Below are 121,413 nucleotides of genomic sequence, written 5' to 3'. Positions count from 1 at the left end.
GAAAAGCGTATGAAGCAGCTTCATGATGTGAATGATTGTGCTTGATGTGCACTGGTCACATCATTTCATTGTCATCACCTTCTCTCTCTCACTCACTGTGAAATTTCCTGACTTCTTTTACACCTTGGTTCACAGTGACTTTGCAGAAATGTTGCATGCAAGTAGGAACAAGTCTGGGTAAAGCAAGGGGAAAAAATGTCTTTCACACATGCTCCCAAAATACAATTTTAGGACACATTCAGGACTTTAATGCATGTGTGAATGAATCATCATTTATAAACACCCAATCTCGGTGCTACAGCGCTTTGTGATGAAGAGCGTCTGGCCAAGGCTTCTTCTAAGTCCTTTGCTATTGTTCATTGACTGATGAGCAACTTGAGAGGCAAGAATGGAGCTGGTGTTGAGGACCATTATCTAATGGGATTAATGAAGTGATTGAAAAGTGGACAAAGTGGCTGCGCCATATGCCAGCAGTTCTGTGGCATGTGGCGTGGCAACAGTTTCCCAATAGGGGATCACTGGGCATGTGGCGGTCGCTAGACCATTGTGCGGTCCCCTCAGTGTTTCACCACCGGCATGTTACTGTGCATGTTTGTCTTTTTTGACAAGTGCAGCATACGGATGTAAACAAAGGAATGTACACATTTCTCTTGTCAGTCTTTCATGTGTATTGAAAGTAAGGTTGTTTGTCTGTGATGACATGACAGGAATTAAGCCTCATCTGGTGGCTAGCAGGTTTGACAAACCATCGTGGCAAGTCAGAGTAATCAATAGCAGATACATCGCAATCCCATATTACGTCATTACATGCAGCTCAACGTTCATGCCAGAAATATGCTGGCTAACTTAAATTTTATAACAAGAGGTTAGCCAATTAAAGTATTTCCTGAAAGTAAAGGTTTCTGCACTTCTGTTGACAATAAAGACAAAATATACACAGTTGTATTCCATTGAAGGGGGTCAACAGTCTACTGCTTCCCACATGTCGCTCGAGGTATACCGCTGGCCATGGCGATCCTTCCACACCTGCAAACAAATATCTGACTATAGACACTAACTGAAGCTACATTGTCCTTGCGGTGTATGCTTTCCTCTCCTCTCCATTGGTTGTACAACCAATGCCAACGGAAATACTCTGACTTCAAATGGAAACCATGACAATTTCGCTGCTCAAAATCCGGTCCAGTGTCCACAGATTCTGTATTTTTAAGTAGAGTCTGCAGGAGAGATCCAGAGAGGCCCAACATTTAATCCAACATGGGCAAGAAATCAGCAGCAGTGGCAAGAAACCCCTATTTTTGACTGCCAGAAACCACTCATTGAACAGCCATCCACCAGTACCTGGGATAAAGGGATAGAGGGAACGGCAGAAAGAGAGAGATGGATAGAGATGAACATACAGAAAGACAAGCAGATTGGTAAGGGTAGGGATGAGGACAAAAAAGGAAAGGATAATAGAAAGTCATGGAAACAAAGCCAATAATAATAAGATAATCATTACTATTAGCATAATGACAATATGATTAGGAGTCATTATCATAATTCTAGAAGGAGTTCATTTAAACCCGCTCTACACCTCTGTTCATCTTTGGATTGCTGGAAAAAAGAGTAAAACATCATAAGCCATTGCCACATAATTCTGAGTGACTTTCCCTGCAGTATTTGGCTCTGGAAACTACAAATCTGTAAGTTTCTTAAGTGTAACCGACAAGCAGCAGCAGTTAATCTCATTGTCACTACACTTACTGTATAATCTAATGAGGGTGTAAGTCATGAAATTGAATAATAAAATAGCATTTATCCGTGAGACTTTCTGCACTGAACACTTCGTTCTGACAAATAATGTGCTTCTTAATTCTCTAATTGTCATTTTGAGTATCACACTGTGGAGCTTTAGGTGGGCAGCACTATTAGTTTTATTAAGACAAAAACACACACAGCGAGATACACACTTATATACACACACACACTCAGCGCTCTGTATTCGCAACTCAATTCACCATTTGCAGGCTTAATTACCTCCCCAGCAGTTATAATCTTTTCCTAAACATCCAGAGATGGGAAGGATGAAATTTTAATAGGTAATTGCTTCGAAGATTGCACAGGCACGAGAAAAGACCCTGTCTGCAAAACACTGCTGCTCCGCCTCGTGTGCGTGTGTCAAGACGTGCGTGTGTGCGCGCAGGCCTGTCAAAAGGAGCTGCGCATATCCTTCGTTAGAAGTAGGTGACTGTGTGACCTTGTCTTCCCAGCTGTCATCTGAGCCTTCAGTGTGTCACATATGATTGCAGAGTGTCAGAGCGGAAAGTGGAGCTCCAGCGAGTGAACCTACACACCGCCGCACAGGCCATAGAAACAAGCAAAAAGACGCTGTGAAAGAGAAAATGACAGAGCTGGAGGTAGTTATCTGTGAGGCGTCACTCCAGCTCCAGCTCCGTTTGAAGCTCAGCTTCTGTCCTCGTGTTCAAACAGGCAGGAAAGCAGGTGAAGTTGTGGTGTCATCCCTGAGTTTGTCTTTCAGGCTCTCACTTCCAATGTGTCATAGTCATGTTTCTGCTATATATATTTATTTATATACATATAGGCAGAGAAAAATGTTGATTTTGCTTCTTTTTCTTTCAACATATATTTTTTCATCCTACATACTTAAAGGAGCAACTGTTCACAGTCACACAGGCACCCAAGTTGAAAGTGTGCTATTATATGCACACTCAAAAGGGACATTTGACATTCAGAGAAATATTTGCAGTGTTTTGGATGAGAGGGTTTATATTTGTAGGTTTATATAGTTAGTAGAAGTCCATTAGCTAGAGAGAACAGCCAGCCTGGATCTGCCTGATGAAAAAAAATGTTAGGCATATCAAAAGCTCACTACATAACTCAACAGTCTCATTGGCTTAATCCTCTAATCTCTTAATTGTGTTTCATCTCAGACACCTGAAAATCAGGACAAATATGCCCCAAGGGAGGCTTTGCTTTAAAAGTCCTGTATTGTGAAAAACACTTTTTCCTTGTCTATGCTTTAGTTGTCTTCCAGCCAAGCAATTCTATGAATGTGGAAGTGAAAAAAGCCTCTACAATGTTTCTGTAGTTGACCCACTGGAAAAAGAGCTTCTAGAAGATGATTTGCATTGGTTTTGATGTGGTGTAATGGCAGGAGTGGTATAAGCATGTATTCAAAACCACTACAACTTCTTGAGGTGATTCTGCCTTCTTCCATGCTATTGTGGTTTTGCTTCAGTGTTGCGGAGCAAAGAAGTGAAAGGCTAGGGCAAGACATGCCAACTGCTGTGTTGTTTGTTACAAAAACGAATAAAAATGTCTATATTCTGTCCTAGCACCTAAGGACCAAAGAGAACAGTGTGTCATAAAGCTTCATCAACGAGGGCCGACACCAAAATGTTACGCATGAAAGGTGTCATGACTGTAAGAATAACACTCAAATTTTAGTGTACCACTCAGGGACATCCTTATGTAACTACAACACTTTAACAGTTGCCCTCCTCTCCTATTCAAGGTCAGATTCTGTATCATCTGTGTAGTGTATTGGGTTCTTCTGGAGCGCTCACCATGTCTGTTTTGGTGTTTTTCCACCTCTGCATCTGTCTACACTGGTCTACACCCACTCCCTTCAGACAATATTCAGGCAGACAATCAGCGCAGTGCCTCATTATCATAACATTAGAGGTTAGAAACTGAGAGGCTGCAGATCCTCCACACAGGATGAGTGAGTGATGTTCTTTTGAAATGACAATTCAAAACCTTGTTTGAAAGAAAACTATGATGTGCTGTTAACAACTAAAAATATCATTATATGGGACCATGGTATGTTCTTAATGACCTTAAACTATCAACATTGGTAAACAAATTGGGGCGGATAAAAGTTAGGTTGAATCCTAAAGGATATCATTCAAATATATGCTGTATAAGTCTTAACTAATTAGACTTTAGTCCAAATCTGAGAAATTTTGCCAAAATAACAGACTTCACCAATATTCATTTTCTGCTGGCTGCTAGACATCAACATAACACCTTCCATTAACTCTTACCTTTACTGTTTGACTACCCCATCAATCCAAATAATAATATTGGTGCAGTAATTTGGTACTCCTTTGGTAAGCCCATACAATGTTCTTACTGAAGGAAAAAAACTAAAGGCATAAATCTGGCCCAAGTAAGTCACACTCAGATCCTCAGAAAGTGCAAAAGTGTCTCCTCCTCTTCCTCTCAAGGGCCCCATTCCTGCACCCTCTCTTCGCCTAATTATCTTAATGTAAGGCCCCTTAGCAGCCCAGGGACACCATTAGACTCCTGTTTATTAGAGCTCTGGGGCTGAACAGCCTGCAAGCATCGACCAACGGCAGACATCCACTCAGTTTAGGCACAGAGGGAGGCCGACCAGGGACGCGACACACAAAACCTGGGAGAAATAAAGCCTGAAAGAGAGGGAAGTGTTGAAAACAAGAGAAACTTGAAAATAAAGTGTGGTTTTCTTCTTAAGAAGCAGGTGACCCCTAGTTGCGTCACGCTCCTGTAACTAAGCATTAGCTTTTTAATTAGAGCTAAAATAAACTGGAACAAGCACACACTTTCACTGGTTATTTTAAGAAATCAAACAGTATTCTGACAGTCAGAGTGAGCGGTAATCCATGCTGCCTGTCCTATGCTGCCCTTAATACTTGCATCACCTGGTGTGTAATTTACCCCTTCTTGTCATTGTGGTGGTGTAATAAAAGAAGCAAAAGGGACCGTGAATATCTTAACTTCTAATCAGCCGACTCCCCCAGCCCTCCTGACGAATATTAATCAGTTCATTTACTCCCAGGAAGTCACACCTTACATTTGACAGGTAATTACGTCTGTGACTGTGTGTGTATGCGGTTGTGCATGTGTATCATAGTACATGTCCACTTGCGTGCACATTATATATGCCTTTGTGTGTGTGTCAGGCATATAATATATACTATGCTTCAGTCGAACCATTCATCTTTATCCGTTTCATTCTTGTTTCACTATCTGCAGTGATACAGATCTTGCAGCCAGTCTTGGGATACGCAGACAGACAACCCATCTGTATGTTTGAACAGGTGGTTATCACCACTGGTTTCTAATTAACTGCTACACTAGCGCTCCTTAATCGACTACTGAAATTAATGAGTCAAGCCTTCTACAAATATTGGGATTATTTTCTGTCACATTAATTCATTAAAAAATGTAATTATTAAAGGAGATAAATGTTAACACAGTTCTGATGTCAGGGGTTTTGTTTGCAATTTGGGCTGTTTGTTTAGGAGCACTTGGCTCTATGCATGAATTCTCATACTTGTCTCAACAGAGAAGCTTTTGAGAAAGCAGGCGTGTTCCTTTTACCAATGATATTCTCTTTGTCTGTTAGACATACAGGGAAGCTGATTCCCATAGTGGACTTTTAAATCTGTTTAGGCACCCCACCATAGCTGTGTTACGCTGTGTGAAATCCTCTGTAATCTGCAGCTGTTCACTCGGTTTTCCTTTCACACTGTCTCTAATAAGAAAATAAAGCTCTAATCCTCTGTATAACTGACAATAATAGTACCCACACTCCTGCAACTTCCCAACAGTGTTCAAGCATTGTACTATTAAAAGAGTGTTCATGTGGAAGATCCACAGCCAGGGAGTATGTCAGGGATATCCAACCAAGGGTGCCAAAACCTCAGGGGGTTTAAATGTGGGTACACAGAAAGATTGTGGACGAGCTCAACAAGTTTGCCAAACACAGTGTTAAGAAAAGGAGCCAAATAGATAGTGATTTGGTTAGAAAAAAATCTTGATCAACTTAAATATCTACATGAAATAAGCACGCAAGCAAGTAGAAACATTTAATAGGTTAAAAACCCCTCAAATACTAAACTATAATTCAAAAGAAGTGAAACACTTGATCAATGTAACTAGGAATGGAAGGTAAAGAAGGTAGCTGAAAGAAACTTTTAACTGTTAAAAGTGATGGTTAAACACTTAGCTTAAATTAGCTGAAATGGTTAGCTAAATGTGATCGGTACATAATATGCTAAAAGCAACAGCTGAACTAGCCAGCTGAAAGTGATGGACAGTTAATAGGAGTATTCAGTGACATCATTATCTGTATCTGTTCAACCAAGAAATACATCGATCCGTATAGTTTTTTTTTTCTATTTTCTTTTTCCTTCTTGCGAAAATTATCAAAGAAGATGAGAGCAGACAAAATCAAATTAGAAATGAACATTAGATTAAAGAAAGTCATGTTAATTCTTCAATGCAGTTGTTTCACTGTAGACAGTTTCGCTGAATGATAGTCAAAAATTTGACTTGGTTTTCTAAATGGAGGACATTAATGCATACAGATAAAAACTATAGGTTCTAAGCTTGATTGTAATGTTCAGTTTTCAGGGTTTTTAAATTAAAGCCTTCCATACATTTAACATTTACTGCCAAACAAAGAATGCCCCATCCCCCAATGCAAGACAGAGATAGATGACTCCACCAACGACGTGCAGTCTCCTGCCTGTGAGTAGAGACGAGGTCCACAATATCTAGGTAATTACTTCAATAATGTGGACTAAATAAGACAACTTTTGACTGGTGCTTTTTTAAATGGAGGAAATTAACACATTCCACTAAAAGGACTGTTTTTTTAGCTTTATTTTAATGTATGTTGCAGAGGTTTGACTGAAATTAAGCCACAGCCTCAGTGTATGAATCCAGCAGGGAAGAGCAGAGGTGAGAGGAGCTGCAGGGCCTCAGGTAGCACATGCTGCGTCAATGAAGAGCATGACATAAAAATGTACATTCTTTTTAAAATATTCAGATAAAACAAGCATACTCAAGTATAAAACATATCTGTGTCTATGTTATTGTCTTTGCCTTTCCGAATTCATGTACAAATTTGGGCTCATCCCTACTAGTTATCAAAAACAACAAGTGAGTCAACTGTAAGTTTTAAATAGCCTGGAAAATTCAGCATTAAGTACAAAATAAACAATTGAAAAGCTAGCTAAAAGCGATGGGTACAGAGCCAGCTAATTAATTATTAAAGCTGGGGTTGGTAATCAGATTTAGATACACTTTTTGTCATACTGGTTAAAATGATCTTTATGTCCTGATGGTAATCAATACATGATGTGTTCCTAAAAAAGAGTGAAAAAAATCTGCTATCTACAGCCAGAGTAAACCTGGGAAAACACTAACCAATCACCGTGTTTTGGCTCCCCAAATTTTAAACCAATCAAATCCCGTCCAGCCGTTCTGCCCTCCTCCTGCGCGTACATTTCCCCGGCGTGCACTCCTCCGAGTCCCTGTCTCCTGCCTCTACTTCCCCTGACTCTATTTACTGCCCCTCTCGCTCGTCCTCGGCCTGTCCCCTCTGACCTGATGAGGTGCTTTGCTCAGGACTGTAGTCCGGATCAGAGTCTAAAAAGCTCTCACCAACAAGCAGAATAATTAATGACGTTCAGTAAGTCCTACAGAAAATATATATTTATTGTAGCGTCCGTCCGGACGCTGTAGGGATGACGAGCCGATTCTTGAACACGTTGAGTTTTAATAACCGGTCACTGTCGGCCATGATCACGGCAACCAACAAAGCAACAATCAATGTTTGAATGAATGAAAAACATTGAGGGGGCGTCATTTTGGAGGAGCTCCGAGGGAGGAGGGGAGGGGTTAGACGGAGTCCTGAGGAAAAGCTACATTCAAATTCATGCTGGTTTTCCGAGACTACCAACCCTAGCTTTAAGTTGGAAAGATGGATACATAGTAGGCCAAAGAAAATTTACATTTTGTTAAATTGAAGCTTAAAGTGATTTCATAGTCAGCCAAAGTAACAGTTAGACAGCTAGTTAGCTAAAAGTGAAGAAATTGGCTGAAGTTAACAATAACCAGTTTAAATAGTAAGCTAAAAGTTATGGATATAGTTATCTAAAATAATGAAAACATAGTAATCTAAAAGTAATAGTTCAATTAGCTAGCTAAAACAGATGGATACATTTAGCTAAATAAACAATTAGCTGTTGAAATAGTCAACCAAAGGTAATAACTAGCAAAAAGTAACTGTTAAACAGCTAGCTTAAAGTGATGGATAGGATAAACTTACCTTAAAAAAAGGATAGGCTAAGTTTAAATATTCAGCTACAGAAGGCTAAATGTTTTAGTTCAAACACAAACCTGAAGTCAGAGGCAGTGTGAATTCAACTTTGACCAAACCAACCTTTAGCCAGTTCAATTTTAGGATAAAAATATTGCAATATCGTTTTGTTGGTTTAAACCATTTCACACGCAGACTGTTGAAACATTGAAGACAGGGTATCTCTTTAAATCTGACAGGGAAGAAAAGCACTTCAGTACACTTCAAGTATTATAGAGGCTAAAATGTGTGTTGGCCAGTCACTCTGTGTATATTTTGAAAGTCTTGGCTTTGAAAGAGAACAGTCTGTTTTGGGTGAACCAGCCAAGGAAACAGACCACTTCCAATGTCCCTTAGGTGCTAAAGGCTCTTTTTTTCTTTCACTTCCGTTTGCACACACATACATATGGACACCAAAAGACACCCACACATGCACTACCCTACAGATACACACATATTCTGTCCTGGGCCTGTTTTTACTCGGCCTGGGGGCAGGCAGCAGAGTTACTTGGCTCACTGGTGGATGCCACCAGCGATGTTAAGTCACAGGCAGCTTATGCTGGTTGCACAGTTATGAAACCTATCCATCCCCATGTGCCATCCATGAGACCCCTCATCATTCATGCACCCATCCCAAAACTTTGGGTGGTGCTCTGGGAAAACGAGCTCCCCCTCATGCTCTCTCTTTTGCCTGCGGGCGTCAGTATGGCCTGGCTCGCTCCCCACTCAGCCCCGAGGAGAGAGGGATACATTGGCAGGCTTCCCGTCGTTCACCCTGCCATCTTCATACTTACATATGGGCACACACAAACACTGAAACACACACAAGCTCATAGAAAGGCTCACAGCCCCCGCCCCCACCACCCCCCATCCTGCTGGGTGCTGGCCCATGGATAGGGGACATGTGGCAGGGAGAAATGCGTCACGAAGCTGGGCTTTCGCTCCGACAGATCTTGTGCCTGACTGCCTGCCTGCAAAATTACCAGCCTGGAACGACTCACAAAAATAGAGAAGGAGTTTTGTTTTCTGCCCTTCTGATTGCAGCAATCGCCCTGCTCTCAGCTCCTCTCAGCTTCTGGCAACTGTTGCCTTTTCTCGTGGCATTTTGCATTTTTTGTCTCTTATGGCTGTAGCTGGATACAGAATGGGTTTTCTTTCAACCTCTGGTGATGCTCCTATTGTTTTTTCTTGATGACATCTTACCACTTTGCCTCTGTCTTTAGCAATTTACAGTATGTGCAACAGGCAGAGTGTGCTCTGAGAAACATGCTCGGAGGGTTGAATTGTACATTTTTCTAGTGGTTGCATTGGGAAATTGCCTCTGCAATCAACAACAAGTGTCCTTTCTTGGAGGATTCAAACAGGAGATCCAACGGTTTCATTTTCCTGTGTTTGTTGGATTTCCTTCAGGAAAGGTCAAATGTTGTCTTTAATTCTTTTGCCCACATATTACCTGACTCAGGTAGACAAAGCTACTCTCAGGCAGAGACAGCCAAGGAGTGCATACTGATGGAAAACATGAAAAATAACCAGTTAGACCTTCAACTCCTTTGCTCTGAAATCTTTTAAAGGTCTGATTCAACAAAGCCCTTTTCTTACACACAGTCCCCTCAGTCATTTTTGCCTTTAAGCAATAGAGGAACAGAAATACACAGAACAAAAAGGGGATGGCATAGAGGGGTGATTTAAAGCCAAACAAAGGTGGTGGCCATATTAATTAATTAATTTATTGTATTGCATATTTATAAAAAACAAAGAAACAAAAAAAAAGATTGCTGCTCAATCACAAGAGCTGGATACAACTAAAGACAAAAATTAACGGACAATAAGAAGGATTAATATTAAAAGCAACGGTAAAAAAAATGAGTATATGTATCATAACATGGATCAGGATCAGAATCATTCTCATGTTGCATTGCTTAAAGGACTTAATAGAAATGGTGGTGTATGGTTTGTTTCTTGAATGAGTTCAAGTTTGTGCAACTTGTAATATGACTGGGTAAACTGTTCCAACCCTGAGGTCCTCTGTATCTGAAGGAAAAACTGAGAAAAAGACTGGATGAGGTTTGTTTGCTGATCCTGTTTGATAAAGATTGATCTGAGCGTTAAACTGGATTATGTTTTGAAAGCATGCTTTCGATTTAATTCTCAGATTCATACTCCAAATGCTGACTTACCTATCTTTTTACCACGGCTCCAATTAAGCAAATCTCAATACGACTTCTAGCCTTTATTGATATTATGTGCTTGGATTACATTTTTTACTGGATTTGGATCATGAGTACCCTTTCAGTTGCAGCAGGAGGGGTGGCCAGACCGTTGGACTTTCTACGGGTTTTAACACAAAGTTAACTTCCATTCATTTTAAGCAGATGAACAGATTCACTGTTATCTAAGTTAACACCTTATTAGCATTACATTTTGATTAACTGCCAATCTCTGATAATCTGGCTTGATTATCGTTACAAAAATCACCTCAGTGTGTAATTGAAATAAAAGAGCTACATAGAGGAAAACCATTTTTTGACCCAGGCTGTTACCATGTTGGACTTTATGTCTTTATTGAGAGGATAGGACAGTGGGTAGAGTAGGAAACTGGGAAGAGAGAGTGGTGAATTACATGCGACAAAGGGTTGCAAGTTGGGGGACTATGGCCTATGCATAGGGGGGTGTATATGGGTCTGTATGAAACATGATTCTGAGTAACATTAGGCAAACATTAGACAGATGGGAAATAAAGTTTGGGGGCTATTATATTTATACTCTGTGGGGAACAGACAAAGGTGCTGTCGCTAGCTAACGTGTGTTAATTCTGAATCCCAAAAAGATGATGTAATTACCAGTTGGTGATATTATTGGCTTAAATTGATGGTTTCAAGGTTACTTAAGAACATGTCACATTTTGTTTTGAAAGGAGACAGCATGATTGGATTTTGATAAAGGGTTAAACTAAATACCAGTGGCATTATTGTTAAATGTTACAATGTTACAATGTAATTTAGCGGATGCTTTTATCCAAAGCGACGTACATACAAGAAAAGGAACAACACAAGCAAAGATCTAGACAAGAGGAAACAAAATCAGTAAAATTGTACAGATGGTGGCTAGAAATGTGATCTGAAATGGAATAAAAAGATACTCTGATATCAAATTTTGAAATCAAAATGTGCAAAAAGAAGTCTGAGTGGGATGTGAATGTGAAAAACTCTAACCTTATCAATATTTCCCATTGAGGTGATCTGAAGCATGGTGATAAATATATAACACACTCAGCAGGTCCAGGTTTGCGCAGAGGCTCAAATTATGAGTCACTGTAAAAATTCAGGCACAGGGTTGTTTGCAGATGCTGAGCATACCATCATCCTTCCTCATTAGAGATTTATGAGCATTTGTGATTTGCAAGCAAACTCAAAGTTAGATATTTTCTACCAAATGCTCCCTCTCTCTGGTTTGGTGAACCTGTTGGCTCAGTATGTAAATTCATTTGTTTCTTAGCTCTTTCACTGGCCACCATGCTTTGTCTGATGCTTGTATGCAAATGCACCATTTCAGTATCTTCTCATCAGATCACAGGCAGCCGCATGGCACTGTGTGCGCGCACAAAGGAAACTAATGAGCTTCATAATCCAGACAGGCCTTACCTTATTGGAAAATCAAAGAACGCATCAATTTAAGTGGCTGTCCAGCAATATGTAATACATATTGCTGCGCCTTTGATGACACATTCAACTTTTATTTCACTCAATTATTATGTATAGAGCTCCTGCATTCAGACTGAATACTTTGAGTGTCTACACAGTCTGTAATCATAGGACTCTACAGTATATGTCAGTGCATATATGATAACAATCTCCAATCACACAAGAAAGGCACTTTTCACTACAGAGAGAGGGAAATTGCACCCAATCCTGCAGTGAGTAAAGGAGTAGGAATCCTAGAGAATTATATGAGACAGACATCCAGAGGGAGCAGTACCTTCAGATGTCACTGTCAACCTCAACCAGCAGGCAGCGATTGAATCAGTCCCTCTCAGGAATCTGGGGAAATAGAAGCAGAGGGGTTCTGAAAGCGCCATTTTTTTTCTCGCTACTATTCTGATATACAGAGCCTGACGGAGGGTAGTGGTACACGCCAAGTCTGAAAGATGGGGACAGCGGGAGAAATAAAGTGAGGGAACAGAAATGAGATGAGTGCAAGTGAAGGACGAGAGAGATGAGAAAAGAAAGGATGAAGCCCACAGAGGGGAGGCCGGGAGTGTTTGCAAAAAGATGGAGTGAGGAAATCTATACCGAAACCATCGATCTTGCAGGCCTCTCCTGATATGAAAGTGGGAAACCGAGCAGATAGGATTCACAGAAAGCTCCCAGTTGGGTTTCGCCTTCAAGCACACAATGGCAGAATTCCAGTGTTGCAACAATGTGGCCTCTGAGCTTTGACATTCATTTAGTGCTGAATTGGTCTTAAGCTCCTCTGTGTACAGAGTCCCCATTTGTTGAAGTATCGGCGAGTCTGTTACACGTCAAGCGTGAACAAACAGTATTGATGTGAATGTGGCAGGTGCATCAGTCTTGCATAGTTCAGGTGGAAGATGAGAGGCATTGATTTCTGGTTTTTGCTGGTAGACAATTAGAAGAGAGTGGACTGCAGGAGACAGAGGGAAAGAGGTTTGGAGTGTGTCTATTTTATGTTTTTGGGTTGCGGATGTACAAATTAAACTTTGCACTGACATTTGATAAACATGTATGTATACCTGCATGTTTTTATGGAACTTGTGGGTTATTTGGACTGGGCCATTTGCAGAACTTTGGCCTTTCTTTCTTATGTAACAAAATAGTGATTTTTTGTATTCTGTGGTCTAGCCCACACTGCAATGAACAAAGGAACACAAGTCTAGCTGGTTAGCAGTGTTGATTTCTTGTATAGTTATTACAAAAACTGTGTACTATAAAGTTGACTATACTGTACACTATACTTTGAAACACTACACTATACACTTTGTTCCAAAGCGACTAATTTCCTTGTTGTTTAAACAGAATTTCTAACCTCATGTCGTAACTGGTGAACACTTCCAAATTGTTGGCCAAGTGTGGCTATAGTTAGCAGAGCTAGCACAACCCAGCCTTTGGGTTGTCTTACACATTAACATCCACATGCCTGTGCTGGCATTACTACATATAAATGTTCTTCCTTTTTCTAGATCAAAATACCACCAATCTGTGTTACCCTACAAGATACCATCTGTCATCTGTGCTTGTTTAAATCCCGGAAGTAGAGCATTACAGTATTTCTGGCCTACACTAACAAACATATTAATAATTAATTTAACTAAAATTTAACTAACTTATATATATATATATATATATATATATATATATATATACATATATATATATATATATATATATATATATATATATATATATATATATATATATATATATATGTGCAATGAGAGTGAGAAGCTTGTCAAGCTATGCAGGGGATGTTAACTAACAAAAATAATGGATATATCCTAAATAAACTGAGACTGACAAAAGGAAACCAACTTCTAGATTTGTGTGTTATAGGTAAGTGGATAGAAGAAGTCAGCAAGTGGCCAGATATAAATGTACTTGCTTAAGGAACCCAGCTTGTACACTGGAGAGAAGTTAAGAGCAAACAGGTCACTCAATGATGTGACTTCATTGTCTGTGGTCATGTACAAAACGTCAAATATCAAGACATTGACTCTCAGCTGGTGTCTTGTAATCAGAAATCCTTTTTAGCCAAGACAAGCCTATAACACCACTATGTATGAGGCATGGATCATTGTTAATAAGCTAGAAAAATATGTCCTAACAGTGAATACACCTGCATGGTAGGTCAGGTATCATCTTGAATTAATTATTATTAAACATTTTCATAAACTACACACAGTGGCAATGCAGACATCTTAATGTGTTAATAGGTGTGCAGCCACTGCTGGTTGCTCTGAAACTGTTGTGAAACAGTCAGAATTCAGTAGAACTTTACTTTATCATTAGAATATCAATCCTGAAACCAAACAATGCAATTTTGTGTGGAAAGCTTGCTAACTTATCTGTAATGAAGGCAGTGCACAAAGTTTTCTATTTCACCGGGCTGAATAGCTCCGTGTCAGGCAACCTAACTTTTTGTTTTACCTTTACAAAGGTTCTTCAGATAAAACAAGTAACTGGTCTGCAGTCTGTTGCCCTGCAGACTTTTAAGTGGTACTGTGATGTACTCTGATCACAGTTTCTGCTTTAGTGAGTTCAGTTTTATGGCAAGTATGTTGCATGTCTTGTCGAATTAAAAGTCAAGATGCAAGCATTTAGATTTCTAAATGCTGATCTTTAAATTTCTACTTGACCTGAGCAGTTCACTTTTAAAGCTGTAATGGTGTTTTAAACTTGCACCAAGTCCTTTTAATGCACAGGCCCAATAATTAAATATTTAAAGTTGACAGCTGTGTGAAGACTGCCTGATTCAGTTTGTTAATTTTTATTGCTCTGGGATTTTGAAAGGTCATTGATTCAAGTGAAGTTTGAAGTAAGCAGTTCTGCCCATCAGATCCTGCGCACACTAGTATGAGAGGGTGTGTTTTTACTTTAAATTTAATCAGACCTTCTGCATGCATGGCCTTAAGTTCAAACATGTCACTTAACTGCCTGTCTATTCCCCACATTATTGCAGCGCTGTATTGAATTTCATCTGGCTGCACCTCACTCATTTCATCCAGCTGCATGTTTGTATTGATTTTAATCTGCACCCTCAATACATCCCAGCCGCCGGCCACTTCCTTTACACCCATCTCGCACCGTTTCCCGTCTTTCTCATCATCCCCTCCTCCTCTCTGATTGTGTACATTATTCCGCCAGGCTCTGTGTCACACTAAGATCAACAGTTAAAAGCCATAAATGATGTATAAGTCATTCCACGCAGCACTGCCTGCACAACAGATTAGATTTATGCATGACTGCCTGCCCTTCACCCACAATATCCATTTCCAGGAACCTTTTTAAATCATAGCGCATCCCACATCTGTCTGGATTATTTTGTAATTGTGAAAACAAACTGCTTCTTTTCAATTGTTTGCGCAAACACATGGGATACATATAGCATTCAGTATTTTAAGAAATTCATATATCTTTGTTGTATCTAACTCTGATCCCCCAAAACAGCAATATGCCAATCCCATCGTAACATCCATAAGAAAAAACTAACACCTGTGCTGCTTCAGATACCTCATGTTGAAGATGTTTGCAGAGGCTAGAGGGCTAGAGTGAGAGACACTGTTCATTATACAATGTTGTTGGATGAGGTCATCTTTGAGGCTTTTCTAAACCAGAACACATCAGAAAAAATGTATGAGAGGTTAATATGTGTGCAGACTTCTTCTTACATGCATGGTTTGCAAAACTAATGATATCATCAGTAGGGCATCAATAATTTTAATGACTTAAGTGGAGTTTTGAGTTCCGACCCTTGGGACCTGCTAGCATTAGCTTCAGGCTTCAGCATGAAAATTTGATAAATTAACATATTCATGATCCTTTCACAGGACTCTTGTATTAACTCAGCTTGAAACATTAAAATCAGCACCAAACAGTCTTTAATGCAACAAGCTAACATAAGCTTCATTACCTTGCTGGCAACAGTTGATAAAACAAGCCTTGAATAGGGTGCGAGGGCGCTGCTCCACCACTCTCCTCAAGGAGAATGACAGAGCGTTATTGAAAAAGTGAAAAAAAAACCAACAATATTTTGAAATATAAAATACAAAAAAAAATCAAGGTAAATATTTTAAATCAAGGGAGGGAAATAAGCTGTGATAAAAATGTGGATTAAATATTCAGTGTCTAAAGTTTCAGATTGTTGTCGTATTTAAAGTCTATCATTTGTTTCTTTGTGTCTCCAATGACTCCATAACTTGTATGATATTCAGTACAAGAGAAAGGAGCTAGTAATTGCGATCAAAATGCATTACACACCACCAACCAGCAGGTAGAAGCAACAGGACTACATACCTTTAAATGAAGAAACAAGAGAGATGAAGAGCGAAGCATGTGGTGTCGTGATAAATCCTGTTCCATTGCACAGCAGTGAGTTGTTGAACCTGAGGACAAAAGTTTGAGGCTGGAGTCACGGAAAAAGCTATTAAAAAATGCAGAAATAAAACTCAGATGAGTGTCTAAAAATAATACCGCTTGAGACGAAATGTTTGCAGGAGAAGCAGAGAGTTAAAGTTCATTGGCTTTTTGCCTTTTCAGAGGCAGGACCTGAAAACTATTGGGACCTTGTTGCAACGGACTGATATTTGCGTTATAATGTAACAAATTTTGTTTTGATGGGACTTCACAAATAGTAAAGAAAATACTTTGCACATCTACAGATGTCAAATAAGAGGTGAGATGTTTAAGTGCTCAAACGTTACCAATAGATGTTTCTCCGGTGGTTGGACAGAGTGTGGGAGTTTTCTTACAATTATTTTAGTACTTCCTTTAATGATAAGGACATTTATACATTACCACTCTGTTGTTTACCTTTAGAAGTTAGAAAGTTCTATGCAGAAATATATATCACTATATGATTCTGTAATGGAAGTGGTAAATGTAAGTAGTTAAATTAGATATTTGGTGGAGACAGAAATGGAAAATAAATTATATTAATTTGTGTGTTTTTAGTGTGTGTGTAATTGGGCCACCACAGTAGAAAAAGTCTGGACATGTCCCTTCTGCTTTGCTGGAATAGAAAGCTCAGCATTGTGACTTGACTGTTGGAGGCCTAAATGTTAAAGCTGTCCTGTCATGTTATGTTACTGTTAGTGCTTTACAAGGTTGGTATCATGTTTCAGATCAGCTCTGCTGCTGGTTTAAAAAGTCAAAACTTTTGTATTTAAAGAACAAATTTATTTTCCTTCTAAATTTCAACATAAGCAATCAAAAAAGTGAATTGCAGAATCATAAGCATCCAATCTACAGTGATGAGCTTTGTTTGTCTTGTTTGGGATATTGGTTTATTGATTTCAAGATGCCACACTTTTATCTGTGTATCCATTCGCAAGAAATTGCTCATCTTTTAATTTTAGCATAAGCCAGTGGAGAGAAAAGAATCCTCAACATCATCTCTAGAAGCACACATGTTCATTGTGTACACATAAGCCTGCCAGACATGTCAGTTTAAAATCTGACAATGGAAATCCAACAGATGCTGAAAAATCCTTCTTTGGCTCAAACCCTGGTCCGATGAGTCCCGGAGTGAAGGTTTGATACCCTCTGGTGAATTCTAATTAAATTTGCAGAACAAGTCTTAAACTTTTATAGAACACTATTAGTTTGAATATCATAATATGGCCATAAAACCACAGCATAAGCTCACCACGTCTGCTCTGGCCAGAAGCACCTCTACCATCCCAGCATTGGCTCGCTCCTAAATTATTTATTGTTTTCTGATGGCTAACTGACATCTCAGGTTTCTTCATCGCAGTGTGTAAACTCCCACACTGTCTGCCCATCTGTGGTAGACAGAATTCCAAGTCTGCTGTAATGATAAGTACAGCCATGCCTGCAACATTTGTTTATTTACCGGGATGATTTGCTGACAGCAGGCACAGGGCACACAGGTTGATATGCAGGGGAGAGAGAAAGGAAGGTGGAAACAAGAGAGGAGAGGGGGGAGATGGAGAGGAAGCTAGCTAAACCGTGTTTTTATGGAGGATAATTTTCCTCCCCAGAAGGCAGTGATTGGCATTAATTACCTAACAGGTGCTAACAGCGATGAATCTCATAATTAACCAGTTTGATGTGGTTCATTTGGGGAAGTATGAGTATGAGGCAAGTGTGTGCAGAAAAGTGTGTGTAAGCATGTGTTTAGTGTGTGTGCAAGCATGCCAAAGGAGAGATGTAAGCGAAATACATCATTCCTTCATTTGCGGTGTGTAGTTGCATCCTTGTGTAACCACTTTCAGATACAGATTTCCTGACTGAGTTCTTTTATCATCACAATAAGCCACCATTTGGTCTCTATCTCACAGTTTGGAGGAAGTTTTCAGCTGTTAGTGCTGAAGCTCTGATAGTTTGTTCTTGGCTTAATGTGTGTCAAGGAGGGTTCGACCAGTGAAATCACTTTGCTGTTAAGATCATGTTTATTCAGTCCTTTTAAACACACTTTCTCCTGATGCTTAACAGGGAAAGTGGATCTTCTATCTATCTTTGAAGAGCTTCGATAGTCTGGACTTCGAGGGACTTCGACTCTTATCAAAATACTCCGCCGGTTTAATGTTCCTTGCAGACAGTTCAGATTTCAAGTTGTCAACTACTGACACTTTGTCACAGCCTTTTGTACCTCATTCAAATGCTTCTTCTAAGGCTTTAGACAGACACAATGTGTTTGAGATGAAGACAATGTAAGTATTTATGAATAACTCAATAGAGCTGCCCTGTGCATCTGAATAAGTAACCAAAGTTGTGTCACAAAGTGTCAGTATTTAATGACAAAGACTGGGAATGCAATGGATGTCACTAGAACTTTGCAGGTGCATGCAAGTAAAGACAAATTCCTGCTTTGTGGAGCTGCGTGGTCACAGTCTTAATCCAGGTAGAGTAGGGCTCTGTACGATACTATGTGATGTAATATGAAACAATGCAATGCTACAGAATAAAATAGAACAGAACAGAATTGAATAGAAAAGGATAGGATAGAGTAGAATATGATAAAATACTATACTATAAGAAATGGTAAATTGATTGTGTTTATGTTGCCCTGTCTTTAGTATTCTTATCACACAAAGAGCTTTTACTTTACACTATGATATGTAAGATATTAAGATAAGATGCGATGCTATGCTATATGACACAATACAATGAAATTCCATACCAACTATACAATTTGATATAAGATATGTAAGAAATGATTTGATAAGATAAAATATGTGATGAGACATGAAACATTATGACATGACAATATATATGATATGATACAATACCATATGATTAGATAATTAAAAAACATCCAATAGGATACTGTACGCAAGATATGCTAATATGTTATGCTGTGTTGAAGCATGATACAAGACGATGCCCTACAATACCATTCAATATAATACTTAAATTAAATACAGTGTGATACATTATGATATAATATGATACAATACAATATAGTATGTTACAACACAATACTACAGAGTAAGATGCGATAGGATAGGATACCACATGATACCTTGACATACAATACAAACAATGTAATTTGACAGGATAAACAAGACATAATGCAATATGATAAAATATGAAATGGCAATAATTACATACTAATACAATACCATGTATCATTATACCATACAATATGATACTTTGAACAAATTCAATGTGATACAAGTTATGATATGACGTGATGATATGATACAATAGGAGGCAATTCAATACGAAGGCAATTGGTAGGATGTGTTACAATAAGATACTATAAGATATGGCATATGTGATGGGAATTGATGTGATACAATACACTTTATTTGTCCATAGTGAAATTTTTGTTGGACCTTAGTGCTACACACGCTGAGCTACCTCTCACAGTCTTATCAGTGCTTTGCTGAAGGGGTCCATCCAACTGAGAGGAGAGTTTGGTAGTTTGGTGGCAACAATAATAAGACATGTCATCATCATTCCCTCACATTCAACACCTGCAGAGGCCTGTACTTTCAACACCATTATACAATGCTGCATGCAAGAACTATGCTGGGGTCATGTTCTGAACCAACATCCAGATTCAATGAGGGTTCCCTTGTCTTGTTACATGAGAAAAGACTGATTCTAAGTCTTGGATTCTGTAAGACCAAAGTACTTATCTTGGCACTTTTTTTGCTCTTTGCAGAAAATATTAGCACAAGCATTATCTTTATTGAGCCAAACAGCCAAAATGCATTAACGGGCTCACCTTAAGATGATCTATTTCACACCTTAGACTGTTTAAACATCATATAAGGGTCTCTAAAGAGGGGTTCCCAAGGAAGTGCTGACTCCAAGCAATTTTAGGCCAAGCTCAAATTGGACAGGAGGTTGATACTTTATTTTTACTGGTCTTCAGTATGGATGTGATTGCACAGTTTGCAGGACTCAAAACATTTTGCCTTTTTATGTTGATTCTTTTTCACTGACATACACAGAATGATGCATGAATTCGACATTCAGTCTCGTGACACATCATGTGTTTGACAGTAAATAAGTAAGTCAAGGCAGAAACTGTTACTTATAAACTGGCAGCTCCCTGTACATGTAGTCAAGAAAAAGTCCCCTTGGTGCTTTCGCCTTTGGGCTCTGGGTTAGTTTTGGAGGACTTTTGGCTGTGCAAAATTGTCCAGCAGGAGTAGGGCATTGGGTTGGGGGGGGGGGGTCATCCATATGGGGATTTCCTTATGACCCACTTTTTACCCCCATGCTGGTGCACAGAAGCCATCTCTCGCCTGCCTGCCTCCTCGCTCAGGCTCAGCCACATTCGTCAAGCAGAAGGAGGTGTCTTTGTCTGCTCGCACTGGTTCCCTCACACTCCCTGTTGCCAAGACACGGAGCTGTGCAGAAGAGCAGACAGTTACACTGGCATTATGCAGGACCAAAGCCTTGCAAGGACTCTCACATGAATGCTATCACATAACATCCATTTGGTCTTGCATGTGGATATGAGCATGAAACAAAAGCACACGGAGGAACAAAAGCGTTCACACCTAAAGCAGCTCTAAGCTGCTCAAACGTCCAGTCTGTGCAAACATCCATGTGGGAAATGTGCATGCATTCATTAGAGCAAAACGAATCTGCAACAGCATGTGCACTCGTACGGTACACCTACTCTTATGCATCAATATTTGCTACCATTTCTGTTCTTTGGCCAGTGTTTTCAGCCAGCTTCGTGTTTTTCTAAACAAGGCACGACGACACACTGGCACATTCACCCGCTCTAAACACAATGACACACTCACACTGTACACTTACACCCTGCCTGTGCTTGTGTTCCCATGCTTACAAATGAAGCGAGGCAGCCGGTCCTTCTTCGGTAACCTACTTTTTCTCCCTTCTCTCCTTTATCCATCTGCATCCTTAACTCTCTGAGGGAGTATGGATGTCTTACTCAATATCAATACACCATTTTTAGTTCATATTGCGCCAAGAATAGCAAGTCACCAGGATATTTTTGTGCATTGATAGACATGTCCTGCAGTGTGTGTGGGGTTTAGTAAGGCTACGTCCTCTTGTGTGTCAGTCCCTTGTGTTTCTGGAGGAATACCCCTTTCCCCTAAAATTTGACATCTGTGTGAGCTCTGCAGAGAGAGAGATATCAGGTGCCCTTCTCGGTTTGTGTTACACAGTGCAATAGAACCCTTTCAGCTGCGTCTGTAAAGAAGGCAGAGAGACGGGTGGATAAATACTCAGGATGCTTTTGACAACAGATGGACTGAAGGAGCAGGAGATTTAGAGAGAGGAAAGAGCGCAGGGAGAAAGAGAAGTGAGATAAACAGGTACACAAATAAACAGGCACATGGATAAGAGTGTGTTGCTTACCATGTGCTGATATCAAGACTGGCATATGGCAGTGATACTGAGGCAGAGATTGAGGGAGTGGAGATCACTCCAATCACCAAGCTTCTCAAGCTGGCCCTACCTCCCTATTTGTAAACCCATGCCACATCTTCAATAAAGCACCTAATCACATCTAAGTGAAAGAAATTACAGTCAGGAACATGACCACACATTTATTCAAGAACAAAGCAACGAGACACAGGCAGATACTCATGGGAGAACCATAAAAGGCTACCCTAAATGAGCAAGCGGAATAAAAAATCTGTGTGTTTTAGTAAGAAGAAGAAGAGAGGAGCAGATTATCTTCTTCACAGATGGAGCAATGTGCAGGACGAAGGGCTATTGTTCTGCATCACTTTGACTCACTTTATCAATGGAGTATTGTCTTGTGGCTTTTGGAAAGGAGAGATAAACAAAAGTGGAATGGATCACAGTAAGAACATTATTGAGGAAAATTCTAAATGTCAAGAAATTATGAGTCTGCGAGCAAAACAAATTACGTCTGTAGATGATGATAAAGCATCATGTTATCAAGCTGCTGTGCTTCCAGCCATTTCCAGAAAGTGTGTAACAAGAGGGTTATTTGTACTGCAGCTCTCTAGACATACACCTAGAAGCTTTTTCTTTGTTCCCTGCACAAAGAAAACCTTGTAATTGCAGTCTGGGATTGATTAGATTGTTCTGATGCCATGTGAACTGCATGCAGCTTAAGCCCCCACATTAAATTCCCAGGGTTGCCTGAATTCAGCAATTATTGTCATGTATTTCTCATCCTGCCACTGCCGCTGCTCGCTGACTGGCTCGCTGTCTGGCTGGGTGCTTGGGCATGAGCGAGGGGATATCTGCCTATTGCCCTGTCTTGTTGGAAGGCCAAGAAAAGCCCCTCACAGCTGTGCTCCAACACTTAAACCTGCCAGGGATTCAGCCCAAGGGCCAGGTGCAGCAGACTAAAGCTTTTAAACATAAAGCCTCTCTTTAGCGAGCCAGAGGAGCAGACTGTGGGTGAAAGGCTGCAAGGGGAATACTTTCTGAGGTAACACCTCATTAAACTCTATCAGCTATGAGAATCCTGCCTTCAGCATGCGTGCTTTGTTATAATACAAGCTGCTGGATTAAGGTGAAACTCATACAGGAGTTCAACCCTTAATTAGAAAGCTGGTATAAAAAAAGTCAGCCTGTCCTTTAGTGGTGTATCAAAGTTTATCGCATTACATTTTGATTAGTTTTGTTAATACATTTATTCATTATTTAACAGATCAAGAGTGCATTTTTGTGCACAGTCCTGGCTTTACTTGTTTGTGACTAGTACCTTTTATACTTCTGCATCATTTCATTGCATAGTATGATTCAGTTCAATTGGACTCACTTAGACAGTCCTTTTTTGAATTTTCCATTGGGAAACACACTGATCAGCCTCTGCATTATGATCACTGATAGAGGAAGTGGATAACATTGATAATCTCTTTACAATGATTGGTATAAGTCAGTGAGTCAACATTTTTCCCTCAAAGTAGTAGTTGTGTTGGAAGAAGAAAAATGAGCAAGCATAAGTTTGTGTGCAACTTTATCAAGGTCCAAACTGTGATGGCTATACAGTTTGGTCAGTGCAACTCCAAAACTGCAGCTTTTGTGAGGTGTTCCTGGTATGCAGTGGTCAGTACCTTATAAAAGTAGTCCAAGGAAGGAAAACTGGTCAACCAGCAGGAAGTTCAGTTTTAATGATGCATGTGGAGCAAGAGCTAGCCTGTGTGGTCCGATTCAACAGATGAGCTACTGTGGCTCAAATTGCTGAAAAAGTTCATACTGGTTCTGATTGAAAGGTTTCAGAACACACATTGCTCAGTTAGTTGTGTATGAAGCTGCATAGCAGCAGACCGATCAGGGTGCCCTGAGAGATGTGCAAGTTAAGTCTAACTTAACTAATGAACACCGTCACCCTTGCAAGTTGGCATTTGAGTAACTATTTGGTCAAATTAACATTTGATATTTTTATTATTGTATGCCTACAATGCTGGTCATATGGCTGTAGCACTGCCACCCGCCACTTGCATTATGGCTACTACCATAATGCAATAATGCTCTACCACATGGATGTAAACAGGCACGGATGACAGATGGCATCCTTTAGGTTTGTTAGTATTTTGATTTAGAAAATGGAGATCAATTTTCAATTCTGACATGCAAGGTGGACCGAATGCTGGTTGTGCTAGCTAAGCTAACAATAACCACATTGATTGCTCATGTTTGAAACAATAACCAATTTTCCCTTGTTTACCCACAGACTCTTTGATCCAGTGTTTAACTGTGCTCAACAAATCATGCTTAATTTTGACAGTTTTCTGAGTGTTTTCATACCTTTAGACTAGCCGGCTGAAGTATAAAATTATGTTTAAATGACTAGGAAATAAGTCACAGCAGAGCATCCCTAGAGCCCATACTGAACCCCTGTTCCCTGATGAAGGCATCTGCAATTGGTATCAGATCTGGACCACAGATCAATAGAAGAAGGTGACCTCGGGGTTAATGACAGTGAATTCAAGTTTTGTCTTGGCCTCCAAATTCTCCAGATCCCAATTAATGAAGCATCAGTGGCATATGCTGGACAACCAAGTCCAATCTATGGAGGTTCCACCTTACCATGCATTTCATTTGGGTCTGAAAAAATCTGCTGCTAATGGCTTGTTGCATGATACTGCAGCACCCCTTCAGAGGTTTAGTGGAGTCCATGTCTTATCAGGTCAGGGATGTTTTGGTCCTGACCTGACTAGAGGGGTACCGACACAATATTGGAGGTAGTCTTAATTCTGATTGATTGGTGTATGTTGTTATGGTGCTTTTCTCAGCTGAGCTAAGGTTTCCATACAGAATGGTATCAAGCAATTATGTCAGAGAGGGTTGTCACTTGGAACAGTGACAGGTAGTCAGTGATATGTGGTAGTTTGATTGAGTGCACCACAGGGGCTAATTTGCCAAAAAACTGAAAATGCTTGCAGGACAAATCCCTATTATACACAATCAAGGAGCTAAAGTCTGAGTGTATTTAAAACACAAATGCAGTGGTGCCATGAAGTTCAGGTAGAAACCTGCCATCAGTGAGCAGGTAATAAATTAGACAAGCACAAGAGCTGCAACAGCTAGGCTGACACAAAAAAATACATGAATCAAATGCACAACTCTTGAAACAAAATTCATGCTTAAGACAGCTTACTTGCAAAAACAGTTTTGGTACTCTATTCTAGAGTGCACAAATCCAGCATAAAACAAGGTAACAAAGAAGAGATCAATCAGGAATGAATACTAATGCTTAAAAAAACTGCAAGAACCCTTGACATGAAAGCCAAAGACAAATTGGCACAAAGGAACCGAAACAAACAGGCTAAAGACTCCGGGAAGTCAGGCTATTCAGAAGAAGGTGACACCAATTAGGGCGGGGCAGACAATCAATCAGGCGGGAAACACACAAGGACAGGAAGTGTCTGAAAAGAGAGGGGAGGCTAGTACAAAATAAAGACAAAGCTGATATAGCTGAATGAACACAAACACATTTAAAGATCATGACTTGACAAGTGCCATGTCCCAGTAAGTACAGTTAAGCCAAGTCAAAACATTGCCTGGTGGAACCCTGGTACTGGATTTGTGCTAATGGCTCTGTAAGTGTGCTTTTCTTTGAGCTATATGCAAATATACTGATATTAAGTTAGTATTATGTCTGGTTATTTGACTGTAGAAAAGGGTAGATGACATGACAGATCCCAAAAAGTGAAGCCAAGATATAGTAAGAACTGCTCCCACTAATTTTTTTTCTGTACAACACTCTGTTAATTGCGTGTTTTGGTTCAAGGTAGGAGGCGGAGCTACAACACCACACCTTGAAGAGCCAACCCCTACTTTGCAGACTCGGGCACATCATATGATTATGAAAAGTTGGAGGGGGGTGGAGATGTGTCGTCCATTCATATAAAAAGTCAATGGTCTAATGTAATGGATTGCGCTTACAACTCAAGTTTAGCCTGCTATCTTGCATACAGGAATTGTATTGCATCCCCTCAAAGAAGAGGTGATGCAACACAGTCCAAACTTTTTAAGAACTGCTGGCATCAAATCTAAAATGAGCCTGTATTTTTCATAAAGCAATAACATTTTCTAGTTTCAGCTTTAAATATGTTCTCTGCGTACTATTTTCAAGGCACTGTACATATGCCTTATATAAACTGCATGTATTTTGCATTAATTTTGTTATCTTAAGTACTCTTACCTGTCAGGCTCTTCCGAGCAGTCACTGGAAAGCAATGTCCTTCCTGCCTCTCAATGGTGATATCTGGGTCGGTGCTGCTGACATGTTGTCAAAAGTGTCAGCCGCCCCATGCAGACACACATCATTATCATCACCATCTCCCACTGCTTCCCTCCCTATCTATCTATCAGTCTTCACTTTGTCTCTTGCTGCATGGTGCCCTCAGTTGATGGAGCGGCTGTCCCACTGCTGACTCACAACTGTGGATGAGAGCTTGAAGGAGGACAGTTTAGCCCAGTATGTTAAGGTGGCAGTGCATAAGTAGCGTCCAGTCAGGGAGCTCAGAAACACCAAGAAGAAAAGGAGTAAGACAGAAAAGTTAGGAACATTATCTTTTTGAAATGTCCCTCCTTTTCTGGCAAAAATTCAAAAGTAATCAGGCCATGACCTAAAAAATAGGACATATTTCTGTGAGAGAGACAGTGCATGATCGAGAGAGACAGTAGGCCCAGATGTTATTGTGGATGCTCTGTACTCTTGAGTGGTCCTCCATCATCATGATAAATAGGGGATCCTCTTTGTCAATCATGTGCTTTAGTGGAACAGGTATTTATTTCTGTGTTTGTGCCGTTTGCCTTTCTTTTCTCTCTCCCTCTCTCTCTGTCTTTCTTGCTCTGTGACTGATGACGCCTGTCACAGGGAGAAACACCCAGTCTGTAGCCACCGGAGACGACTGCCCAAGGCTCTTATGGGATAAAATCATGTCTCAGAAGCCTCAAATCTGATATTTTGAAATGCCAGAGAAGTTAATTTTCTTGAGATGTTTTGGGGTCAGGTGTCTGTCTGGAGGAAAGCGCGCTCAATCACAGATTCACTGCAAATATCCGGATAAGAAAAGGGAACAGAGTTTTTCTCTAGATTTAAGACCATTCCAGCATCACAGATAAAGTTATTTGGCTCAGACCTTTCACACCTCTCACAACTGTTGCTGTCATGCTAATATTTAAAACCCAATCCACTGTTGCATTCAAAAAACAAGCCAAGGCCACAGATTTCCTGTCTACTTGATGTTGAATTGCTGTTATTAGAAAGCATTCAGCAGCTTTCCTCGCCAAACATCTTTTACTCATTGTGTTTTCTGACCAGTGTTCTCCCACACATCTGTCAGCACTTAGACTCACTGTTTTAAGCGTCTGATAAACAGGTCCTATTATCTGGAGGTGTTATTTTGCATTTTATTTGCTTGAACAAAAATTTTATGTGTGAGTCGTTTCAGTCCACTTGTGCAGAGCGGATACAACAAGGTATGATTCCTTCTCTGTTTGAAGTCAGTTGTAATGACACATTACAAATGGCTGCCCCCGTCTGCTATGATTTCAGAGTTGGAAACTGATAAATATGGAAGACAACTGTCTTTGTATGTGTGAGAGGCAGTTGGTAGGGAAAATAGAGGACAGATAAAAGGAAGTTTCTAATGGGACAGACATGTTCATTATCAGAATTGCTTTGACATTTCCTGCTAGTTTACATTTGAACTACAATTCCCACAAACAGAGGTATTTGAAGTATAAACATCTATCAGGTCTTTATAGATACCAGAGAGATATCTTACTATTGATTCAGCAACTACTCTTAATGTCCTGAGAGACTTCAAGCAATGCTTTGTCTGGTGACAAGACAACACAAGAGTGAGATAGATGTTGAATCCTGCTTCAAGCGCTCCACTGTGAATAGGACACAAAAAACCCTGGAACAATAGAAATCGATAGCACTTCAAAATGAGGAAGGTATGACGGAAGGCTCTAATCATAAAAAGGTGCAGCGGAAGTCATTGTTCTTTCAAAGACTCAGGGAGGAACAATTAAGGGTAGATAAGCTATTCTCTCAGCTATCGTTCCATGGCGCCATTTTCCTTGACAGACTTTTCAATAACACGGTTTCACTGCACCGCGCTCCAATCAGCTCAGTGGTCACCCCTCATGGGAATAACTCCAAGAGTGATCACTTTTGGAATAGAGCTGGCTTCACAAATTTCTATCTTTTTCGAGCATTTCATGACTCACTCTCCATTGTATATTTCATCCCAAGCTCCCCCCCTCTCTCTCACTTACCATCTCTGGCTAAATGGGAGTGTACTGATGCGCTAATGAGCGAAGGCAGAGCATAAGCAGCATATGGTGATGATAATGAGACCAACAATGTTTGGGAAACAAGGCCATATATACAATAAGACTGAAGATCTGACACGAGGATTGCTTTGGCGCAGACAGACAGTGTAGCGCATGGAAAGCCACACTGCAGCCTTAGGGCAAAGCTCCATGAGATATATTATTCATGGCCAAGCACACTGAAGTCCTTAAGGCAATGTTTCAGGGCAAATAATGAGAGTTGGAGCCAGTGACATGCCTTAAATACTGTAAGATCCTTTAATCATATTGCCCATGCTGCTTCAGCCCCTGAGTGTTTATGCAAGTTCTCATTATGCGTCTATAAGATAGCGACTGTAAAGCGAAGTCCTGCAACCTAAAGCTGTGCTCCCAAAACGTTTCCTTTTTTGTAATGTGCAGCCCCTTAAGCTGTCAGATAAAATCAAGGTCACTCACATAGCACCATCCATTATGTTGCCAATATGTTTAAACTGGCTCTTTCATGAAACTTCAACCCTTTCAGTGGTTTTTCAACTGGTTGATGGTTGAAATCAACACTTTGCAACCATTTATCTTTCCCTAGGCTAACCAAATCAAACATATTATAACCTTGAGCGGATTATTAGAATACGTGTTTATTATCAATATTAAAACATTTGTTTGGAGAATAGTGGTGCACACAGTTAGGTCACTTTTTGGTGCACAGTAGTAATGAGTTAGCTAAAAGCAGGGCTCTCAAGTCTCACGCATTTTAACCTGTTCACACGCTCACACGCCACACTTTGTATTTCTCATGCACAATCATTACTAGGACAACGGCCACCAAGTTGCGCCGCTTTTCCTTCAGAAGGAGTTTTCCACCCTCAAGCTAATCAAAAAGAAAGAAAGGATTAAAGCTACCCACCAGCCAATCAAAAAATAGCATCACTGTATCCGGGTAAAACAACGCAACAACATTGCGTTCCAAAGAAAAGGATGCACATGCGCAATGCAGACTGACCGCAGGTTAGAAGACGACGTCTGTCTGCATGTCCCCCCACCCCCCGCTGCCAAAATCTCACTCTGAACTGAGTTCAAAACTTGAGAGCCCTGTAAAAGAGAGGAAAAAGTCTGGCACTCAAAAAATTACGCAGTCCTCTCATTTACTGTGGCTGACACTTTTGCTTTAAGCTAGCTACCACATGCCTAGCTATCACCACAAGCTAACCATTCAAAGCATACTTGTTTTTAAGGTGGCTCCAATCACTTTTAGGGGAGTGTTTGCTCATTTTAGATCCTTTCTCTATCTCTACCCATAATGTTTAGCATTTAGCAAGGTAATGTTTGCATTTGTTGCTGATGTTCCTCATGTTGTCTGGGAATAGATTTACTGCTGTAAAATCTGCTTTCCTTCCAGGTTCAATACACAATCGTTTGATATCTAGACTAAACAAAAGGACTATTTTGATTTGGATTTCTAGCCTCTGCCCACGCTAAGACAAGTTAACGTAGAAACTTTGCTTGAACAGCAAAGTAAGCATACTCAGCTTATGGACCAGGATACATTTGGGATGTGTTGACTTTTAAAAATACATATTCAACAGTTTGCTCCAGAGTTAGAAGTACAAACAAAGTAGGAGGACTCATTTTACGCATTACTTTTTTTAGCAGTGTTGTATTCCAGTCACCAAACCCGAAGCTCAAGCCGAGTCTTGAGTCCCCAGTGCTCTAGTCCAAGTCCCCGAAGAAGGTTCTGAGTTGAGTTGATAATTTCTAAGAAGGGTAGCTGCCTCATTATAATCTACTGTACTATGTGAAGTAAACACATTTCAGTCATTACATAACATGAGATTCTATTGATCAGACTTTCAAGTAGCCAAACATCTTGGATCCAGTGGTTGAGTCACTTTAGGGGCTTACGTTACCATTGGACAGTATCCTGCTAGAAGTAAAATCATTAACAGCCAAAGGAACTTTAGCGTCTCCCTTCCATTTCTATGTGCATTCTGCACAAATGTCTGTTATACAGTATGAGGTTGTTTCGTCCTTCTCCCTTTTTTGTTTGCATGTCCAACATGTTGCTTTGCTCTTGCTTTGATTTGCTGCAAAATCTTTGAAAGCAATGTTCACGACTGATGGCAACTCTGAAGGTATCCTTGCTGTTGCTGAACAAGCGAGCATGTGAATGCACTTGACTACTAAATCAATAATCCATGCTTTGTACAAAAAAAGCCCCAAAATAATTAAATAGTCTTAATCAGGTAACAAGCCATTCTTGCAGAAAAGCTTTTATTTGGATAATAATTTACATTTCTTTTAACCCACTGTCCAGACTTCTCTCTTCGGTTATTCATAATTTTTTTGTCACAAGTGGAGATGCTCAAAAGTATTATTCATTTAAATCAATTACTATTTCAAGATCTTTTTTTTTTTTATAAACAACATTTTTTTTAAATTTTATCTAATGAATTGAGGTACTCCAGTCTTTCCATGTGCTCTCCACTGCACAAGTATCCCCCAGGGAGTACAGTACCTCTTGTTGAGGATCAATTTTCTGAAGCAGGCTACTTCATGACTTTAGAAGCACCTCTAAAATCTGTGTGCAGTTTGCTTGGCTGTCATAGAGCTGGCCCTTTTTCAAACAGTTAGCATTCGTGTCAAATAGTTTCTGTCCGTGGGCTTTTTGGACTTCAAACTTACCTCAGACTGCTGACAGTGCCAGCAGGTAGCAAGACCCATGCAGCCTCAGACATCTGTTCTCTCCTCACAGTGTGTCCCTCTGACTCTACAGCAAACTTTGTTTTTTTTTTAGATAAGAATTCAATTAATTTTGTACCCCATGTGCGCAATTCATGTAGGTCTGACCTGGCCACTCAGGGCATAGAAACTTCTTCCTTGCCCGAGCCATTTCATGAACTCCATCACCTTACCTCCCGCCACACACAGTGGATTTTACACCCAGCTTCCAGCTAAGATTCCTGTGAGCTCAGCAGTCTCGTAGCAAAGCATGTGGTCATTCTGTGATCCTCGTCGTCCACCATGCTGCAGCTGTGAGATACGGGCTGAAGGGATGAGGTCAAGATAGACGCACTGCTTCTTATGTTCTGTAAACAGACGGCAGGGCAAATAAATAGGAAGCTCTCCACTCCCGCCTCACACAGGCTCACACATAACCTGCTTACCATTTTCAGTGTGACTAAATATGCATATGCAGAGAAACAGAGAGGAGGACACACACACTCCTACACAAACACAAGGATGTGTGTACACTGTCACACAAGGATGAATGATTTGGAAGAGTCAAGAGCTTTCAGGCAACATAATAAATACAGAAAGCTTCACACGAGGGCTGCCAGAGACTGAAGATTTCCTAGTTCACTAGGTCGCCTTAATTTAAGCTATTGGCCTCCTAAAACAGTTTAAGTTCACAGGCTGAGAAAGAATGTTTGAAGTAACAGTGTTAACACTGTGTGGCATTACAATTTACAGAGAAACCCAAAATGGTAATAATTAGCCTTTAAAATATAAATTTACAAGTGCCTACGGGAGATGTCCTTTAGCGGCAAAGCTAACAGCAAAATGATAAAAATGATTTTGAATACATTTGAAAAAACAAAAAGGCTTAACATTTTTTTCATTTTCATCTTAAGTTTCAAATCCTCCCCATGCTGCTTCAGTGTCCCAAACTGTTGGTAGTTATCCGTTTTTTGTTTGAAACAATAAAACTTTGGCCTACCTTGAAGCCGCTAACTAGCTGGATACATGCTAAAGACATGGTGCATAAAACAGTTTCTATATTGAGTCAGCGCTGCAAAAACAACTAATTTTCAAACAAAACTTTTAGTATTTTTATTACAGTTAATAACTTTGCAATAACTTTGGTCGAATGATTTTTCATATATTTTACTCCTGCTGTTTTAACTCTAAATCTGTGTAATTTATTTTGGTTTTTTTAACATGCAAAGCACTTTTAAATCACCTCTGTGTATTAAATGTGTCACACATAAAAATGCCTTGCCTTCCTGCAACTTATAGCCCATGGAAAACGGTAGCATAGCCATGTACTAAGAACACCCTCAGACTTCTCTGTAACTCACACACACAGGAGAGACTCACTTACCATAACAAACAGACCTGACTACATCAAACAGGTTACCTTCAAGGCCACCTTCATCAAAAGGAAAGGCTCACCTGTCACTTCAGATGGGTTTAACACACACCCAGACAGCAAAGTGCTGCTCGTGGGTGGAGTTTTGGGTTGTTTTTGTTTCTGCATCAAGCCCACCAAGGCAAAGTTGGTCAAAAAAGATTCTTTACAACAAATTCTTTGGTGGAATATTAGATGGAAGCTCTACTTTATTCAATGAAAGTGGTCTGTTTGTAGTCTCACAAAGCTTACTTCTTCAACTCCCCTGAACTAATATCACAAAGATGTTTGCTGTCGCTCCCAATTTCACAGAACAACACGAGCAGCGGGTATGGACAACTGCACACATCTCATCTTTTAGGTTCAGCCTCTATTTACACAGGTTTTCATTGTCGGCGCAGACTTTTGTGTCAACATCTATTCAGTGTTAAAATGCTCTGCTCAGTAATACCCAAAGATGACTCATAAAATTGCCTTTTTACCAAAGTAGAGCAACTCTTTCAATAAAACATGCATGCTTTTTTGACAATGCCTGACAGAGCTGTTAGGATGTGACCTAGAACAAGCTCAGAGGAGTGAAAGCAGACACGTGAAGAATAAGTGGAATGAGATGAACAGACAGACCGACAGAGCAGCAGGCAGCACAACATAGGTTGCATAACAATGACTTTTTCAGTACAGTACAGCCGGCCTGCCTGTTGATATGTGGGCGCGGGTGACTGCGGGACAATGCGAACTCGCCGTGTGCTGCAGAGCAAATACTACACGAGAGAATACTGTTGCCATGACAAGAGATGAGTGGAAGAGAGAGAGGGATGAAGAGGGGTTGAGTAATGACAGAGGTAGTTTTGCTGCTGAAGAAAAGAAGAGGGTTTATGCATTTGCACAGTGACGAGAAAAGGGAATAAAAGATGATTCAGCTGCTTACAATTTTCTGCACCGAATCAAACAAGCAGTGAAAAGCCAGTGGCGATGGAGTCAGGCCAAGCATGAGAAAGAAGCACTCCTACATACATGTGCTCAGGCTCCTTCTTAATGGGTATTTCTTCGTTTTCCGCTATACAGTACACATCAAGAAGCTCAGCTGAATGTGTTGTCTACCTTATTCCAGCAGCTTTATTCCTGTCTGGGACATGAGAAAAGCACAGATACCGTTTTGCCCCAGGAGGATTGCCTCTCGGCTCAGTGCAAGGATGTCTGACTTTCCACCAGGGAGACCGCGCATCTTTGAAATTGCTCTGTGTTTTGGCACCATACAACTCTGCCTCTACAGTGTTATGAAGTGCACACTCATGTTGTGCATTGCTGACTGTGGTGTCTGTTACCTGGCGGTCATAAGCTCATCAGCCATAAACTGTCTCATCTGTGCAGTCACACATACTGTAATCCTGACTCTGCTGCTCCTTTGCTCAGTAGGAGTATTCAAACAAATATCTTTGACTGTAATGTTAGAAACAAAGAACAAACACTGTTGTGACTGTGCTTAATTACACATTGCTGTACATGTAGAGTTCAATCAGCCCCTCAACTCTCCCTCAGTCATATTATGAGCAAGGTGCTTGTTAATCTGTTAATGCCACCATTTATTTTTTTAAACAATAAGTAGTGGTCAGTTATACAGTGGGCTTATTACTTGCATCTTACAGAAAGCACACTACGAGAGGACAGCAAGTGGCAGAAGTTAGCTAGCTAGCAAAAGCCTGGTTAATTCTTCTGTGTCAACTCATTGCCTGCCGTAGGTCTGCGTAGCCCTGAGCCCATGCAGAAGCCGATGCACGTAGCCTGACGTACACCTCCTCAAAAATGTAACTTTGTGTCAAAACCACACAGACCACAAGCCCTGTGATTGGCCCTCTAGGCAGCATGGGCTTTCTGGAGTGGCAGAGAATGAAACAAGCAGAGAATTGGAAACTATATAGCGTTGAACTCAAAGTGCCGATTAGTGTTTAGGCAGAGTATTGCAGAGCAAAGTGACAATCCTGCGCACAAGTCTGTAGTGTTCAGGGCCACTATGACCTAGCTGCATAGAGTCTGCTGAAAGTTGATGGTGATTGCACCACATTATTCATAAGGGATTCTAACAATTCCACCTCTGAATGACCTTAAAATAACATATCTGTACATAAAGTGTGTTATCATTACTTTGGCGTCACTCATTTTATATTAATCAGGGGTTAAATCAGTCCAGGGCTATCAAAGGATTAACTCTGGTATATATGGGCCCACTTTGTCCCTGTGTGCAGATGATCCGTGCTGTGATACAGGTCAGAGATGAGCGTTTTTCTTGAATGAGCTGGCTCCCTCCAGGGAAGAAGCTTTGTTATAAATAGTGAAACTCATTACATATCTGTCATGAATCCATTTCACAGTACACCAGTGAGAAGTATCCCCTCCTCCTTCAGCTCATCACTTCTGTGTGGACAGATCTGAGCTGTAACCCGGATGACAGTGTAGCTCCATGCAGCAAAGACTGGAGATGCTGACGGTTCATCTCCACAATCACACACAAAACAAGAGCAAACTGCACAGAGCTGAAAAACGTTATGGGTGTGTTCGCGCTGGAATATCATTAGAGCAATGTGCTTCGTGAAATAGATGTGCAGGTAGTAAATTAAGTTCTGTGCTCTGTCTCTCCTGAACTGACAAAGAATTTCAGCTTCCAATCAAGTACAGCTACACAACGGAGGGTGCACTTGAGTCAATAACTTCAAATTAACATGAGGTGGAAAATGTCCTTAAATGACATTAAGGCAATTTAAACTCTGCTACACTGGCATCCATTTAAAACCAAATGTAAGATATAATCAACTGCTTTTACCCACAATCCCTTTTGTAGAACGCTGTGATGATTTCATTTTAAATGCCAAGTTTCCTTCTGTACATGATTCATGTCATGGAGCAATGAGTCAACTTTAAACCAATTTACAGCCACTTTTTCAATATACGCTTACAAATAGCAAAGGTTGTAAGCAATTCTTGAGAAAATAAATGGTAAGCAGGAGATGAGAAATATTTTATATTGGGTGGCAGTAAACTCACACAGCCAGATGTCCATCTTGTCAAGCTTATGAAGGTCTACAGGAAGCCATAATAACTGACCTTTAGAAATCTTCTAGCAGCTGTTGAACTGGCTCTGAGGTGGAAAACACTGTGCTGTGTAAACAACATAGATTCAGTCATAGTTCAGAGCTTGTGAGGGAAAATATGAAACTTTTCCCCTGAAAGTTTCGGCAGGATTTTTCAAGGCTTTGATTAAACATGACCCCCAGACATCAAACACCTTTCTAAGTTTGCATGCCAACACTTCTGAATCAGAATTTCTGAATACACAGTCAGTGTTTGCAATGTTGTTTGGTGGAAAAGATGGCCAAATGGATGAACTCTTTACAAAGTCTTTACAAAGGAACATCACTATTATTTTTGTTTTGAGTCAGAGGTGATCATTTTTAGATGAGCAGGTGGATACACATGGCTCTCCATGTGCCCACCAAAGTAGCGAGTTGTCAATCACAAGGTAGCAATACCATCAAGTACTGTATACCCTGCCGATAATCAATTAAACTCAGAATGGGACCAATTGTACAAATGAACATCCTTGTGCATTAACCAAGGCTAGAAATTAGGGATTAGAACCATAAACCCTGCGGAAAAGTGTTTACGGAGCTAATGAATCAAACAGAAATTGAGGTAGTTTACTTCTAAATGTCTGACCCTATTACTAAAGGTTCACCTCTCTTCCTTTATACAGTCTATTTATATAATGCACTGAGTTTATGAACCAAATTTAGCTACTGTGGTTAGCTTTAAGTTCCCTATACTCCTTGTTCTTTATTTAATGTCACACTGCACCTTTCTTTTCAATAATGACTCAATATAAATATACAGATGTAGCCTTTATTGAACTTTTTTCAAATAGGGATGCAGCTGTAATTAAACGCTGTCATGCTAGCATTAGCAGTGTTAGCCATCTAGACTAAGCATGATGTTAAAATGTGTGCCCAAAACTAAATCTTTCTTTATAAGCGGCAGAAGATGACCTGATGGGTGCATCAGCTTTCCTAAACCTTTTTTATCAACCGTGAAAGGAAGACAGCTGTTGTGTCAATGCAGAACATGGCTACACATGCTAAACAGATGTGTGAGCAAAAGAGGCTTTGATATCCCATCTGGTATGGCTTCCATATTCAACAGTGACCCTTGCATAGACTGGCACACAGTGGACTTTTATTATTAGCAAATTTGACTGCAGAGTTATGGAGAATTTGAAGAAGAATTAACACAGCTTTCCAGGACTTAAATTAAATCACAAATATCCAAGGTATCAAACATGATAGAGAGGAAACCAGATTCTGATATTTTTTACAATGCAAACCCTGGTGTTGCACATTTATTTGTTAGGTTATCTAACATTAAGTGTAGACTGTTTATACTGAAATGCATTGAAGCATATATGTCTTTGTTCTTGCAAAATTTATAGCCCTCTTTTACAATGTAAATGATGGCCAGACACCAGACCGTGGCACCCTCAGTGAGATGAGATACAAGCCTTACACTTATTGCTACTTTGCTAATGCTATCTTCAAAGCTCTGTTACAAGATTACATGTAGAGTTCACCCTAAATATTCCCCAAAGCTCATGAAATGAGTACTTCAGAGTCCCTGGAGAAAAATGCTTTTGTGGTTTGACTGTCATGTCAGTTTAAGAGTGCAAACCAGTGGAGGACTTCGAGATTCAGAGGACTGTATCACAGATTGCAGTCAGTTCTGTAAATTCATAGATTTAAACTTCTGTTTCTGTGAACCATAGACTGAAATTCATTGATTTTATTGACCTGATAACCTTTCACCCAACACTCAACTCATCTGTCATATTCCAATACAGCTTTGACATACAACTATTCCCCTCTGATTCATCTAATTTTCCTGATTTCTCTCCTTTATTTTTAATGTGATCCATGGATCTGTCATACGCACTGACTTGGCCATTTGACTTTTACACAATGATTAATTTCTATTTTTGATCTGTTTGCCAGTTCGCCAAAGGAAGTGTTCTTACAATTTAGTTTGTCGATTGGATTCTCAAATATATCGAGTCAATTTCACATGATTATTTCTATCTGATGTTGTCCTGTGATCTTTTGTACAGTTAGCAGTTGCATAAATGAAAAACAGCTTGCCCTGGAGATAGTTAAAAGGCTAGTGTTGGTCTAAAAGAGTGGGTGTCTTTGTTTCAGCTTTGTAGGACACTGTTAGCACAGCAGTGGACTCCCTCTGCTTCTCTTTCATAACCCTGATGGGCATCCTGTGACAGCTGTCAGTCATTGTGGTGAATGGGACCACAGAGTGAGGATGTCAGAAGAGGGGTTCTGTTTGTTTTCATTCACTGTGTGTGTGTGATCGTTTTCATTAATGTAGTGATGAGATGTTACAAATATTAAACCTGGAGCAGAAGAAAGTAGGGTAATATCACAGGAGCATGGAATGAGCAGAATGCAGGGATTTATTTTGTGTCCCTCTTGATTGCATAAGACGACTTGAGCAATTACATGTGTTTGGCTCAAATTCCCATCATCCTGTCACTTGTCAGCTGAGTGTGTGAGAAGAGTCAGCACTCTCCGAACCTGAAATAATTATAGCACTCTGTAGGCAAACAGAAACAGAGCAGAGGAGATTGTTTTTCAATCTGAAATAGAGGTGTATTAGAGTAAACAGAGAAGAAGACTGTAGGACAGAGTGATTCAGAAGGAGAGGTCTTACTCCTCAGATCGTACACCTGAGCAAAGAACTGGCAAAGAATACTCTACCAGCAGTGAATGTGTCATAAAACTGGATCACAAAAATTTGGTGTTATAATCTTTAAAACTGCACGAAATGTTCCACTCAAAATAGCTTCAGAGTCCAGTAAATCTACTTGCACACCTATTGTAAGTCCTAACCTCAGCAGCACGGCTGCTACTTCTTGTATGAATCACTGTTCTTTAAGCCTCCGTGAGGTGCTTTTGAATTGGGTTCTTTCAAACTTGGTATGCTGTCTATAAGGATGACGTAAATCCAACACTTTAACAGGTGCTGGAGAGGCAGGGGGCAAAATCTGGACAGGCTTGCTCTTGGTCCTGTAATAAAATCATGCATTTGCACTCGTAGTGCATTTCTGTAAACCATCACGATGTTGTTGTAACAAACACAGTTCTTTTGAAAGCGTATTACAGGGTACACATAACTCTTTTACCTTTTAGATGTGATTTACTTTGCTAATGTTTCTTAGTTTCTAAAAAGTTGGCAACTTAACTGAAAGAAATGATGCCTCATTCTCTGCATTGAGCTAAACATTGAGCTAAAGCTAGCCCAGGAGAGAGTTAGCAAATTTAGTTCAAAGACTAAAAACTGCTAGCTTGGCTCGTTGCAGAGGTATGAGTGAGATTAAAGTAAATTGAATTAAATTAAATACAACATGCTGATAAGGGATGCTGGTACATTTATTCAGTAGTAGTAACCTCCTGTTTATATCCTTTATGCTGATGTAAACTAAGAAACTAACACCATTCAGCAACATCTTTACTGTGCTAGAGAAAGAGTCCTGTTAATCTCTGCTCAGGGCTCAAGAGCAATGTTTTTGCTCAAGGCTCAGAAGCTAATTTTTTGAATGCCCTATATCCTCTAAGTACCAAGTGCTGGGAGTATTTCTAGAAGTTCTGGACATTCCTTACAACTGCTTCCAGCTAATCTGTGGCCACATGTTTGACTAGATGTTTATGTGGGCCAAACTTTGATCAGACTGCTTATCAAAGCTAGCAGCCAGCTAACCCAGCAGAGTCGATGACTCTAGCTGAATACATTGTGTGCGTGGTTTTCTAGTCAAACACTATTTACAGACATTATTCTATGACAGCCTAACACATTTACATATAATAGCATTTGAGTATAGTGCAATGTGAGGTTGGCTCCTCCTGTTTGATATTTTATATTGTGAATCCACAACTGATCACAGATCAACATTACTGTTTCATGGCAGAGAGCCTGATATGAAGGCAGTGCACCTGAGCTTTGATAGGATATTGAATTCTATAATTGTGCTCCACAACCAGACAAAATCCATTATGAAATGAGAAAATTGGTGACCTCCTGTCGGCCATTTTGGTCTGCTGTGAAAATAACGCTGTGGTCTGGCTTTTATTGTCACTGGACTGAATGTTGTTTTCCCAGAAATTCTATTAAATGGATGAGAGAAAAGGGCTTCACTCCATCTTTACGATTTTTGCCCAAACAACTCTTACAAAGCCTTTAGTTTCGCCAAATTCATTTAGCCTGAAGTGAATCAGTCCTCTACATGCACTTATGTGTCTTTTCCTCTTCTTTAAGCACCATGGGACATTTCACCACATTGGGGAGTCCCTTATTCTTTCCTCTTCACAGCTTCACGCCGTTTCTCACTCTGATGTTACTTTTTAATTGTCTCCACTCTCTACCTTGTCAGTCAGTGTGTGTATGTGTGTGTGTGTGGTTGGTTTGAGTCATTGCCAGGGCTTGATGATTAATTAGGAACAACACAACTTGCTTTTCCTTGACAGTCGGACCCGGCAGGTTTAAGGCCTCTGAGCACACCTCCTGGCTCAACAAGGCCTTGCTGAGATGAAAAAGGGAGAGAATGGTGGAGGAAATCAATATTTTCAGGTTGTGACCACACAATTTCCCCTTTCTGTTTGCTATGGAGCAACAAAAGGCTCTCTGTATGGGCACCTAGAGGGCCAAAAGGGGGTAAAGTGGAGAAGGAGTTTGTATTTGTGAGTGTGTTGAGATTTCCTACCTTTTCTGTCCTTCCACTGTCTTTTCCTTGTTCTTTCTTAATGTTTTCCTCAGTTTTTTCTCACCTTTTTAATCCCTCATGCATCCTCAGCCCTCAGCTTATGTCTCCTGCACTCATTATGTTCTCATCCTCTCTGCCTTTGAACGTTTTCAAATTAACAAGTGGCAGTTTTGGGGCTTTTAACAGAATGTATTCACTTAGCGAGGATACCTTCGCCTTCAGTAACAGGAATTTGCAATTATCTGTAAGTCTCAGCGCAGTGGGAGAACAATGCTGAAGAGAAAGTCCTCTGAATCCTCTCATATACGCTAACATTCAGCAGGGCTTTAAAGTCAGAATGAATGACGGCTACACTTCCCTGACGCTCTTTACAACTCTGCCAAGTGTTTTTCTCAACTTATCCACATGTACAGCATCTTCCAGTGTACATGCAGCTTGAAGTGCAGTTGAAAGCTGATCCATTTATAAATCAATTATAACCATTCTGCAAAAGGCTGCTCTTAAAATGTGCTAGCATGTGGGGACTGATTGCCTGTTATCAGAATCATAACATGAAGGACTGGATTTCTTGTAAATCAACAACATATGGGGAATTGATGATTTACCATGGTTAAGATGCAGCCATTCACACTAAGTTATGTCCAGCTGTATATGGAAAGATTTTTTAGGAAGATTTTAAACACACATTTTAAAAAGTAATTATGAGCAGTTGAATTATAGGGAAGAAATTACAGGAGCAAATTCTGTAACGAGGATGCTGTTCTTCATCTGGACGGACAGGTAGATAGAAAGAAGTTATTTTTTAGTAACCTGGCAAATTAACTTACCTAGAAATATGTATAGTGTTAAGCAGAAAATCCTGAAAGTAAAATGTAAAAGAACAAACAACATCATTGTTAAATTATATTACTAAGCAGATAGAGATAGCACGAATATGCATCATAATAATGGACAGAAATTTAAACACAGTGGGTTATAGTGTTATAGTCAAGACCACATTAACCGAGACCAAGACATGTCAGAGACCAGAATGCACCGAGACCAAGACAATACCAAGAAATTTAGGGATCGAGACCGAGTCAAGACCAAGACCAGGGTAGGTCAAGACCAAGACAAGACCAAGACCTTATATATCAATAAAAGTCATGATGAGACTAAACAAAATAAAAGACTTTGATTTATTTTATTTAAGTTTGCTTTAAATACAACCAAAACGTTTTGACGCATTGTGAGAGACTTTTGACTCCTTGAGTTTCGTTTTGATCGTCGTTAGTTTAACTTTCGCTTTAGATCAGAGTTAAAATTGTGTTTTCTGTTACCTGTGATCTCAGGAGATGTAGGAGATAACGTGGTAGCTGAGCAGGATTATTTTGTCAAGCCTTTTTTTTCATTAGTTGTGTGCATTTTCTATTTTCTAATATTTGTAGTGTTTTTATCTGATGGGTTATAGCTGTCGACTGTGGTAATCCTGTGGCAGGTATTTAGCTGTACCTTTCTCTCAGTGTGCCTCCACAGTATGTTATTGAATGTCTACTAATTGCTTAGCAGATCTCTGGTCACAGGCACACATAGTCTCTCCTCCTGTTGTCTGTCTACATTCGTTAATGCTTGAGTGCAGGGGGCATGTCACTCACCGTAGCACCGTGAAAGTCGCGGTCTTAACAGGTGAGGAAAAAATGAATTGAGAAGGGGGGGTTCTCTCTTAACACAGTAATGACGGGGACCAGAGTACATCAGTGGTGGTCTCGACTGGTCTTGATTTAAAATACGGTGTCCGCCCAGTCCGATACTGAGACAAGAACGAGAAAAATTGCTTTCGATTGTGAGACAAACCGAGATTTTAAATAAGCATTCTCAAGACTGGTCACGAGACCAAGACAGGTCTCAAGTACTACAACACTAGTAGGTTATGGTAATTGACAAGTAGTTCAGATAGTCGTCAACATAGATGGCAATAAAGAATGTGTGCGCTGTTGAAAGAGATTAATTATCTCCAACTTACCAGGAGGCCCATTAAAAAGGTTAGCTAAAAGTAGCAGTAATTGAAATTACTGGTCATACTAAAAGATTACTAAATCTCCGATTGGACAGTAGTTAGCTTAAAGCAGGGGCGTGTCTTCCTTTTTTTTTGGACTGAGTTGTCATTTACTCGTTTGTCTGTACTACTTTAAATAAAGTAATAAAACAGATGTTGTATTACTCTGTACATTTTCAGATCTTTAAAAAGTTTCCAAGCTGAGTGGCAATACATAGACCTTCTAAGCTTTATTCTTTAGAACTCAAAAGGGAGATGCATGTCAATAGTCCAAAGTATTGCAGATAAATGTATTATTGAGAGTTATGTAGTGTACAGGAGTTTTCTTGTTGGTTTTGCTTGACCTATTCGTCATCGATGAAACTGTCTTATGAATAGAGAGTGAAGTTTTTACCTGCAATTTTAAAGTACCAACAAGAGAAAACAAGTTGCATTCAGTATGATTTAAATTAAGTCCCGTCCCTGACAAGGCAAATCATACAGGATTTTGGGGTGGCCAAACAGTTCAAAGGGAGGCCTTGCCACCCCAGTCTTCATCTCTGGACATTCCCCTGGTTACAGGTGGTGATATAATTTAAATGATTAGACATATTGTATTGGTTATTTATCTGCATCAGCAACATACTTTTAATGCTAAAGCTGAAGCTAATAGCTCAGATATGAAATTAGCCTATTTGATGAGATCCAATCCCTATTCAAACTAAGCCGGCAGTCCAACCACATTTTATGAGATTTGTAGATCTCATCCTAAAGAGATCCCTTAATTTTAACTGTTCCAGAGGACAATTAAGAAATTAACAGGCCTTTATTCTTTTTAAGTAATTAATCTCAGGGTTGAATCTATAATTCTAATTCTCTTTTAGTTTTTAAACCCTTAACTTGACCAAATGATCACTAAAGGTTTGCTTTAAGCTGTCAGTTCCCACATCATAGCTCCCATAAAGAGAAACAACACTCATTTTTATTGCAGTTAAACTTCAATATTTATGCTGATAGCCTCAGTCAAATGCATACAAAAGATGTCAGCTTAGTTTACTGAAATGTGTATTCAGGCTGTATTTAAGCCCAGATGACATAAATGAGCTGGCATGCATGATAATAGACTGCAGATGCAGCTTGTCAGAGTCCATATACACTCTGGATCCTGTCCAAGTACGTATTTTTGTATGACATACAAATGGCTGCAGCTGTGGATTGATGGCAGGAGTCCATCAGATGATGGTCTTGACATGAATGGATGTAAATGTGTCCTGAGAATTGTGGAGCATTAATATCATTTCAAGCAGCTAAGTAGAAGCAGTTTCAAAAACGCAAGTGTTACACGAGTGCCCTGTCAAGATGTTTCTGTCTCAAACCTGATTGTAACCTTGTCCTGTCATGTGTCTTTTCCCACAGAGGGGGGGTCAAGATCAAACAAGACACGGCTGGCTCCACAGCAGGCAGCAGCAGCAAACCAAGGACATCAACAAGTACGCCTCCCTGAAGGCTGTGGGTGAGTGTCTGTCATCTTCTCTTGTTATCTTTAAATATTTAAATTTTATGACATGGAAGAACAGAGGAATGGTTTAAGATAAGCAGTGTTCTTTATTTGGCAGTATTTGTTCTGAAAAATGGATGTTGGTTTTCAGTGTCGACTTTGGCTGCGTTGGGACAGGATGCATCATCAATCTTAGGGATTGCTTTTCCTTGTTAGCGGAGTCACCATCTTTTGTATCCGGAACTGGCAGACTATTGTGAGAGAAAACTTGGGCTGTTTTTTTTTACTTTTTATTGTACTGAACACTATGTGATCCAAACAGAAAGGGCATTTTTGATTTGAGGTCTCCTGGAGCGATGTGACTTTACTACAGGCAGTCCTGCAGGTAGATCTGACAGGGTTATTGAACGCTGGAAGCGCCGTGAAACAGAAACAGCCTGCTTACTGGGCTGTTTGACAGCTTAATACATGCCACCAGATTCAATGAGCTCGACTGATTTGAATGTGGCTCACCATGCCTGTATGTATTGGCAGTAGCATTACTATTTCATAACCTGAATTAATTTCAGATTGACTTGTGAATTTTTCAGTATGTGTCTGTCAGCGTATCCTCCCCTGGCTTGATCGAGGATTCAGCCCACTCATGGCAGGAATCATGTAGAGCCTGACCAATGTTGGATTTTTCATACAGATACTGATATAGGCGTTAAAAAAATCAAAAAAATCAATACTTATTGTGACTAACAGTCATTTTATTTTTTAATCCTCAATTCAAACAATATTAATTTCACAAATCAAGGCAAAAACATAAAGACTTGATCTCAAGGGTAAGACAAGACAGAAAAACCAAAACAAACTAATGAGCAAATAGGTGAAACATTGACCCACAACAAATCAACATGCTCAACCTCAGTAATTTCATATCTCTCAACTCCTGTGAGGAATTTTTGAGTCTTTATGACAGATTGAAACTAACAGTGATGCCTCCTTATGACCTACTCAACAAACAAGACCATCAAGACCCTTAACAATTTCTACATTGCTACTTTTAATGCCATCGCAAGAGTAGGTGTCAGAGGAGACTATTGACAGCACACTGAAGAAACAGCATATTCACAGTGAGTGATACATTTCACCGCTGAAACAAGATTAAGAGAGAAAGGAAATATGGGGAGAGGGAGGGGAATGATATGTACTAAACCATGCCGGGACTGGGAATTGATCCTACAACCAGTGTTGCAAGGACTATAGCCTCTGTACATTGGGCACCTGTTACAACTGAGCTAAACTGGCGCCCCAGGATGAGATTTTTTTTTGCCAGAAAACACTACTTACTCGTGGACAGTACAATAAGTAAGCGGTAGCAATTTGTCCACAGGGGGTGCAAAAATCAACACACACCAAAGTTTCCCATAGGAACAACTTAAGTAACAACTGTAACAACTACAGAGTAGATACACAGACTTACATCTTCTTGAGCATCTAAAATTCTGCCCCCACTCTAATACATCCAAATGTGCTTTTGCCAACTGCACGCTCATCATAAACAAAATCATGTTTTGTATAAAACTTTGTTGTAACTTATTGGTGACATTGCTGAACTTTGTGCTTCTCTTACTTAAAAGAATATAGAACATAAAACAATGACATCATTTCTTCATCACTGTAAGCAGTGATCCTTGCGTGATATGATCTTTATTGTGACTGCTACACTTCTACTGACAACCACATCTGCTAACAGCTACAAGGTGTGTTTATTAGAAACTGATCAGATAGACCTTGTTTGGGAACAAAGTATTTACGCCTTTGAAACAATTTTTTTAACAATTAGCCGAGACAGAGAAATCTTAACACTTGATGGATTACAACTAGCATCTGGCGATCCTGGAAGATTAATCCGGCACAAATGTAGAGTCTTATCTAAAATACCACTGGGTAGGCAGTAGAGGTGTGGAAAAATATTGATACAGCAAATATCACGATACTTTGACCTCCGATATAATATCGATATTTCAACTCTAAATATCCATTTTTTTGTAAAAAAAAAAATCATTTTAGCCGAGTTGGAACTAAAATACAACTTCAGTATTTCAAAAACAATTAAGTGGAAAAGTTGTTTTCAATCAAATAGTTTTCACTCAATTTGTCCTTCAACTTTGAGTAATGTGTGATTTACATATACACCATCTCTATTTTTTTCTTAGTTACCAGTGTAGAATATCGCAATATGTCAAAATATCGTTAAATCGTGATACTATCTTTTCGTGACCCAAGTATCGTGATGGGTATCGTATCGTATCGTGAGGTTCTTGCCAATACTTACCCCTAGTAGACAAGACAGATGGCTGGAGAAGCCATTTCAATCTAGAAGACTTATACACAAGCTCACTCTTCCGTTCCTTAACACAGTATTTGGACCAAATTGAAGTGAGCAGGAAGCTCACAGCTGTACTGGCTTTTTTTGTTTTCCACAATTGAACTTTAGTCTGCGTTAGTTACGTTTGATCAAAAGAACAGCTCAGTGGGTTATGATGTCAGATGTGTTGTCTTTTTAACTGTAATAAGATAATGCTTACGCAAGCTCCAGCAAACATAATGACGTAAATCAGTATTAGTGCTTGCAAACTTTCGCTAACCTAATCATACCACAGTAATAGAGTAGAGCTACTTTATAACACAGACAGGGGTGGAACAAGAGATGTGTTTTCAATGTTAGTTGAGAGACTGATTCAGTAAACATCTACTAAAACGACAGGTAATAGCCATAGACTGTTTAATAAATGTCACCCATCTGTTTCTGAAGCACTGTTATGAAGCCTATCGTTGGCAGGTGGCATATTGGAAAAGCCGAACTCATCCTAACTTCTGTTGAGCTAGTGTGAGGTAAAGAGGGGGGCCTTTAGCCTTTTCGCTAACAGCCAATCAAGCCAGCTGGGCCTCTAATTATGCAAGGAACTGCAGTTTTTAGAACTTCTTCATTGGCTTCATGTCTCACGCCTGGAGGTTGCCGCTTGGTAATAACTCATTATGGCGGAATTGTAACCACCCCCTCCTTTACTAGACTGCAATAAAATCCTGTGCTCCCTCTGTCATAAGAGCAAAACACAGCAAAATATTTAATTAATTCAACAAATGTAGGTCTGACCATTCTCTGTGTTCTTAATGTAATCAGTATTTCCTTCACTACACAGCATGTGGCTGACTCTGACTCATCCCCAAACATGTTACAGTAATAGATAATCAGGATTGTTTATGCTGTGTACCGCTTTGTGCTGGAAGCCAGGAGATTCTGTATAATTACTGTAGCAGTTAATTGAACTGCCAGCAAAATAGAAAACAAAGAAACAGATGAATAATACGTGATAAACGGCCACATCATCTTTGATATTCAAGGAAAGCCAGCTCAAAAGAGCACCAACCAAAATAGTGATTAACACTGTCATCACGAGCATGTTACCCTGACATCTGTATTGTTTGGTGTGCTGTTATAAATCCTGGATGACTGGTGAAATATACTGTACACAACAAGTGATATTTTTAGTACAGCGATGACTGTGACTGCAGAAAATTGTTTAGTTTTCAAAAAAACGCCAACAGAAGACATCTCCATGTCATTCCCTGGAGGTCTGAGTACAAAGGTTTTTTTTTGTCATCTCAACATATTGGGCCAATATTCAACAAAGAGAGAAGGAATCTATCATTCTCTCCTCTGACAGTTCATTTCAGCCATAACACATCGCAGTTTAAGCAGGGGACTCACTGTTTCTCAACCGGAGACCTTCCTCTCTGATGTTTGGCTGCAGCTTTCCTTTCGTCTCACTGCGCATTTATCTAACAGATGGATGCAACATACTCTGAGGTCTGAGGAGAGAAACGTAGGAGAGGGAGTTTATGTCTCCATGCAGGTGGAGAAAGAAAGAAGAGGTTGAAGAGAATAGGTAGAGGAAAGGTAAACTGTGGCACAATAACTGGGGTTTTGGTAACATTTTTAAAAGGTATATGTTTCCCTTTTAATAACTTTTTTGCTACTTTTGTTTGTTTCATGCATTCAGTTTACCCTTCCAGGCAGTTTTAAGTCGTCTAAATTCACAAAAGTTTATGTCTGATGTGTTTTCTCAATGACTAACAGCTCCATTACCTAGTAAGAAAAATGTCAAATTACATCTACTACCTTCCTTATTTGAAAATCCAGAATCTATGAATATATAAATATATATACAGGTATTCTTTAAAAATGTAAATTGCTAGCTGAACAGTGTGTTCCCAGAATATGCATGCTGGAGGCCTTAAGTTTCCATATCACTCTTATGTGAGCTGTACTTTCCAAATTTTGAACGTCATTCTTGTGAGTGGATATCTTAAACTCAGACTTTAGGTGAGCACAGAGAACTTTTACACCTTCAGCTGTCAAATATTAAGGTGTTGGGAGGTCAAACTTCCAAATGAAGGATTCTAAGAAAGCATGTAGAGGGATTCACAAATACCAGATGTGGTTAGAGTTACTGTATGAAAGTGGGACAAAAAAGTGGAACTGAACTGTGAGGGCAGGAAGCACACACTTGAGTTATCTCGTTGGATATTCGCAAAGAAGCCAAGCGTTTGGATGCATTTTGGATCACTGAGTAATTGGTTTTGCTAGATGAGGTGGAAGTTTTGTGAACACTTCATACCCCATCACCCAGAATCTGATGTTAGAAATCTGATCAGCCAAATAAAATAACCGACCTAAGGCCCAGGTCACTGCCTGACATGGAACCAACACAGCCTTGTCAATAGCACTCTTTCCTGCACTCATGAAACAGTCTAGAAATTCTCAGGAGATCATCTCCCATGCTCGCAAATTTTGCAAAGCGAAGATGTTCATTCAGACACGTCCCTCACAGTGTGAAGTCCTCCCTGTCAGACAAGGAGGGGGTGGCTGGGCATGGGGCAGAAGTATCAGGACATGTTGTCAAGCCACAGTGTAATGTGAGCAACATAATGGTGAACAGAGACCTACTAATAGTTGTTTGATATTACATAATATTTACTGATGCATTCTGACAATGGACTGTACAAAACATGGACAAAGTCTCTCTCTCAGGCTTTTGATGCATAGTTTTGAAGCCCAACAATGGCGGTCAAAGTACTGGAAATGTTGACTTAACTTAACTTTTGGTTGACCCAGAAAAAGGAGTGGAGTTGAGGCAAGCTCCTAGCCTCCAGGCTAACAGACACACTGTGCACACCAATCAAATCAGCCACCCTCTTAATTGTAGTGTTTCAATGGGCTATTCAGACCAAAATAAACATGTTTATTCTGCTGTAAAGATCGGCTTTTTGAATTGGTGTGTAGGTGGTTTCCGCTACTTCCGGAGCCAGCCTCAAGCGGACACTCGAACTGCAGTTTTTAACACTTCCGCGTTGGCTTCAATTCTTGCGGCCAGGGGTTGCCACTTGGATAGAATCTACCAGTCCAAGCACTTATAAAAGTTAAGAGTCAGTTTATTACAAGCTTTCCGAAAGTCAGTATTTTACTTAAGGAAGGATGTGCAAGGAGTTCTGAATGCTGCAGATGCTAGCTCTGATAATGTTGGACCATTCAGCAGAACAACTTGATATTATTACCTGCAGACTCTGTGATGCCATATTCAGCTGTATTAAATTGTGCTCAATTGGATGGTTTTCTGTGTGGAGAAATGGACAGAATTTCCATTTCTATTTAAATGACAAGGAAATTAGTCGCATCAGAACATCCCTAGTTTAACCAAAAAGGGAAACAAATGTCCACTTGCAAAGTGATCCAAGGGTAGCTTTCACAGAAATGCACTTCACTAAATGCTGTCTATTATTGTTATTCTGAGGCTTTATTAAGTCTCTGCAGGTGGATTTTTATCATGCACTGACATGTTGTGAAAGCCATGACTGCCTGGAGGGAATAAAAACAATCTAAAAAGCTGTGGTTGGCTAGGAAAATGGTTGGAAGCTCTGCAAAGTGTACACTTTTTCAACTTAATGGGATACAATGTTTAAAACTACCAGTGTGATTCTGTTACAGTGAAGTAAATTTGTGTATTTTGGGTTCAGAGAAGGCTCTCCCTGCAAAGACTGAACCAAGTCCAAGCAGTGAAGTAGAAATAACAGACCTTTTTGCACAGGCTGAGCCCACCTGTTCTTCTCTGCTTTTTTATATCCGAAATGGCCCTCGTCTTCGCAACCATTCTCCCAGACCATTTCCTTCCCCCTGTTTGCTCTTCTAACCTTTAATGTCTCAATCATTTTTCTCTCCCTGATTTGTCCCTGCCTCTATCATTTCCTCTCACCCTTCCCTCCCACCTATTCCCATTTCCCATCTTCTTCTCCTTTCATATCGACGCCTTTTATCATCTGCCTCCTGCCCTCTCCTATGCATTTTGCCACACCTTTTCTCTTTCACTTCCTTTGTCTCCTCTCTCCAACTCACACCATCTACTCCCTCACCCTCCAACCCTTCAATCCATCATGCTCTGTATCGCTCCTTAAAGAATCATTGCACGGCTAATCTCAATCCTCCCTTATAGCGGCTCATATCTGATTCCATTTCTGTAATTGAAAGCCCCCCCAACTCACCCCTCCACCCCTCCGGCTCACACTTGACTGACAGATTCCATTCCACAAGTGGTATTCAGAGGGCTCCTATGAAATGATTGCGAGGCTGTCCAGAGACACTGTATATACAGCAGAGGAAACTCTGGATGTATGAGGCAGACTACCACCACATCACTGTGAATCAGATGATGGAAAAAACACACATGCACACACAAGTTGTGAGAAATGTATTTATGTGTGCGTGTGGGGAAGGAGATGAAGAAGGAGTGAATGACAGCAAACAAATCCAAAATGCCACTGGTAGCTCTCTTTGAAATCATCTTTCTGTCCGCCCTTCTAATCTAGACCTACATAAATGGACTTTTTCCCTCCTGATGTCTGGAGCTGCCGCTGCCTGTTCTTGACCCCCTGAGAAATACAACCAAGACTAAGATCAACACCTCCTCGACCACCTTTCCCCTCCTTTTCTTTAATTGCTTCTGCCACTTTCCCAATGGTCCACCGTTTGGCTGATAAGCCACACTTGTGTCAATCAATAGCCATCTCCTCTGTCCCCCTGTGCATCTATATAAGGTTACCATATCGAACTCTAACTGGAGCTAAGGCAAAAACCAACTAATAAAGGTCCCTGGATGCAAACCTGTAGCTTCAGCCAAGAGGAGGACTAAGTCTCCTACATGCACAAGTGTCCAATTATATACCAAATCAAATGCACAAATCATTTTCTTTATCAAAATAGTTAAGTTAGCTAGTTAGTTAATTAGCTGGTGTGCCACTAACCTCTTCACACATTTATGCACTCCTGAAAATTTGCAGAAATATTCCAAAGTTTTTCGATCACACATGGACCTCACAGCGCAAAGTCTTTCCTGTCAGATAAGAGGGATAGAAGTGACACTCAGGGGTCAGGATATGAAATCTTAAGCTTTGTTAAGGTAAAAAGTCAATACAGTGATATCAGGATATTTGCATGTTGAAATTGAATCAACTCATGCCAGCCATTTAGATGATGTTAATGTCTGATATTAAATGAAGTCTTTGGTGGTGGAGAAATACCATAAATTAAATTGTTTTATTAGGCAACTTGATTGTGCTGTTGAGTTTTTGTCTAGTGAGATCAACAGTGACTGTCAGCATCCAGACAAAGTTGGTACACGAAAGATGGAGGCACCAAAGAAAGAAATGAGGAATGCCCCAAAAGCATCAAACGTGGACTTATATGAGAGTTATAACAAAGAGTTCCACATCAAAATGAAATACTAAGGAAATACGACATACAGGAGAGCTCAGAGATAGTGCTAATTGATGCTAACGCCAAATCAGCTCAGCTAAAAAAAACAGCAAAGACTGAACCCAAAGACTTTGTCAAAGTTGCCTCCTAATTCAGAAATAGAGAAGAAAATAACAATTCATCACCTCAATGTTGAGTGTGACTTTTACAACAAGGTGGTAGAAGCAAGAGAAACCTGTGTGATGGTGACAGTTTTTGCATGTATGTTACTTATGTGTAAACAGGCAGATATAGCATATTCCCTTTTTTCATCTTGAAAATTATTCTTGTTCTTCAACTTCAAATTCATTTTTTCATCCTGTTACATCATCAACCTATTCTCTCTTTCCAGATGTGTTTTCACATCAGCTCTATACTGACTTCATGCATACATTTTACTTTTGGGCTGACAGGAAAAAGTCTGGGTAGAGTTAGGGTCAAAATATCATTTGTTAGTGATCACACATGCAGCTGAACTTGAAATTTTAGGAAGTTTTCAGGAGTTTTGTGCATCATGTGAATACGACTTTGATAGTCTTCAAAGTGTGAATCCTCAGATTTAAACTTGAATGCTCCAACTCCACTGACACATCTATCGCACTGTTTTGTATTCAGAACTCAAATTGAGCTTAGCAAAAGATCATCATCATTATGAAGTTATTAAAAATGAAAAGTTTTTCAGGGACAGAGATTATATCTGTAGGCTTATATCCTAAGTCCTCATCTGTTTTTATTCTTCTGTAATCCTCTTTACATACAAAATGAGTTTTAAAAATCAAAGAAAAATATCAAGATGGTTTCTTATCTGTTTAACTTCAACAGATCTCTTTGTAAAACTCCTCAAGAGTAAAGTCCAGACTGACAGGTGTACCTTTTAGCTTGATCATAAATAACAAGTTTGATATTTGTGATCCCAAGTCCTGGAGGCTCTCACTCAGACAGGAGCAGTAAAACAGTTGTATTGACACCATACACCTGAGAAATATTTGGATGAATAATCAGTTATGACAAGCCTCATGCCCCCCTGAACAATGCGGGTGGAAATCAGGCCTAATATTGGGCCTAAATGATCTATTTGGCCAGCCTTAGTCATGGTTTAAGACCACACAGATGTAGCTGTGTAGCATGTATTCAAATACTAGATCCTAAGCCCATGATGATAAAGTTGATTTAATTGCATTCATTTGATTCCCAATTCAAGACACTGGTAATATATTTTTAACATTGTCAGATATACTCGAAACTGTTTTGAAAGGCAAAATAACAGAATTTTACTATTGAAATTCAACTATTTAAAAAAATAAACTTTTGACAGCCCTAGCTAACACATTAACAAAATTATGACAAAATTCATTTTTCAAGCATTTAACACTCCTAGATTTAAAAATAGTATTATATTAAAAAAAATAATTGGAAAAATGTTTTCAGTAATTCCTGCATGAAATGTAGGGAACAGGCTTATCTGACCAAGAAGATGTAATAAAACTTGCGATTTGTATGACACGTGATAACAGTTAAAAATAAGAGATAACTATTGAGAAAACACGTAAAAAGCATATTTTAAAATAAGTTGTTGCTGGTTTTAAAGTGTAAACTCATATACAGTCTTATATCTTCAAGTAGACGACCATATTGTCTAATAGAAATCTGGCATTTTACCCTAACAGGGTCTTCATGTTATTTGCACTGGGAGACTTCAAAGGAGCAATGCTTGATTTTATTTCCTGATGCATAATAAGTGTTAGTCTCTGTGGGACACTGGCCTTTCACTGGCAGAGGCATGCCGGGCCCACGCTGCGTAGCAGCGGTGCTTTCCATTTCTACTCACGTACACCGCTGGATGTGTGCACTGTCGAGCTGACTGCTGCCGGATTGATTCACCTGTCGCCTGAGCAAGTTTGATCCCCAGGGCGATCTAGCGACGACTCAGCTGGTGAGGCGCTGCTTTCCCTCAACACCCCTTCTCGCTCACAAACCCCTTCTGCTATCCGTTCGCAGGGCCGGCTGCTCGTTTCTCTTCCCCGTTCACAGAGCGATAAACTAGATTAATAGTTACAGCTGCTAAGCAAACTCGCTGAGTGTGTTAACTTTATCTTCAAGGACGCAGAGGCAACAAGGGCCAAAGAGTAATGACTTGTCTGTGAACGTGGCTTCGACTGGAAAAAAAGGTCACATTTGTCTGTGATAACAGAAAGTGTAGCTTAGTGACAGTGTGTGACAGAGGGAAGAATTAATGTGAGGAAGTAAACCTGACTGCTCCGAGGCAAGAAAAACATACATACACACACCCATGACAGGTATACAGAAAATATAACAAGCGCTTACACCAGCACATGAAGCAAAGAAAGGCTCTGCTGATCCATTTGCATACTGTACATACAAACACATAACCTGTATAAAAGTGAACCTCTCTATTATAACACTCATTTTTATAGAATACTTTTTAAAGTTTATTTTTAGGCATTTCTGCCTTCATCTTTTTCTTGTTTTTACATCTGGACCAGAAGGTAGACCTGAATGTGAGGGGTTGGAAAACACCAAGTTTTCTAAGTCAGACAGCATGCACACGGCTTGTTCATTAGCTGGATAATTAGATAGTAAACCAGCTATGTTAATAAGACAATTTTGGCAACAGCGACATCATGATCCTGTTTTTACTGCTAACTTATTACAGAAATTAGATTTTGACTTATAGGGAAAAAAGTGGAGACTTCTGGGACATTTGGGCGCAGACGTCTTGGTCTATCTTGCAGTACAATTACCAAACTCAAGTCAGTTCAGTTGCCCAATTTGAATTCAGACTCTCTACATAGGAAGATGCCATGTTTAGTGAACTGTAGCTAAGCAAAACCCAGTAGCCAAATCAGGTCTCTCACAGCATCCACATCCTGAAACCATACAGTTGTCATGGATTGGGAAATTAGGTTATAGAGGCCAATACTGTCTTTTGTGCTGTGAACATGAGTGTTCAGCAGTAAACTAACATGAAGCTTCTCTGGAGTAAACTATTTGGAGCCACCAATCGTGGCCATTTGAGGATTAGGCTTCTTGTCTCAGCTTAAAATAACCCTTTTACAAATGGCGTGTATTGGGTTGATTAGCTACTTAGTTTATGCATACATGTTTTTTATACTGTATTTATATACATTTTTGTGTACGCTCATTACTCTTAAAAATAATTTGTAGTTGCAAATCTCTGTCTAGCCTTCTTGTCTTATTTAAAAATGAGAAAGTTTAAATATAACTCCACACTGATTGACAGTAGGCCTGCATCTATTTCTGTCCTTCCTATTGTTTCTTGCACCTAATCTTATTTCAAGCAATTATTAATTTTGTCAACAAAAAAAACCCAATACTTAAGATTGGGAACTTCGCCTAATCACAATTAAGCTATCTCTTGAGACATTACAACGAGCAGGTCTACACCATTACATTCTACTGTTTAGAAATATATTTACATAGACCAAACCATGTTCAAGAATGGCAAGCACTTTGCAACAGTTAGAAGGAAACTCATAAAAAATAATGTAAAGCTCACATCTGAGTCTTGTCTCACCCAGTTGGGATTCTATTTCACATAACCACAGGCTAACTGTATGTCATCCCACCAATTACCCGGATAGCAATTTTTTTTACAATTTAAAAAAAAGATTCCCTCAGTTGGGACCATAAGTAACACTTCCATGACACTGGTATTCTATAAGCCAACTAATGGTTAAAATTAACTTTAAGCTTAAGATTTTCTTCATTGTAAAGTTCAAACATGATCCTACTTTACTAAATGTAACATTTCATTCACAGTACAGTCTTGACATTAGCATTTTCTGTTAACATCTTAACAGATGAGTATCATCAGCGCCTGTATAAGGTCCTCTTCCCTGTAAATGTCTGTTGGCATTTTCCGCTCACTAAGCCAGTCCTGCAACACTGCAAAAGCTCGTACTGTGTTATGGTTTGTGGCTGCTTTGTGTCAGTTTTCTTCAATGTGGTTGATGTCTCTTTGACTCAGCCCCTTGCTTATTCTCCACTGTTCCCACTTCTCATCCTCTTGTCTCTGCTGGTGACTGGTCAGCCATTAACCACCAATCTAAACTTTTGTGCTCACCAAGTAAACTGAGAGTGATTTCAAAATTATCCGCCCTCAACAGGATAAGGTGATGTCATAAACAGAACACTAGATCTGCTGTTACTTCTTTCTGCAGATTGATAGATATTCCACATGAGTGTGATCAGGTTATCCCTAGTGTGGCTTTGCTATTGACAGGTTCAATTCTATGTACCATTTTGACCATCTTCCCACCACAAAAAAAGTAGGTTTTTGATGGACATACAAGGCAAAAGAGGAGAAGTGGAGGAGAAATTCTGGGCTTTCCTTTTTAAATGACTCCTCGGAGTAGACAACGGGCCACTTCATGGAGGTGTTTATAGAAGCCCTGACCCTCTGTGTGGTCAGTTACAGTATATGAGGATACACTGGCAGCGTGACTAACAAAGTCAGAGTTTATGAGTTAGTTGAACTGTTGCAGATTGTGGGAGTAAAAAAAAGGATGGATGTATTCTATCCAAACTTCTGCCTGTTCTAGTATTTTATGAGTCATATTTACAAGTTTTAGGTTTCCATTTCACTGCAGTTAAACAGAGCTAGGGGTAATTATTATTTTTTTTTTTTTACAACGGAGAGTCTAAAAAGAGCAAACTCATTTAGATATCAAAACATGTATTCAAAGATATCAGATGTGCTCTAGCAGCCCTTTCAATTCCACTTCACATTTTCATTAGAGTTGCTATTTTCTCTCTTTGTCTTTCCCCAGCTGCCAAATACAACGGTGAAATCTACAAGCGTCGGCTGATGGTGGAGCTGCCAACCAAGGGTGGGCTTCCTCTCCAGCCCATGGGCAACTCAAGACCGGTTATGGGCAACATGTCTTCGATGGCTCCGCAGATGACTACCAACCCCATGGCTTCTAACCCAATGACTTCCAACCACATGAATCCCACCATCACTCAGATGACCTCCATGACACCAATGGCGTCCATGATACCCATGACATCTATGACACCAATGACCTCCATGACTCCCATGACCTCAATGACTCCCATGACCTCTATGACTCCCATGACCTCTTTGACTCCCATGACCTCAATGACTCCTATGACATCTATGACACCCATGACATCATTGACACCCATGACATCCATGACTCCCATGACGTCCCTTACGGCAATGTCCTCCATAACCCCAATGACCTCCCTGGGTCCACTGACTCCTGAGCCAGTAGCCACCTACGTCACAGAGATGCCCAGGGTCTCAACCCTTCCAACAGAACGGCACTTAGCTGGTATAGGTGGAGGAGGTGGAGGGGGACTCAAGTCCAATGGCCAGAAACACAAAGGCAGCCATGGCCACATTGCCCACAGCTCTCATAGCTCCCATAGCTCTCACACTCACAGCTCTCACACTCACAGCCACAGTAGCAAGCAGCCAGGACTCAGAGCGACCTCCCTGGCTCACATGGCTGGGACTATGCCAGGTGGCACATCCCTGGGTATCTCCAGGACGGCCAATGCCACCATTGCCGTAAACTCAGCCACAATGGGCCGCCCATTGGCGTATAGCTCCAACACGATTGCAGCAGGGCATGGGATGGGGCTGGGCTTAAAGGGTTGGGATGGGACTGAGACAGTGGGTCGGAGGAAGACTTACGGGCACAAGAGGCCTCAGTGTACAGTGCTGGAGCCCAACCAGCTCCACAGCACCAGAGTTCACAGCCACAGCCAACACTTCCTCCCCACACAGCCCTACTTTGTGACCAACAGCAAGACAGAGGTGACTGTGTGAGAGAGGAAGAAAGGGAGCAAAAGAAAGGGAAAGGATGCATAATTGGGGTGGTCCAAGTAATCTCTGAGATGAGACACCGACTCCTGGGGTGGTCAACGGTGCAGATATTTGTATGTTTGTGTGGCTCACTGGTATACTGGTGAATGTGCTGGGATAGTGACACAGTGTCTAAGTGGTCCTCGTTTCACAGAGTTCACCGATCAAATCACTGAACAGACGTTTGTTATGAAGAGGATGGCGTCCATGTCGATGGCGTCTGTAACCATTACTTCAAGGAGCCTACAGAGCAGTATGTCTGTACACTTTTGGGGATATTTTAGTATCGTCTCACAACTACTATCTACCCAGTTATGGTAACAATACTTGGGCATAGCAGAACAACTACACACAGGTGAGAAACTGTGACCAATAAAATGGATTTGCTTTTTTGAACCCGTCCTGAGAAGCAATATAAGGAATCAAGCGTGAAGCATCATGGGGAAGAAGAACTACAGCAAGTTCCTGACGAATCTCACGTCAAGAGTTCTACTCATCTGCCAGGAAAGCGTGGGATTGTTTGAAAGATATTACATTCCTTTATGATTAAACCCCTTAATCTCCTGAGGGCTTTGAAACAGACACACATGATGAGGGCGCAGGGTGTTGGACTGCAGACCTGCAGGGCTTTGTACTGCGGCTATTCAGAAGCGCCTTCATAAGCTCTGCAGCTGAAGGTCGCCCTTTTCCATGCGGCTCCAGCACAGAGAATGGAGGCTGTCACACTGGCATTGTTCTCTTCTGATCTCGTCTGTGTGATGACAGCTGGCCCAGAGGAGGGATAAAGAGGCAGGGAGGCAGCATCTGGAAGATGCCGCAGCTAGCAGAGGATGCTCTACGCATGATCCTCACACACACATCCTTTCAATTACGCAAATGCAGACACATCTTTTCATACGCACACAGGTTAATATACTGTAGAAAAATCATACCCCAGGGTTTGACAATGTGTTTGTATAGAGAGGTATCAACTATTATAGAAAAGTTAGGAGATGACTGATATGGCTTTTAAGAACTCAGAGCCATACATTCATACTAGTCAAACTTTAGCATCACAATACTCTGAAACTTTCAAATTAAAGCCTTTCAATAAATGGCAGCTAAGGTAGAATTCTCACATCTTTCATTCAATGTGAGGGTAGTTTGGGAAACAGATACTTTTAAATTAGAAAACTAGTTACGAAAAGTTGTTAGAATTGAATGCTTTGGGAAACAGTGTAAAGCTTCCTCACCAAGAGTTAAATGAGAGGATTGATATTTTTTTTGTTTTCTGCTTTTAGAAGAAGTCAGTTAGCTTAGCATAGCTTAGCTAAAAGATTGCAAACAAAGTAAAACAGCTGGCCCCTGTCTATTCAATAGTTCCCCAAGTGTTGCAACCTCCTGCACTGATTTGCACTGGCTAAGCGAAAGTTCAGACGTAACCTAGTTTTAACATCAGTTCAGATATGTGACAAAGTTTACACTCTACTTGTGTTCAACGGGTTGCACCAAGGTAGACTGTTAGCAACGTAAGCATAAGTTACAACTTAAATCTTACATCTATCTAAATATTGTGGTGCTTCGATTTGAAAGATGGTATTATAAGGAGGATGAGAAGAAGCAGAGGGTTTTACCGGCTGTTGAGTGTCCGCAATTGTGTCATCCGCAATATATTACATCCGTAAAAAATGTATGACGACTTTGATCTGTACACCTGCTCTTGATTTCCTCAAGTGGAGGTAATCTCATTTGCACAATATTGCAGCACCACTGAATTAAGGTATGTTATAGTTGGCAATGTAACCACTTGATATCAGTGTAGTTATACTACACTGTAGTTAATTATCACCTTATTATAATGCTTTGTTATATTTTACATACCTTTACGTTGCTGTTAGTCAAGTATAGTTAAGATTAACCTTAATTCCCCATGGTGCAACCAAACAATGAAATAACTCAAGTTACCAACTATCTAGTTTAAGCATGTAGTATAGTGTAGACTTTTGAAGAAACAGGTTATATAGAGCTGGTGCAACAGGCCACTGGAGTCATACTTTCACCATAAGCTTGCCAAGCAACAAAATGTTAAACTTTTTTTTTGAGAGAATAAATAGCAAGTGCAAAAACTGTAGAAAAAAATGTAGCCATTGAGAGGAATGGCCTTGATCATACAGAGTGGAAAAAGATGACTTATTTAATGAAATAAAGATTTTATATAACTATTAGTTTACGGTTAGCATAGACAGCACAGATATTGTAAAGTATGTGTCAATTTAGCAACTATATACCTAACATATTTCATTATATGGACCAAATGTAAGCTTTGGCTTTTCAACATTTTATGTATGCACAGAAGATTTCATAAGATGTTATATTCTCTAGTTCTAGACAAAAGCGAGAAACTACTCTGAAAGTGGGTGTAACTGGAATAAAAATACCACTGTTTAGCAGATGTTGAGTACACTGCCATAAGAAACTAGGCTTGATTAGATCACTCACTGTACTCAAGCTCTAGCTGAGAAAAAAAAAAGAGAACAAACATCACAACCAGCAGAAAAAATAAAAACTATCTGGGTTACATGACTCAAATGTAAAAATAAATCCTTAAGTCTGACAAATAGGCCACATCTTCCAAGGGCTGCTCAGAGCCTACTTGCTTGTTGTGTAATGAAGTGAGACTTATTAGCAGCTGAAGCCACAGTTTTGACCTTGTTATCTAAAGTGCTGCTTCCACCTCTAAGACTCTGCTCATACTTGCTATTAGGATGCGTTCTTATGTAATCAGATTGTGATCAGACAATGCTTAGCAACATTTACATGGAAAAGTGAGGGCACCCTGGATACAGTGAGGATGGATTATGATTGGATTGTGTAAACCAACCCTTCGGTAGTTGGCAAGGCATTTCATGTTAGTGTTAGTCCAATTATGTGTTGCGAAATCTGTGCAGCAGTTGCACAAAATAGGAAAGGGGCAGTGTGACGCTTGCAAGCATACTAAGAGCTGACAGTCAGTTTTAAAGCATGTAAATATGAGACGAAGAGGTGCACGTGACAATCTGTGTAGACAAAATGACACTAGATTTCAGTGTGACACTTTTTTTTTGAGGCTCAAGCAGAGCTGCTCAGCTCGGGTGTGTATCTAGACTGTATGCAGATCTAAGGTGCAAAAAGAGAGGCTTACTACTCGGCATCGAAATCAAAAGAAGAAAGAAATAAGCCAGTTAAGCGTAAGACAAGGGGGTCAGCAGGAGCTGAGGTTGTTTCTGCTTCATGCTTTGGATCCCCTGCTGCCTTCAAGGTCACACAACTGGAAACGTGGGACCAAACTAAAAGGCAAGAAACAGGATTTAAGGAGTCATCAGAGCGTTAAAAAGTGTCACCTATACACCTACAACAAGCACACACACACACTCACATGCAACACACTACAGGGTGGACTCTGCTTTCCCTCTGCTCCCACAGTGCCGAGCGGCAGGCGCCATCACAGCAGTGAGACAAAGAGTCAGTACTGTTACTTCGCCTGTTGTACATGAAAGACTGTGAAACTCCAGACCTTGGCCCTTTGTAGCGACTACTGACATTATGCTTTTTATATATAAAGATATACATAGCCTTTCTCTCTTTCTTTTCATCTTTTCCTCCCTTCTTTACACCATTTTTTTCTTCTTCTTCGCTCCCTCCCAAGACCTTCACAGCAGAAATTTCTGTGGGAAACAGAACCAGGACTGAGATGAATCTGTTCTTTGATGGTACAGTCATGATGAGACAGTGAATAACAATTATTCACCCCCACCTTGGAAAGGAATGATTGGTTTCTCCTGTGCATTGTTCTAGCAGGAAATAGAAGTGATTGATTCTGTGTGCCAAAAAATGTAATTCAGTTTGCAATTTTGTACCAATTTGTGTCCTCTTGAACACTGCGCACATTTCACTCTTTATAACTTTTTCTGTTTGTGTGTGTGTGAATCCAACTTTTGCATATGATTGTTTCCCCTGCAGAAGTCAAACAAACAAAGCAAACTAAGTGAATTATATATAATGGAGTTCACAATCCTATAAACCTCTTTGCATTCAATCGAATCCTTTTGCAAATGTTGCTCTTTTTCTTCCTTCCTGTATTTATTTTTTGACAGCCGGTGGTGTTTTGTTTATATCAGAGTTGAGAAGCAGGTCAATGTCTCTTCAGGATGTGCATTATCAGATCCATAAAACTTAATCCTGAAAGGCGGATATGTGGAAATACGAACCCTCCATGGCCCCGTACTGCTCCATCTTTAAAGCCCATTCAGCTCCAAGAAGCAGCCACTGGAACAATTGGTAAGCAGGCAGCACAGTGGAAACAGTTGGTAAACAACAACAAAGAAACACTCATCCCTAACAGCCAAAATAAACCTGGTAGAGAGCAAGGAACTGGCAATGCTGTTTGGGGTCACGGTTGACAGGGTCAAGGCCGCAGATGAGTGGCTTCAGGAGGCATTCATGTCTGACATTTTTCATCAGACGAGTCACTCAGACAAAAAATGCCACAGCAGAGACAAAAGAACACGGATAGTCTGCAGGCTCGAACAGCCAGCTCAGTAACAGAGCCAGCAGGCATGCACAGACAGAGAGCGTTCATCATTTATTGAACTGATATTCGGAGAGTTGTGTTTTTCTGCATTCTGACAACACAATTTGATGATGAAATGTACTTTTTATTGGTACTGGCTGAACATACTGTAACAAATGAGGCACTCAGTACATTCAGTGGCTGAAATGCGATGGTAAAACCAGCCAGTTCCAAGGAAAGAGGTAAATGTGTGTTAGCCTACATTATTCACTCTCAGTTTAGAGTGCTTGTGTCATTTGAAGCACTATTTTAGCAAAATTGTATCATTTTTGTCTTACAGAACAGTCAATAGCCTTCTAGTTGGATTTACATTGATGGCAGTTTAACTTCCGGCTTCTGGCTCTGAAGGTTGTTCCTAATGTCAACAACTGATGTTTTTTAAAAACTCCCAGAGATTTCGGTAGTAGAACAGACAACAACAAATAATCACAGTCAGAATCAGATTTGGATTTATTGCCAAGTGGGTTTTACACATAAGAGCAATTTCGATATAGAATAGAAATATATAGAAAAGTAAAATGCTTGATAAAAGCAGTACTACAACTGTCAAGAACCTTAAATACAGTTAGATAAAAATATTGAAATAAATGTGGGGCATCATTCATGACAAGGTGACAAGGACCTGTGTCCACTGAAATAGTTTTTTATTTGCTGGCAGCACCCAATGTCAGAGCTCTTCTTGCTGGTGCTTACTGTTGCTATGTTATGGAAGTTGCCTCATAGCACTTCCACTTTTCAGACAGCTAAGTCTGTTTTGAATAGTTATGTTTGCTTAAACATAAAAATAACACAAAGGAAACGTAGCAGCAGCTCAGACTTGGAAATTGTGTCCTTTGAAAAAAGAGCCTGATTAGTTTCTTCTGACATTTTTCTGGATAAAGCTGATATTGGAAGTCCTGCCCTTTCTTGATTACAATTGGTGATTAAATAAGTGACATTGATATGCACAGGGGTGTCCCAAAAAAAATCAACCTTTTTTAAATTGAGAGAGCAGTGACACTTTTGTCCTTGAGAGCTGAAAACATAAAAAATAGGTGATATCATAATGATATTAAGAGGTGGAATTTTTGTTCCCTGGTCACACAAGCTCTTTAAATGGTGAAATTTTAATCCAAAATCTATTCATTTTCATTCTGCTGATGAGGAATGAGTGGAGCCATTCACGTAGACAAGGTACATTTATGCAAAATGTTAGTTTCTAAGTTCAGATATGTCATGGTTGAATTAAAATTATCTGCATAATCCGAAATGTAGGAAGTGTTTATAAGCTGTTACAGAAAATTCTCTCTTATTTCACCTCCTCTGTCAGAAGAGGGAGAGCTCTGAAAAATGCATTTATAGAAGCCTCTTGAAAAGAAGATCTAAAAAGTATATAACAGATGACTGTTTACCTGTTGCTTGTGGTTTCTTCGTGTTAAAAGGAAGTTACCACTGATGCCAAGTGCCTACTAGTTGGTGGATTTGTGTTTGGTATCTCTAAATCTTATAACAAGGAGTACCGTAGACCTGATCTTAAGTGTCCTGAGATAACTTCTCTTTGATTTGGCACTTTGAATCTAATGGATGAAATATATAAAGTTCTGACTATTTGTTTAGTGACCAAATTAGCTATCGTGTTGCTAATTGTTCCATCTTGTGAATGGCACACTAGGGGCAGAACAGCAGAGAGCTACTTTGAAAAAAGTAGTAGCTGTTCACAAGCTATCAACTAATGGATTGATTCACCCATCTGGCCACTCGGTAGTAACAGTAATCTTGGGGTATAGTGTTACTGGTTAAGGCCACCTCTTAGTGTCTGCCACAAAACTGCCTAATGAGTTATGAGTTAGCGATTGCCACACAGTGTGAACTCATTGCTCAGAAAACATTCAGGTCCTGATTGCCTTGTAGGTGCACTTCCCACCAACATTCAAAGATTTTCATAATTTTTTCTTTTCTTCTGCCTGAATAGAAGTTAAATGATGAGTGGAGGTACAATTGGCCTCACTATAGGAATCAGACCCAGGTCAGAGGGTGCAGCGATTCACTGGAATAATGATCACCAACCGAGGCAGGAACATGATAGAGGCCATTTGAGCATACGGATTGGAGTAATGCGGTTTTTCTGCTGAATACATTTAGGCCTTTGGACCTAGAGGTTTTTTCCCTCCCATTTTTCAATATTTTGATTGAATTTACAAATCTTTTTGTGGCTGGATTCAAACAAAGAATATTCAAATTGTTCTACTCTAGACAAAATAAGACACAAATTTAAACATTAACTGCAACAAATGCCTCAGTGTTCAATAAATTCACCTGCCACTGATCTTTAGCTGCTACATTTAATCCAGACAGCTCGCAGTTTAATGGTTTGAAATGTTTATTGCTGTAGCAGGACATTGTCATTGTGTTTGGTATCCTGGCACTGACCTTATTACTCCTTGCAGATTTATTTTACATGCAGAAATCTGAGGAGTGATGAGATAATATCTTAAGCTGGTGCCTGCAGGTGGATGTTGTGGAGTTGGAGGAGATGAGAGCATGAGCACAGTGGTGGTGAGAGGGAGCAGCCAGAAACCTTGCAGCTTTAATAGACTGCCAAACTGGGAGGATAAGATTGCCAGTTGATCGTATGAATGACGCATGTCACAGGTGTGTTATCCGCCTGGTGTTGCTCCATTAAGCTGAATTTTTAATACAATACCCTGGTCTTTGCTAAGAGCTACTTTTAGTGGTTTAAAAGGTTCATCTAGCTGTCTTTTGTCTGTATTCTGGTATGGTAACAATGCCTAAGGAGAGTCTCAAGATTAGTCTTAAGGGCTTGTTTCCATAGATTTTTTTGCAGGCAGTACCAATATTCTATACAAAATCAATACAGCTTAGCATTTTCAGTGATCAGCATCTCAGGCGCAAAAATGCCCTTTTGCATTTGATGATTTTTGTGGCTGCGATCAAAGCGCCCTCAGTCGAAACAGTCCAACTTTTGGGACATCACTAGGCCCGTCAATCACATCTCCATCTGACCTATCAGAATCAAGAAAGGGCGGGGCTTATATATAATTGTTAATAACAATAATAGAAGTCCATACAGAGGAGAAACTAACAAGGTCCAATTTCAAGGTATAGAGCTGCTGCTAATGATACAACAGGATTTCTAGCAACTTATCTTACAGGTTTCCTTGTATAATTCCTTTGATTAATGCAAATATAAAGCAAACCAAGTATTTCAAACAGACTTTACAATCACTACTAAGGGAACAAGTGCCACAAGAAAACTCTTCTTACCTAACAACAGTTGGTGCCAGTGAGAAGCGCTCTTAAATTGTGCTTTTGGGTGCTGCCAGCACATAAATGATATCAGTGGACACGGGCCATTAAGTTTGAGAAAGCCCCATCTGTACTCAACCAATCACAAATATTCAGTACTTTTAATACCAATGCCAGAGTCCTTGTATATTAGGAACTATGGCCCCCATGGCAGAGACAGCTAGCTAGCTAGTTATTTGGCGCTACATGCTGTTTGCTGATGTCAAACCTGTTTACTTTTTCGTTGTCTTTGTCTCTGCTAATCCCAGTGGTGATATTAGCAACAGTCAAAAGTGTTCTCAGAAACAGCAACTTTTTTCAACCAATTGTTGGAAAAAAATATGTTTTTTTCAGGTCTTAGCTCTCCTTGGTTGCCCAACCAACAAAAACAAGTTGCTATTACAGCAGCAATAACCCATCACCGGCTTTCCCAGCCTCATAACTCCCCTAGCTGAGCTAAGGTCGTTAAAACTGAACTTTTAATCCCTGCATTGTCTGAGCCAACACACGACGCATGAACACCACTGTGCTGTTATCTTTTAAGCTTTTAATGTAGGTTTTGAAATACCTCCTCTCAGTCAAATGTCTGTATATGTGATACCCTTTAGGTGTCGAAATAAGGAGGAAACTGCAAGAGTGGTAGCTGGAAGACAAACACTAAGCAAACTGAACTTGGTTCCTGCATAAAAAATATGTATTGAGTATAAGAAGTGTCAAAACTAAGGAGTACAAAAGCTTCTATCATGGTAGCCTACATAATGCTCAGTGAGGCAGAAAAAGCAGGTGACAGGTAAAGGCAGTTATAGGAAGTGTGACAGGGATATGAAAACAAGGATAGGGGTACAGCATCCTCTTTCTTGGTTTAGCTGAAAGACAGAGAGGGAGAAAGAAAGTGAGCAGAGAGAGCGAAAGAGAGAGATAGTAACCCCATTAGACAAAAATCCAGCTCTCTTGTTCAGTAGAGCAGCCTGAACTGTCAGGAGAAAAGCACACAGAGGAATATCTTCAAGGAATATTCAATAAGAGACGAATATGGAGCTGTACTGGGACCATTGGCCTGGGGGGGTTCTGAGTTCTCACTGTGGTCTTTAATCACAGAAGTGATGTGAGGAAAAAACTTTTGCTGCTACAACAGGGACTCAGTCCACAGTGGCACACAAAGACAGATAAGGGACTTTATGTCAACACTGGATAGCAAGGAAGCTTTGAATTATTGATATTGCAAAGTGTTAGCGTAGCGCGGCACGAGCGCTAACAGCTCCGTTTGGTAAGAAAAAAAAAACTGTGAATCAGAGATGACTGTTGGCTGACACACACACACAAACACTCCTCTGTCCAGTGATTTCTTGTTGTTATACGATATTGTTACAGACTTGTATTGATCATTAATTCAGCTTCTCAGCAGATTCCCAAATCAATCATTAATTCCTCCAGACAGATCAGCCATTACTAACACACACTGGAACATGTTACCTGTCAGCTCCTGTTAGGCTGAGTTTTTCTCTATACTACTGTGTCCTGTTCAAGCTTAAGATGTGAAATATGGATTGTTCTCGATGTCGGTATGAATCAAGACAATGCAGCAGTTTGTATATATTCATTTCATGGTGAAGAAGGTATTTTTATTTGAATCAGATAAAATGCAGTATGCTCCAGGATATTTTCACTGAAAGAAAAAGCTGTGTTGAAGACGGCAGAAAGGAAAATGTACAGTTAAATCGGGACTACACTTAAGGGCTCAAACACAAGTAACATTTATACCAGATTTTCCGCCACTTTTTTTCCCTTTTCTATTCTTTTCTGTTGCTATCTGCTGGACTTGTTAGCTGTAAACCTTACAGCCTATAAAAAGCAGCATCAACACATCTCTATATTATCAAAGGGTTCTCGTCAGCTATGTTTACGACTTTGTATAGCATCAGTCTTTATGCGCAATGTTTTCACCAATAAAGAGCTGTCTAAATATGCACACAGACAGAGGAGATGCAGTATTTGTTGTCCAGTAATGCTCAACATCCGTTTTCAAAAGGGTTTGCTCCTATGGTGTGCTTTATATGTATGATTTTTATCATAAGCCTATACTGAATATATTACTGTTAGAATAAACAGAGGGACACCAATGTGAAAAATGCAGGTTAGTGACCTCTGCATTGATCCAGAGCTGAGCGATTTTCCGTTACCTATGAAGAATCAATAAGCTATTTGCGATCTGACTACTATCCATTAGCGAGCATATCCTTTTATAGAATAATTCATTGATTAACTCATTTTGGTGTTAATCACACATTACATACAAAATGATATGAAACCAATTTTCTATTTTTGATGTGGAGACCAGTTTGTGGTATTTATGCATATGTGTTTATGATACATATGGCCCCCACACTGCATTTATGCGTGACTAGTAAAGCATATTTTCTATGGTAGAGCCCATCTCCTGCTATTGTTTGCACAGTAGCTTATAAAATGCACCGTGATGCCCCCATTTGTCCTTTTACTGTTTACTGACTTTATAATTTGTGAAATTCAGTTATGACAAAGCTGTATTTTGGTACTATTCCGATATTGTTAGAAAAAGAGATATAGCAGACGTTTTGTCCGAGAAATATATTACCATAGTGTTGCTATGAATTTGTCTGTTTTCTTTCTTTTGGGGAGGGATGACAGGGATATTTTTGTTCTTCCTTTGTTGTTGATTTGCCATCTGACAGTATATCACCATTGTTCTATATACGACTTTCTTACGTGGCAATAAAAGATGACTTCTGTAAAAAAAAAAAACACACTCGTCTCTTTGACTTACTTTCCTGTCTGTTTCTATTTTCTCTAGTGTTGTTGTCCTTTTGTCCTCAGGAAGAACTACTGGACAGTCTTTCATCACTTCTTTGTTCCTCTATGATTCTGCTTTCCCTTTTTTCTGTCTCGTGTCCCTTGGCTCTCTACTTCCCGACAAACATTTCATGTTAAACAGATGTTGTTAGAAGGAGAGCGCTAATTTTAGAATCACGTTTATATATAGAAGCAACAAAGTAAAAGTTCAAGAAACATCTATATTCATCCTCCTGTTTTTTGAGGTGACACCTTTATGTCTCACACATGTCAATTCAAATAAATCCTAGATCCCTCTTTCTTCTTCCTGTCACTGAAATAGTGCTAAATGAGCACCTCTGTTTTCTAGACAAAAGCATCAGACAGGTGGGAGTATGCACGAGGTGAAAAAGACTCACAATTAAGTTTTAATCTTCAGGATTTGTGAAATGAATACTTTCAATGACATTTTAATGAGTCTGCATTTAAAAACAAAATCCATAAAAGTAAGAGTGAGACAATACCTGTGAAGGTCCTGCTCCCCCTGAAGGGATTCTAATTTACATAATCACCATTATCTATATATCATCCTGCTTATTGCCTGGCTAACACCTAAAGACATTTAAAAAAATGGACATAGAATATTGATTAAGTCGTGCCAGTTGGCCTATAATATAACTGTAACCTTTGGAAGCTGTAGTCATCAACACTGGTTCGATTCCCAGCCACAACCCTTAGCTGCATGTCTCCCCCAACTTTTCTGCTCCCCATATTTCCTGTCTTGAATATGTATTTGTAAAAAAAAATCTCCCTCAGATCCCACAGTTGGTAATGCTTCCATGGCAACTGGTTCTTATCAGCCTCCTTTCTGGATGAATTAACATTAAACTGAACATTTCAATTGAAGGCAACTTTATCCAAGGTGAATGAGAGCTCCTGCAGTAATATCTAGAGGATCCACAGCCACAGCTTATGGTTGAAATAGCTTTGCAGTGATCAGCAACTTAGAGATGCTCTCACCAGCTCTGCTGTCGGTGCCTGGAGTGCTGGACAGGATGTTGCTCCACTTTTCCCTGTCAGAGATGGTTGGGGCCCAGTGGCTTTTCAGGCCAGCTACATTTGTACAAGCTAACTGTCATTACTTCCTGACTCTCCAGACCAGCTTAAGACGGAAACTACCATTTTTGCCACAGTGTTAACAGGCAGAGGTGAAATGTGCCAGACTCCTTCCCACAGATTGAGTTGAAATGACTTATCTAATCAGGATGTCTCTGGAATTGTTTTTGTTGCTGAGAATTAATAACCAATGTTTTAGGGATCAAGTACTCAACACACGGCCATATTGTTTATAACAGGATCCAACTTTTCCTATCTCTGCACATAATAGGGACAGGGGCGTGTCCAGACATTCCAACCAAGGTGGCCCAACGAGGGCTCCGACTTGGGCAGCGCTGGCATTACAGTAATTTAATTAAATGTATTTACCCTTTCTATCTTTTCAAATCATATCTACTCTGATAACTTACATCAAAGTATCATGTTGATGTTATATAGCTGTGTATACATTTTTAAAAATAAAGAGTAACACACCAGACTGCCAACATATACATTTTCTAAGCTTAACTTTTTGAGGATGTATACCCAAAGTCAAAAATGTTTACCACTAAAAAGTGAAAGCAAACTATTGCACAATAAATTACTGTCGGAAGTTGATCCATGGGCAACATTTCAGTCATGGGGCTAATTCCTGACCTACTTGTCCTTCAAATGAAGTATTTTTCCACAACTTTAAGAATAAGGAGAAATGTGCTTCAACACAATCCAAATAGTTCACCTAACATTCAATCAAAGTTTAGGATTCTGGGCTGGCACCAGGGGTGTCCTGTCAGATCTCAAGAGGGGCCCATACCACCCTAACCAACCCTCTGGACACACTCCTGCAACTCCCAATAGCTTAAGCAAAGTTTAATTGATGAAGCACTAGTGCATGGCTGGATTCAACGTTGCAAGAGGATCAGGCTGATCTACTACCCATTACCTGAATTGAAGGAGGGCCCTTGGTAGACATTAAATGTCCCACCCACATTATCTGGTAATGTTAGGATTTAAAAATCCAATCCTGTGCATTGCAGAGAAGTCTTGATAAGTTCAAACATGTTTGATTTGAGGGAATTTAAATTATGGTTACTGCAGCTGCAGACAGGTAAAGCATGTTCTACTCAGATTTTAAGATCGGGGTTCAATCTCAGGTCCCCTACTTCCATTACGCCGAAGTGCTCTTGGGCAAGGCACTGAACACAAACCCACTCCTACATGCACAGCGATTAGCGCATGAGATTGTGTCCTGATTTGGCAGCTTGGTAATTTGCATATCAAACTCTGCCATCACTGTGTGTCAAAGGATGAATGTGGCAGTAGTATTAAGAGCTTTGAATTGTAGCAAGACCAGAAAAAGAAATATAAATGCGGTCCATTCATCAACGAGGACCACAATGAGAGACAGAAACTTGGACGCTGTTGCCAAGCAACGTTAAACACCACTGGCCGGCCTTATCCAACATTTTCTTTCACATTCAAGGCTTTCAACTGGCAAGAGATTGTGAAGCTTTTAACAACACACAAAGTTTTTGAAGAAGAGGTTAGTGTTAACTATGCCACTACAAAAAAAAGATGATTAATTTCAGCATCATCGGTGGATTCTGAATAAACAGAGCCGCCACAATGACCTGTTTTAGACTTGGTAGGCTGTACACCTTCTTTAACTGTTCCCTGCTCTTGTGTGGAAAACTGCTCTTGCTGTGCACAGCACGAAACCAGATTGTAGTTGCTAATGGCGTGGTCCAAAATGAGCAATACTTGAAATTAACCAGAAGAGCCTGTGGTGTAATAAAACACAACAAAAGAACTGTTGCTGCTTTTCTTTTTATTCTCACAAAGAAGCTGCTCGGGGAATGTTTTCTACCTCACAATTCTGGGATCGTGTTATAAAAACACACCTGTTTTTACCAGCAGCAACCACAGGTATCACTAGATAACTAGGACAGGGAATCTTTTTTAGGATGTTGGATTATAATTGATGAAAAAATTCTGTTTGTCTATGTTTTTCAAAAACAATTCACACAACGACAGTGTTATTTTTTATGCTAAATTTACACTGCCTTTGTATCTTTTGGCATGTTGTTCCAAAAGATTATTTTTGGCAATATGCTGTCATTAATAATAACAACCAGAGATGAAGTGTACCTCAGCCTACAAAGCAACTATATTCAAATCGAGGTATTTTCACGATACATTTATTTCCTTGGTTTCTCTGTTCTCCTCTCTTTCTCTGCTGTTTGTTTCCATGCTTGCAGAGCTGAAGCCGGGGAGTAAATGTATCCTTGGGCTTCACACAGATGATCACTAAAATCAAAACCTCCTGTTTGGGTTGTAAATATTGTCTTTTTCTACATTAAAAAAAACGATGCATGTAAGGTAAAAAAGCAAGAAACCACCTTTTAACTTCACACAAATGTTGTCTTCGCACTCTTCCGAGGGGAAAAACACAAAACATAGAGTGGTATTCTCCCAATGTGAAATTTGCACTAATTACTCAGGCTGCCAGTGCTATTGGCAGCGAGGAAACAGTCGAGGGAATTTAACTAAAAACAAAGCAAACCTGCTTCTCCTCGCACTCCCCTGCCAATCTCTCTCTAACGTCCCCAGTCTTGCTCAGCAGAGCGGAGCAGCACAACAAGAGCTTTCTGTGTGTTTTTAAGCCATCTGGCACTGATCTCTGCCTGAAACGTCAGGGGCATCATCACCACCACCACCACCACCATTATCATCATCAGTTTTTGGTTATTGTTTTTTGTTTAGCTGGTTTGTTTCATATATATTTCCAACAACACTGTCTTAAATCATAAATCATCATCATCACTTTATGATCCCAGCTGTCAATATCATCACCCTTTGATTGCCCATCATCTCGCAAATCTGTTTATCATTATTCTATCCATCCATTATCTATACTGTCTGGGTTCATGGGGGTGCTGGAGCCTATCCCAGCTGTCATTAGGTGAGAGGCAGGGTCCACACTGCAAAGGTCACCAGCCTATCATAGAGCCAACACATACACAGACAACCAGACACATGCTGGACAACTTGTAGAGCTTAACCAATTTTAAAATCATGGGAGACCACACACTTAGACAATTTTAAAAGATTTGAAAATAAATTTCAGCCCTTTCAGTTTCTAATCGAGTTCTGAAATGTGAATGCATTCTATGCTATGTTCAATTACCTTAAAGGCCATAATGGTCATCGTCAGTGTGGTTAAGGTAAGGTTTCACCAGAAATGAATCAATCTGTGTGCAAGTGGTGATAATCCTACCTCCAAAAGTGTTGTTTATTTGGCTCTTTCACTGTTAATGATCAGCAACCACAAGAAGAGTCTTGGTTCCCTAGCATTCAAGCCCAAGTTGTAAGTTTTAAGTCAAGCCCCCATTACATGAGGATTTGTAAAGATGCCCGCTGTTTCACTTCAAACTATTCACTGTATGAGCCTTGACTGCCAGTGTGGGATCTTTTGGATGGACTACTGATACTGGCTGCATGTTCCACATGCCAACAAGTATATAAAGAGAGTACCAGCTCTTATTTCTTTCCACTCAAAGCACTGATGAAACCAGCAAATACAATAAACTGACTTTATCAATAAATAACTCAGAGTTGTCCCCTTCATCTCTCAAGTCTGAATGCAGTCACTGCTCTGGTTTGAGTTCAAGTCCGAGGCCTCATTGCTCCAGTCCAAGATGAGTCATGGGCTTTCTGACGGCAAAGTTAAGTCCTGAAAAATGTCCAAGTAGAGCGTGGGCTTACAATGATAACAGTGCTCTGTTCAGACTTTTAGAGGTTTGGGAAAAGATTGTGGTTTTGGGATGCCTTTTGGTTTTACAGGAGATACAACTAGCTATCTCCTGGGTCTTTTTTCCTGTGTCAATAGTCCAACTTCCCTTTGCAGTCATTGCTAACACCACAGTCATCTTTTAACTAGACAAGGAAATTGAGATGTCATCTGCATATTGACTAATCTTTTGTTTTATTGTAGTTTATTTATCTCATGTGAGACTTTGATGTTTGAGATTGAGGGAGTTTGTTCGTCAGGTGATAATTAGAATGACCAGGTGTTCCTCTTTGTGTGGAACTGCACAGCACCTTCATCACTTGTCCCACATCCCGCAAACTAAGACAATGTTTCGCATTTGACTGGCTCTCATTTTCCAAAGTCTGTGGCCTTCCTTAAAACCTGGCTTTGATCAAGTTGCTGTGTAGAAAGCAAAAGAAGGCTGTCACCATTGCCTATGGCAGATGTCATCCCATCAGCACACACGTGGGGTTAAGAGCTCACCGACCTGTCATCTTCCTCGTTGCCTTTGTTATGCCCCGCTGGCACAAAACAAAGGCATGAGCTACTGGGATGCACTTTTTGGCAGAATGTGGTGGAACAATTGACAAAGAAAAGAGATGCAGCCACAACAAAGTTAGTGAAATAGTTATTCTTGGCTGAAGCCAGTGGATGATTCCCAGGAAGTTTTTTGCAACAATTGCCAGAAATTAAAAAAAAAAATCTTGCATAGGGGACGATATGGCTTGAAGCGAAAGACTTGCAAGAGAATGAATGATAATAATATGCAAAATAAAGGCCCAATGCACAACCTGTGAGGATGTGTGTGACCAAATCCACATATGGTAAAGCATTGGTCATATTATTAGACAACAGAAACATTTATTTTTTTAGGGTTAGATGGACATTGTATCAAAATCTAAAATACCTCTTGGCATTGTGGTGACATGTCCCACATTGTTCCACACAGACATACTCTTTGTCCAGCATTTTGCTTGTTGGCACCTCATGAGAACCGGATTTTAAAATCTTTACTTTTGTAGTGTGGGGAATTTCTCTGCATCTCATAAAGCTGTTTTTGTGTCCTTTATACATAAAATGTTAAGCCAACCAAGGGATTATGCATGTGTCTTATGCTTTACTGTAGGCGTGTCCTTTGATAAAAACCTGATTTATAAATGTGCCTTATTAGGCTGCTTCACAGTCACGATCATGTCTAGAGAAAAACACGTTGCTGTTAATCATAATGTCTGTATTTGATTAGAAAGAGACTCTAAGTACACTTTCTGGACCAGTAATGCCAAAGATTTGCATTATATAAACCCTCTTATCCTGTGGCGTTTTGTGTACATGTAAGCATGAGTAAAGGAAAAATCTCATGTTCAAAAAGTAAGGTTTTTGTAGGAGTCAGTCAAAGCATTACATTCACTGCACGGCGCATCAATAATGGAGGGAAAACAGCACTCAGCTTTTCAGAAATTGCATATGTTATTCTTATGGCCCAGGGCAGGAAAATCATTGTCTGTGAAAATGAGCCATTCCCTTCCAAAGCTTCAGACCAGGAGGAGTCAGACTCTAATCTGTGAAGAGAAAGCAATGTTCAGCCTGGAGGGAAACCACTGACAGAGAGGCTGGGACTCACTTTGTCGTCTCTTACACTGTTTGTTTGAACTCCGAGATCCAACGGAGCCTGCCTCATTATATAGTAATGTTGCCTGTTTGAAATTAGAAATGTACCCTGATAGTGGGAATATAAATCATGCTCAATTCTGTTGAGCTTTTTTTATTTGACATTTTCTCCTCTCGCTTCTTTTTTCATTTTGCTAGCACAACAGTGTGAATGGTTGAGATTAGGAAAAAAAATGGCACGACTAAACCAAACTCTTTTTAGATTCAGATCCAAAGTTTTGCTCCTGCAAGTTACGAATGTAAGGTTGCACCTTCACATAAATTTCATTTGGTTTCTTTGGACCATTGTTTTTTTTTCCTGTTAGGAAAAAGGTTTAAACTGTGTTGACACATTGACACTTCCATTGTGTTCAGCAATGAGCAATTTATATGCAGATGTGCAGCTCTTACTAGTACCATCTATTTTCTGCCAGCTACCAGGGTCAGGGTAAAAAATCAATTCTTAGATGCATCGATTCGGACGTGGACGATTCTGAATCGATTCACAAATGTCCAAATTCCGATTCTTCAAATGTTAAATAACGTAAAATAGATGGAACGAAAAGGCGGAACTCAGCATTACAGCACGTCGTCACCCGGAGACTTTACGGGGAGCACATAACAAAAAAGCATGGCTGACCATGAGATCTGCCCAGCTCCAAATTGAGCTAGCGTTCGGCTTCTACAAAGTTGAGGGCGAAAGTGAACTGGACAAGAGCCACGCTATATGCAAGCTTGGTCACACCAAGATAAAATACTTTGGTAACACCACAAACACGAGAAGCCACATAACACATTTCCACCCGAAAGAGGAGGGAAGATGACTGGCTGTTGTTGCGGCTACTAATGCCTCTACCAACCAGAGAACAATCGAGCAAGTAATTAAAAAGCTTCCTCCTCGGAAAAGGAGAAGCGAATCACACAGTCCATAGCAACATTTGTTGCCAAAGATTTACACCCGTATTCAGTAGTGGAGAACCAGGGCTTTCGTGCACTGCTGCATACATTGGAGCCGAGATACAACATCCCATCCCGACGCTATTTCACTGACACGGCCATCCCGACACTCTAAAACGAAACCAAAACAGAAGACATGGCCTCCCTGGTGAAAGCAGGTAGGATCATAGTAACATGTGATCTGTTGCCACTGAATCATGCGTTACCATAACTGCGCACTTTGTCAACGATGACTGGAGGCCAATGTCACATGCTAATGCTCCAAACAAGAGCAATGAATGGGAGCCCACGGGTGCAAATGTGGCTGAGCTGTTAAACAGTGTTGCAAATGACCAAGAAAGACATTGTTTTAGCAACAGATAACGCCTCCAACATGGTTGTTGCTGCTCAGCTGGGCCACTTTGTCCATGTGAAATGGTCAAACAGTGAGACAAAGAGAAATGTTGTAAAGCTAAAAAGAAATTGATAATCGTTTTATAATCGAATCGTAGCACCTGAATCGTAATCGAATCGTGAGGTGCCTGAAGATTCCCACCCCTACCAGCTACCTTTGCGTCAATTTTGAGGTACAGAGAATCCACTGCCCATGACCAATTTTCTGAGACTCACGCCATCCCCCTCCACTGGATTACTTGATGTCTTAAATTGAGAAGTCCACAAGGATAATTAACTTAGTAGCATATCAACGTTTTCTTTAAATGCATGTTTATGACCGAATGAGGGAGAAAAGCATGAAAAATGTTGTGTCACTAGACTGGTTATTGCATCCAACATGCTATGTGCATTGAGGCTCCAGTGTATCGGATGTAGCTCACTTTTTAGATGACAAATAAAGTAACATTTAAATTTGTTCTAAATTTGATGAATTTATATGCATTGTTTTATTTATTAATACAATTTCAATCATATAATCATACTTCTTCATTATTTGGGTCTCTTAGTCTACTTTCTGCTTTCAAATTCCATACCATAGAAGACACTGAAAGTAAACACTCTCGGAATCATCCCCCTTGAGGCAATGAGACTTCAGCCTTAAGCAGCACTGGAATGAGGTGCTGAAACAGGAATACACTCTCTTAAAATGTGCCTAACACAATTGAGTCTCTGCCTCGAGCATCATAACAAAATATCTGTGACAGCAGCATTGATACCAGCGTGTGCACGTTTTACAGTCATGTGACAGACTCTGCATGCACAGCCGTCATTTCCCTGTGTTCAAGTGAAGGGCCTCACTGCGGTGATATCAGACAGACTTTTATTCCCGTCAGTAAAATCACGTTAAATTGATCAAAACCTTATTTCAGCAGCACAACATTGTCTTTAGCGTATAGGCTCTGAACCTCATCACTCCTTGCAGATTATCTTTGCAGAAATTAAGGAGTGATGACATAATATGTTAAACCCCCTATAGTGTAGCTAATCTTTATGTTAAGCCAATTTACAACAAGTTATCTCATAACGTTTAAAATGAGCAGGTCTAGACCGTCCTCTGTTGTATTACTATCAAAGACCAAACATCAAGACGGGATTAGATCCAGTCCCATATTATAGGCGAGACTCAGTCTTATCTCATCTTAATCCACCGTGAGCAGCATTTAGCAAGTTACAGCAGCAAGGAAAAGCTTCCTTTTAACAGGCAGAAACCTCGAGCAGAACCAGACTCATGTTAGACAGCCATCTGCCTCGACCAAGTTGGGGTTGGAAAGGGGATAGAGGGAAATGTAGAGAGAAATGGCCACAGAAACATGTCAATAACAACAACACAGCTCATTCAAATTCATGAAAACAGTACCGACTATGATGGTGAGGGTATGTATACTATTTGCTTCAAATGAATGCTAACGATTGATATGAATACTTAAGACAGTTACAATAATATGATTTTGATCATAGAGGTTGGAATGAAAGTAGTTTGAGCGCAGCACTGGTGCAGGGTAGCAGTGGCATTGGTAATGCAGAGGCAGAGACCGAAACTCCTGCGGATTAAATAGAACACCTAATTGGAAGGTTACACTGTCAGGTGATTGTGAGAATGAGGCACGCTAAGGTGAAAGTAGTGAATCGTGAGTTGCCTGTCTTAACCAGTTAGCAGGCGTCACTCTATTGTCGATTAGTTGTGGTAAACGAGAAACTGGCAAGTTTTGGTTTTACGGTATGGAACTAAAAAGTAACAGCATGATGTATTTCAGGGCATATGACTGTCATTGCATGTCCTGTGATGTGACTGTTGTGTATGTGCACACTGCAGTTGTATTGGTGAAACATTAACAGTGTTCAGCCCTAGTAGAGATACATTTTTATATGGGTCCTTACTTAAATCTTCACATTTTCTGTACATCCTTATCCTTGTAAATATTTAAATATTCCTGCAATCTGGCTGTGCAATAACTCTTTTGTTGGTGTGTGTAGTGTGCACCGAGGCTCATACTGTGGATATACATGTTCATAATTATTGTTATTTTGAACTATATCCTCATTCTTATCCTTCATCACTTGTTAATAATATATATTGTTCATTTTTGTGAGCTGCTGTTACAAGTGAATTATGGAGGATCGCTAAAGCTTACCTTGTCTGAATCCAAAACCAGACAGATGATGTTCAACAGAATGTCATTAATTAATGAGGACCTCAAATGAATGAGAAGAAAAGGAAAGAAAGGAGTGGAGAAAAAACAATAAGTTGAGCAATAATTGCTGAAAACTCAGACTTTCAAGTTGCTATACATCACTAGGACATCTGACGCATGCTCCATGGCACACTGTTGACAAAATCACATCTACTGGCGGTGAATCATCACTCAGAGCATCAAAGATAATCCTCACTACCTTTCCCCTTCAGCTCTGATTTCCCTTTGTGGAATTTCTCCTGTCAGACACACCCGATAAGAACAATGCAGTCTGAGCCTCTTCAGATCTGACCTTATACTGTTTGGTGCTTAAGATTCTGCTTCTATAAAGACATCAGTGTCATATATGTCAGTGTAAATGTTAAGCTGAAGTTGAGCAGCATAACTAAAGTCAAAGCCAGGCCTGTCACGGTGAGCACTCTGCACATCAAAGACTTTTCCCTTCTTTATGTTCGCGCTGCAGTACATTAGAAGAGGAAGGCATTGTATTATAGGACTACTCTCTATAAAAAAGTTCAATGAGTCATCTTGTCAGAAGGATTGACCGGCCAATCACCCATGAGACTTCTTTTCTACTTCATACACACTCTATCTCTCTCTCTGCAGAAATAATACACACAGACAGAGTGGGTTCTGGGCGCTCAGGGATATAATGCACTATGCTAGGCTGAGCTCTTCTCCATGCTCTTTTGAAGGGCATACAATGTGGAGTAGTTGCATAAATTGTTTTTTCTTTTATACAATCCTTTGTCAGTCTCTGCACTTATTCAGTCAAATGTCTTAAATGAAAGAGGTAGAGAGAGTGGTTTTCATCTTCTTTTATATTGATGAAGGGAGTAATGTTTTTTTTCTTTTATTGAAAATACTATGAGCTTTATTTGTACAGACCACCACTGAATCCATGGGAGTCAGCACAATATACACAATGTAACATCTGCATTGCAATGTTACAATGTTACAATGTCATTTAGCAGACGATTTTATCCAAAGCGATGTACATAAACAAGGGCAACACAAGCAAAGATCTAGACAAGAGGAAACAAGATCAGTGAGAGTAACTAAGTGCTTCAAGTCAATTTGGATGCAGGTACTGCCAAGCAGTGTAAAGGCAATGCACAAAAGTAAATAAGGAATTTCTTTTTTTATATATATATATATTTTATAGTAAAATAAGGAACATCTACAATGAAGCAACCAAACAATTTAAGACCTTCCATTATCATCATCAACAATTAACTTAACTCACATCATCACCACAATAATGACCAAAGTATCAAGTGCTGGGTCATTCCAGAGCTGAACACAGATTCCCAGAGTAGAGCAGGACAGGGCGAGTCAACTGTAGCTGGAAGACACGATCTGCCGCTGGGGACAACAGTGGAGAATAGTCCAGCTAAGTGCACAGTGTTTCCTAAAGAGCTGGGTCTTTAGCTGTCTTTTGGAAGTAGAGAGGGACTCTGCAGATCGAATGGAGTTGGACAATTCATTCCACCATTTAGGGACAACAGAAGAGAAGAGTCGAGCTAGTGCATTAAGAGCAGGTATTTCTTCTGACTTTTAAAATGCTTCCAACCGACAACATCAATGCTCTGTTGTAATTTTACTATCCAACATAAATCTGAATCCAAGAATTACGTATTTTGCACTAGATCTCTGAATAAGCCGAGCACAATTTAGGTGCTAAGTGAGGCGCAGGGCAAAAAGTCTGAAGTGTGTCAACCAAAGTCTGTGGTTGACACACAGGGAGAGAGTTCATGAGAACAAGGACTCTATTCACAGAAGTTGTTCAATACTGTGGATGCATACAAGCAAACTACACCAAAACAACAGTGAAACGGCAGCTTCCTTTAATAACAGCATTTGTTTTGTTCAGGACATTGTAAAAAAAAAAAAAGCCTTCAAATCAAATATATCTGTCAAGTCCTTTCAATGCAAAATAAGACCAAATCATAGACTGACCCATGTGTTTCTGGAGCTACAGGATTCCACGTCTGTCAGTTAAGTCAGCTGTGTCCTTATTTAGGCAATACTCTAAGTTTAATATCTTAAGAAATAAAAAGTTATAAAAAATTCAACCGATAGAGAAATTAGATATTCAGACCAAAACTGTTTTTTTTTTAAATTAGGCTGCTAACATGTTTATTTTTGCTGTATCTGCTTTCTTGAATGGGTGTGTATGTGGTTTTGGGTGTTTCTGGAGGCAGCTTCCAGAGGATGCTGGATGAACTACTGTTTTTCACACTTCTACATTAGCTTCATATTTTGAAACCAGAGGTTGCCGCTTTGGCCCAATGCACAACCTATATGGTGTGAGCGACCAAATCAGCCTGTGGTAGAGCATTGTTCTTGATGTTTACAGGCTAATGGTTTTTTATAGAACTGTTTATTTTGGGTGTTAGATGAACATTATATCAAAATATAAACTACCTCACAGCATCAGAGTAACATATCCCACATTGTCACACTCTTTGTCCCACACTTGTCTTGCTGGCAACTGGTCACTCTGTGGTGAAACAAAATCATGAATAGAATTATTAGCACCCATTGTTACAGTTGCTTGTTCCATGTGATGCATATGCTTTGAAAATCACATGCTGAAATCCTCACCTGTAACAGGCAATGACCCCCTGCAGACCACTGACCATATAATATGGACTGGATTGATTTTCTGTGGAAATGTTGCTGCTGAGCGCAGCATCACTCAGAGGAGCTGCAGTGCATATAAAGTGAAACCACATGTTGCCCAGGTGTAGCATTGAGATCCACAACCATGCCTTTTCATGATATTTATAATGGCACAGAGATTTATTTCTTTAAAACTGCGCCCGCAGAAACTTTTTCTAGTCCTAAAAATATAATTACTGCAAACTCAGCCATCAGCTCTACATCCCCTCCCCCTCTATTAACAAATTAGCCTCTTAGCTTATTTCCTTGGAGATGAAATACTCTGTCAGTGGCTACAGAGACAAATGTTGCTGTCCAGAATAAAATGGACGACAACAGCAACCACACTTTAATCATTCCTCTTGATTGGATCGATTTTACGCTAGAGACCGGGGCGAGCAGCCGCCGGGGGTCAAGCAGCTTCCCGGGGGTAAGAGTGAGCGGGACTGACAGATGCCCAGCTAACAGGAGAGAGAGGCAGAGAGCTGGTGATACACCTGGGCACCAGATGGTCAGTCAGCAGGTCTCTCTTTGTCCTCACTGACAGGAAATGGATCGCTGAGGGCCAAACTGTTACCTAATTACAACAGGACCCCACACACACACACATACATGCAGCAAAAATACATGCATGTTTGCCACACACACCTCTGTTCACAAGTACACACACAAACTTCAGGCTGTGCACCGGCTGTCAAATAGGCCATTCTCTTGCTTTCCCCAGAGTACATTTCAGCACCGAGCTGTCAGATGGCTCCTTATTTTTTTTAACTGTCCCAGCTTGCCCAGCAGGCCTCGGCACACACACACCTTGAAAGTCCAGGTTAAACACACACATGCACACATAACTAGCTGTACAGATGCACCAGAGGATTTATGCAGAAACACACAAACCTGCTGGATATACACATTTAAATATTTGCTGATTCCAACAAACAGACAGTTAGCATCCACATAATCTCAGAAATGTGGCAGCACTTTTCTGGAATATTTAGACTTAGGTACAAGGAGTAAAACACACCCTTAACTAAACTTGAGACCACTTACAGCTTCATATTTCTTCCTCATTGCTGTCTGTCACACTCCTCTTCTATGATTCTCCTCCTTGAACACACACACATACAATCAACCACCTCTCAGTCACCTTGCTGTATTACCGTGTCAGTCACATTGACCATCTCTTTCATCTTTATTATCAGAGAGTTAGATACCTGCTGCTGTGCAAAATGACTTATAGCAGAGGGTATGTCAGCTTATAGGGAGACGCATCCATAGTATTTTTATTTTAAGTGTTCAAACATCTAACATGGCTTTAAACACTTTATCTCTAAAGTTGATGTTTAATGAAAGCTGAAATTAATTATGAAATCGTTCACCAAAGCGTTTGTTCACACTTCCAGGACAAAAAGTGGACACAAACATGCAAAAAAATGAATGCAACTTGTTTCTGTTTTTCATGATTTTCGCAGAGGCCTGCTCAGAAGAAGGCCCCCCGCTGAGACTCACACTCTGTATCTGTCATTCAGTTTTCACTAATGCACAACCTCTTTCATACAGGGTCTGAGTTTGTTTAATCAAATCTGAAAAATAAATTTTATTACAGATCATGAAAGATTTTTCACCCCAGCGAAAAAAAATTAAAAAAACTAACATTTTCACAAGCCACATGTCTTCCTAAAAGTCTATCACAAATATGAAACTTGTAGTTTTAAAAAAAGAAGAATGAGGAGAGACTTACTTTGTAGAATTGTCCAAGCAATCTCAGAACCCACTGGCTATTGTCTGACAGCAATACATGTCTCTGGGAAAACAATGGCGCTATACATTTTGGTGAAACCAGTAGTTAGCAAAATCAACCTCCACTTTTTAATTTACATTTTGCAACTGGAGCTGCAGTATGTTTAAATCAAAGCTAAAGAGAAATTTCAACCCACCAGATATTTCTTAAAAACTCTTCACATAACGTGGTCACTCTGTGCATAAACCCAGTCATTTTGTTTAAATCCCTGTTCATCTGATTCTGAAGAGTCTCAGTTTCACTGTAAATATAGGCTTCATACTTATTTAGCGTATTGACCCAAACAGAACATGATTATTCCTTGAAATACTTCTGAATAAATTGGGAACATCTCACTTTTTAGATTTAGTAATGAATACTTAAATTTGTTCACAACAGCGGACGGCACCACTTATCTGCAAAATGAGTGTATCCTTCATGATTGAAGCCAGCCGACATGAAGCTGAAAGATGGAGTCACAGTTACAACTACTGCATATCCATTCTTTGCACCCACATCACCAAAGCTAACACTGTTACACAACCCAGCCTATTCTTTGCTGCAGGACACAATCCACTCAGTGCTCTTTCATTTGGCATTCATACATACATGAACCCAACTTATGCACACCAGTCTGTCCCATTTGTCAAATTTGCACCTCAGGCACAGCAGGTGTATCACCATTCAGCCAGAGTAAACATGAGCTGAAGATTAAAACATTTTCTCTTATCTTAAGCAAGAATGGACCACAGAGGCCTCGGCTTCTTTTGGTTACCGTCCTGGTGCCCAAGAGGAGGAAATATGATGTCTTGCATTAATCCAGGATCTCACCAATGGTACTGGATCAAAAGTATCCACACGAGGTCCGTTTAGGTCCACAAAGTGAGAATAGGCTCTCATCCTGCAGCCTGTTGCTTGGTTTGGCTGTCCTTGTGTCTGTAGCTCTTTTTATGTAGCTTTCTAGCATCAGGACCAGAAACGTGGAGTGTAACAAATCCTTTCTTGGAGGGTAGCAAGCTCTTTGCTTTATAACTAAACAACCAAACTGTTCATTCCTGACGTCTAGCCCAACATTGCGCTCTCTCCAATCTAGCCCAACATTGCGCTCTCTCCAATCAACCACCTGCTTTGTTGTCAAGCCAGTCAGACCGCTTACGAGAGCAGCTGCCGAATTCTTATCTTGGTCTCCGTATTCCTGTGTGGAGCCCTCAACCTGATGGAGCCTACAATTTGAATAATCCACTGTTTTCTGGCTATATGGTGGGGTTACGCTGGGTCATGGTTTGTGGACCATTTGGAACAGCCCAACAAAAGGAGGCTTTCCCAGATGTAATATTTGTGTGTATTCTTAATTGATCCAGCCATCAGACATTGGCGATTGGCTGTAGTAAGGTCAGGTAGCGTAAAAATGATGCTGTTCAAGAAAACATCACCACTAATTAACAATAAACACTAACTGGTTGTTAGTGACACTTGCATATAGATACCTGTCTCCAGAAATCCTCGTCAGATTACTCCCAATGGGAGCCAGGGTGTTTGTTACTTTCTCTGCTGAAGCTCCCCAGACAGACTGTTTTTCCTGCTGGCAACCAAAGCCCGATTGGTAAATACTACTCAAACGAAAAAAAAAGAGAACACTTGTCATACCAAAGTCCAGTCCTGCTTGAAAAGATTCTGCTTTTTAATGTAGAATCTGTAAATAGGGATTACTGTCCAAGCTAAATCCCTCCACTTTCATGAGATGTGTTTCTCTCTCCTCTGTTAGTGCTGGACCATTAGTGCTGCTGACATCTCTCTCCAAGTGGAACAACTAAAATTGAAACTAATGCAAATGAGACACTATGAATTCACAATTACATGGTGTGTTCCTCTCCCTAAAATGGTAACATTATGGTTTCATTTAACTGTGTTTGGAGGAAATGTATGTACAGAAGACACCACTCCCACCTAAGTGACAGGAAGTGAATGTGCAGCTTGAAGTGTATCATCTCTCTCAGAGTCTTTGATAGATGTTTATAAAGTTTACAAAGTACTTTTAATTTATTGGCTTCTTTAGGTTCAAGTCAAGGCTCACACTTAAGGCTGATTTATACTTCTGCGTCGCCCCTATGCAGCAGGGGCTGACGTGGACATGAGCACCACATACTTCTGCGTCGATGTGTCCGTGTCGCGCAGCAATTCTCCTCCGAAACGCTTGAGGGCAGTGTGGTCTCTCTGATAGCCGGTCGCCTGCTTCCGGTCCTGCTACAATCTCTGTTTACTTTTCCACATCGATTCAGAGCGTGTTAAGTTAATCTACAGCTGATACATGTTGCTGTTTATCATACAGACATGATTACATGAAGAATAGAGAGGAGGAGATGAAATACACGGCCGATGTGTGGCCGATGTCCGGGATCCCGGAAGTGCTGTGAATGCGGGAAAGACAAAGCCGTCGAGCGGACCAATCACAGAGCTTGCGGTCCGCGTCGGCTCTACGCGTAGTTATATTTTGGAGGAGGTGCATGTCAGCTACGTGCGTAGGCCTCTGCGTAGGTACGGGAGCTACGCGGACCTACGGCGTAGGCTACGCCGTCGATTCGACGCAGAAGTATAAATCAGCCTTTAGGTCACTGCTTGCATTTGTACAATCAGCTGTCAGCTCCTCATGATGAAGGAAATAAAGCAAGAGCAGCAGATTTAGAAACTTTCATACAGACAGAAAAACAGCTTTAGAATTTATTTTTGAACTGACACCTGAGAGACATAAAGGTCTCAACCTCATTTTACAACACAAAAAGCAGCTGATGCAGCCACTTTTTCTTTGCTGCTTTTTATAAACGTGGTTACAAAGTAAGTCGAGGGCTTTAGATAAATATCTGACATCAAAAATGGCTGGAAAGCAGGGGGCAAAGGGTAAGAGAGAGGGCTGGAAGTAGGAGGAGTGAGGAGGAGTTCACTGTATTTCAAATATTGCAAAAGAAGTTAAGAAATTTAAGTAGAATGGCATCAAACTGTTTCAGTTCTTAAGATGACTAAAACTACAGAACAGAAACATTTTATCACAGATTCTTTAACTTTCCTTCAGTTATTAAATAAATCTTGTATCTGTTTGACCTCACTGACAACAAAAGGAAGAATAATAAAGGAGACATGAGGAAGAAGAAAAAAGACAACCAGAGTTGTGACTGTGCTGATCAGCACTTTAAACTCAGCCTCTTTAAACCCATGTATCTTTGAGGTTGGAGGCTCAGTGACTCTGCATCCTCCAGCTGAGTGTTTTCACTGTGACACTGTTTCCTCCGTCAGCAGTCCCTGAACTGTGACAGCAGCACAGGAGCATTTCTCCGCTTAAAGCTTGGATTACATGGTGATGCAGCTACATTATATTGTGTAAATGTACACTGTCAGCAGGGCGTAGGAGAGGAGTCCCGTCTCACCCTGTGACTGTTGAACAAAGATGAGTCTGGGTTCAGTGTCTCTATGGTGGAAGTAGTCAACAGGCTGAGGGTGGAAACTAACACCGACCCTGACAGAGTCTGTGCTGGATCAAAATACTGCAGAGCAAATGTTAAAGACGATGTCTGACCAATTTCATAGTTAAAATTGGAAATTCTGGTTCCAAAGGTCACAGGATTAAAATCAAAAAGTGTGTTTTCTGACTTGGTCCATGGAACACTTAGTTCTGGCTGAGTAACCTGATGGAATAGGAGGTATTCTGTGAATGCTGATATACAGGAGCATCTCATCTGTCACGGCACCAGATCTGATAGGTTACTATTCTAGTCGATGTGTTAACTTCAACTGGATCCACTCCGTCGGAGCCCTATGGATCAGATACGCAAGACTTCTAATTTTACTAATCTAAACAGAGCAGATCGAGCGAGACAGGAAGTCAGGCACCAAAACAAAATGAAAACATCCAGTTCATTTTCAGTGTTATCGCCAGATCATATTTCACTTAACAACAACAACAAACCATCATGATGAGCAGAGCCAGGCCTGGATACAACAGGTCAGAGGTTTTCAGAGGCCAATAAAGAAAACATGAATGAGGAGAGCAGTTGGATAATCATTGATTCAGTATTTACTCGCTCTACTTGTTATAAATATTTGTTCACCCAAAGTGCACTAAGCTGATTCCAAACTGATGTGTAGATGTCTGCCTGCAAATGACCTTTTTCGACTGTCATTGTTGTTGTTAGCATGTTAGCTTTCATATGTTGAGCTAATTTAGCATCTGGAATAGCAATAACTAAGTTGACTTTAAGAAATGATTATATTTATTGATTAGATCCTGGTACTGGTAATTAAATGAGTCCTCTGGTCTTGTCTGCATACAGGCCAGGTTTGCATGTTACTAGAGTGAACTGTTCTTTTGATGAACTGATTGAGAGCTACCTACCGTGAAGAAACTTAGAGTACCTTGTGAAACCCTACTACGCATTCATTCTGCCTTGTTCAGCACATTCACAATCCCCCTCACTAACTTTTTTGACTTGGACTAGTTGGACATTAAAAAGCCTTGTTTTCCCCCTGTGCCTCGCTAAACGATCTATGGACAATCTTTCAATCAATCATCAAAGAAGCTTTGCAATAACATTTTTTGTTGGTTATTGAGTTGTGAGTCACAACCATTTCCATGGATTCCATGGATTGTTTTTGTGATGTACCAGAGAGTGATTTAAACTGCTGAATAAGAGAAGTGCACAATGTATTGAATCTGTGCTGTCTTATTGAAAGAAAAGAAAAACTTTTATTCAACCAAACTTTAAAAAGTAAAAGTAAAAGGGTTGAGGATTTTTCTTTGTTGTTCAAATGACCATATTGATGTTTACTTGAAGTTGTTTACTTCTTTGGTGTTCAATACATGGTACCTTTTCAAATCTTATTTGGCCTCTACGTCTCCCTTCATCATGTGCTTTTGTTTCATTCTCATCCTTGAGTTAAACTAAAATAGAATCTTTAGATGGTAAGATAAATAAAAATGTACTGGTTAGCTTCAGAGAGTACTGTCCGTTTATTCCTGGTGTTTATTTTCAAGGTTTAAAAACTAAATTCAAGATTAAATGGTTGTATTCAAAACTGAAAACATGAAGAAGAGGTGGACTCGTATCAATGTTTGCAAATCATCTCCGGGTGTAGTGTCACCCAACAAACTATGAATCAAAAGGTTTGGGCAACCTGATAAACTGTACCCTGAGGGGCAAGACGCCAGCAAAAAGTCAATAGCAAAGATGCAAGTAAAGGTAATTAAAGAAAATTGCTGTAGCTGTTTGTTAAAAACTGACAGTGAAAACAACTTACTCATTTTCATGTAATCTTGACACAGTGATGATCCAAGACGTCCTGATGACAACAGAGGGAATTCACTTAAAAGATCATGTCCAGACGCCTTCTGGAGAATCTGTTGGTTACAAAAGATATTAAGATCTCAGTACAACTGTTTCTAGATTTTGTAGTAAGTGAATTCTCTAATCCATCTTTTTCACAATATCCTCAGTGTTCACATCACATTTAAGTTGATCATCTAAATAAGCATTTGAGGTCTGAAAAATCTAAATTTAAACTTTTTTATTTTTGGTAATCATGGACCCCACATCCTCTGCTCTAAATACATGGGACTGCCTGGCTTGACATCAACATACAGTTCAAAGCCAGCATCTCACCAGGCCACACTTTTTTTAGATGTTTTATCAAAGAGTTATTTTTCTAAACAACTATTTAATGCATGTTGGGCTGGTCCTTGTGCTCCCTGATTCAATATGTGGCCAAAATGGTATTTAGTCAGGATTGTACAGTTCTTTGTGAGTTTTTTATATCTTTATCAGGAGAGGAGAAGGGGACATTTGGAAAAAACAGAAGAAAAAAGAGTGCTGCTTTTGTCTAAACAAAAGTAAAGTTTGACTTCAGTATATACCTTTTGTAATGAATAATTGTATGTAAATTGAAATGTGAAGAATGTTTTTTTGCAACATTCTTGGAAAAAAAAAACATTCTTGCATTCATGATGGTATGGGGATGAACTAAGTCTTCATGGCATGGATAGCTTACATATCTGGGAAGGCTCCATTAATGCTCAATAATGTACACAGGTTTTTGGGGAAACATATGCTGCCATCTATTAGTTGCATATTTCAGAGACAACTGACAATGCCAAACAATATTCTGCATGTATTACAACAGTACGGCTCCATAGTAGGAGGGTCCAGGTACTAAACTAGCCTGCCTGCAGTCCTGACTTGTCACCCAATTAAATATTAGCTTCAATGATATGCAAACCATCAAAAACGGGCTCATAACCATTTACAGTGTCCTAACTCTTTTTTGGAATTGGGTTTGAAATTTCAAAGCATATTTCTGGAAGATTCTCAGCTTTTTCCTTTCTTTACTTTGTCTGTACAATGCAACATTTCCTGAAGTGAAGCCAGAGACCACAGAGAGGAGAGAGCACTTCCTTTTATTGAGAGTTAATATGTATGTTTGTTTCTGCTTTGCCACACTGGATCTATAAAAACACAGGTATCATTAGCATGATCAAAAGTAACATCATAATAGATTATAACCACACATTTTAAATGGAGAATGGACGACATGAAAAAACATGAATGCACATTGAGAGTTATCATGTTTGTGCTCTATTCAGAATTGCGCCTCCATAACGTAGGAAAGGGAAGTGTGAAAGATTAAATCATGTAAAATAATTGAATCAGCGCGGGGTGATAGATCTTGACTTTAGTCTGTGTCTAGTAATGAGCACAGCTGCTTCCTTTATTTTCCATAATGCATCTGAAAAGAAAAGCTTTACATCTTAATCCCATGGCAAGATGACTATGAGGACACCATAAAGGTTTTTGTTCTACAGGTGGAAGACTCCCCTGCAGAGCCACAATAAAACTTCCTGCAACTGTTTCACAGGCCAAGGTTTACTCTGTGTGATAAATAAGTAAACTAATCTGAAAAATGTGAAGAGCCCCTTTTGTTCCTGCATAATAGCTTGGATACATAACTTGTTCTTTGTTTTGATTCGGTGTCTGAATTGAATTGATTTTGTTGTCATTGTGTCCTGCCAGTCACCATGACAATGAGGGTAAGGAGGAGACTAATCTGCTTAGGCGATACCAGGAGAAGTCTTTTCAATACGCCTTGATGTGAAGGAGAAACAAAGTCGTGCGGTATCTGAAAGGGAAAAAAGCTGACAGGCTGACAAAAGACTTGACAAATAACAAAAAACTGACACTCTTACACAAGTGTAATCAGTTGCTGGAGCGCTGAAGCCAGATTTTGGCCTGGTAAACGTTGAAATTCCCAGCTCCTGCCAAAGCCAGCCTGCCAACACACAATCCCATTACTGTGACATCTCAAAAGTGCATTTTACTCACAGGCACAATGCATCCAAAATGTCAAGTCTCCTGTTGCTGTTGTAATAAGCTTCTCAGTTGCCAACTGGCTGCTGCGCCTCACGAGTGCCGCACAGTTTCAGCACCAGCTGTGCAGCATTAGCGTTTGTGCAGAAATATCTGTGTTCCACCAGCAGGAGTGGAGTGAGCAATCATGGGACCGTATGGAGAACGGTAACTGTCAGCCACTTTCCTCTCCTCAGTATCATCGCCAGAGATTATTCCACAATTCAATCATAATTTCTTTCATCGGTCACTCATCAGAGAAACTTTTACTGCTTTCCACAGCTGGTCCCTGAAATTGGTTTCCTTTTTGGTTGTGACTGAAAAACAACTCATTTGTGATCAACAACTTTAATTCAGTTTTCTCTCTGCTCACTGGCTCAGAGCTGAGTTAATCTATGTCATAGTCCAGCATGTCTTGTGTTGTTATTTTGAGGTTTGGACTTCAGAGAGTGAGCTTATCTACGAGTTGTATGATTGTTTTGCCTTTATGAACACACTTAGCACAGGGCAAATGTCTGTATGCTGTAATGAAGGAAAGTGTCAGTGTCCCTTTAATATAAATACCATCACAAGGATAAAAATAATAATTTGATTTTGTATAAGGTTTCAAGAGAACCAAGGACGCTTTACAATTGTAGTGAAAAGGGACTAATAATGATGGTTTTCAGATAGTAGAGTTGAACACAGACATTTTTAGCTGTAGAAATGTATATGGTAACATATTGGTCACAAATGTTTACAGTAGTTATTTTCACTAGAATCTTACTTTCTTCTTTCAAAGTGAAGCAGGTGTTTGTCCAATCAGAATCAGAAATACCTTATATTTATTTTATATTTATCCCGGGGGGGAAATTCAGTCATTACAGTTGCTCCTATGCACAATAAGTAAGAATATCAGATACTATTAGAAGAAAGTAACTAATTAGATATATAATTACAAATACAGTGAACATCATGATAATAAAAGTATGTACAGAAGATAAAATAAGCTATGTAGAAAATACATGGTTGAAGTCCCCGGAGACAAGAAAGAGGGCACTCTGGTGGTCTGTCTGGAGTCTGGATATGGCAGCGTTAAGAATGTTGGATGCCGAAGTTGGGTTGGCAGAGGGGGGATATAAACAGCTACCAGCACGTTTCCGTAAAGCACAACATGCTACATTCCCGAAACTCCGTCTGACTCCTGGCAAGTCCATCTTATAAGCCAGAGATCTCACATTGCCCATGATTAGAGAGGAGAGACACAGCTTCTATCTCCTATCCATAAACCTCTGTCTTCTTATACCAGCTCTCCTCCCTCGTAGCTCTATGCACAGTCTACACTGAGGTTGTTTCCCTGAGGAAGAAGGAGGATCCAAACCCTGCTCTTGGTAAGATGGACGGCAGACAGCTTGAGTAATATCTTTCAGCCTTTGTAGATTTGAAGTTACTGGGGGATCTTTATGGATAAGATGTGTTTAGATTTAATCTTTTACTGGACTTGGATCATGGCAAAGCTAGCGCTATATTCTAGCTTTTGTCACAGACACAGGATGTCATGACTGCTAGTGCAGCCCCCATCATCACCAACTAAATGCAATCTGAAATGGTTGGAAATTTGACCCCACTCATTGTGCATTGCAAGCAGCCGTTTGCTGCACAAAGCATGCTGGGATACTGTACATCTATGGGTGCTTCTCAAAGCTCTAAACGTCCATCCTCGCGTCTCTTCCTCGCGTCTTAGTCCCGCCCACCAGAGATGCGAGGAAATGAAACCAGAGGAGAGAGGAGATTTGTATTTAGAGAAATGAGACATCCTCTCCTCTGGAGTGTCATGTGAAGCGACATCAGTTTGTGATGACGGCTTTAACAGCTGTTTGTGTCTGCAGACATGTTCACTGTAATAACTCTGATAAATCTAAACAGTAACAGAGCTCTTTCGCTGTGCTTTACCTGTTTAACAAACACCTGCACATGAAGAGAATCAGCTCTCTGTTTATTCTGTCCTGAAGCACCACGGATCGATTCATCTGTAAAATGCCTCATTATTAATTAAATTATTTATTACTTTAAGGGAAAATAGAAACCATGCAACTCTTTTCAAACCCCGTGCATATTAATGATCAGCCTTATATGAAACTTCATTTACCTGACAGGAAATATAACAAGTGTTTTAACTAACAGACAAACTTTACTGTCAGACTTCTCTTCATGAAGAAAACAAGAACAAACGGGGAAACTAACAGGAGAAATAACTGATCATATATTCTATCTATGATATTAGACTCTATTACTCTATTTCATTAGTCAGTGAATCTGACGAAAACAATCAGATATAACATAATCCATCCTCTGTTATATTGAATTTATGATTTTGAAATCAGTATATTGTTTCTAAAACTCACATCAAACACTTTTTAATCTCAGCTCATCACAGACAGACTGTTTAGAAACCGACATATGTTTAGGATCTGTTTCAGGGCACCCTTAGTGACTGTTTTAAGGTCCGTCTTTTCTCTGTTATTAAACTCAGCTGATGTTAAGTTTCGGTTAAGTCCGAGCCGCTGCAGCGTCCAATCGGTGGGTGATATTCGATACGGGAGCATGTCTGTCAGAGAAAAGACTTCCGCAAAGTCTGCTCTCGTGTTTCCTCGATTATCCCTCCTCGGATCAGTCTCCTCGCTCCTCTCTCCTCCAGCAGCGTTTAGAGCTTTGGGACGCAAGTTAAAATGGCGCGTCAGTAAGTACTTCCGGTTCGGCAGAGGAGCGAGGAGACTGCAGTTTAGAGCTTTGAGATGCACCTATTGACTCATGTCTCACAGAGAGACAATTCACCCCCCCTCCTCTCTTGAAGACCACATCCCCCAAAACAGACTGTCTTGTACATGTGTCACTTTTCCAGATTTTACAGTAAATGTTCTCAGATTCATGACCAGTCTTTTCTTCCACCCTCCATGATGACTGATGATTTCACCAGGAGTGTGTGTCATGTTCTCCCAAGCTGTAGAGATGCTTCAATCGTGAGTCATGTACAGTTCTGTATAGATATGGTATACACTTAGTGTGGGAGCTTCTTTTCCCCCCATGTACTGTAGATATTATGGAAACAAGATGTGCACAGGCTGCATTATGAGAGACTCTTTTACCAAGTGTTCATATGTGATCATATTTTGTAAATGTGCAACATGTAAAGAATGCTGTGATACTTATAGAAGAAGATCAGAAGTTTAAAGGAGCCTCTTTTCTCATGAATACAAAACACATTTGTGGATGTTTCCTTGATAGAGATTTATGATGAAAGTAAAACAAGACCAGAAAATAATTCTCTGAATATATTCCAGACACTTCTGATCATCATCACTATCTGAAACAAACCCTGAACACAATAATGATCTCTGAGTATCAGACAAACATCCGCACTGCGAGTCGTGTCCAACCCATGGAAACCCTCAATCTGACAGCGGTCAGTGTGAGCCGGCTGAAGCGCACCAGAGGGCGGCGCGCTTCCAACAACAGCCTGGAGGAAAGCCAAGCGTTGCCACGGTGACAGGGCTGAAAAGGAAATCTCTTTGTATTGTTACCACGGCAACAACTGTGGATAGGTGGGGAGGGAGGGGAAGGATAGATGACTGAGGGAAAGAGAGAGAGAAAGACAGCGAGAGGATGAGCAGAAGAGAGTGAAAAGAGGAGGTCAGAGGGAGAAAGAAAGGATGATTTGTTGCTGTTTGAGGCACAGAGATATGAGCTTTATTACTCTCTCCATCTCTGCCTTGTTTATGCAGAATCATTCGAAACTGCGTGGGAAGAATTTACAGTTTTCCTGTAACCTCATCCCAAACAAAGTTACTCAGCAGATTCTTTTGAGTCAGACGGATGCAGCAGCGCTTCTTTGAGAAGGCAGCTCAAACAATAAGTCAGTGCTTTACATACCGAGTGTGTGCAGGCTGAGGAGAGCACTGAGCTCTAACATCGTCTTTTTCTCTCTTTATCTGTTTTGTTTTCTCACTTGAGCATCCTTAACCTCCCTCTCTTTTGCTTTCAATGTCTTCTCTCCACCTCTCTCTCTTCTCTGGCACCGTTTTTCTCCCATACCCATCTGACTCTGTCTTTTGTCCCCTCCAGAGCACTTGTAGGCTTGTAAATTGTGACTGCAGAACATTTATTGGACTCATTTTGGTAACTTTTGAGCCGCCATTGCCCTGAGGCTTCGCTGATTCCCACTGTATTTGAATTGATTGCATAAATCAGGCTGAGGAGTTTGTTCTCTGCAGTTTTCGACTTGTAACATTTGATTGTGAATTTTCTGGACAAAGAAACACTCGTCTCACTGCTCCATCTATAACAAACAAGACAAAAAGGGAGTAACTGCATTTTCTTCCAAGGCCAGAGAAGTGGAAGTTGACAGAAAGACTTGGCAGACAGAGAATGAATGACTTCATATCAACATGCTTTTTTTTAAAGGCTTCTCATAACTCAAAGCAACTGGAAATTTCTCAACAGACCCCTCACCATCCACCCACAAACCTTCAACTCTACACTCTCCTCTCACAAACAGCTCCTAACACATCTTCATTTTCAGAAGGGAAGGAGGTAGGAGGGAGAGTGGATGAAGTCAGATCTGGGTATCTGTACCAAACCTAAGGACCCATCAGCTATTGTCTGACTATGATGCGTGTGTCTGGGAAGGATAGACAACTTTTTGGTATTTCCAGTGTTGCCTGCGGTTAGCGATACATCACCCCAACCAAGACTCCTTTTAGGTGTGCTGCATTGTTTACAGTCCAAGTAGCAACTTGGGAAGCAACCATGCATTCAAATCAAAAGCAAAATGAAATCTCTTACTTCTTTGACAGAAGCACTGTCATATCTTTGTTTTATGTCATGCTCTAAAGGAGCACCCATTCATCTGATTCTGGTGGGTCTCAGTTTCGCTGTAAATGCTAGGTTACATAGAGGCTTTATTCTGACTTGTTTCAGTGGTATGAAGCTGACAAAGTCTTCAGTTTGCAAAATAACACAAACATGATGCAGACTTGTAAACAGTTAGAGTATACGCTTTGTCAGGTCTGTCCTCAAGAGAAGAATAGAACAATATTTATAGTGTTTTCTTGTTGTCTTATATTTATTCAACTCTGATGTACTCCAGTAAAGCAGGGTACACAATACAAGATCATCAGGATGACTTGGAGCTGATTCCCTCTTTTTGACAACAGTCAGCAAAGGCCTGATTATTTGATGATTCTAAAGATTATCTCACAAGATTTACCCATGGCATGAAGTATGCCAAGTCATTCTACTTCCCCTGAACTGTTCACCAGATGATCTAGACGACACTTGGTTGAAATCATAAATTTAAGACATGTTTAATATTCACAATCAGATATCTGTTCTGTGGGAGGAACCCCGAGGATAGCCGAGCTTGCACTTTGAGGGTTGTGACGTGGAGTGGTATGGTAGCCAATCATCAAGCAAGCTGACTGAAGCACAACAAATGCAGCCAAGGGGACAATGAAGAAATCAAAGTATAAAGTTTGATGTCAGATACAGAAGACCATGTGATATGTGGCAAAAACACAACATGTCCTGTAAAACCTATTACAATCAAACAGACAGGGAGAGGAGCTGAACAGAAAATGTTACGGTAATGGATGTATCAGGTAGCTAACAACGTTAAGCTTGGCAACCGTTCCGTCGTCTGCCTCGAGTCTGAGTCTGTTAAAAGTGCAGTGTTAAACATATCGTTTACTCTACACACCACGAGAATAAAACTGTTGAATCCGTCATTATTTGTTGTTTTGTGTGGAGTCGTTTTGCGATCTTAAAATTCTCTAAGTGAGGGCCAGACTTTAGTCCAGAAATCGTATCACTGAATCAGCGTTGAAAGACATTTGTCACTCTAGTTGTAATTTTTGAGCTTCATGTTTATACAGATATCCAATTAGAAAGAGGAATAAATCATCATCAGATTACCACCACTGGTTTTGATTGTATAAGACTGCTTTATCTACCTGCTGATATGTGATTGGTCAAAGATGACAAATACACTGGAAACAGAAACCAGAACACTTTTCATGCTCAAATGTAGACCCCTGAGGACATATTCTACATTTTTAGGTTTAATCTGTAAATAGATCTGTTCTCTAACACTAGCATCGCATCTTATCTCTTCTGATCGCCTGGGGATAATGGCCCACTTGATGGAGGTATTTTGGAGGACTTCAGCTCTGCACAAACTTTATGGAACCTCTAATTGTGGGGAAAATTAGTTCGGCCTTCACCCTGTCTTCTTTATGTGCTTTTTAAGTCACAATTGGGCTGCTGGGGTGACAGGAGAATCGAGCACAGCGGGATAGAACAGGAAGCTCCAAGCACCGCTCCAGCTTTAATTGATATTCCAGCCGAGCAGTCAGAATATTCAAATGTCAGTAAGCTCCGTTATCTCACTCGGGAGTCGGCAGAGATTAGGAGGTAGGTGAACGAGGGTCGCTGGGAGGTATCACACTGGTTAAACTCCTGACATGCAAATACACACACACAAGCATGCAAATTTGCACATGTGGTCATGCATACTCCAGCTCTCTGTCCATCTCACGCACACTTCACCTCAGTGTCCTCATTGTAGGGAGTTCCATGAATGAAGGCTGTTAGCTCTGCAGAGACTCTTCTGCTGTCTCGGCTAAAAAGATGGATCACTGTTTCAGATCAATATTTCTGTGGCCTGTACACAGTGAACTATGTTTATTTAACCTTAGATACTATCAGCTTCTTCTATAGTCTATTCTCAAACACATAAATCCATTCATCAAGTCAATTAAACTCTGCATTAAAGTTACAGTCTTAATTTTATACTAATGCTTCTATATGACCTTCAAGAGAAAGCCGGCCATGCACCAGATACGAGATTAGCATTTCATTTATCGTATTGTTTGATGGCTGTTAACAATGTCTCAAGGTCAGATTCCAATTTAAAGTCTTTGTTTACATTTTCAAAAACATAGAGTCACATATTAACCAGTTAAAAGACTGCAAAAGGGAGCTTTCCTCAGAAAGTACTACTCCTCCATAAAAAGTAGCATGTAATGAGCTGCTTAGTCCACAAGGGCTGCCAAAACTGCCACAAAATGAAAGTTCCATACAGCTGCTCTATCTCTCCTATGAGGAACTTTCAGGATGTGTAGATTGTTGGCAGCATATGTGGATAATGTTATAAGTCTCACTTCTACCCTTCTATTCTTATTTCAGTGTCTGAACTACTATCAAAGTCATCTGACACCAATATATGCCCAAGGAAACGGATGCCAACTATAGTTCCGAAAGGACAGATGGGCAGCAGCGAGAGCCAGCACATCACTAGGGTTATCAAGTGGGCACCTCCCTTCACTCATTTTTTGTTTAGTTAGGCCCACAACACCTTGGAGAGGCTAAACAGTTAACCCCCCTCCATACAGCTGCAGGTAGTGACAACACCAATACTACCTACTCTAGCACTTGGCCCCTAGCAGCCCCAACCCCCCTACACACAACAAGAAGAGTCTGCTGCTTGATATTAGAAGACACACAAACTGGAGACACTTTAGATCTCCTACTTGTACAGCACTGCAAGACTCCATACTGTATTTCTCAGCTTACATAGTCTCCTCACTTTCCAGCTTTACTTGAGGCAAAGGATCACAAAACAACACGCACACAAACACACACACACACACACACACACGTTCAGCCCAATACTGCGCTAGTGTGTGTGTGTGAGTACAAACACAAGAATAGAAAGAATGTGTGGAGGGCTCATTTTATAAGAGTATGCAAATTCCTGTTCAGCTGTGAGTTATTAAACTCTGCCTGGGAGCTACACTCCTTTAGTGCAATAACATGTATGTCTGGTAGCATGGCTGCTTTTGAACTGCATATTTTAACATACAAAAACAGGCACATTCATTTGCTACAGGGGGATAGTCATTTCAGCTTTAACGGTGCTCATGAGATATCTTACTCTTTAAATTTTCCACGAAGAACTTCAACGTCAATCTTTGCGATGTAGCTGAATCAATGGAACACAGCTTGAAAGCACTCAGGAAATGCAACCAGACACAACACAGGCTCCTCAGAACTGGAAAGGTCATGTTGACAAAGGTACTTGAGCTTTATTTTAGAGGCAGTCTGCTCTTAAAGGTGCACCTTTGGTAGTATTCTTAGCCTCGTAAATGTTAAACTTGAATACCCTCGTGTCTTTTAAACAGAAATGACATCAGTGACGCTCCACTGTCCACAAGGTAAGGCTGCTAATTTGTCAAGATAGCAAGCCAATGGATACTTTATCAGCCTTTAATTCAACATTAACTGCATGAATGAGTCTGTTTGGTTTGCCATTTTAAAGTGAGCACAGTCACAGCTGTGAAATTCACACCACCTGAACATAATGTACAAATCAAAAGGTGTAAAAGCGCTCAGATGACAGCGTAATTGGATTGATGAGAGATGGACTTAGTAGCCAATCACAACCTCACAAAGAAAGGCTGTACCTAATAGCATTTATCATGCTACTAATAATTGGAGCATATCACCTGATATGAGTTGTGAGAGCTATGATCACCAGAAACGCTGGGTTACTCTCCTCCACTATCTAAATAGATAGAATAGAGTATCAAATTATGTCTTATATTTCAGTTATCAATATGGAGGGGATACATTGTGGTACTTTGAGCTCAGACTTTGTTTCATACTTGAGTTGGTATATTGTAGGAAAAGCATCAACAGAACTGACATTTATTGAAATAGCTTCTTTTTGGAGCACCAGTTTAGCTCAGTTGGTCCAACAGGCACCCCCTTTACACAGACTACAGTCCTCATTCCATGCATGTCTACCCCTTTTCTTTTCTCGACATTTCGTGTCTCTCTTCAGCATCTAATAAAGGCAAAATGCCAGACAAATCATTTCACACCTGCTGCAAAACGATGTGGCATGCAACCATAGTGTCATTGCTGTTTTCAACCGACACAGTTGACATTTTCACGCCCAGCACCCATGTTGTGTAATAAGCAAATTAACTTGTGCATGATGTTGGCGCCTGTGAGCATGTTGGTCTAACAATGAGATGTGTTTTGGCACACAAGTGGAGGGTTGCTTTCTTGAGGATGCATCAGGCGATACCATTTACGGTACAGTCGTCACAATGGGTTACAAACAAAGGAGGTGGACTCTTGCAGAGATGTGAAGAAATGTCCGTAAAAAAAAACAAAATCGTTCCAAATGAAAACAGCAGGAAACATCACAAGAAGGAGAATCATAAAGAACACTGAAAGCAAGAAACCACTGGGAACTCAAGAGATGACGTAAAGAACCAACAACACGAGGGAGGAAACACAGAGACTAAATGCACACAAGGTAACGAGCAACAGGTGTGAGCACAGGACACAGGTGAAACTAATGAGGGTAATCAAAGTGGAGGGAAACACACAAGGATAGGAAGTAAAACTAAACAAGTCACACAGTGATCAATAACTACAAAATAAAACAGGAAACACAATATAATTGACTAAGACAAAAACAAAGACTACAACAGAAGAGATGGATCACTAATAAACAAAACAGGGAAGACAGTGATAACTAATAACTAATACAGAAAGGGAGAGAACAAGAAATAAAAAACAAGGTAAAACTATAAAATAAAACAAGAAATCAAAGACAGATTACAATACTAAGAAAAAACTGACTAAAAGCAACTCATGACAGCAGTATGATCCTGATATTCTAAGGCTGCTTTAGTCCATTAGAGATCTAGGCTAATTAATAAGATATTAAACTCTCAATCCGTTAACAAAAGACATAAGCTTTCTGATCGGTTAATCTGTTAATTCTGTTCAAAATAAACAAAAGTTAATATTAAAGTTAATAGCTGTTTAAAGTCACACCCCCTCCTGCTGCAATACTCTTGCTCAAGTTGTCTATGTGACTTAAAAGTGCCAACATGAAAGAATACTGAATCCACAGAAGTTAAAGGTTTCAATTATTGTTCATCATATCAAATGAACGTCCATTTTACAAAAAAAGTAACCCCTGACAATCAATGATTAACGGATGGGTGCTTGTCTGTTAACTTGGGGAGTAATGCCAGCCTTCCTTATGCCCTTCAGGTTGCTGTTAAAGTTACTGCTGTGCTGCGTTTGTTAGTCTTTTGGTCCATCGCCTCATATTGGAAATATATGGAAATCTACCGAAAGTTCAGCCACTGATGCAGTTACATTTGGCCTCATCTGATATGAAAGATATTCAACTAGGTTGAGTGGTAATATGTGTAAACCATCTTCATTTGATGTGGGATGCATGTCTGTGAAAATGATACTGGATCAAACAGTGACTCATTTATCTTGGACAACTCTCTTATCCACGCTATCTCCCGGGGGAAAAAACCCAAAAGTCTGTGCTGGTCTAAAAATAACTCTTTAATAGCTAAAACTGTGTTTAAATTTTTTGAATCTGCCAGGTTAATAGTTACAAAACATAATATAGGTCTGAATATTCTTTGTGGCATGTGTGCTGAATAACAGTCTTGCATCACAAATGTGTCTTTGAATTAAACAATTTTACTTTAGAGGACTCTGGAGAATGTGATGTTGTGCTATGCTGATGCAACTCCTAACAACATAAATGTGAGGCTGGAAGTGTTGAAGACGGAAGACTTCAGATCAGGGTGCATGATGGGTGCTCTTTGAAAGCCAGAGCTTGTTTTTACTGACTGAACTGGTGTCTGGAGGAGGTCAGTGGAGGAGCAGATGTCAAAGGGACCAGACGCTCAAGTGCCTCAGAGAGCCTTTCCATGGATCACAGCAAAACCTCCATGTGGTCATGTCCAGGCAGCATGCAATAGGCATGACCAATTCCATCTCCAGCATGTCAAATCTGATCTTTTGGACTTTGGAGAAATGGGTGGCCCTATTGATAGATGATGGTCTTTTTTGGCCTGTCTCTGGCACTACCTGTCTTTTCTCTCAAGTTAGTGGATTCCAACCAACTGGGACTCTGTTTGCCTTCTGCTAAATTAAAATCACTGTGATTTGTTTCTTACTTGTTCGGTTCATTTAAATATGTTGGCTCATTAAAGTGAAGGTTTATTTTAATGAAAACAGAAAATGAACTGAAAGATCCAGACTACTCTCCTTCTGCATTTATTATTAGTGCAACAATGCAGGGCTGGTATTTGACTAGATATCATTTAGGAAGCAAAATGTCACCAAAAAAGACCACAAGAGAAATATTGCTGGGAGCTGTATTTCTTGTACATGTATTGAGTGGCAGCTCAGCATGCCATTTTTCCATCAAGATTCAAAACTTCTACAGGTATCTGAGAGAAAAAATGAAATTGACATTCCACAGAGTCCAACAGAGACATTTTCCAGTTCCTGTTAGTGTGAAGAAGTCAGAATAAGACTCCATTGTTGGCCTGTTTTAATGAGCTTTGCTAGTAGCCTGGGGTAAAAGTGCAGTTGGATGAAGTGATAATGAGGAGCATAATGCTGCCCCTGCTGACTCCTCATGCTCTCCATTAAAACAGAACCTGATCATTGGCTTCAACTCAAATTAGAGTTAAAAGAAAGTCCGGGACATGCAACATTTTACGAGTTGGAAGACCATGAAAATGCTTTAGGAATAAAGAGTAAAACAACATTAGAAGGTACTTCTTGATTTTAAAATGCTTTTTACAGCTTTGATTCAAGCTGTCTCACAAAAATTCCTGAGGCAAAGCTTTTTGAAAAGATCCTCAACTTTGAATCATTATGTTTGATTTTGTTCTTTGAACAAAGGATTCAGGCTCATCCTTTCTCTACTTTAGTTAAATGTGGGCATTTTGTCGCTCCAATTAAGTTCTTACTCAGTCTGTAGTCACTCAGTCCCATCCTACATTCATGTTTCTATTGATTCAGTAATCATCAAATTCAAGATAGGTTGTTTTTACTGAAAAAGGAGGTTCTTTTTGTACTCAAGGGTTGACTTAAAGTAGGTGAGTCAGCATTTCCCATGTCCAATGCGATTGTTGCGGTACAAAACGGCTCCTCATAAAACCAATGGATGACGTCACTTCTCTGTACATCGAGAGTACCCCTCCCAACACGACAAAGGCCAGCCATCACTTACAACCACAGTACCATGTGAAATGTTTGTAGACTACAGTGCGGCACTGAATTTAGAGAACTTCTTCTGTTTGACTTCAAGCTACTTTAAAGTTTTATATTATTTATGAAAAATAAGACAAATTCTGAAAATGTATAGTGATATAATATCTTTATCATTTACAAGAGGAATTAACAGGATACACAACAAAATGTATAGAGTATATGTAATGACTATACTCAGTATCACTTTATGGTGACGACTAGCTAACTTGTATAGATGCATAAATACACTTCACTATAGGCCACCTTTCACCACCTTTCACCATATGTTACTGCAGCTACAATGAGGTCATATCTGTTGTTGCTGTGGAAATGTATCTTTTTTTCTTTAATATAAAACACCATTTAAGATAATGATGGCTATATATGGGGGGCTCCTCTATAACTCGTTTTATATGACTGGAATTCCATGGTAAGAATCTTTCAGGCTTTAAAGCCTCAGCCCCCAAAAAAAGTCAATCGAAAGAAGGCAAAGTTATGGTGCAGATTTTATCAGAATGTTTGTCAAGACAGCGAAGACATTTGGTGCCACAGAGAGTAATGTTTCAAGAATTTCTACCAGTCCAGTTGCCTTACAGATCAAGCTTTTGCATGATTTAATAATCTCACTAATTTGCTACTTTATTCTGACTAATTTGTGACTTTAATCTTAAAGATTACTCTTCTCTCCCTCTTCTCCTTTTTTGTACAATGGCCTGTATACACCTCTATACAAAAGAGTGTTACTAAGAAATGAAACTTGAACCAAAAACATGGTTGATAGACTTTTTAAGACAACAAAACAAGCTGCCAAAACACTCCACAGATCTGCAGATTGTGATAAGTCTCTGGGGTTCATTACTCATTTTCACACAAGACAAAGAGTTTATTTATAATGTTAAAATAAAAGATCAGTGCCCTGTTAAAGAAACAAAAGTAACAAAAACAAATCAGATTGTCTCAAGTGTTTGTTTCATTAGTAGAGGATTTTACTTGGCTAATTCTACTTGTGTTCATTATTTTCATGCTATCAAAATGAGCGGAAAAGGCCTTGGAAACAAAAGCCACTTGAATAAACAGTTAGGGTCTTTTTTGTACAGGCTTTTAATGACGTGACACCTTGTTAGATTAAGAATATTGATTAAAGGGGAAAAACTAAGCATGACTGACCGCCCTCTTTCTGCCGTTAACAGCTCACATACTTAACGAGCATCTTAACAACAAACAGGTGTCAGGGTGGTCGCTAATAACCTGTGAGTCGGATTAGAGTCAGAAAAGTGAAGGCACAAAGATTAAGAAAACAACAAAACAAAACGTATTATTGAGTGTCATGAATTAGATAAATGCTCAGGCTGGGAAAATGCTCCAATATCTCAAACAACTGGACAACACAGATTGTGTGGAGGTCAGGGAGTGTGGTCAGAGTATTTGAGAACAGCTGGGAAGGCAGGCAGCAACAACAGGTGATCACTTTGAGGGAGAAGACTTATGCCTAGGGTCCACAGGATGAGTGGCGTTACGTTAAGGCTGTGCCGCGCACTGCGCAGCCTATTCGTTCCCTTTCTAGTCAATGCTCTAGGGTCCACAGGGCGCACTGCTCCGCCAGATATACCCTTCAAGTCTATTTTCGACGGAACCCGCGCCCAGTACGCGTCAATATCATAGAATAAAATATATAAAATATGGACATAGTATCCTTGACGTCACCCATCTGTTCCTGAGAGCTGTTTGGAAGCCAATCGACGGCGGCAGCCATATTGTAAATGCGGAACTCAACTAGGCAGAGTGTGACATAAAGAGGCGGAGTTTGAGCCTCTTAGCCAACAGCTATGTGTTCCCGACCGAGAGTCAAGTCAGTCATGTACATATTTGGGCAAAACTCCTAATCTTAATATATTCTGAACCGTTACGTTACAAAGAAATTCACCCCCTGTACATTGTGTGCCGATAGAGAGATTAGCTACGTAGAGCCATGCCCTTTTTTTTTACCTGGCGCTACGTTCCAAGCACGCGCCCTTGGACAGAGCAAAGCCGTGTCGCAGCCGTAACGTGGCGCACACGCATCCTGTGGACTCCCTGATTAAGGGTGAGTATGACTACATGTCACATTCCGCCTGAAGCTGGCTGGGATAGGATCCAGCCCCCCGTGACCCCTAACGTGATAAGCGGTCAAGATAATGGATGGGTGGATGACTACATGTCAGTTCTCTGAACTGCATCAATGCATCCCACACTTGCTTCTTTTCCTTGAATGCTATTGAAATGCATGGAGAGTTGCAAGGAAATGAGGAGAGGGAGGGAAGAACTGAGGAAGTTTGTTTTAATAGACATGAGAGTTCATCTCCTTTGGAGCATCACATGAAGCATTGTCTGTTTGTGATAGTGTCAGCTGATCACCACTGCAAATGGCCTCTGAAAACATCTGACCTGTTGACTACAGGTCTGGCTGTGCACATTATGATGATTTGTTGTTGTACTTCAGTGAAATATGATCTGTCCACACTGAATGTTTCATTCAGAAAATTAACCTTACAGCCAAATTCCACCAGATCCCTGTCCGGTCCATCTCCGATCCGTCACGCACCGGATCTGATAGATTTCTATTCTAGTCAATGTGTTAGTTTCCACTGGATCCACTCCATTGCGTTACGGCTGCGTCTCTGATCCGGCAGGTCAGAGCCCTCTGGATCAGATACACAAGACTTCTATTTTTGCCAAATGCCATAGCATGACTCATCAATCTGCAAAGAGCAGATCGAGCGGGACAGGAAGTCAGGTACAAAAACAAAATAAAAAAATCCAGTTAATTTTCAGAATAAAACACCAGATTGTATTTCACTGAACTACAACAACAAAATGTAATTTTGAGCGGAGCCAGGCCTGGAGTCAACAGGTCAGAGGTTTTCAGAGGACGATAAAGACAACATGGATAAAGAGAGGAGGAGGATAATCGTTGATTTACCTGGCATCTGGCAAAAAACACAAGTCTTGTGTATCTGCTGTGGAGGGCTCTAGATTACCGGAGCAGAGACGGAGCTGACACGGGACACACTTTGATTAGAGTTGGAACCTATCAGCTCCTGTGCCTTGGCGGAACAGAGACGGACCGAAAATTGATCAGGTGAAAGTTAGCCATCATCGAAAAGAGAAATTATGTAACATTTTTCAAACCCAATGCTCGTTAATGAGGAGGAGTGTGAGCCAGCAAATCTTACATTCATTTTCTGTTACAGTTTGTCTGAAAAGGCGAGTAATTTTGTGTCACATTATCTAAAAATAAGCAAAAGCTGTAGTATATGAAGATGCCCTCATTAAGTCAGCTCACTTACCTGCTTACTAATTTTATTCCCTCTCACTCTCCAGCGCACACACCCTCACAGACACACACACGCACTAGGGGACTCTCACTGCTCCTCCGCCCTGCTCCGGGCATGGTGCCAGTGCTCGCAGATGGCATTAGTGGAAGATGAAGTGCCCATCTCAGCAGGCAGTGAAATGTGAATGCCAGTTAGTACCCTAAATGTTATCTGATCAGCCTCACTGAGTTTCAAAGACTTGTTGACTGTATGGAAGAAGAGCCACAGGTACACTGTACCAGTACAAAAAAACTTTCCTGTTTCTGACCCTGACAAGAGAGACAGCTCGTACTGGAGAAGTCTTTTAACGGTTGGGTAACTAGAGTAACTGTGAAGCCCATAAAATCATCTTTATGTTTTTAAAATGTATCATTACGTTTAACAGCCCGGCCCCAGTGAACACTGAAGCATAATTGGTAATAACTTAACTGGCATATAAAGCAGATGCTGCAGTGAGGGAAAGTACTGCATGGGTGCTGTAATGCTATCCTCTACAAGTAAATATAGAACAGCAAATTAAAGTATAGAAGACTGTTTCATTGTAGACATTATGAAATAAATCCACCAAAAAAGGTGTGATCAATGCTTCTTTGTGTTGCAGCATTGTTGCTAATGCTGGCTCACTCACCTCACCTTTATTTAGAGAGGATAGGACAGTGGACAGAGTAGGAAACCAGGCGAGAGTGGGGTAACGAGAAGCAGCAAGGGGGGCCACAGGCTGGAATCGAACCTGGGCTACCTGTATATTTGCGTGCAACTGAACTATTAGGCTAAATCCTCGCCCTTACTTCAGAACTTTCTAAATATCAGGTCTAAGCTTGTTCTCACTTGAGTCCTCAAAATTGGACACAGTGGACTAAGGTGTCAAAATCAGATGTTATAAGCAGTCTTTGGGGGTGGGCAAGGTGGACTAAAGAGCCTTAAAAGTCTGCTTAGGGCAGTGCTTCCCAAACTGTGGGGGTGCGGCACGGCTTAATAGAAACAATACACCCAATTCTGCATTGCCAACTAAGCCAACTATGTATATGTGTGATAGAAGTGAAATGGCAGGTAAACATAGTAGCGTAGCAGAGTAATATGTGACAGACAAAAACGTTGATTTGACCCCCCTCCTCTCTGTGTTACCCTGTGACACTTAAGAGCAGAGCCAGGCTCATCAAACAGCTGCAGCTGCAGGTCACACTGCAGGGATTTTCATCTGTTACCACAGCTCTACCTGCTTGAAAGTGTGTTAAAACTCTGTAGTCTAAAGTCCACGATGAGTAGGATGGATGACTGTAGCTGTGACTTGAGGCCAAATGAACAACAGTAAGTATTATAACTCCCGACGGCCCCCGCTAATCGTAGTTAATCTACTTAAATGATTAACATTACCTTCCTGACAAACTCTTCACAATAAAAGTCCCCTCATGTTACGTTGTCCAAAAAACTTTACTTTGAAACATTGCTATAACAGGAAGCAGCATGTTGTCAGCTGTAATAATTTGACAGAACTCAAAGAGTAATATAAAGTATCGTTAGATGTCTAAATTATGTTAACAGGGAAGTAGGACAGGAAATGAAATTCAAGAATGCAGATTTAGTAAGAAGCTACGAAGAACTGAGTTCTGAACAAAAATAGGGTTATAAAAACATCTTTCTGTGGTCTCAGACTCAGACACGAGTTAAGTGTTGCATTGCAGACTTGTTTGATGGGGGTATTGAATGGAAATATTTTCATCCGCAAAAGGGGTGCCCCACAGAAAAAGTGTGTGGGGACTTCAGTCCAGGGCATAGGGTTTCAATACTTCCTGTACTTAACCTAGATTTAACTTTTTTTTTCATACCATGACACACCATATTCCCCTATTGTATGTAGATGCAACATATGTCAATTTGTAACATAACTAGAGTCCTTCCTGTCTGTGAAGGTTCTCAGTTAACCAGGTCATGGTAATTTAAAGCTTGATCCCAAAAGGTGAGTGGACTTGGTAGAAGAGAAGCCTTTTGTTTACCTTCAAGAATTTCTACCGAGTCCAGTGACCTTTTCAGATCAAGCTTTAGAATAGAGTCCTTACTGTATAAGGTTGGTTCTCATTTAAACCTAAGCATTTTTTTTTTATTTTAGGATTCACACCTGAATAGTTTGGGGACATTCTGAAGCAACCCCTTGGCTCATATCGTTCGGGCATATGTTAACACAGGAATGGCATTATGAAGTAGAACAAAACAAGCAAGCAAAAACGAAAGAACACAACTGTTCCTTGTAAATTCATTAATTTATTCTCGTTAACTTATAATTTTCTTCTTGTAAATGTACAACTTTTTTCCTCTCACAACTTTATTCTTGTAAAAATGCAACTTTAAACTTGTAATATTACAACTTTATTCTCAAAATCTCTTTTGTCATCCTCGATTTGCCTCTAATCCTGACGATAAAGTCTGAAAGTGAAGCTCTGAACCTGCCAAACTCTTGCTGGAGTGACACCAAGATTGTCAATTTTTAAAATGTAGGCCCACAAACCAAGCTGTTCTACTCAACATTCAGACTCATGTTTGCAAAAGTTTCATTGAACTATCAAAAAAAGAGTGGACATAACTCCACTAGTTTGCTATTAAGACATTCTTGCTCTCATCTCTAGACCTAGCCATTACAACTGCATCCATACGTGTCCTTAAAAAAAGCTCATCTCAAAGCCTGGGTTAATGGGTTTGTTAGAGTTTCTCTCTCAGATTAATCCACAGAGACAGTTCAATTAAAAAGCTGTCAAGTAAGAAACATGATAATGTATTCTACTTTCAAACAAACCAATTTACATTCAAATATTTAAATTCAGAGTCTGACACCTATGTTTATCTTTCAAAAAGGTATTAAATCTTACGTTTCAAACGCCAAGGACACATGGAGTAACACAGGTAAATTACCATGAAGCTGCTTGGATCAGACGGTAATCATTAAAGGACAGTCAGCCAGCCTTCTTTGAAGAAAACTTTGAAGCAAATTAAAAATATGAAAGTTTAAATTAGGACACACATTGTCAGTTTTAGGATGGATGCACTGTTTAAAATTGAATTACTCCATCACCTGCTGCTTGATATTAAGAGGGATGCTGGTCAAACAACCCTTGTGAGCAGACTTCAAATTAGGATGGCACCGTGCTGAGACTGAGAATGTTTCAAGAGTCAACGAGACCACAAGTACAAACTACATTGTGACAATGGCTTATTGAGACACTGATGAAATTACAGCATCATTAACTTATCCACCTGTGGAGTCACTTAAACAAAATCTGTATCTGCTGTGAAAAAGGTCTTATATTTCACATGGGAGTCGGAGGGAGTCAGTCAGAGGGAGTCAGGCTTTAAAGCTTACACTGAATATGATTACCAGGTTTTTATGAAAAGTGTCTTTTTTTTCAGTGTTACTGCAAACAATGCCACCACAGAATGACATACACACAAAGTTACCGTCTGCTTTAGTAGAGTTTATCGTGTGAAACACATGAGCAGAGGGAGCAGAACTGGACATAGACTGTGTGATCTGAGATTATTTACATTTACCTGTGTATCTTACTGCAGCTGTTTGTATCTTTATCCTGATATCAGTGTACAATTTTACAATTTATTCATATCAGTGCACAATTCATCTGTATCTAGCATACATTTACCAGTTGATAGCTTTATAATGACAAACAAACAAAATGAAGCATTTGGAGAGAGTGGTTGTTGTTGTGTGCTAATCAAGTTGTGTTGATAGAAGTTTTTGATGGCAAAAATTTGACAATGGAGGATCCCACTTTTCATGCAACACAGCTTAATGTCCTCAAAGGCCACCGTCGCTTCACCAACTTTAGGGGTGAGTAAGGGAGCGTTTCGATGTAGAATCTGACAATTAGATGTTGGTATACATTCCCATGTTTACATACTGTACCTTCAATAAGAGGTACCAAGTGCACTTCATTAATCTGCATTTGAGCACCAACAATACATCAGGCTGTGGTTTGACAACAAAACAAATTAATCTTGTTAGTCTAACTCAGTTTGATCTTAAACTACAACAGTTATTTAATGTCGGTGAAGTTATAATGTCCTGATGCTCTGTTTAAACCTTATAAATGATTTATTACATCATTTGATTCATTTTTTTTCATCAGACGTCTTTAGGCCAGAATTAGGAGTCCAGTGTTTTTCTGATCCCTACACATTCACACTGTTATAAAGCATTAGTCAACACAGTTGTAGCTGATTGCGTCTGCCAGGCTTGCTGCTAATCAGTGCTCAGCTGTCCTCCTTGCAGATGAGATGTGGGTTGTTTATGGCTCTAGATCTACGTGATGGGCTACTTCTCTTATATTCCCTTCATTGCGGCCTTGTTTATGTCCAATTTTGTGTGACTGCGTGGGTGAATTTACAGTTTACTGTAACCTCGCCCAAATCAAAGTAACTCAGCAGAATACTGAATCAGGGAGATGCAGCAGTAGAGCTGTATATTCTGAGCTTGTTTCCCCATGATTAAGCATGTTTCCAGGATTTCCAGTTTATACAAATGTTTATTGATGTGAACGAATGTGATCTGAATTAGTTCATCTTGTTCCTCTGAGGAGGATTTGTGTTTCTGGATAAATTCACCCTTGTGATTTTTACACATCCAGGTCTTTGTAAAAGCTCATTGATTACCAATAACACAAGCCCTACACAAGAAGTCACCGCCTCAAATTGCAGCAGAGCCCCGGATTATTTCCGCTTCTGCTCTGACGCACACAGCTGGAGCTATATGGCAACACACACATACACACCTGGGTGATATCGGGCACTAGGCAAAAGCCTGCTAAATTGAAACAGTGTTACATACACACACACATCTTAAATGCATTCACTGGAAGAGTGGACTTCCAATTAGATTACCTTCCTTATCATAGCCTATTTCCTGTTGCCTAGCTCTCAAGCAGATTACTGTAGCTTTTACACAAAAATCTGACACTCACTTTGTTGGAGGAGCTGCTAAGAAAATGTACAAGTCATATATTTCGTCCTCTATGCTGGAATACCTATTGATCTGTCACAGCGGTGTAAGGTTTTGGAGGTGATGCGTCGGCTAACGGAGGGAGAGATACGTTGGCATTTCTTTTTGGGAGGAATTGGAGCTGAAATTACTCTTTTGAACTTTGGTGTGACTGCAGGTCTGCTGCTGCTGGGGTCTCCTGCTGGCTCTACACAGCCGACCTGATGGACAGGCAGACAGAGGTCACACAGCTGCACGCCATAACATCTCGAGAATGTTACAGATGCATATTTCATAGTACATGGTTTACTTTCAGTTTCAGTTTCAACAAGTGCATAGAGCTGGGCTGGAACTGTGACTTTTACTCTTTTAATGGTAATTGTGTTATTGTTAATACTGAGAAAAAAGTATCAATGTAGATTCTGTGCACTTATGAATTTGTTCTAAGAAAGAAAGACAGTAATGAGAAGGCGTCTGATAACAGTGCTGAATTTTATCGCCTGTGTTCAGGTCGGATTTTCTGTGAAGGTACAGTGTTGTTCTTCAGCACTCCCCCGCCGTCGATTCGACGCAGAAGTATAAATCAGCCTTAAGTGGTTAAGTCATGCAACCCATTTACAGAGGCAGGGCCGGCCCGTGGCATAGGCAGTATAGGCAAATGCTAGAGGCGCCAGCCGTCCAAAGGGGGCGCTGCTTGCAGCCCAAATGAGTGAGGAAGAAAATTTGAAGATAACAGAAAGAAATCTATTTTTTTAACTTATACAATTTGGGGTTAAATTGTGGACTGATGCCAGTGTACATTTAAAAGCTTGTGGTTCACTTTTGGTTTAAAAAAAATGGTGTGCAAATCATTTTTTGTGGTCTATAAGTGTTCATGATTTACTTGTTTTTGTTCTTTTTCTTAACACTTTGGAAGCTGTTAGCTTAATCAGATAGAAAATATAGGCCAGGCTCAAATAAGCAATTTTTTTCTGCCCCGTCATCACTCAATACATTAATGTTGCTTTGTTGAAAGTGTCTGTACTGTGAAAATCATTGTGTTGAATAATGACCGAATAAATTCTTCTTCTACAGCATGTATTTTGAAATTGTATTGTTTTTTGCTGCTAAATATCAGTGTTATTACCATTTCGTTAATGTTCTTTTAGCGGCCATTTTTTTATTTAGAAATAAAGGAAACCTGTAAAACATAAAGCTGCATTTCAGTTTGATTTAGTTATATGTGATGGGATTGTTGGTTGAGTTGGTTACAATACAAGGGTCATCAGTTGAAATCTTGCCTAGGGCACCAGGTCGTTTAGGGCCGGCTCTGTACAGGGGCTATAGTCCTGAAGTGGATAGGATAAGTGGGTTCGATTCAAACTTCCAACTCTTCTCCACGTCACTCCCCACTCGCTCTCCTTGCTCTAACTTTACCCCCCAAAAAGGCAAAAAAACATCCCTAAAATATGATGGATGGATGTTGTCTTGGTTACCTCACCCATTGTTATGAAGACGGTTGCCACATTAGAAATGGTGAGTTGATCTAACTTTCAATCAGTCTAAAAACCTGCAAAGAGGTGCAGCCTCAAACCTCCCTGTCTAACAACGACAATATACCAAACATTCAGTCCACTTGAGAAATTGTACCTGAAGTACACCTTTACATTTTTCAATTTCAAAAGCAGTCACCAAAGAGAAAGCAGCTAGGATGGCTTTTGAGTTGCACAATGGGAAGTGTAGGAATTGGTGTTTAAGGGTTGTTGATCTGTATCAGAAATTCTAAGTTAAGGTAATTTCCTCTATCTATTCTGTCATTTGCAAGATTCTCCCTGACATATGCAACAGCTATACAACCTTCTAAATGGCTAAACATCTCATCAGATGGTTAAGGCTAAACGTGTAATCACAACTTTATGTTGTAAATATAGCAAAACTGTCAACTAAACACCAAGCTAGATTTTCATAGGGGTCTGCTGTGTCATCGCTTGTTCACACATTCGGCTATTAGCATCCATTTTAATGGCATGACAAGGTTGCTGGAACTTTTCCCAGCAGTCAACACGTTCACATTTAGTGGCATTTGAATGTGTGAAAATCACCTGAGTGTAAGTGTTAGTTATCACACATTCACACATTGGTTACAACACGAACATCATGCATGTTCCATAAAGCTTTTGTACCAATGTTATGACTGCTTAACAGGCAGGTTAAATTTACATGACTCTTTTTTGTCAAATACTGCATAATAGTGTTACAAAGCTGTCTGTGTGCCTCAGTCTCCCACAATGCGATCATCATCAGTACTAACCAAGTCGACTGCAGAAGATTACCATGCATCTTGTCACACTTTCTCAGTCAAATGCTTTAATAAGCATTGGATTTATTCTGAGTAATTAGTGGCAATACTCCAGTGACAAACACACAAACACATGCGCTGCCCTAGAAATGGGTGTTAGTCTTCAAAAGCATTACATCTGTTCTACAGTAACAGATTATCTCTCTTTTTCCAGAGTACAGATTCATGAATTACAGCCAATAATGCTTTGCTAGATGAAAAAGAAAAAAAATTACGGCCCCATTTTCCAGACGGTGAAAAACAGCAGCGTATGTCAATGTCACAGTACAATTTGTGATTCCCTGGTTCTGAAAACAGGGAGGAGAAAACTTGTTGTTTTTTCTTGTTGTCTTTTGGGTCTGTTAAATTACACACCAAAAAAAAAAAGGCTTGTGAGAAGCATTTAAATGTATAAAACTGGAATTTGGAGGAAAGTTGTGTTATTCCAGGTAAGATATGTACATACATAATCAACAGAAAGGTGCACAAAGGCATGCAAACACACATACAAATCACAGTATGTTGTTATTGTATGATTTAGAGAAGTAACTCTCAGATCTGGCCTCTATTTGAGAATGTTCAAAAGAACCCATATGATGAGAAACACTGTTTCCTTCCCAAACATATACTTAAGTTAGCCTAGCAACTCTAAGAATGTAGGAGTGAAAAAAGCCTTTGCATTGTTGTTGTAACCCACCCACTGGGAAATAAAAGGCAATTTGATTCAACTCCTGTGGTGATGTAACTACAGGAGTGATTTGCATAGGATTGGCATCAAAAGCAATCCTCGAGCAACTCCACTTCCTCCTGCACTATTGTGGTTTTGCTTCTGTGTTGCAGAGCCCAGATATCAAAGATTAGAAAAAGACATGCTAACTGCTCTGTTGTTGGTTTCAAAAAACAAAACACATTTCTATATACTGTGTCAGCAATGGAGGAAAAAAGAAGACAGTGGCTGTTTTCGAAACGGCCTGCTACATACTACCTACTAATGTAGTAGGTAGCAGGTACTGCCTACTACATACTGCGTTTGAATTTAGTATGTATTATGACTGTTCTGTTCGATCTGTTCTGTTCGATCTGTTCTGCAGCCTAGTATAAAAGATGAGTGTAGCCTGAATAGCTCATTTCTCAATGTCCTCTCACTGTGAGGGGGGTGAATTTTTTTCTAATTCGGCAATTTCGAAGTTATTGAGATTACTAGTCTTCCAATGAGAGGCACAGCTGCCTGTGGGAACACTGCAGCTGTTGGCTAGGAGGCTCAAAGCCCGCCTCTTTACGTCACACTGGCTCGACAGAAGCAATATGGCTGCTGCTGCCGATTGGCTTCAAAACAGCATTCAGAAACAGATGGGTGACGTCACGGATACTACGTCCATATTTTTTTACAGTCTATGGTGATGATACATCAGAAGAAACTTTTCAGGGACTTTTGTGATTAATCCTTAAGCTCATCTAAGCTCAGTGTCAAACAAAGCTGAACTCACAAAGTGATAATGTCAGCAGACAAAAGATTAAATTTAGCTCAGAGATCAACACTGTTGTCTGTCATGAGCAATGGCAGTGCAGACAGAGCCCAAAGACACATTTGTGTCACAAAGTACAAAAGTTACAGGATATTTTTATTATTTATAAATAAATTGGAAAAGCTTATTGAGTTTGCTTGACTTGTTACTACCCACTGAAATGTCTCTTTATTCATTCATCTAACTTATCTTTGTAGGACCCAGGGGACAATTCTCATGAGCAACATCAACTTGCACATCACACACAAATATCTCTGTCAAGCTTTTCAGGCTAGAATTAGAAAATCACAAGATTTAAATGATCGAAAGCGTACAGTCCCAAACGCAGAGTGAGATAAGGCATGTCAGCTACAGTTGCTGATTAAGTGGTGCACAATCTGGGTCTTTTAAAGGTGACATATCATGCAAAATCGACTTTTAAATGGTTCTCTACCTGAAATATGTGTCCCTGGCATGTCTACAAACCCCCCGAAAATGAAAAAAATCCATTCTGCCCCTGTTCTGATTTCTCCACCTTTCTGTAAATGTGTGCTGAAACAAGCCTTTTCAGTTTTCAGTGTTTTTCATACGTCACAACGACATCCGGTCTGTAACGGTAGTCAGAGCTCGGAGCTTGTTCAGCCCATAGACTGTATAAAATACAACTCAACTCCTCCTCTGTTTTTCATTACCTGCACACGTGTGCTAACAAGGAGCTTAGGAGGGAGGCATGCTAGTTGTAGGCTGTCTTAATAAACACAAAGGTCGGTTTTACTCCCCACGTCTGTAGATTTGAAGAGCTAGTGGATGATTTTTATTTTTCATGGAAAAGTGCTAGCGCTACTTAGCCACATAACCAAGACACACGTCGACATACTGACAAATAAAACAACAAGAAACACAAAATCTGTGACCAATCGTTCAGAAAGGTCCTGCTGCAGGCGCCTCTCCATCAGGATCAGATTCTGGATCAAATTCAGAGGGTTGAAGTAACGCGGGTCTGTGAGAAGCCGTGTATATTCAGCCAACATGTAAACATTAGATCAACGTGCTGGACAGCCGAGGGCACATCCACTTCCTGAGGGGGCGTGGTCAGAGAGCTCATTCTCATTTAAAGGCACAGACACAGAAAACAGCCTGTTCTGAGCAGGACTGAAAAAGAGGGGTTTACAGGCATTCCAAAATCTGATTTTAAAGTGTTTTTTTGAGCAATAAACGTTAAAGACTTGTTTTGGGGACCTCTTAGACCAATATATTTTGATGAAAAAGAGCATAATATGTCACCTTTAAGCGAGGTGTAGGGCACAAAGATGTTGGATGAAGCTGCTTGATTCTTCATAGACGTGTGTAACAGGAACCAAACCAATCTGAATGTCAGCTCTTACGCCCTCATTCTTATACAGACATGGCCCGTGTGACAGACAGTATCAGACAGGATCTAAAGTTGGCCCACATTACTTGTGATTAATATTACAGAAAGGTAGGCTGTCAAATGTATTCAGTTTTATGTTTTGTTTTTGCTGCTTGGCTGTATTCTGTGCTGCGTAATAAAGGAACCGCGTGATTATGTGTGATTCAAGGAAGTGCGTCACAGTGAGCATGTGTGATGGCAAGGTTTCTGTTGATCTCAGCCAGATTTTTAGGTCCATGCCGGGCTCAAGCAGGCATCCCTTGCGTGAGTGCAAGAGGTAGAAATGAAAGTGCCTTCGCCCTCTGGGATAATCAGATTGGCCTCAAGCTGAGGAAGTAAAATGATGTCAGACAAAAGCTTGTTGTCTCACCCCTGTGTCTCATCAATAGACTTGACAAAGTTAGACATTAGCAGACACCACCAAAGATATGACAATTTTAGCCATATCACAGTTGGGAAGATATTTATTATAAACTCAAATAATAAGCTTAAAGTGGCATTAACATTAGGACTCATCCCCTGGGGAACACAAATGTGTGTACAAAATTTAACAGCAATCCAACTTGGGTGTGAAAATACACTTCAGTCAGGTTAATTTGGGGATTTTAGTAAAAGGTATATTGATAAGAACATACAACACCTGTCATGGAAATTAAGTTAACAAGAAGTTTATTGACACTTGATACATTTTTGCCTTCTGCTTCTGTATTTTTGTCTTTGAAAGACATGTTACTTTAAAAAGTTAATCTTCCCTTGATTATAATGTAATTTGTGTGTTACATTGTTTGCAACCATATCTACTTCTGGCCTATATATATCCTGGATACAAACACTTATAATCCACGGTCCAATACAGTGAAAAAAAGATTATGTTAGCTTTGATAAAAGTTAATGAGCTTCTCTGTGCTCCAAAAGCTAGAACAGAGATGACTCAGGTTCATGTTGAAGGTTACAAAAGACAGCCTGTCACCGACCTCATGGTTATTCTAACAGGTTATAACCTTCACTGTCACACGCTATCAAAAGTGCTCCTGATCTGTCTTCCACACGCAACTCTTTGATACGATAGATGTGACACAAGAAAGTTTGTTTTCATAAGCCAGAGCAGGTCACACACACGACTGAATGAGGATGAATCACAATGTGATGAGGATGACACCAATGACTTCAAAGTCACCAGCGGAAATCACATTAACTTTTTGACAGCATTTTTACACACCACTGGGATGTGCCTTATGCAGGCATGGGTGCACATGAATTAGCAGGCACAGGTAGACATGCTATCACACAGAGAGAGTAAATAACCGACAAGCAAACAGACACACAAAGAGTCAGAAAACTATTTTCCCTCAGCACTATATTCTCTCTTTTTCGTCTTGTCTTTCCTCTCTTCCTCTCTTGTTTTCACATACAAACAACCGGCCACTCAGGTGGGGTAATTGAATGTGACAGCAAACCCTGAGAGGGTTGTTGGCGGGTTATCAGGTTAACCTGTGAAATGGAACCCACCTGACACGAGCAGGTTGGCTTTGACACCTCTAGCAGACACGACTGAATCACTCCAGCGAAGACTGGAGGCTAAATACAGTAGCTTCCTGTTTCCTAGTAGAGGCACCTCACTTTTTATGAATAGTTTAGTGAAACAGCAGAGGTAAAAATGGATGTAATGACAGGTTATTGCTGGCATAACACTTAAGGTAAGGTTGATGGAAACTGTTGAAAACAGAATCAACTATTGAAGGTGTCACACCTGCTAGCAGCACTCATTAGCAAACCAACTTGCTAGCTAACAGTGTGGGCCTGCCTCTTCAGTGAAACGAATATGTGGAAGGTTAAAATAAAATATTAGCCACTTATTCTCCAACTCACAGCCACAGAAAAAACAAAACAAATACAGGGCTTTCTTAGCAAACTTCATCTTAGCACCCATGAGCAAGACAAGTTAATGTGACATGCTAGCAAACACAGTATCAACATAACACTTCAGCATAGCAGGCTACATGTTACACACATCTTAAGCCACTGGATCAGTAGATTAAAGGGGGGAAAAGATTTAACTACAACTCAAACTTTTTCATAGCTGAAACAAAATCAGGTTTAATAAAGAGATACTGCCACAAGGATGGGAATAACTTCTCCAATGAAGCAGGTTTTGGCGATAACATGCAACTAAAATAAATCCCGTCCTGCAGACTTTATCACAGGGGACTCAAGTCTCACGCATTGGTTGTGAGACGCACGCATTTCAACCTGTTCACACGCCACACTTTGTATTTCTCACGCTGAGTAATTACTAGGACAACGCCAACCAAGTTGGGCCGTCTTTCCTTAAACTGTGGAACAGGTAGGAATCAAGTGGGTTTCCCTTATAGCTCAGAATGAGCTTGCCACCAGCTAATCAAAAAGAAAGAAAGGATTAAAGCTACCCACCAGCCAATCAAAAAATAGCATCACTGTATCCGGGTAAAACAACACAACAACGTTACGTTCCAAAGAAAAGGATGCACATGCACAATGCAAACTGACCGCAGGTTAGAAGACGCAATCTGTCTGCACCCCCCTCTAACTCTGGCAAAGTGAAATGATAGCGTAACATTTTAGTCTTTAGTAAGACGTATAAAATGGGCTACTGACTCTACTGGTTTGAACAACAAGGAAACAACTGAAAACCATACAAGAGTACTGTAAGTTCATTTATACTGTTCTACTGTTCTGAATTCCTCAAGTCTACCAGTAGGTGGCATATTTACAATAGAGATGAACTGTTTATTTTGGTCAGGCAGCAAGTTGGACGACTGGGAGAGCCCCCTGAGGGGTCCTTTGCGTGTGCTCACCATAGCTGCATCACGCTGATTTGGACACTCGCATCTGAACAGCATATGAGTGCATGGACAAAGTAAGTTGCTAATGTGTATTGTTCTTGTAACTGATGTTGTTTCATGCCGAAGGGTACACACTGTTAAAATGTTTATAATGACAGAAGTTAAGCAGTCATTTGTCAATCAAAATGTATAAATAAATATCCAGATAAGTTTGTTGCTATTGCTAAAGCTAATGCGGCTAATGCTAAATCACTAACATTAGCATTTTCATGCTACTATATATATAAATACCTTTAATACTGTCGCCTTGCAGCCGAAAATAAGTTTGTGTGGGTGCTTAATATTCCTACTTAATTTAAAGGGCTACTGTTTTAATTCAATGTCCTTCTCAGTGTGCATATTATTTGATGCTTAACTAAAGGTTATTACACTAGTTGTAAATGCTAGTAGCTTTAAGTTTACCACCAGTGCTTTCTGCATACTGATACCTTTGTGTATTGTCTTTCTTTATTATTTCAGAACTGAGTATATAGTTATATATATATATGTATATATATCTGTTCAGACGTGCTGGATCGCCATTTCAATATTAAAAGACCAAACATCTGACATCCCTGTCCCGTGACTCTTTGACTGGAGTTCCACTGTAGATGCAGAAGCCAACCTAATCAACCCAGTAGACATATCTACACACCGTTCTTAATATTGGTCCTTCGAGCAGGATTTTTGACCTGCAGTGGTTACAACATGGCAGAACGGGGAGCAACAGCAACCCCAGATGCAACCTCATGTCAGAGTCGGACCAGGCAACTTCCATTTCACCTTTACGATTATCAGGTAGACCTGCCACAATCACTGACTTCGTCTAAACCCCGAAGTGCCAGCACTCCAGAGCTTTGGTTATCTAACAAGCAGCAGATATTCTCCACAGCAGATAACCAGCTTCGCACAATGCTCAGGTATTCCAAGGGTCTGATGCGACGTCCACGCGATGAGGCAGAGGAACACAAAGTTGCTACTCTCTGACCAGTTGAGTATGGGTCTGAGGTTAGGACATCCTTTGTTGCATTTGAAGAGGAAGCCAACCTAATCAGCATTTTTCTTTTAAATTACTATAGTCACCGTTAAACGATGTTGATAACTGAGTGAAAAGTTTTTTCAACATCTAACATTGATTTAATGTTTATGTTTGGACCAGATAAACATCTTAAATTCTCACACAGTATCTGCCATCGTGAACTGTATGATTTCGTTTGCAGTAAAGTGCATCACAGTCACATACGAAAAAGATTAAAAAAAAAAAACGTGGGCTGATTTTGATCCTTGTCTTGTCACTCTCAGGCAACAGGTTTGTTCACTTTGCAAATCATAACTGGTATCAATCAACTACACCAGCATGCAGGGATCTTTTTGCCTTTGTAGTCAAAGCTTCACAGCCAAAGTGTCTGTGTCATGTTCAGTCTTCTTTTTCCTTCTTCTTTGTGGAATGTTTGAAAGTGCTCCCTTTATGATGTCTCTGAACCCTCTTGTTAATATCACACAGCCTATAACGCCTTGGATTTATGATTTTGGTATGAAAAATATAACAAGTTGAGATTAAATCTTCACATGGATGACATTCCAACTATTGCAGGAACATTACTTATGAGAAATGTCGACACAATAATGATTTGCATCCTCCATTCAGTAAATTGCAACTTCCTCTAATGAATATAAATACCACCAACCTCAAAGCAAGACATGGCCATGATGTGAACAACTTAAGTCATTACAGCAGCAAACAAAAAAACACTAAGCTGTGATGACCTAGCAAGCTTAGCAAGGCTAATTAGCTTGCAGTGTTAAGGTAATGCTGCTCCAGCAGCATTACTATCAAGGTAAACACTCATAAACAACAATGAAATACAATCAACTTACTTTTAGCTGCACAGAGGAACAACAATCCCAAATTTAGAGGTGACTTGACAAGGAAACTCCACAGGTAGATTCAGGAGCACGTGGCATCATGAAAGCCCCAACTGAAAAGTGGGCCCCACTAAGGTGACCATTTTTATGCCCAACAGTAAATGTCTTGTAAGAGGTGCTGCACAGTGCTCAAACATAGTTAAAAGACCACAATTAAAATAGCTGATGTTTGATGGTTGATATGCTAACGTACCAACTTCAAAATAAAAGTTTGTGTTTCAGTCCATGTAAGACTCTTATTAAATATAGAAATGCCTCATTCATACTGTTCATTTCAACCTAATCTGCATCCAGGGTAATGTTATCTCTCGTCGGGCCATTTTTTCTCCTTTGCATTTCATCTCAGAAGTTCACTAAGGGGAGAAAAGGAGATTTTCTGAAGCTAGCTCATTAGCTTGGTCACTGAGGGAAAGTTTACAAGTCAAAGCTTGAGAAATAGTTAGGGGATTTAAGGCAAACCCACTGTTTGTGGCACAACTTAATAAAAAATAAGAGGTTCCATATGAATTTGCAACTCTATGCTCTTACCTATTAAAATCACTTTTATGATCTGTGCACTTCAAAGCACACACACAGAAAGAAGATAAACTTCCTCACAACTACAAAGTATAAAGGGGACTCCAGGATATTAAGTTGCAGCTGTTATTGCACAATATGAGCGATGCAACATCTGATCCTTTGAGATAGATAAAGCTTTAAAGGGGATCAGGGTTTGTAGCTTTCTTTTTACATTGTCAAAAACAAAAGAAATGCTTTTTAAAAAGCTGTGCAGCATGGTGCAATTACACATTTTCCTCTCACAGAAAAATATAACAGTTAAAATGGGATTGGAGTTGCCGTCAATTAATGGAGTGTGATGAGGATTTCCAGCTCCAGGCAGTTGTCTGAGTCGAAGACGCCCGCCACGCTACATTTATTGACAGCTCAAGAATCAACAATGCACCCATAACCAATCATCCAACAGTTCACATTCCAACTGTTAAAATATATCTGCAAGTGTACTGCAGTTCAACCGACACCATCACAGCACATGCATGATGAAATGGAGCGAA

The 121,413-nt window shown here is 40.1% G+C and overlaps 2 long non-coding RNA genes across 2 annotated transcripts; both read right to left on the bottom strand.

The window, feature by feature from the left end:
* Positions 1-653: 653 nt before the first annotated feature.
* On the bottom strand, positions 654-12,160 carry LOC117829899. The gene is made up of 2 exons (XR_004634709.1): positions 12,113-12,160; positions 654-1,341 (listed from the first exon to the last, which is right to left on the bottom strand). It is a non-coding gene; the product is annotated as an uncharacterized LOC117829899 (long non-coding RNA).
* An 8,015-nt stretch (positions 12,161-20,175) lies between these two features.
* Positions 20,176-120,422, bottom strand: LOC117829898. The gene is made up of 3 exons (XR_004634708.1): positions 120,314-120,422; positions 87,780-87,879; positions 20,176-20,696 (listed from the first exon to the last, which is right to left on the bottom strand). It is a non-coding gene; the product is annotated as an uncharacterized LOC117829898 (long non-coding RNA).
* Between the last annotated feature and the right edge of the window lie 991 nt (positions 120,423-121,413).

Source organism: Notolabrus celidotus, chromosome 18 (assembly GCF_009762535.1).
Source record: "Notolabrus celidotus isolate fNotCel1 chromosome 18, fNotCel1.pri, whole genome shotgun sequence".
Classification (NCBI taxonomy): Eukaryota; Metazoa; Chordata; class Actinopteri; order Labriformes; family Labridae; genus Notolabrus; species Notolabrus celidotus.
The sequence above is the reverse complement of the archived record's forward strand: the minus strand, read 5'-3'. Positions and strand labels throughout refer to the sequence as shown.